Here is a 144,179-nt window from a genome sequence, read left to right on the forward strand (position 1 = left end):
CGCTGTACATTACCATGATTTGTGGTGAATCACTAACGCCTGGCGCTGTACATTACCATGACTTGTGGTGAATAACTAACGCCTAGTGATGTACATTACCATGATTTGTGGTGAATCACTAACGCCTGGCGCTGTACATTACCATGATTTGTGGTGAATCACTAACGCCTGGCGCTGTACATTACCATGACTTGTGGTGAATAACTAACGCCTGGCGCTGTACATTACCATGATTTGTGGTGAATCACTAACGCCTGGCGCTGTACATTACCATGACTTGTGGTGAATCACTAACGCCTAGTGATGTACATTACCATGATTTGTGGTGAATCACTAACGCCTAGCGCTGTACATTACCATGACTTGTGGTGAATCACTAACGCCTAGCGCTGTACATTACCATGATTTGTGGTGAATCACTAACGCCTGGCGCTGTACATTACCATGACTTGTGGTGAATCACTAACGCCTAGTGATGTACATTACCATGATTTGTGGTGAATCACTAACGCCTGGCGCTGTACATTACCATGATTTGTGGTGAATCACTAACGCCTGGCGCTGTACATTACCATGATTTGTGGTGAATCACTAACACCTGGCGCTGTACATTACCATGATTTGCGGCATTGTACAGCGGGGGGGCTGGTGAGGTGATGATGGTGAGATTCACTGCACCACACATCTGCATCTTACATCTGGACATCCCCCAGTGCATGGGGGCCTGGGAAAAAGTTGACAAGTATGTCTTGAACAGTATGTTTTGAAATTAACAGTTGTCTTATTGTATTAAAAAAGTAAAGTAACAATCATTCCTCAAAGTAGAGAAAAACAAAGCCACTAGTGCCTTGTACATCATAGTTACCATGGGGGAACATAAATCGAATTTCGCGTTCAGCTGAAGTAAAGCAGTAACTACCATGTACTGCATTTCGGAGATCATCAGTTCCGAAGATAGCCCTTAAGCTGAAACAAAGGAATTTAGGTCAGTAACAGTTGTAAATGTATGATTGTACATCAGGATCAATTAACACAATTTCCATCACTTCTCAATACACCCTACAGCATGAAGAGCAACTATCATTTCACTAGTGGTCATAATGCTTGCACTTCAATTAATTGTGACTACAAGAATATACATTGTTAGCCTAACCCTCCCCCTTAGTGCGTAACCCTAATCCTCCCCACCGCAGCCTAATCCTAACCCTCCCCCTTAGTGCGTAACCCTAATCCTCCCTCGCAGCCTAAACCTAACCCTCTCCCCTTAGTACGTAACCCTAATCCTCCCCCACAGCCTAACCCTCCCCACCGCAGCCTAAACCTAAGCCTCCCCCTTAGTGCGTAACCCTAATCCTCCCCTACAGCCTAAACCTAACCCTCCCCCTTAGTGCGTAACCCTAATCCTCCCCCGCAGCCTAACCCTCCCCACCGCAGCCTAAACCTAACTCTTCTCGCTAGTGCCTAACCCTAATCCTCCCCTGCAACCTAAGCCTCCCCCTTAGTGTGTAACCCTAATCCTCCCCCGCAGCCTAACCCTCCCCACCGCAGCCTATACCTAAGCCTCCCCCTTAGTGCGTAACCCTAATCCTCCCCTACAGCCTAAACCTAACCCTCCCCCTTAGTGCGTAACCCTAATCCTCCCCCCCAGCCTAAACCTAACCGTTCCCCTTAGTGTGTAACCCTAATCCTCCCCCGCAGCCTAAACCTAACCCTCCCCCTTAGTGCGTAACCCTAATCCTCCCCCCCAGCCTAAACCTAACCCTTCCCCTTAGTGTGTAACCCTAATCCTCCCCCGCAGCCTAAACCTAACCCTTCCCCTTAGTGCGTAACCCTAATCCTCCCCCGCAGCCTAACCCTCCCCACCGCAGCCTAAACCTAACCCTCCCCCTTAGTGCGTAACCCTAATCCTTCCCCGCAGCCTAACCCTCCCCACCGCAGCCTAAACCTAACTCTTCCCCCTAGTGCCTAACCCTAACCCTCCCCCTAGTGCCTAACCCAGGGGCGTATTAAGAGAGGAGGGGGGCCCGTGTGCCCCTTCCTCTCTCCCCGGCGGCCGGCAGAGCACTGACTAGTCTGTGCCCAGAGTCTACTACGCAAAACACTGGAAAAATGGCACGGGCGCCACGTTCCCTACGATTTCCCTACTGCGCATGTGCAAAACGCCTGGCAAATGGTTGCGGCGGCCATTTTCCAGGCGTTTTGTGCAGCACTGCTACAACTGATGAAGGACTTCTGAGAGGTAAGTATATAAAAATATGAGTGCAGTGTGTGCCCCCCTTGGTCCCAGCAGCCCGTGTGCCGGTATCCCGACAGACGGGATTTAAACTACATCCCATTCGCAGGTCCCCCCACTGACAGATATAGGGTAAAGCCATCTCAAAAATGTTACCCCCGGCAGGAGAAATTGGATTTCTCTGCAATAGACCACTTGTTAAATAGGAGGAAGCAGTGAGAACCCCTTTTTGTGGCAAAAAAGGGTTATCACTGCTTAATAAATAGACCCCCAAATAGTCAAACACACTTTACACATTCAGTGTTAGGCTTAAAAAAAAGTCATCATTTTACAGAATTTCACAATAATAAACAATGTACAGGTAGAAATATTACTAATGTAAGATAAGTAAATTAAAATCAAAACAGTAAAATGCATTGCTTATTAGTATTGTATCAAAAACTAGCATAATGTTATTTTATCCTTATACAATTATAAATCCTTATATAGTGATTCATCAGAGTAAATAAGACTCACACCCCAAATCGCTAACACGGAAAATGGATTACTGCTTGTCTGCAAGTGTGATAATTGTGTCCTCACACACCTATCAGCCATAACATTAGACCACCTGCCTAAAATTGTGTAGGTCCCACTCTTGCCACCAAATCAGCTCTGACCCATCAAGGCATGGACTCCACAAGACCTCTGAAGGTGTCCTGTGGTATCTGGCACCAAATCATTTGCAGCAGATACTTTAAGTCCTATAAACTTTAGGATGGGGCCTCCGTAGCTCATACTTGTTTTTCCAGCATATCCCAAAGATGCTCGATTGAGATCTGGGGAATTTGGAGGTCAAGTAATCACCTTGAACTATTTGTCATGTTCTTCAAACCATTACTAAAACAATTTTTTGACAGGATGCATTATCCTGCTCAAAAGGAAATTTATGTTATTCGACTCCATAGAGGGATGACAATGTGAAGAGGAGAATCTAGGCACAATATAGTTAAAAAGTTCTCCTCAGCGCTGGCTCTGTCTCCTTTATACTTCACCCCCAGCCACCGGTAGCAAGTTAAGTTAGCAAGAAGAAGGAAAAGGAAGACCGGCAGATACTCAGAATCACACAAATAGGCAAGGTGAACAGAACCGGTACAGGAACTAAACCCCGTCAGCCAGGTGCACCAGGATGGGCGCATTGTTCCCCCTATGGAGTAGAAGAAAAGAATTAAAGTGGTAAGAACATAAATCTCCTTTTCTTCTTCCTCAACTAGGGTCACAGGAATGACAATGGGATGTCCCAAAGCTGTCCCCCATGGAAGGGGACACTCCTGGGCTGCACTGAGAACCCTTCACCCGAAGGCTGTGTCTGAAGATGTGAAGGTGTCAAATGCATAGAAGCAAATAAAAGTTTGGGTGGAGAACCACGTGGCACCCTTACAAAGCTGTTCCGCAGAGCGCCACATTGAGCCACCCAAGAGGCTCCCACTGACCGGGTGGAATGGGCAGTCACCACGGCAGGGGCAGGAAGACCTGCCGAAGAGTAGGCCTAGCAGACAGTTAAACTGTACCACCTGGCCAAGGTCTGCTTAGTAGCTGGCCAGCCCAGCTTGTGAAAATCATATCAACTCACCTATCAGGATGAGTTTCTTTGGCTTTTAGACTATTTGATGGTCCCATTAGTTCTCTCCAGGAGAGGATAGCATTATGCCTGGTCAGTTCTAGAGCAAGTATTGGTCCAGAACTCATGTAGGCAGTCAAGCTCGGGAAAAACATTTTTCCATACTGGTCCGAGTAGAAGTCACTGCATTGCTCTGGGCTTAGATGCACTTTTCTTTTCTGTCAATTGTAAAATTAAACATGTTATGTAAGTTATTACATATTTGTTCACAATATATATCATCTGCCTGTTTTGAAAAGGTAACACTGTATCCTACTAATGGAAGGTTACTTAGCACAATGCACAAAATGTTGTTTTCTTAATAAACTCAGTGCCAAAGGTTTTAAGTTCTGAAAACCATAAAGCAATGATGTGAGGCCCGATTCAGAGATGTACGTTCATCCGATGATGAATGTACATCTCCGATGTTGAGGGGTCTGTGCAGGACCCATCCTGCTCATTTGCAGAACGGGTCCTGCGATTACACTTGCAGACCTCCCAAGCCGCAAGACTGTCAAAGCGTTTGGGTGGAGGAGCAGGGACGTAAATGGTCACCACCCCCATTTTGCAAGAGGGATGAAGCCAGGGTTTGCGTCGGCGTACGCGGATTCCTGGACTCTGAAGTGACCAGCATCCAGTCAGGCTGTGGGAAGCTTCAGCTCCCACAACTTGACCAAAGAAGCAACCATCACGACGATCGGTGTGACACCTTCTGCATGTGCATTAAGATGGACGGAATTGCAAAGCTGCTTGTGTGCGGCTCTGCAAATCCGTCCAACTCTGAATCAGACCCTTATTCTTTAATTAAGAATCCAGTATCCTGGGCAGGCTTCATCTCAACTCCCATTGCTCATTTTAGGCACACACAACAGTTGGGAAGAGCGTCATATTATGTCAGCTGGTAGCTTTATAATCCCACACAATTTATAGTAGTGCTGAGAGAGAGAGAACGTAGGTGCAAAGTACTGGAGCCTAGGCCTGAAAAGACATGCAGACACCCCCCCAATATTGTATGGCCACAACCTCTTTAGTGGTGCAGCATCTGTTGGTAGAACCCATGGAAGTCCCAATATGGTCTCAGCAACAGAGTAATTACTTTATCAAAATGATTAGGAAATGAGTATAAAACAGAGGAGTAGTAAAAGCTGCCACACACCACTACTGGATGCCCAGAGATTGCACAAGGATTAAGCTTGAAACCGGTGTGGTGTATGCATTATTATTAATCTATAAGGTGTGCATTTGTATTTGGTGGGGGTGTTTTATATATTGTGTGGTCAATGTAACCTAAAATGATATTCTGGACAAAATGCATGGCAATACAGTATGTATGGGTCAGCCCAGTCCTGCCCATTAGTTATACTATACAGCAATGTTATGCTGGGCAGGTCTCACAGCAGGCACTGGGAAACATAGCAAAGCTGAAATATCAGGAGGTATGTGGAAACAATGCTTTATACAAAGCTATGGGTAACACCAAATTCTTCCTGCACCAGCAACCTAACAACACTTATTTCTGCTTATTTCCTCCTTTCAGTGGTTTTCTGTTTTTATTCATTTGCCTCCTAACTTCATGTCACTGGTCTGTCTCGTAACATGCAGCCCTGTTCTCACAAACACATCATTTGTCTCCTGATATACTCTGTGCTGCTAGGGAACCCTGCTCCTTCCACTATATAACTCAGTCTGTGACCTCCTGCAGCTCCATTCCACTACTCACATAGGGCTCGATCCAATTAGGTGCGATGTACTCGCGTGTGCGAGTCATCGCGACAGTGGTCGTGCTTGACTACCACCCGGATTCGCCTAAAAGTGCTCGCTGCCCCATAGGGCAGCGAGTAAATTCAGCCAAGTTCAGTGGCGAGTCGGGCTGCGAAGGGTGCGATGTGCCAGGCCGTTGCCGGCGTTTTAATGCCATTGCCACGGCACATCGCACCCATTGCACCTAATTGGATCGAGCCCATAATGTCACTGTCACATGCAGCCCTGTCTTCACTAAAGCTGGGTACACATTAGATGAGGTGTGTACCCAGTGACGGAAGATGCGACAGTACGATATATCGGGCAGTCCGTATACACTGCATGATCTGGTGTACAACCGCTCAATATATATTGTTCCCCCGCCGCATCCAGAAAGCATTGCGTCGGCCGCCGGATCCTCTGATCTGCCGTGCACCCACAGAAAATCAGAACACCACACAGGAGCGCGCAATCACCCATACAAACCGAGTGATGTGGCCGATATATTGTTCCGATCCACGTCGCAACCATATATCGTCCAATATATATCGCTTAGTGTGTACCCAGCTTATCACATCTCTCATCTCCTCTGTACTGCTGGAAGACCCAGTTGTTCCAATGCCAGTCTGAGATCCTGCTTCCTTAGTACCCTCCTCACATCATGGCACTACCCATCAGATGCAGCCCTGTTCTCACTAATACATCACTCATTTCCTGATGACCTCTGTGCTGCTGGCATGTCCAGCTCCTTCCACTATACAATTGTCAGTCTGTGCAGACTATAGCAGCAAGAGTACTGACCCAATGTTAAAAAAAAAAGAAAATATCAAAAACATCCTAATGTCTCCCCCTTGTGATTATTTTAAGTTAGGCATGAAGCTATTAATTTAATGAAAAGGTTTGTTCTAAATTTGGAGGTTGGACTTTAATGTTTGCACTTTTGCACAAAGCCGTAACTGTAGGTCCTGGCGCCTGGTGTAGACCACACTCCCTCCACATGACGTCATGCTGAGGGGGTGGGGCCGCAATCGGTGGGAATGACAGCAATGCCAGGAGCATCCTCAGGATGCTCCGGGGAGCTGTAAGGGCAGCTGTGTGTATGTCTGAAGCATCAAAAGGATGATCCGGGCGGCACTGCTGCAGAGATTCTGGCTGCATCGTGCCTTTCCAGGCTATAAGGGCAGAGGTGTGCACGTCTGAAGTGTCCTAAGGACAATCCGGGAAGCTCTGCTGCAAGGATTATGGATGCAGGGTCTCGCTCCAGGCACCCTGCTAGCCAGATGTAGGGACTCCCACAAGGCTCTGCGCTGTGGCACCACTCGCACCCCAGTTACGGCCCTGCTTTTGCAAAGTGCGGATCTTCAAATCCTTCCTCATAAATTTATGCACACTTAGTTTGCAGAAGTAACTCGTTTCAAATGAGAAGGGCAGTCCATCTAATTGTACTAATGGTCTTGACGTCATGGGTGTCGGAAGTGGAGGGTGGGCAAAGGGCGGCTCGCCCCCCTCCCCCCACTAAACATTAGAAAGGAGCGGTGGGCGTTCAGGGGCTGTGCTTTATAGCAATAGGCTGCATGGCCCCTGCACCACATGGAGGAGGAGGTGTAATGTACGGTCTTTAAGTTAAAAAAACGCACATTACACCACCTCCTCCTACATGCGGTGCAGGGGCCGTGCAAGCTATTGCTCTAAAGCACAGCCCCTGACCGCTGCTTAGGTAAGAAACAGGAAAGGGGGCGTGGAGAGGGGGGAAGAGGGGGCGGTCAGGCGGCAGAACGATTGATCTGACGCCCCTGCTTGGTTTAGAATTTATTTCTGTTGCTGCTTTAAATCCATCGGTCAAGCACACAATCATCGGGGGCTTTGACAAACCAGGGGTTAGTAAATCTAACCCGAGGTATTATAGAAGATCTACTTCTTTCATGTGGAGTTAAATAAATGAAAACTTATAATGCTGCCCATTTAAAAGCAAAATACCTGAATAATGAAAAATCCACTTCTGCGAATAATATCCTCAATTTCTTCTGCTTTATGAAGGACATCTGGCTTGATAAGAGCTAGTGTTCTTTCAATATAAATCCTAGGAGCTACCATAGACTGTATCAAGTCTTCTTGCTGGTTTGCACTCATTTTTCTTCTGCTGGAAGTATTAAAGATGGTAGAGTTTAGCTGATTTCATGAATAGTAATTTTCTAGTATTGCAGCCCTGAAGCAGCTTAAATGCATTTTCTGTTTCATACTGTATGTTTCTATATAAGATATTCTGTATATGACTTAATTCTCTATATCAGGAAAGGTTAAAAAAGAGACTAACAGCCAAAATACTTATAGATACTGCAGAGTCACGTTTAACTTTTTATATGTGTGTGCATATATAGTATAAACATACACACATACCATATGTACATGCATTCAAACATAACATTTACAATATCTTGCCAAAACAAATTAATCAAAATGTTTACTTTATCTAGACACTCACATTCCATTCATGTCCATCAGACCTCCCCACGTGCTCCTTGCATGCCCATCAGAACTCCCCACGTGCTCCTTGCATGCCCATCAGACCTCCCCACGTGCTCCTTACATGCCCATCAGAACTCCCCACGTGCTCCTTGCATGCTCATCAGACCTCCCCACGTGCCCCTTGCATGCCCATCAGACCTCCCCACGTGCCCCTTGCATGCCCATCAGACCTCCCCACATGCCCATCAGACCTCCCCATGTGCCCCTTGCATGCCCATCAGACCTCCCCACGTGCTCCTTGCATGCCCGTCAGACCTCCCCACGTGCCCCTTGCACAGGGGCGAATGCAGGTGTTGTGTGTAGGTGTATCACACACACTTACCTTGTGCTTACCTTGCAGCAGCTGCGGGTTGTAGATGGGAAAGGGACCAGGCACCATGCCATTAGGCCCCTCCCCTACTCACAAAATGCTGCAATCCGCAGGTCAATTGGGAGGGAAGGCGTCATATTGGCTTCGCCTTGACAACAAATGTGGCATCTTGCCACAAGGGGGTGGGGCTTAATAACATGGTATCCGCTCTCTCACGTACATTGCGCGCGCGGGGGGGGCTCAATAACATGGTGCCCGCTCTCGCATACGTCGCGGGCGGGGGTGTTTCTGGGTACTCAGAAATCCCACACTGCGTGCGCTACTGTTGCGTGCCCATCAGACTTCCCCACATTTCCTTACATAGTACGGAGGGAGTGCACACTGCAATCGCTCCATCTCTGGTATACTGTTCCTTCCCTACATTTTGCAGAGGAAGTCATGTGATGCAGAAGTCTGCTGCTCCTGGTCATTCTTAAACTAGGTACACACCTGACAGATGAGAAAACCGATCCATGGTTGTTGTTTTTCTTTTTCTGACAGCTGAAACGATCATCTGATTTACAGTGTACACAATACCCAATTATTATTCCTATATGAACAATCAATGTCCCTAAGGATGGGCATACACTATGCAATTATCTGTCAGATATCTGTCTAGTGGGCATGAAAATCTGGTAATGTATGGGAGCAAATAACAATAGAAATTTGCTCCCAAACACTAGAAAAACGGACCAGATTTTCCTTCCCACCAGACAGATTTGACAGATATCTGACAGACAATTGTAGAGTGTATGCCCAGCAGAAGGATGGTTGAGGTGATGTTTTAAAATGTACTGTATTGGGCGATCTCTATACACTCTACATTTGTGGCACAATACTGGCTCATTGGAACAACGAACAACTTGCAACACTCCTGATATCGGGAGTCGATCCAATTGCTTTTGAAATGATCGCTGGCATAGGCATAACTACCATAGGCGCAAGGGGTGCAGCTGCTATGGGGCCCAAAGCTGAGTGAGGCCCATCTTCCTTGTCAAACTTACATGTGCTATATACATTTTTCACCATTGGGTGGTATTATAGAGGCCCTTACAAACTTTTGCTATGGGGCCTTCAAGTACCTAGTTACGCCCCTGACCTTGGGTGCAGTCTACACACTGTGCAATAACTGAACCAGGCAGCCAAGAATTGACTGTTCAGCCTGATTATTGTACAGTGTGTACCCAGCATTACAGCAAACCAAAGACTAATGCTGGGTACACACTGGCCGATATATTGGCCAGTGTGCACAGACGATATGTCTATGAACGACGTCGTTCACAGACATAGCGCATTGGCTGTGCCGCACACCCGATGAACAGATATGTCTGCAGACATATCTGTCCATTGGCAAGTGTGTATGGGCGATCAGCCGATCGCCTGTACACAGGGGCGCAGAGAGGGGGGGGGGGCGCGAGCGGGTACTAATTACCTGGGTCCGGCACTGTTCCCCATCCCTCATAGAGTCTCCTATGCAAAAGGGGGGAGCGATCGCGCCCCTCATAGGCTGTGTGCCGGGCTGATGGGCACACAGCACCCCCCTCCCCAGCGTGAAAATAAACTTGAAAGGTAATCCAAAAACTTTCAGTTAATTCTCTCATATATGCATGCTATATGAAAATAATAAAGCAGTTATTGGATCTATAGATAAGGGGCCTATTCATTAAGGTGCAAAGACCCATTATACCTGTGAAAACACTGGTTTCCACATATTTTATGTGACAGGCCCAATCATCATTAGTGCCCGATGTAGACGACTCCATTAATCAGGTACCAATAACTGAAAGCTTTCAGAGCATGACTAAAGGAATTAACTCAATTAATATATAAAAAAAATTGCAAAGTATACAAACCCTTTTCATAGTACATACAGCAACAACATTTAAAATATTAGACCACTAAATGATAAAGCAGGAAAAGTGATTATAGAACATAAATAGCAAGCTGTTATTTAAAATAGACTTTTTTTTTACTAGTTTGTATTTACAAGGAAGCAAAACAATTACTTGGATGAGAATGTGCAGGTCATTTATTGTTACGTGCGTGTGTGTGTGTGTGTGTATAAAATATATATATGTGTGTGTGTGTGTGTGTGTGTACACACACCTTACATCTCCCCATCACTAACACGATCAGGCGTGGAAAGTAATAAACCATTATGGGAAATACATACAGCTGTGTAATGAGCTGCTCCCCAGCGTTCAGCACAGTGCCGGCACCTGGCCAGGTATGAGTTACCGGCAGCAGCAGCACCACCACGCCAGTGTTTGCGCGTTCCGTTGCTAAGGAAACAGGCACAGGGCATTGTACGGCGTCCGCCACGGCTCAAATCTGTACGATCTCTCAGCATGGCTTCCAGGTAGCTAATGTTCCGGAGAAACCCAGTGCCCTGCTTGGCTAGGAGTAGACAACAATGCACTGTGTGTCTGTGAAAGGGCAGCGCAGGCGTAGTAGTAGTACAGTAAGTAGCTGTGCCCATCCCGCTGCTGGTCGCTGTAGGCTTCTTGTATTTCCATATGCTTCTCTGGTGGTTGCAGCTCTCGGATCAGTGGACGGCTACTGACACACAACAATACGCTAGCTGCCTGCTGCTTCCCTTGAAAAACTAACATACCCCGTGGCCTGCACGGTGTGCTATCTGCTGATACTGCGCATGCGCCACGCCTTTCCCCAGGCAGTGAAAAATAAAAATGTACAAAATACTTTCATAATGTAATCCCTCCCCCCCTTGGGATAGGTAGATATATCAAACCTTCCAAAAGGGACAAATGCTGTAAGACACAGGTTCTCAAACTCTGTCCTCAGTACACCAAACAGTGCATGTTTTCCAGGTCTCCTCACAAAATCGCAAGTGAAATAATTAGCTTCACCTGTGGATCTTTTACATTGTGTCAGTGAGTGATGAGTACACCTGCTCGGTGACCGGGAAACTGTGAACTGAGTAGGGTCCTGAGGACAGAGGACCTGATTCAGACCCGCTCGCTAGCAAGCAGCCGCTCGTTGCAGACGATGTTTGCTAATATGCGCATGCGTGTAGTTCGCAGTGCACTAACTAGTACGAGCGATCGGAATGAGCTCACTCGCGCTGCCATGCCAGCCCAGTGGAATGAGTGACAGGAGAGGCCGTTTGTTGGTGGTAACGGGCAGGACAGTTGTAACGGGAGTGGAGTTATGGAGGCAGGCGTGCCAGAGTGTTTCAGAGGTGTGCATATTTCACAGGCAGCATCATAGTACGCGTCACCTGGTTGATTTTTACACTGAACTGTTCGCAGTGCTTGCGGTAGGGTACAGTCAACCGCAAGCACTGCGGTCAGATCCGATGGTTGTATATACTTCCTGGAGATGACGTACGCTAGTGGGCGGCTAAAGAAAGGCTGGTGGGAGTCTATAAACACAAAGTGATCGCTCGTCAAGACATAGTGGGCGTGCTTATGCCTTGCGAGCGGCTGAATCAGGCCCAGAGTTTGAGAACCACTGTTATAAAATGATAGCTAGAATCTGACTGGGACAATTTTTAGCCTGTCCTGGGGGTGGGCATAGACAGAGTTCTGTCTGTGGCCATATCTGTTACGCCCCTTTGTTCTTAATTAGGTGGAAAAGTACTATTCAAATTAAATGGGCTTACCACGTTTTCATTTCTGGACAGGGATCGTGGCAAGGCGCATGACCAAAATCGCAGTAGGCCCCTCGGCGTGGCTTGGGGAAGGTGCAGGCACAGGGAGCTGTGCCTAAAAGATGCATACACACACAACGATTTAGTAAATGAACGATTTTAGTAAACGATTTTTGTTCATTTTTTCAAGGGAAAAATGAACGAAAATCGTTTACTAAAATCGTTCATTTACTAAATGTAATGAACGATTTTTTTGAACTACAAACAAATTTGCATATTCCCTTACTGAAAATCGTTGAGTTGGTCAGTCTGACTGAACTACAAACATGAACACGCATGAACGATAATCGTTTTAACTCAGAAAGTGAACGATTTTTTCAACCATTGAACGATATCGTTATTGATAATCGTTCAAAAAAATCGTGTGTATGCACCTTACACACGATTTTTTAAATGAACGATTTTATTAAACGATTTTCGTTAATTTTTTCAAGGGAAAAATGAACGAAAATAGTTTACTAAACTCGTTCATTTACTAAATGTAATGAACTACAAATGATTTTTGCATATTCCCTTATACACAGTATTCTGCAATTATCACAACTTAATAGAAACTGGAATTTACCAGACTGCTCCACCTGTTGCTAGACATAACAATGTCTCCTGTCTGCTGCCTCCGAGGCTCCAGTTTAACCACTTGACAACTTTTTTTTTATGATTGAATTAGGTCAAGAACATCTATTTATAGCTTATCCCACACAATTTTTTTTTTTAACACATAATTTTTTAACATTGCTAAAGCTGGGCATACACGTCCAGATAAAATGCCTGTCAGACCGACAGACATTTTATCTGGCAACATGCCAGCCGCAGATGTCCACGGCATACACTGAGATTTCTCAGTGTATTAGCCCCGACATCTGTGTTCCGCCCCCGGGGGAGGAGACATTTCCCTGTTCCTTCCATGGAAAGGAACACAGGAAATGTCTGTCTGTCGGCCGCAGCTGAGCATACACTGCCCGATGCGGCCGACAGTTTACATCTTAAGACAAAGGAATATTTAACCCTCAGTCTCCCGCGCACACGCTACAATTATCGGGGCAATCCGCGGATATTGGGCAGATCACCCCGATAATTGTAGCGTGTATGGCCAGCTTTATTGACTCAGCTCTGCCGGCTCCTGCTAGCTTTCCAGATGCTTCCTACATATGCAGAAAACAGGATATGTACTGTATCACACAAAGATTGCACCAGTGGAGAAGTTGCCAATAGCAACCAGTTAGTATTTTGAAGCATGTACTTAACAAATCCACTTCTAACTACAATTTATTGTCATGAACTTCTTCACTCTTTAGGAGATATTTCCCCCATTATTTTAAAACATTAACTACCAGGTCAGCGCCTAGAGGCAGCAGACTGGTGTACCCGGACTAGCCAGCCTATTCTTGGCTAACGGCATGAGATGGTGTGTGACCAGGAAAGAGAAGTCTCTACCTAACCTAAAAAGGAGGTAACCCATCATGAAGGCTTCCATAGATTAATGAGCTATAGGTTATTAAATGTATAAGCATTTGTTAAGATGGATTGGGTGGAGACGCCTCTACACAAAGGATGACTGGAATTTTTTTCTCTATCTGGGAATCTTTTATTGATGCCTTAAATGTCTCAATTAAACAGCAAATTCATAATTGCGTCTGTCCTATATTATGGTATGAAACTAGGCTTCCTATTCAATTTGGCTAAATTAGTAGCTTCAGTTAAAGATGTTTTTGGGCTACAGGCAATTGTTCTCTTTTCCCTTTCCCTTCTTATCAATAAATTTGTGTATTTAATAAGTGTGTTGTACGATTTGTATACCTTTTTTTAATGTAGGGTTATATCCCTAATTTATATTATCAGTAATGGAATAATTGCGACCTTCTGTTCCATCACTCCCCACCTCCTTCCTTTTATTTTCCATTTGTCTATACAATTTATTGTATTTATGTTTAAAACTCAAATAAAACCATTTTTTGACAACAAATGTACGGTATATGAATTTGATGGGTAGATAAATCATTGATAGCTCATTCAATTGTATGTCAAAAGCTTTAATTCTTTTAATATGATGTAAAGACCATGCTGCACCTCCAGCCGCTATCATCCAGTCAGACATACAGGGTGTATGTATCCAGATCACACTTATTTCTTCTCCAGTTTCTGGTATCACGCTATCTATCTTGGTATTTTTCTCTTTAATTATTGCTGAAATATCTGACATCTCATAACTCATGCCAAGGAAAAGTATCCATTACCAGTTATATATTTATTATTGTTCTTTAGTGTGACCCTACCGCTCAGTGTACTTATAGCACTTCACTTTTAATATGACTTTATACAGTAAGACACATTCATTTGAAGAGACTGACAGTGCTATATTCTTAACTCCTTATTATAAACAGATACATTAATTGTAGAGATTTTTATCATGGTCCATTGCCTAGAATTCAGTTTCTTCTTACAGTACCGTAGCCGAGCTGTGGTCAGCCATTACCCTATTGGTTGTGTTCTTGTTTATATTCTGGTACTTCAGTCTTCATCCATTATTATGGAACAATCAGCAGTTATGTTATAACACAAAAAGCAGAGGCTGGGGATACTCCACTTACTAGCAATATATCAGGGGTGTACAGCTACAAATACAGCACCACATTACCTGATAACGTCCACAGAAACTATCCCATTAGTGACATCATATAAATATTTTAGCAGTCAGGGTATCATTTCACACTGTGCATACAACTCTCTTTGTGACATACTTACTGCTTACATGCCTGGGGCAATGCAAAGTAGGTGCGTTTAAGACAGGTCTTAAAGCAGGTCAGCCTTACATTTCCCAAATCTCCGATCAGGAGTATTTCATTAGTTACCAGCCCACTCCAAAAGGTATATTTGATCTAAATAGGAACACCAGCATGGCATTCTGCAATGCACTACCCCTGCATTGGTGTGGACAATGAGCTCTGATATTTGTTATTTCTATTCTAAATGATACACCTACTATTTCACCAGTAAGCTAATATGGAACCAGTGATATGTATAGGGATACTCAGAGGCCAGGTTAATGTAGACCAGTCACCTTCAGAACTTACACCGGAAACTTTTGAAAATGTGTTTTGTAAGGTAACCGTAACACCCAAGTGTCCAGCTGCAGCACATGCCTGTACCCTCTCCTCAATAATGTCCAACGCAGCTTGAAAGCTACCTTAGGGTTCAATCTTCCAACCATCTTTATGAAGACTGGTTATTTATCCATTTTATATTTTTAATCACTGAGCTAGTAACTATGAGTTATTAATCCTGTACTAAAGAAAGCATGCTAATCTACCTTACACCCAACTGTAAACTCCACTAGTGTTCCTGCTTAAAACTGGACGCAAAGCATTGCTAAAAGTGTTTAAGGGGCAAAATGCACCCTGCCTTTTCAGCAATGCCCTGCAGGTGGGCTAGGCATAGGACATGCTGTGTCGCACAGCTGGGAAAAGTTGCAGTGAACAATGTATACATTATTCAGCGAGAGCTGTGGGGTAGCCCAGCACCTCCGTAAGTGCCGAGCGCACGCACGCACGCACAACCCCCATGTGACAAATCAGCCACACTCCTTTTCAGAAGGACACATGTAGAGACTCCATGCCCAGTGTCTAGCAGGGACACTATCCACTGGTAGGTTGATTGCTTCTGCCAAAAAAAACACCCCTCCTCTGTGTGTCAGTGCGCAAGGGAATATAGAGTGTAATGGTTACATATTCTCTGATCAAAGACTTATGGATTATTCATATACAGTCAGGTGCATAACTATTGGGACATTGACAGAATTTTCATATTTTGGCCTCTATTCACCACCACAATGGCTTTGAAATGAAACAAACAAGATGTGCTTTAACTGCAGACTTTCAGATTTGAGGGTAATTACATCCAAATCAGGTGAACGGTGTAGGAATTACAACGGTTTCTATATGTGCCTCCCACTTTTTAAGGGGCCAAAAGTAATGGAACAAACTAAACAATCCTAAATCTAACTTTCACTTTTTAATACTTTGTTGCAAATCCTTTGCAGGCAATTACAGCCTGAAGTCTGGAACGCATAGACATCACCAGACACTGGGTTTCATCCCTGGTGATGCTCTGCCAGGCCTCTACTGCAAATGTCTTCAGTTCCTGCTTGTTCTTGGGGCATTTTCCCTTCAGTTTTGTCGTCAAGTGAAATGCATGCTCAATCGGATTCAGGTCAGGGGATTGACTTGGCCATTGCATAACATTCTACTTTTTAGCCTTAAAAAACTCTTTGGTTGCTTTTGCAGTATGCTTCGGGTCATTGTTCATCTGCACTGTGAAGCGCCATCCAATGAGTTCTGAAGCATTTCACTGACTGAGCATATAATATTGCCCGAAACACTTCAGAATTCATTCTGCTGCTTTTGTCAGCAGACACATCATCCATAAATACAAGGGAACCAGTTCCATTGGCAGCCATACATGCCCACGCCATGACACTACCACCACCATGCTTCACTGATGAGGTGGTGTTTTGGAACATGAGCAGTTCCTTTCCTTCTCTTCCCATCACTCTGGTACAAGTTGATTTTTGTCTCATCTGTCAATAGGATGTTGTTCCAGAACTCTAATGGCTTTTTTTATTTAGATGCTATTTGGCAAACTCTAATCTGGTCTTCCTGTTTCTGTAGCTCACCAATGGTTTACATCTTATGGTGAACCCTCTATATTCACTCTTGTGAAGTCTTCTCTTGATTGTTGACTTTGACACATATACACCTACCTCCTGGACAGTGTTCTTGATTTGGCCAACTGCTGTGAAGGGGTTTTTATTCACCAGGGAAATAATTCTACTGTCATCCACCACAGGTGTTTTCCACGGTCTTCCGGTGTTGCTGAGCTCTCTGGAACATTCTTAAAAAGAAAAAAAAATGCACCAAACAGTTGATTTGGCCACACCTAATGTTTTTGCTATCTCTCTGATGGATTTGTTTTGATTTTTCAGCCTAATGATGGCTTGCTTCACTGATAGTGACAGCTTTGGATCTCATATTGAGAGTCAATAGCAACTGATTCCAAATGCATGTGTCACGCCTAGAATCAACTCCAGATCTTTTACCTGCTTAATTGATAATGAACTAACAAGGGAATAGCCCACAGCTGTCTATGAAATAGTCCCATTACTTTTGGCCCCTTAAAAAGTGAGAGGCACATATAGAAACCGTTGTAATTCCTACACCGTTCACCTGATTCAGATTTAATTTGAGGGTAATTAAATCCAAAAGTCTGCAGTTAAATCACATCTTGTTTGTTTCATTGTGGTGGTGAATAGAGGCCAAAATATGAAAATTCAGTCAATGTCCCAATATTTATGCACCTGAATAACTCCTACATAACTAATGTCTAGTCTATTAGGTTATGGGGCAGAATGTTGTGTGCCACTATGACAACTGAACAGTTAAGGCTTTGCATTTACAAAATCAAGACAATCTCTTGCCTGCTAGACCAAGATTACTTCACTATGGCACGGGGTGTGTGTATTATTTCTTTTTTATACTGGCCACACCCTCAAACACAAGGAAGTATAATAACCAAGCATTTTTCACTCCTGTAAAAGTTTTATACTGTACATTGCTGTAGACATAATCACTCTCACAACCAAGGCCCCCTCTACACTATGGGTTATATTTACTAAAACAGGAGCCTTTCAAGCTCTCAATTAACTGTTGACTTTAAATTTATAATTTGAGTGATTAAAGCTGAAGTTTAGTAAGTTTACCCCCCATAGTCTCCTACCTGCAACTCTTATTTACCTCTGGTGTACATTTTGGTTGCATTTTCACTTGTATTTGTGATTTTGTTTAGGTTTGAAACAGTTTAGTATTGTACTTGCAATTTAAATCCTGTAATCGAACTTCTGTTGCTACTACCAGCACTGGTCCATTGACAAAACTAAATACTGTAGTACAGTGTGCAGACAAGATAGAGCAGCGTTATGGTGTACAACGCTTGATCAGTAGTGATAAGAGAAGCAGGCAAAATGGTCCAGCTCCAACACACTCCCATCAGGGTCAGACCACTGGGGATGCCAGAAATACCCTTATCACATCGCAAACCTTGTTTTGACCCAGGATTTTGAACACCACTGCGACCCAGCTCAAACACACTGCACCTTGGACCTAGGTTTGCCCTGTTCACACTGAACCCAGGTCAGCCCTACAAAACCCTATGAATGTCATTAGGCTCACAAAGATAAGATCACAAAATGGAGGGGTGGGGACTGCTCCCAGCATTGCAGGAATCATGGCTGATTTACCACTGTGTAGCCCCAAGTTAGTGTTTGCGCTTTACTGCTATTTGATTCAGCCAGTGAGAGAATGATGCAGCTGTTGGCAGCATAGTGTACAGTTTACTTCATCACTCCAATTAGCCATCACTAATGACACTAGTGGTATTAACCCCTTTCAGATTGCCAGAATGCTGCTTCTGCTGTTGTCTACAAGTGCACTGCCCATGTGTCTGGCTGCTGTCATCAGGTGAGACCCAGAACCATCCAATCAGCATTTTTTTTTTGCAGAGTCCCATGAAGGGCCTGTTCGTACTACACTTCAACCCTGCTCGATTGCAGGGATGAAATGCCAGGTCACTCAACTCGGGAATTTTTTTGGTGGCATGGTCACACCTCAACCAGACAATATCTCAGGTTATTTTTGCAATGTGAAAGGGGTATAATCTGTCATACTGCAAAGTGACTGGTTATCAGTTTAGACCAGTGTTTCTCAAACTCTAAACATGCACTGTTAAAGTTCAATTTGAGGGTAATCAGAGCTGAAGCACATGTGTGTTAATTGACTTAAGCTGCATACACAATGATTTTCTAAATGAAAATGAACAAAAAGAGTTTACTAAAAGCATTCATCTACTAAATGAATTTAATGATTTTTTTTTAACTAAACACGATTTTTGCATATTCCCTTAATGAAAATCATTGAGTTGGTCAGTCTGACTGAACTACAAACGTGAATGAACGATAATCGGTCGTTTTAACTTAGAAAGTGAACGATTTCTTTCAACAATGAATGATAAAATCGATTGATAAACTTTCAAAAAAAAAAAAAAAAAAAAAGGTTGTGTGTATGCACCTTAACAGATCAGTATAATTACTCCTGAGGGAGGGAGGAAAGGGGGGAGGGGGTGGAGATTAGATATCTATCCATCTTATTTTTCTTACATCCCCAGTGAGTCTCCGGCAGTCAGCAGTGTCCTGTAGAGAAGTGGGTGGTCCAGCCAGCATCAGGCTGTACAGTGCGCAATACCAGGGTAAGGGGGGAGCAGAGCAGCATCTGAACTCTGCTGGAGGTGTTCAGCGCTGCCTGGCATCTACAAAAATAAATTTAAATTATGGCCAAAACCAGGAATGGAAGCTCCCAATCCCAGCCATTTTAGGCCAAGATCCTGGTATTTGTGCTGATAAAGTGGGTCACCTCTCCACTGAGCAGCTGATGCCAGACTATGCACTTTGGTATTAGTTATTTTGGACTATTACAAGCCTTCAGACTAGTTGATTTATTCCCAGGGCATCAAGTCCCTAACTCAGGAGGTTCCCAAACAGTTCTGGTTTTAGAGATATCCACGGATGAGCAGTTTGTTAGATCAAATTGACTGCAGTACAAATTGTCACCTGTGCTCAACCATGCATCTCTCTAAAACCAGAACTGTTGGGGAGCCTTGTTATAGCAGCACATGAATCTTTTTATTGCTACATGGAGGACATAATAGGCTTTCAGTCTATGTCAAGACTCCTAGACAAAGTGGTTTAAGGCAAAGAATTCGGGGTCTATGCATCAATCGTGGTACTGCCACTATTAGGCCAACTTTCAGGGGATATTTTCATTTTTAATGAAAATATCCCTTCCATGTACAAAGTGGAAATCGGAGGGACAGCAATTGCGGTAACCACTGTCATTGCAAGCTATATCCCATGCAAATTGTGGAAGTCTATCACAGAAGAGGAGAAAACCTTCCGCAGGAAGCAGACACCGTGCATACGCAGTGTCAGCTTTCCGGAGCAGGCCAGGGGCTGCGAGAGAGAGAGATCATATAATCTCCTCTGCCCCTGGAGCCCCCATAGGCTCAAAGCAGTTTATACCATCTGAAGACTAACTACCGGGACTACACTCCGAAAAGCTTTGCTTATTGGAGTTTAGTTCATAGGGGTCAGACCGTAGTCTCTATTGATTATAGGGACTGCAATCTGCAGCACTAATCATCACTTAGCCGAAGATTTCTGCGAAGTCTCCTGCATTGTGCCAGCAATACGTAAAATATGCAAAAACTGCAGTTTCTGCATAATTTTATGTACTAAACAGCTTGATATAGGCCCCATTGATGTCACTACCCTCCTAGTTTAACAATTTAACAGTTTCCAACTTACACTGTTATACTCCTATCTCCAAATAGTTAGCTCAACATCGGAACCAAAGCAACAAAGCAGACAAGTGAAATGCACAGAAGTGGTAAACAAGTACACCAAGACTTAAATGGTGATTTGGGCTTTGAGCAATAGACAAAAAAGTTGGACAATTAGTGCTGCTTTCCCAATAACCCACAACAGGTTCTTATTTATTGTATTTGTCCACCTTTTATGAAAGTTGTGACAGAAATAGTTAATATACATCTTTAAGTGTCTGGTCACCTCAATAACACTAGCATGTGACTGACTAGCTGGAGTATATTTTTGGACATTGTTTGACCTCTAGGCTTAGGTCTTTGACCTTTAAGTATCATGACAATTTGCTTTAGGGTAGCTGCTGTATGCAGTAAATTCAATATAATCAATAAGTAGAACAGCTATAGACCAAGTTCTGTAATGATCACCAATTACAATATTGCATTCTAGTTTAAGACCATATAGAAACCATTTGTCATCCAGCTAAAGGCATTTTGCATGCAAATTAACTGCAAAAACCACTCCTGCTTAGTGAACCTTGTGGTACAGGCATTCATTCTTGACCTTACAGCAAGCTTGAACGACCATTTTAAATGGCTTAATCACTTCTAATACTGTTTCCAACTATTTTATTGGGCTAGTGATTATTCCACAGACAGAAAACCTGAGAACATGCCCTGTTGGGATAACTTGAAGCACTCATCTATGGTATTATGGACAAGGATCCTGCTTGGTACATGGATATGGCTTGTCATGTACATGCTGTGAATTACATCATATGCTGCTTCTTCCCTGCAGTGTTCCTCATACAGCTAAGCATGACATTCATGTTCCCAGATTGACAAACCACATTACACACTACACCAAGCAGGCTAGTGAAACAGCCATTCATTTCTATGGCATTCAGACAAGCCATACAGTGAAATATGTGATAAACCTAGGCCCCAGAGGAGGAGGGTGCAAACAAAGTATATTTCCCGATGCTCAAGTGTAGAATCTGTTATAGGCTCACAAACTGGTCTTTCATGGGGGCGGGCAGTGTAGATGCCACAGGTTTACAAGATTGACTGCAGTTCAACAATGTAGTATTGCAATACAATATGAATGGTTTAAACCAGGATTACTTTTAAAAACCATTTCTACTATTATATATGCACACACTGTTTCCTGCATGCAAGTGCTTTCCAAATTTGCAAGTCATATAATGCCAAGACACCAAAGACATGTTTCCCAACTCCAGTTCTGTGGGACCCCCAACAGTGCATGTTTTCCAGATCTCAGTGGGTGCACAAGTGTATCCATAACTGGCTGACATTTTAAGAGATTCACAGGTGGTTATTGATTGCACTTGTGATACAGAGATCTGCAAAACAAGCACTGTTCGGAATCCCAGTTGGGGAGCCACTGGGCTACACCAAAACAGCAATTCTAAATATCCCCACCCCATAGCTCCATATTTACTAGCACCATTTCAGGAGAGATTGTTTTGAGGTGTCCTTTAACAGGAGTAGAGTTTGTGCAAGTGTAGTTCCTGCGATGCTATTCACGCTTTTAGAGCTGCCAGTTTGATACTTTAATGTTTTAGGGGCAAAGCAAACCTGTAAATGTGATATTAACTAGCTGCCAATAAATAATCTTTACACTCCTGCATGAAGTAAAACTATACAAGCCATCACTTGTGCAGGTGACGGCCATTACATATCAAAATGTTAGTTTGAGGGTTTTCATGATGTTTTAATACCAACTCACCACACACTGAGACCGGCTACTCAAAGTTGTTTTTATTTCAAAAGCTTGGATAGCTTCCAAATGTTATGGTGAATCCGCACATGTAAAATACCTTACAATACATTAGAATCCAAAAGGTACCAAAAAGTACAGTAAAATTAACACTTCCTGATCAGGAAATGTATGACACAAAACAATACAAAATAAAAAGGTGGAAAAAAAATGACACTGGTTCCCTAGGATGAGGCGTTCTGTACAACTGGAGTAACAAGAGTCCATACTTAACTCCAAGAGGCAGTCCCTAGATGCAGAGCTGCAGTTTTAAGCAGACCCCCAAATCAGTTCTGTTTTTTTACCTAGTGATAAAACCATTAATTCATTAATCTCTTGCAGAAACAGGATTTTTACAGACAAAATGAACATCTGGACAGATATCTAGGGAATTACTGTACAATGATAATTTGACATGCCAGTTTGTACAAATGTATATTTGATACAACATCCAGACACAAATCTGTGTTTTCTGTAAGGCCTCGTACACATGGGCGTACATTTAATACATGGTGTCAAAGCACATTTTATTGGCTTTGGAAATGAAAGTCAACACACAAAGAAAGCAAATGGACTTTTACACTCAAATGCTCGCTTCGCATTGCTTTCCAACATCGCCTGCAGAAGCGTTAACACATGATAAAATACTATGGAGCTCTATGGGAACACTCATTTAAGTACATAGTACACTATGCGGCAGGGAAGCGTTGAGATGCATTAGCAAACACACAAACGCTCTGTTAAAGCAAGGACAGAAGTCCAAAGGTTGTGTCTGCGCTTTAACTAGCGTTTTATCAACGCCCGTGTGTATGAGCCCCAACACCGACCATGCCAGGGCATACCTGAAGAAATGTTCAATATGGCTTGTAGTTATTCTGATGGCCACCACGTCTAGGGGCTTTTCCATAGTTTGCACTGCCCTGACCTAAAGAAAAAAAAATAAACGTATTGGAAAAAATTGATGCTACACTGCCCAATATGTAACATTGAGGAATAGTAATTTGCAGCCAGTGGGCCTTTGTGGAGTGACCTTTTACTGCCAAATGCTTACTTACTGTAGTCATAACCTGGTCCATAGCCATAATATCCATATCCAGTGTAGTCATAGTTTCCATAGCCACCACCATATCCTTGTTGGCCATAACCATATCCTTGACTTCCATAACCCGGATTCCAGTAGTTGTTGTAGCCTTGACTCCAACTCTGTCCTTGACCTGTGAAGTTGTGTTACTGGTGAATATGATATCCATATCCAAGCATTTCATGTATTTACTAGGACAGCCAAATTATACTGACTGCTACCACCAATTCCTTATTTGCATCCAGATTTTGTATTAATCTTGAAAGTCTTCTTTAATTTCTACACTATCAATGCTTGCTGTATTTTCATTGCAGTACAGAAAAAAGGTCTGACAGGGGATATCAGACACCTCATTGTGTCAATTCTCTAGTGACCACTTCAGTACTACATAAAGGGGCCGATTCAATTAGCCATGTACTGCCGACGCAGTTACGCATTTTTCAACAAGTGTGAGCAGCATCTGCCGTCTACATTTAACATTCAGGTAGCCAGGGCATGGGTCCTGGAGGTTTTCAAATTACACTTACAAGTACAGGTTGAGTCTCCCATATCCCAAAATTCTGAATAATTTTGGTATGACAGATAATGAAACATTTGATTGATGATCCAATGTACACAAACTTTGTCTAAGGCAATTAAAGATTGTATAAAATTACCTTCAGGCTGTGTATAAGGTGTATATGAAACAAATTAATTTCATTTCTGTACACAAACTTTGCTTGAGCCACAAAATTATTGAAAATATTGTATAAAGTAACCTGCAGGCTGTGTGCATAAGGTGTATATAACACAAATGCATTCTGTGTGTATATTTGAGTCCTATTCCCAAGATATTTATGATATGCAAATATTCCAAAATACCCCTGGTCCCAAGCATTTTGGATATGGGAGACTCAACCTGTACACTTCAAAAAAAAGAGGGGGCAATTCAATTGAATGCGATGTGAAAAGCCCCAGGAAGGAGTTATCGGAGCTAATCAATTCCCCCTGCACCCGGCATCAGAGGAGTGCGAGAAAGAAATCCTTTAGTCAGGCTAACAGCACGGTTAATTGAATAGGTCTGGGAACCCCTTCATGGTGTTATCCCACATTGTGCTTAATTGAAATTACCCCCAATCATCAATTGACATCTAACTGTATGCTAGCTAAACATAGCAAGAATTGTTACATGGTTTGGTAGATTAAAGCCAGAGTTGGTGACTACCAATCATAAAATGTGGGCAAGCAGAAGCAGCGCAATCCTGCCCAACACAACTGTTAGACAGGTAAGCACAATTTACTTAATATTTTTCTCAGTTACTCAAGAAACTGCTGGCCTAGGGGTGCTGTAAAAAAAAAACAATGCTGGTACTCCAGGGTGTCATCAAGAAAGTTTGTGAACCAGCTCTGTAACCAATCCCTTCTAGAAAGAGTCTGTTAGCGAAGGTACATAACCTAAAGTCCACAACGCTCACCATCTACAATACATTCAGACCAGTTAAAACTTTATTGAAACGTACCTTTTCCACCTCTGCCTCCTCTTCCACCACCAAAGCCTCCGCGGCCGCCATATTGCTGCTGATACACTTCTTTAGGTTGAGCTATCTTTATTTCACACTAAAGAGAGTAGACAGTGAAATTAGTGATTACACAATACTATGAAATGCATTTGTAAATGGTTAGCAACCCTTATGTAGCTAAATTACTATCTGGTGCGTTCATAATCAAACAAGTAAGCCATAGGCAGAAAGTTAATCTTAGGTTCTGTAGCTAAGTATTGAGATTAGTTCATTTATAAAACAGCCTTGTACTATATAAACTGTTGCAGGATCTAATCTAGAGATTAGCAGTTTGGATTTGGATTGGCTCCTAAAGCCAAGTTCGGACCCAAGAATGAGGCAAAACAATCTTTCACGGACATCTCAGCACAGCGGTCAGTGAAAGTTGACTTTTTGCAACGTTTTGAGATGTAAACTTGGCTGGAAAATCAGAGCCAAAACCAAACTACTTGCCTACAAGATCAATATTTATAGACCATTTTTGCCTGCAAGTATAGATCCAGGCACCACAAATGAAAAGCAGAATGCATATAGTTTGTCGACACTATGAGGACAGGACAATGCAGACGTCACTATGCCGACATGGGGCCGTATTCAATTAGCAGCGAAAACGGCCATTTTTTCCCCCCATTGGCGAAATAAATACCCACTTTTTTTTCTCTAAGGCCTAGCTGTGAGGTGGAAGCGATCAAACATTGAGTAAAATTCGGCACCCAGGGGTCACTGTTCGTGGCAAGTGCTCTATAGACTAGTGCAGGAATTCATCCAGTCTTTGCCCATGTTTGTATTTCAGGTACTATAGGGGGGGGGGGGGGGGACAGCTGAATTATTGCATTCACAACTGTATCAAAAACATTGCTACTGAAATAGTGCATTAAACGAAGCTTCAGAGTGGCTACACATCAGCAAGTTCTCCATACACACTGTATAACACTGTCCTAAGGAGAACTATTATTTTAATCACCTGCTTTTACAGTGCATTTTATCATGCCACATCCCAATAGCTGCTCACATGCTCTTACAGGGTGTATTTCTATGTTCCCTTCCCATTTCAGATATATATCTCTATATATATCATATGTTTGCAGCCCTTTTAAATTGCCACCATCACTACATTCCCTAACATGCAGCCCCCAGGGAGGAAGGACTATATGCAGCCTTCCCTGAGGCTCTGTATGAAATAAAGATTATGCCATCCATTTTAAAATGGGCAGCGAAAGGGGATCAATGATGATCCACAATACTTAAGGCTTGTGATCATTCCACTTCTGTTTTGACCATTAAATGACCAGTCTTCATGTCAACTTCTCTACTCTGAATTCACAGGACCCAGCACCACGAGAGGTGAAGAGTCCATGAACATCTCGGCACATGTACACGATTTGCCTATACAGGAATACTAATCTTTAAAGGGATTGAGGTGTCAAAAGCAGCTCAATACAACTTGGGGTGTGACATTAGGGGGCAGGGTTGGGTACAAAGCGTGACAGCAGGCAGACTTATGCACAGGGAGAGAATAATATGGTCTAACACACATTCCCTTTGCTAGTCACAGATGAGCAAAGAAAACTTAAAGGTTACAGTCCCTTCAACTTACTAGCTCAAATTCCTGTAGTGGCTCCAGAGCTTGCGCTGCTTCATAGCAAGGGTCCCTGGAGCTGATGATCTGTCTGGGCTCTGGAGCCACTGAAATCAGCAGACGTGGAGCACTGCCAACATTGACAGGAGCCTCACATCACTACTGTGCTAAACTAGGGCAGGAGGATAGCTGTGTCAAGCACCTGTATATGAAACAAACGTCATACATCCAGCTTTGTCATGCCTAGTTAGTTTTGTTCACTAAAACACAGCTCCTAGTGTTATCATAACTAGAACGTTGTCAAATGCGCTGGTGTAAATGCTACACCAAACAAGAGATTGTATACTGGCACCTATTTGTGTGTTACCCATATATTCTAGTATTAGAGTTGCCAACAGTGTTTTATATTGCTCTACCCCACTATGAAAATAGAAGCCGAGACTTTCATCATACAGTCTATCAAAGTAAATTGGTGAAACTATATATTCATTTGGCATTCAGATATTACTAATCAGTAACTCGAAATCATGACAAGTTCTAAGTCCTACAGCAGCAGACTATCGCAACATTTATTCTAGGTTTTGATTTATAATAGAAACAAATTGTACATCTTTGTTTTAGGCAGGACAGACCACGTGAATATTATACATTCTATCAGTAATATACAGTGAGTAGTGTGCTAATGTAGTAATAAATAAACACAAGGCTTCTCTCCTGAATTCAAGATGCTGAAGATTTGGCAAACAAGCCAACTATTATTAAATAACTTAAATGCAGACATTATAGGAAGCTAAAAAATCTGACTAGACATCCACAAAACATGACCTGTTAGTACTGAGTTGAGAACCTTTGTTCTAATCATGCACAGGTGAGTTCCTCAAAGCACGATCTGTTGGGAGATCTTGATTAAAGAACCACTGTGCTATAAATAATGTTAAGGGTTACCATCTTAATGGTCACTTCTGGTTAGTTATCGTGCAGTAGTGGCCTTTGACTTGGACCAAAGCAGTATGCTTTCTGTATGGAGTGTATTCTCTAGATGGTTTCATATAGGGGCCCTGGGTGGCTACCATCGTCCAAAAGCCATACCACTCAGTGTCATCACCAAAACAGACCCTGGTGTTTGCAGGTCTGTGGTAAAAGGATATGGCTAAGCCTCGCTGAGGCAGGGATTGACATAATGGTAGCACAGTATAATGTTGGTGCTGTGCAAGAATAATTGCAGTACTAGTGTTGAAGGACAAGTTGAGAAAACATACCTTGCTACCACTAACGTTATGGAACTTCTTCTCCAAGATCTTTTTTACAGGTTCCTCTTCCTTAAATGTAATGAAGACAAAGCCCCTTCTCTTGTTTGTTTTGGGATCCATTGGTAGTTCAATTGCTTCAATCTAAAATAGAAACCTAGTGTTAATAGTACGGAAATTTTATTTCTACATGCAGTTTTGATCTAGGCTCATGTTCATAGATACAAATATCCATCTAACCACACATTTTGCCATATAATACTTAACCCATCCACTGCTTGTACTACCGTAGGGATAGGCAACATGTGGCCCACCAGCTACTGTGGAACTACACCACCTAGCGTGCCCCAATTGTAAAACTGGCAGGGCATGCTGGGATGTGTAGTTCCACAGCAGCTGGAAATCCACACGTTGCCTACACTTTATTCTAACACTGTCACGAAACTGTATGAAGCTGTGAATATCTGTAAACCCATACATCAGTGACACTGGAAAAATCATGTGCAATGTTTCAGAGTCTAGTCTGATAGGTTAGCACAGTTATTACTTGTGAAAGTGAGAAGACTGAGCAGCATCCCAAAGTAGAATATTTCTACAGAACCTTGGCAGAAAGAATGAGCACATTTAGATACTAGAGAATCCGTGGCACCGGACAAGTCACTGCCATCATGATTTACAGGCATTGAATAGGGATTCCCTGCTAGTGCACTGTGGCATTTTAGACCATATTTCCATACAATAATGTTCAAAAATCAGCATAACTGCAGACCGCATGAGGTTCCTAATGGAAACGTGCAATTGAATTGGCTACTATAGGCTTTATGCAAGCAGTATAATGGCAGTTGGGACATTTCCAAGATTGATGGTTGGTCCTCAAAGTTAAGCTGGGTACACACGGTACAATCTGCACAACCAACGATATCGCTGAACGATTTCCCTTGAACTTTTCTGTAGTGCAGGACCAAAGATATCCATGATAGATCTCTCAATGAACTCATCCTGCCACATCTCTGAACATGCAAAGTGATGAAATCATCCAAGTTGACCTGCATGTATGGACGACCATAGCTATCGCAATGGTCCATGTGGGAAAGCGCATAGTTGGCAGTTCACTGCATAAATTGAATTTATATTTGAATACCGTTCATAAATATTGTACAGTGTGTATGCACCATAAGGGTTGGGTGCTACTATTGTATACTTCGTTTCCCAAACTTAGTCAGACATACACAAACCTTCACGTACAATTGATCAAAATTGGAGATGTCAGGTGGTGGCAATCTTCAAAATTGGTCCACTTGAATTGGAATGACCCAGTTCAGAGGGTCAAATGGACACTTCTCCCCCACCGACCCAATTTTTCACATTTGAAAAAGCAATTACCTACAGAAAAACAAACTGGGTACACACTAGGGCAACAAATGTCAACCCAGGCGATCCATCAGACGATTGGTAAGTGTACACCAATTGTCGGTCACATGCATAGTGATTGAAGCCACAACTGGGTGGGCATTTACATGTGCCCGCCGCCCAGTTGTGAAGTCAGTCACCCGCAACAAGTGTACGGGTGGTTGGCTGACCACCCATACACCGCACGATGCACCAATATGAGACACGCCCATGATATATTGAACGGCCAGTAAGTCACCCATTGTGTACCCAGCATTAAACTTAAAAAAAACAAGTGCACTACAGGGTTTCATATCCTAGAATATTCTACTTCCACCTGGCAACATAACTGGCCATCTTTTTCTATTGTGACAAACAACTCAATAAGAAACGGTGATATTCCATACCTCTCCAAAAGTTCCAAAGTATTCTCTAATCTTATCTTCACCCGCCTCTGGGTTCAACCCTCCAACAAAAATTTTCTTTATTGGGTCTTTTTTCATTGCCATTGCCTTTTTGGGATCAATCAGCCTCCCATCCAACCTGTGCTCCTTCTGTTCCAAAACCTGCAGTACACCAAAGTTTAGGTACTTTAAAAGGGAATTCTTTAACATGTGGCTACATTAAAATATGGCAGAAATAAACTTAAGACTTTACACAGCTGCAAACAAACCTTATCAACGCTGGCAGCATCCTTAAATAGAATAAATCCGAAACCTCTAGAGCGGCCTGTATTGGAGTCCATCTTGATTGTGCAGTCTGACACTTCACCAAACTTAGAAAAGTAATCTTTTAAGTCCTTTTTGCTTGTATCCCAACTGAGGCCACCAACAAACATTTTCCTAAAAATATTTAATTGTGATAATGTAAACCGGAACATAAGATGTATTTTTGGCACTGAAAATAAAATCATAGACCCAGGAAAGTAGATTAGTCCAAGAAAATGCTATAAAAAGATTAGTGATGTTAAATTCACACTAGTCAACATTAAAAAGGAAGAAACTTTTCATGCAGTGGTCCCAAAAAAACATTCCATAGATAAGATTACCATTTAAACACAACAATTAAATACCCATTTAAAAAGGTTTATGAATAGCTGGTACTTAACCATTCTAAAGGCTCTTACACACTTAACGATATATTGCTCATGGAGCATACCGTTAAGAGTTATTAGTATTAGCCAGGGCCTAGAGAAAGGGCACATCTGCGCATGCCGAAGGAATGTCTGAAAGGGGAGTAGTCCTTATGACTCGTCCCCATTAGGTCACTCTGGGGGGGTGCCTAGCATTTACAGACATGCCAGGCAGTCCAAGTGCTGCAGTCATTATGAATGGATGCCAGGCGCATGCGTCCGGCATCCATTCACTGGCAGTGATCGCTGCACAGCTGTTTTCCCCACCCACAGGACGCTGCAACCTGCAGGAGGGGTCAGAACCTGCAGGTTGTTTCAGCAGGGCGCTATCTTTGACCCTCAGAAATAAGCCTAGCAGGCACGCTAGGTATCCCTTGGACTGCCGGGCTCAATGTCGGGAACATTGAGCATACACATTAATAACCTCGTTAAGTGATGTCACCCCACCACATCCCCAAACTTGCAGAAACTGACTATTGTCAGATTGGCCTGCAAGTTCAGGCAACTGCAGACATAGTTAACAATATATCGTGTATACACACCGCATGATAACGATACCTCAATCATTCATGGCGTTCGAAGGGCCAGAGTTTGACACCACTGGTCTAGTGTGTATGAGCCTTTAGTCACTCTACAGGAGTTACTTTATGGTCTACACCAGAGGTTCCCAAATGTGGTCCTCAAGGCTCCAACAGTTCAGGTTTTAGAGATAGCTATGGTTGAACACAGGTGGTTAAATCAAATTAACGGATACTAATTAAGTCACCTGTGCTCAACCATGGATCTCTCTAAAACATGAACTATTAGGTAGCCTTGTCTATACAATCATAGTTTAGGTGGTTAAATACCTTACCAAATGTATTCCTTGACCAATGTTTGTAATAACCAAACACTTGCAGGGTAATTCAATTAATGGTGATATGCAGTAGCACACAGCATGGCTTATTACAGGACCTCATCATTTTACTGCGCACCTCTAAGGAGGAGAGTGAGGAAATTATATGTTGGTGGTCTTAAGGTGCCAAAAAAGTGGTTGTGGCAATGCCATCACCATTAAAGGAACTGTCCCCCATTAAATGTTTCATAGTATAGCATTTCACTTACATTTAGATATTACCTTAGATGCCAGAAAGCTATTGTGTTAAGGTATGACAGATATGGATAGCAAAGTTTCTAAAGCGACAGAAAGATTTTAAGTGAACCCTCTCCAGTTAATAGACGCAATAAACATGCAGATAGTTTGCTCATGTTAAGCAGTTACACTCTGTGATAACTTATTGCTTCATTAAATACTTAGATCATGATTCCTATACATAGTTCTGGAGCAAGCCAAGCACAAAGAAACTCGTTCTGGTGCATGCCAGTTACTCAGGGGCCGAATGGATGCATGAGGTTACTGGACAGCAGTATGTGCAATAATGCCATGTCTTCAGGAGTTAAAGTAACACTAATCAGGAATGATGCAGGTACTGCTGTCTAAGCCATAGCAATGTTATGCCACAGACTACAGTTGTAATTCACATATAGCTGTTCAACATCATATTCAACATACTAGACAGAAGATACAATGCCACTTTTATAGGAGGGGAAAAAAAAAAGTTAGTTAGGAAAAAGAGCAAGTTAAACACAAATTGCAGGAAGATTAAGCCATTTAGCTCCATCACTGTTGGGGTCACTTACACTAGAAAACATTTACAACAGTAAAAAGGTGCTACTGAAGCAAGCCAAGATATTACAGATAAAAATGAAGAGCAATGCTTGCACCAGCATTAAATAGTAGCCAACAAGTAAGATTCTTGACTGGAGAAGGGAAAACGCATTCCTGCTTCTGAAAGACAGAAGGAAATAGAAATATAGACCTGCAACAGTACTCCTTGAAGAGGTTAGGTTTACTTTAGCACATATCCTTCAGTAATGTAATCACAAGTAACGTAATGGGCTCGGTATAAATGGTAGGTCCACTTTGTGATGGTCAATGCCAATGGTTGTCCCTTTTCAGATTACTCCATGCCAAGGGATAGCAATCTTATTTCTCCCATTACTAAAAAGGTACAGACACTGAATCATGACCCACAGAACACTGGAAGCAGATAGCTTGGGCAATAGGTTTACGTGAATACAACTCTAGACAAGTGAAACTCTTGAATAAGACAGGTGTTCTTAAATATCTAGCAGCATTGTCAAATACCCCATTGCTAGGATTCTTGGAGGGGGACTGAAGGATAACGCAATTCTCAGCGATGTATGAGATTTCCCATTCTGGATCAGACAATTGCAGTCATCTACATCGCAAGTTTTACCTTGCATCTATATAGAGCAACGTTGGGGCTAATGCTACTGACAAATGCCCAGGTAGCACAAGGTGCAGAATTAAATTCCCCCACTAAACACCTACTGACCAAGAGAAGATCTTGGGTCTGGCTGTTACAGCTACAGTAACTGCTGCAGAGTAGGTGCAGATACGTTTTTGTACCAAACCAGAGCTATAACTTTCTTGGGCATTAATGGCACATCGCACCTGCTGCCATGGCAAGGGAAAGCATAAGATGCAGTATGTGTGGCACATCCCATATAAAATGTACCCTGCCCCCAGAAAATTGAGGCTCTGCAGAATACATTATACCCAATAGCTTGTAAATTTTCACTTTCAAAAGGAATACTGTTGTAATAAAAGCATGTACATGCTAGATTTTTTTAATTCTCAGATATGAGCAATGGTGACCTCCTTTTGTGCCAGACCACAGCAGTTGAACACAACTTACCATCTTTAAAATAGCACAAGTAATCCATCCTGAAGACAAAGGGCTGATAGGCCACAATGCATTATACCTTAGCCATCCCCTTAAGAAATTAACACCATAGGAGAGTACAACATGGCCATTATTTCAGATTAATGTTGATTTAAAGGAGAACATGCCAATTGCAGAAATATTAAACACAATGTAGGCCCAGTTTCTGGAATCTGGTCTTATATTAGCAATATTAGCAGTAGTCACATACAATATACTTATCACACACAAGACAAATAAAAGGGAACGTGCAGAGGGTGATTCCCTCCCTGCCCCCTGCACCAGATGGCGCCAACAATAGCAGGCAGAACAAAGGAGGATCCGGCTCCCATACATGTACAGACCCCCTCCCCCCCCCCCGCCACCACATTCCCACAGAAATACAGTAATAATAATAAAAAATGAAATTGTGTAGGTAACTTACACTCCTTTATTTAAAGGGGAAGAAATATCAGGTACGCACCCTGCGTCCTCCTCTCCTTTGCTTGCATTGATCTGATCTCCCTCGGAGCCGTTTTGGCCTGCCGCCGCCTCTGCCGCTATAACGTCGGAGGACTCGGTAACGCAGACTTCATGGCCGTTCTCGGAGGTCTCCATGTACTGCTGCTCGGCGTCAGACATTGTTACCGCGATGTATGAACACAACGCCTGCAGGACAAAAGGGACAGAGAGGCGTTATAGAGAGCGGCCTAGCGGTGCAGGACACAGACGCGGCCCGGCGGCGGCGGCGGCAACAGAGGCCCAAACGCGCATCTCCCACCCCCACACGCTGCAACTCGCACATCCAGCGACAGATGTGCTTCCCCGATCGCTGCAATAGGCAAAAAAAATAAATAAATACACAAAAGACAGAAGCGCAATTATTTACGCCGCGCAAACCCGAGCTGCGCTCACATAGCCCCAGCCCCCCCACCCGCAGCGCTGGTAAACAGGCCTAGATACCCCCCGCCACCATCGCGCCCGCTCCCATGATCCATGGCCAGAGGCCGCCTTTGCCCTTACACGAGCTCCGCGACCGTTTCAACTTCTCCAAAATGGTCTCTCCCGACAATGCCAACTCGTGGCTAGCTTTATAGAGCCGGAACGGGGCACCGGGGAAGACGGCGAGACGCTATTGGGCGCCGGGAGGTCGCAGTCGTGTTCATCGAGGGCTGCGATTGGCAGGTACGCCTTACGGAGCTGGAAGGTGTGGCCGCCAGCGCCGGAGTCATCGCGAGAGTTGTGAGTGGCCGCCGCTCTCTGTACGAGAGTCTGTCCTCGGCCCGGCTGTCTGTAGGGTCTCCAAGCTGCAAACTAGGGGGACGTGCCGGCTGCCGCGCTCCCTCCTAGATCCCTGAGCCAGATTCAGTAATAAATCATAATACAACATCTGTGTCATGCGTCTTTTGTGCGTCTCTGACCGTATAGACGCTGCACAGTCTGTGTGGCAGGACCATAAAATGGCTGTCTCTCCACCATCTAAATGGGTCACTAGTATTCAGTCTCCCAACACTACTCTATGATCGGGGAACACAGATGCTGCTATTTTGTGACTTGACACTTTGGCTGCATAGAGGATTTCGTGCAGCTTGTTTCCATGGTGACATGTGCATCATGTATGTTTCATATGTACCGGATTATAAATAGCAGATTGGACCATCTACCTGGTTACATGGCATAGGAGATGACTTACCAGTGCTGCCACTTTTAATATTTACGCATTGCAAAAATTATTCATTCAGTATAGGGAATTACAATAGCAAATTGAATTTTAAAATTGGGAGCCTACTTGGTATGGGATCCTACTGAACATCTCAGTATCTGATGCCTTGCATTTCTATTGCCCAGCCTTAAAACTTGTTTGGCTAATTGACAACAGCTCTCAGGATATACACAAGTAATGTTAAATCACCTATTACTGAATAGTATCTGATGTTTTTTATTTAGCTTATAGATGTATAGACCCAGTTGTATGGCCTGTTGAATAACTTACTGACGAAAAAGCTTGAGACTGGTTCACAGCGGCTTGCTCTCACGGGCCTATTCATCAGAACTTATTTTCTGGAGGTAATTAGGCTTAGAACTCGCATAGAGTTCTACCTAATTACTGGAGGAATTAATCATTCCTCCTCTCCATAACTATCCCGAAAAGCTGTCATTTTTGACATGACCGCTTTTTGGGAAATAGAGAAGATAGGGAAAACTAACTTACCGCAGCTGGAATCTGTGCTGTGCATGCAGTGTTACATTCGTTACACTACCTACAGCAGTGGTAATTGTGGTCCTCCCCCGTCCCGCACTTACCTGGCCACTGCAGCGCCTCTGGTGTTTGCTCTGACACTGTTCTCCCAGCAGACCACAGTACAGTTTCAGAAAAAAAAAAGTTTTTTTTTCTAAGCTTTGTGTTCTGCTGGGAGAACACGCGTCAGAACAGCCACCGAATCCGGAGGATGGACCAGATCGCTGGAGGAAGACACCGGGGAACCTCACCAGCTGGAAGCAGGCGAGTGTCACCTGCTATTCACCACCTCACAGTGGCGGATAGTAACGCCATCAAATTTCAAAAATACATAATTTTCAGAATTTGAATACCATTATTTCCATATCCCTATACTAATGTATGGGGAGTGTGGAAATTAACGCAGGGGGCCTTAACCAGGAGATATCAGTGATATCTCCTGCGTTAAGTATCTTCATGAATACTAAAATAACGTTATTTAAGGAAAATGTCCTTAAAAACGTTATTTTAGTGATGAGTAGGCCCCACAGAAGGGAATACCCAGGTCCTTTGCAGATTTGGAATATTTGAACTTTGGACAGTTACTGCTAACTCACTATGTTGTAAATCTATTTGAGCTCATCTCTGATCCTTACTATGAACCCATTAGGAGTAGATATTTGATCATCAGACTTTAATCATGACTAAATCTGGCACAAATATGATCAATCAGCTGACTTATAGCAATACCCACCAACTTTCTATTACCTGTAAATCACACTATGTTATCAATAAATTCTTTTATACCAACCCATGATTAAGTCAAAAGATGAAATGCGTAGGGTTTACCAGTTACATTTCCATTAACCAGTTTGAAGATTCCCTCCCTACTGAGCTGTTTATAGGTGAGGGTGGGTCTCAAAAACATATCCTCTACACTGGCCTTGGCTCACCGATTTATTGGATCTATGTTAGGTTTCTTACTTTGTTTACGTGAACCAGAACTTAATGTTGAACCTATGTTTTTATCAAAACAAACATTAGGCATCTTTCTTAATTGGCCTTTGGTTGGGTGATTTTCTGGTGGACGGTATAACTACAGGATCACTCATGATCTAATGTCAAACAGTTCAAAAGGAGAACACCTTATTTAAACAGTTAAGCTGGCCACACACTAGACCAACTTTCATCCAACTAGTTGATTGGTTGGAATCAAAATCTGCTAACGTATGGGAGTAAATGTTAATCAGCAATTTGCTCCTAAATGCCAGAAAAACAGATGAAAATGGTCGTTCAGACAAGTTTGTTAACAAATTGTTTAGATCAAACATTTAAGTTTTTGGTAATTTTCCGGCGTTTGGGAGCAAATTGCTGATTGTCATTTGCTTTCATACCTTACCAGATTTTCATTCCAACCAACTAGTTGGATGTAAGTTGATCTAGTGTGTGGCCAGCTTCAGAGGACAAACTTACACATTCAAGCAACCTGCTAACTCAAAGTGTCTTAATTTGATTGCACATCGCGCACTTAGGAATCATACATGCGACCACCATTGGAAATATCTAGAGACTTCATTCCATTCAGGCATGAGGGGGGTGTTAATTTACATTTTCCCAGCAGCTGGTAATATCTGCAGCCGGTGGGAGGGGGTGCTGTCAGCAGAGATTGGCAGCGCAGCAGTCACTGGGGAGAGTGCAGGGAAGCAGAGGGACTGGAAGGTCCCTCAGCAGCCGCAGGAAGATTTTCTTGCAGCCACCCACACTGTTTCTGACTTGTCAAAATATTGCGACCAGATCATATAAAGCACTGCCTAAGGTGGTCACAAAAATGAGACCATGCCAGGCAAGTAGTTAAGTTAATATATCGCTAACCATACTACTTGGAGTGCTTTGGGGGTTGTTGGCAATCATGGATTCACATTCTAGGTCTCTATTTGAAGGATCATCATTAGGCTGTAGTGCATATCATCATAAGTGGAGAATTTAAAAAGTGCACGTTAAGTTTTAAATATAATTTTGGAGTTGTACCGGCATGAAACATAAGAAACACTAACTGTCCATATATAGTTCAGGATTTTGAAAGTGTAAAAAATTAAAATCACCAAATGTGAGTTCATTCTTTACTACAAGGACCTGTTGTCTGTATAACCAGGGCATTCATCACTGGACGCCATTTGATCACTGCAAAAGCTTGGTGCCTCAATTCAGGGCCGTAAGTAGGGTGGTGCGACCAGTGCTATGGCACTGCAGGGGGCGCTGTTTGGGCCTGTTAATTTTCCTGTTGATCATGCTCACTTGTAGCTTCCTCTTTTCATCTCTAGCAACTCCTGGCCTGCCCCATCTCTTCCACATGAGGCAATGGCCCTTTTTTTAGGTGCACTCATTTCCCCATTTGAAAAATGGGAGGGGGCACCAATGCTCTTTCTGGCACTGGGCACCAAAAAGTCTAGTTACGGCTTTGCCTCACTGGATACCATTTGTGCTGGCTCGCTGGTTTTCATAAACATCAATGCATACCATGCCAATGTCAGTTTACCTCTACACTTAATGTATTTTTAAATTAGCTATTTTGCTTAGTCTCACATCATGTAGCCAATACCACGGTCTACTTTAATATACATTTTCTGCACCCATTAAAGCTCCACTTTTATTCCACTCAAACCTGTTGTGCAGACTTTTTTTTACAGTTTGCAGAAGATTTGCAGAAATGCAAATAAAAAGTACTCATATTTCCAGGTTTCCTCCCCCTATTTACCTCAGCTACACCTGATCATGTTTTCTTCAACTCCCCTTTACTCAGTGTCCACCTAAGAATTTGTTCTGCCACATGCTTCCACCCGCCTTATCTCCCCCACTTCCTCAGTTTGCTCTTCTCCCATAGGCAAATGCAGGGGGGGGGGTTTCAGTCTGCCTGGGAACCCCCCTCCCCAGCCCACACCATGACCACAATAGAAATATTATAATAGAATTTTACAAGTGCTGCATGTTCTTCTCAGTATCACAAAAAGATAATTAGTGTGGTTCTTTTCACATGTATCAGCTATTAATAACCTGTGCATCAACTAGGAGATCTGGAAAACATGCACTTTTAGGGATGTGCTGCTATAGAGCCCAATATGTACATATATATGTCCAGGGCAGTTATTCTGCTGCTCCCCCAGACTTACTCTAATACTCTGGAATGGTGCCCACATCTAAAATAAATACATTCAGCTCATGCAGGATGGTCCTACTGCCGCATCTAATTGCTTACTGTGATTGCTAGTCCTGTATATGCTGGAATTATGACACACAATACACTTTGTATGACTCATATTAAAGCTGGATAAGTACTAATTCTGCCATCTTCATGGACTGGCCACACACACTAAAATCAAGCATTTGGAAACCCCCCTCTAGAAATCCTGCGTTTGCCACTGTCTCCCATTACTCCCAGTGGCATAACTAGGGCAGGGCCATCAGGGCTAGTGCCCTGGGCACCATGGACTGGCGGCATGGGGGAGCGCCACTGGCTACGGTACAGGCCTGCCACAGTCACTCAGTGTAGTGCAGACCACACGCTGGATAGTACACTCTTACTACCTGGTGGCGATTTGTGCGTTTCAGCAACCAATGAGAGTCAGACAGACTAATTGGCTGCTGCGTCCACTGCCAGAACCGGGCTGGAGCTCACACATGAGTTCCGGCTCCTGCAGTGTGTGACTTCCATAGTACAGAGTGGGAGGACGGAGGAGCAGACAGCAGCGGGCATGGCAGGAGTGGGTATTCAAGTAAGTAAGTTAATTAGTGTTGTGTCCGTTAGGCACTACTGGCCAGGGGCACGATGGAAGGCACTGTATAAGGAGCACGATGGAAGGCACTGTATAAGGGGCACTATTACAGTGGGCATTGCAAGAGGTTCACTACTACTCAGGGCATTAAGGTGCATATGTAATGGAAAGGAATGTTCCCAGAGTGACAAGAAAGGTGTGTGTCATGTTGTCACGCCACATTTTTCATTGACCACGCTCATTTTTTTGGCACACGCGCATAAGTGTGGGGGGCTCCATATACCCTAGTTATGCCACACATTCTTTTCTACCCTACTGCTAATTTCTCCTCCCACCCTTCTGTCCCTGTCACTTTACCCCACCTCTCATACTCCCTCCCTGCCCACCTCCTTCAGGTTCCCCTCAGCACTGGAGCCTGTATAAATGCTACACTCTAATTTGGGGGAACAGAAAAATACTTGCCTCCTCGCTACAGCAACTCTAATAAACTCATTCACATCTCTCCCACAAACTGTCCATCTATCCTGTGCCCTCTGGAATGCCAGATCTATCTGTAATAAACTGGTCCTCACCCATGGCCTTTTAGTCTCCAAATCCCTGAATCTCCTAGCAATTACTGAAACCTGGATTTCACCCTCTGACACCACTTCTCCTGCAGCTCTCTCCTCTGGGGGCCTCACCATCTGCCACCCCCCCCCCAGGCGGTTGACATTATGGCAGTGTTGGTTTCTTCTATCCCCCAGTTACTCCTACCAACTCATACCTTACATTCTCTACATTTGAGGTTCAGGCTATACGCCTCTTCCAACCAGTGCACCTTTGAGTAGCTGTCATTTACCGTCCCCCTGGCTCTACCTCCAAATTCCTTTACAACTTTGCCTCCTGGCTCCCTCACCTTCTCTCCTCAGACCCCCCCTTCATTATCCTAGGTGACTAATATTCCAATTGATATTCCCACAGAATACTCTGCCTCTAAACTCCTTCCCCTCACATCTTTGGTCTCTCAATGGACCTCCACACCTTCCCATGTGAGTGGGCACTCTTCACTCACTGTTGTGGCATTTCTGATTGGAATAATCTCCCATTCCTCCTCTGACAATCACAGTCTCTCAACTTATCCCTCTCTCCCAGAGCTCCTCTAATGCCAGATCAGTAAAAGCAACATTGATGCTATGGAGACTTTTCTTCCGATTAGTCTCCCTTCACTCCCCTTATCCTCTCCTGCCCTGAAAAAGTAACTTCCCTATACAACGCCTCCCTTACTGCTGCTCTTGACTTTGTTGCTCTGGCCATTACTACTCACCCCTGCAGATCCACACCTTAACCCTGGCATTTGAAATGCACCAGATACCTGCAAAAGTGTTCACGAACTGCCGACTGACAGTGAAGAACGCTTTACAGCAAACTTCCTCCATTTCAAATTTATGCCCTCATCCTAGTGTGCTGCTCTTCCCCACTCTAGTCATTTAAAAAAAAAAAAAAAAAAAATCAAAAAAAAACTTTCAACTCCCTCCTCTGCCCACCCCTCCTTGCTCTCTGCCCTTGACTGCCACCTACTTTAAAGTCTAAAATTGACTCCATCCATCAGGACATCATATCTCACCAGACCCGCAGAAGTCCTCCCCCCTCTTTCCCTGACCATCGATCCCCCCCTCCCCATGTTACAAGAAGAAGGATGTCTGAGTTGGTATCTGGAGAAGTAGTCATGGCCCTCATCAGATCCACCCCTACTCCACCTCCCCCCCAACTATTCCTTCCTGCCTCCTCTGCTACCTTTCTTCCTCTGAGGAGCACAAGATGGGAACAGGCAATCTTTCCCTCTCATCTGGCATTGTCCCTTCTGCATTCAAACATGCCCAGTTTTTCCCTATTCTTAAAAAAAAAAACCAAAAAAAAAACAAAAAAACAACAACAACTTACCTTTTATCCTAACACTCTCCGACTACAGACCCAGCTCTCTCTCCCCTCACTTTTGTAGCCAAACTCCTTGAGCATATTGTTTACAACCACCTTACCTTCTTTCCTCCCACTCCCGCCTTGACCCTTTTCAGTCTGGCTTCTGTTCTCTCCACTCCACAGAAACTTCCCTCACGAAAGTCAGCAATGACCTTGCTGCCAACTCCAAGGGCCACTACTCTACTCATTCTCATTGACCTCTGCTGCTTTTGGTACTGTGGACCACCCTCTCCTCCAAATTTTTCACTCCCTTGGTCTACGCAACGCAGCCCTCTCCTGGCTGTCCGACCTCTAAACATTCCTTCTCAGTTTCATTACTCACTCCTTCCCCCACTTCCAGTAGATGTTCCAAGGTTCTGTTCTTGGATCTCTATTCTCCCTCTATATTTCCTCTCTAGGTGCACCCGGCTCCTTTGACCTCTAATATCTCTATGCCGATACTCAAAATCGCCCTTTCCTCCCCTGATATCCCCCCCTCCTTTCCTCGCTCGTATCTCAAACTGTCTCTCTCTTTTCCTGGATGTCCCAGCGCTTTCTTAATTTTAAAATGTCTAAGATTGAGCTGATCTTCCCACCCACATACATAACCTCACTTCCCACAATACCATCATCAATTGATGGCACAACCATCTCTTCTAGCCCCAAAGTGCGCTGTTTGAGTTATCCTGGACTCTGCCCTCTCCTTCAAACCACACATTCAGCACCTTTCAGTCCTGCCATTTCCATCTCAAAAATATTTCCAAGATCAGACCCTCTCACCCAGGATGCTATTAAAACTTTTATCCACTCACTGGTCATCTCCAGATTGGACTACTGTAACCTTCTCATATCTGGCCTCTCAGACTCCCACCTCTCCAATCTGTCCTCAATGCTCCTGCAAACCCTTCAGAGCTCAAATCAAGGTTCTTACTCACTTACCTCACCCATTTCTCTTCCATTTACATATGACCTCATCTCCCTTCACACTCCCGTCCAGCCTCTTCGCTCAACAAATGCTGGTCGCCTCTGTTAAATGATTACTTCCTCCCACCTCAAGGCTTTTGCCCATTCTGCTCCCTACCTCTTCAACTCCCTCTTCCCATCAGACTCCACCTCTACAAATTATCAAATGGAGTCAAGACCCACTACCTCATTAAAACCTTCCAGCTCTCATCCTAAACCGCTGCTACTTGTCCCTTCCCATCTACCCATGTCATGCCTGTTTGTCTGCCCCGCCCCTTTAGAATGTAAGCTCTCATGAGCAGGGCTCTCTACCCTCCTCTGCTTCTCCTTATACTGTCATCTACTCACTCGGGTGCCCAATATCTGGTGGCTTATGCCCTGTTGCTTATTTGAGTGTTATGATCACTAATGCAGCAATGTATATAAGGATTGTCCTGCAATATATTGTACTGTAAGTCACCTGTGGCTTGTTCACTTGTTTATATACTTTGTAAGGCACTGCAGAACACTTGTGGTGCCATATAAATAAAGATTATGTAGTATGCTAAAGCAGAGGTGCCCAAACTCTGCCATTACAGTCCATGATTTAATGATATCCCTGCTTGAGCACAGGTGACTTACTTGGTAAGTCAATTTGATTTAACCATCTGGACTCAAACATGGGATATCCTTAAAACCTGATCTGTAATGGCAGAGTTTGGGGATGTCTGGGCAGGGCTGTATCTATAATGGGTGCAGTATGTTCACCAAGTCAACATGTTGAAATTTCATCCATATTATCTGACCCTAACCCAGATTTACAGGAGTATTCAATTTGGAGCGAAAATTTTGGAATCTGCGATAAATTATCGCAGATTATGTCATTTTCGCTGATTTCAATTATCCCCGTATTCAATTTCAAAGACTTTTCACCACTGAATAGGTGGCGAAAAAAAAGTGCAGACTTGGGGTGTAGGCTTATTAAAAAAAATGGCCTGCAACCCTGGGAATGTCATTCAAAAATTGACTCAAAAAAAAAAAAAAAAAAAAAAAATAAGGGACACCCCCCAAAAAATTTTTTTTAAATTTGGGGTGAAAAAAAAAAAAAAAAAAAAGTGCTTAAAAATAGGGAAATGGGTTCAGGGCTATTCTACAAGTATGTGGCAGGTGTTTTCTAGAATAGGCCATTAGTGGTAGGTGCATTTTTGCAGAATTTTTAAATAAAGACTTTAAGGACTTAATATGCTAGTACCCATTTTCATGTACCCGAAATTTGATGGGACCACTTAAAGAAAAAAATAACCTAAGTGCTCTTCTGCATCACTTCTTCAATGTCGGGAAAAAAACACCTGCCGCGGCTATTTAAAACCCTGACTTTCATTTGCAGGCTAAAAACAGGGGTACCCATAGTGATCCCCATGTTTTGACAGCTTTAGGGGGGTCCTACAATTTATTCCAGGTAAATCCCGTTTTTCTTCCGCCGATCCTATTTCGCCAGCTCCCGTTTTCGTAGCTTTTTAATTGAAAACAGGGATAAAGCGGGTGCACGCCCGATCCTTTATCCCAGGAAAAGCTCCGATGTGGAGCAAAAAGTTCAGCACGGACTTTTTGCTCCAAATTGAATACCCCTGATAGTCAGCAGGTCGACATGGACATAACATTATGGACAAAGTTGTCGACATTCTGTTAACTGACTGCAAACCCTTTGACCAGGTCTGCCGTTGTGATGAGAACACAACTTGGGATGCTTTCAAACTTGTAACTTTTTTTGGGGGGGTGGACAGAAAATAAGCCTCTATAAGAGATACAGCACGAGTCGCTCCGTCCGACAACTGCTGTGAGGTGTAGTTTAGAGTCATTACATTTTGCATCTTAATCACATCGTAGATACAATACACTGCTCATTGTACTAGAGACACTAGGCTGCGACTTTAGCCATACAGGAATTAGTTTTAAACACATACAAAGTAGCAGATGAAGCACACAGAACTTGGCCTGAAAAAAAGCTGCGGCCACTGCATTGTGGTACTTTGTATACAGACTCTTAAGGTGCCCACACACATACCGATGTCCTCACGATACGATTTTATGGCCAATTTCCTCATGAACTTTCATGGGAGCTCCCTTGCCGTCGTGATCACGATTTGGAGTTAAAAATGTCCAATCTGACTAAAGATCTATCTTGCAGCCAATGCATTGTATCCCAGATTGGCTAATCTGCCCTACAGCACGGAAAATCAGAAGATGCGATGTACGACGAGTGGGGACGCGCATCGGCAACGTGCTCGTGAGTATAAACTCACGATTTGTACTTTTTTTACCCAATTCATCGTCACGATTCGTCGAAATCGGCCAAATCGTGTAAAATGTTGCTATGTGTGTGGGCACCTTAACACACAGGATTTACAAATGCTGCACATCAAATTGATCAGTGCAATCTAGCAAAGTATTTTGTCACTTCCAGTTTTAATTGTGCAAATAAGACATTTTAAGTGAGACTCTGCCATGTCACCCTGGAGCTTACACGTGGAGAGGGTCTGGTTTGGTGTGACTGAAAGCCTGTGTGAGAGAAGACATTTGTAAGTATACTAAAACTATCTATTCATAGGCTACATGCTGCAACGGGTCCTTAAAAATAAGCTCTTTACTCATCTGGAATTTGTCCTTGGATAACAGTAGTGCAGTAAGTCAGGGATGTATTTATAATGGGTGCAGGGTGTGCCATGCACACAGGCCCCTGGGTCAAGGGGGTCCACACCACACACTTTTATACTCCTCTCAAACTAAGTGGCACTACACAAAACACCTGGAAAATGTTGCCACGCTCATTTAATCAGCATTTTGCGCCTCTGCAGTAGACTCTGGGCACAATAGTGCCCGGAGTCTACTGCTACTGTCAGTTCGGCGACGGCAGCCAGGGAGAGAGGGGGCCCCGGACGTGGAGTAAACATGGGCCCTCTCCTCTCTTAATATCCCCCTGCAGTATGCGATGCACATGGTTAAAGCTTCCATCATGATATTACAGCTAGAGATAACGGCAATTGGAACTATACAATGCTAGCAGACTATAGACGAGGGAGGGTATATCAGTTCTGTGAGAACGTCAACCCAAAGACTATAGGAGTACACTCTCATAGCTAAACATCAATCAAAAAAAACATTCGTTTTTTTCCTTCCACAAATCAAAAGTATTAAAATGGACTTAGATAGTTATCTCGGTAGTGGTTACCCAGATGAGGGAAAGGCAAGCTATGAAAATAGAACACAACATTAAACATGTATGATAATCATAAAAACACCAGGTCAGAATGTTGCTGAGTATATTCAATAGATATGTGGAGTGACAACCTATAGTATCAACACCCAACCTTATGTTGCTAAGATAGTGAATAACGGAGAGTAGTAAGGGGATGTAAGATACTGCAGCTAGGCTCTGCTGCTCCCTATCACACAAAAGGGCCGTATTCAATTAGCGGCGAAAACCGCTGTGCTTTTCACAAAAAAGCAGGCAAAAAAAAAAAACCCTGGAGGAAAAAAAAAATTCTCCATCCCAGATCAGGTGAGAAAAAAAAAAAACAAAATCCTTATTTTTGGCTAAAAATGTGGGGATTTCTTTCAGAACACGTTAGACAGCCCCCCCTAATGATGCTTTAGTCGAAAAAATAAATTGTTAGTTGCTCACTTTGGCGAAAAACGACCACTGAAATTTCGGGTAGGTTTTCACGAAAAATGCGTTTAACATATTGGGGCTGGTATTTCAGAGGGCCATAACAATGCGCCAATTGTGTTAAACATCGCACATGGCTGGTGCAGGCATTTTTTTTATAACCGCTAAAAAAAAAAGTCTGCGCCAGCCACGTGCGATGTTTAGAACACTTGATGCATTCTTATGGCTCTTTGAAATACCAGCCCCAATACGTTAAACTGACTTTTCATGGGCAAAAAAAAAAAAAAAATTTTGACCGCAATTTCAGTGGTCGTTTATCACCAAAGTGAGCAACTAACAATTTTTTATTCCCGACTAAGGCATCATTAGGGGGGGGCTGTCTACCGAGTTCTGAAAGAAATCCCCACATTTTTAGCCAAAAATAGGGATTTTGCAATTTTTTTTTTTCTCACCTGATCTGGGATGGAGAATTTTTTGCCCATGAAAAGTCAGTTTAACGTATTGGGGATGGTATTTCAAAGAGCCATAAGGATGCATCAAGTGTTCTAAACATCGCACGTGGCTGGCGCAGACTTTTAGCGGTTATAAAAAAATGCCTGCACCAGCCATGTGCGATGTTTAAACACAATTGGCGCATCCTTATGGCCCTCTGAAATACCAGCCTCAATACGTTAAACGCATTTTTCGTGAAAACCCCCCCCTCCGAAATTTCAGTGGTCGTTTTTTGCCAAAGTGAGCAACTTTCGTTTTTTTTTCCCCCACTAAAGTATCATTACGGAGGCTGTCCAAAGGGTTCTGAAAGAAATCCCCACATTTTTACCCAAAATAGGGATTTTGCTAATTTTTTCACCTGCCCTAGGCTGGAGAAAAATTTTCGGCGAAAAACTGCGGTTTTTTCCGCTGTAGTTGGCGAAATTGGTCATTCGCAGCCGCGATATCAGCCGATTGGATGGCAGATTTCGCCAACGACGGCAAAAACGGACGATTTCGCCTGTAATTGAAAACCCCCCAAAGGATTGGAGGAGAGGTAGTGAGATCTGCTAGTGCTGTAACCCCTGGAATAGTCAACAGTGGTCAACGTCATCAAGCCTAACTTCTACTATCAGTTGTCTTGCTAAATTGCATTGGACTACAAATTAGAAAATCAATATGTTGGTATGAAAAACCACTGGGAATGTAAAGAAAGGACGCTGGTACAAGTACCTAAATCACTGTGAATATGGTATGAGATCACCTTAAAAAGAGGATGGGTATACAGATCAATGATATAATTCTAAAATCCTCACCAAGGTAATTGATGTTCAAACATAACGTAATAGTAATAGTTAATAGTTTGAGCAGGGTCACTTGGTATAATCAGGGCCGCCAAGAGCCATGGCAGGCCCTGGTAATAGGGGGCGTGGCCTAATCGCGGGAGGCGTGGCCACGCCCCCTTGCCGGAAAAAAAATAAGAAAAAAAAGCTTTGCAGCGCTGCGTGCTGGGAGGGGGGCGCCCTGAGCCCCCTCAGCCCGGCGCAAAGCCAGAGGGGGCCCGATCAGTGTGATCGCTCCCACGCACAGTCATAGGAGACAGCTGTGGCAGTCTCCAACTGCAGCTCAGCACACGCTGTGTGCTGGGCTGCTGTGAGGGAGGGGGGGCGGCATCGGACCCGGGCCCCCGCCGGGCCCCTCAGGAAGCCCGGGCAATCTGTACCCGCTCCCCCCCCCCTCTCGGCGCCCCTGGGTATAATGAATATAAACAGTGCAGTTCGGGTCCAACAGTAGCAAAGTCAAATAGCCTATGGCACTGGGAGGGTTAAATTACCCTTTTTTAGGTTGAAGACTCGTGCTCTAGGTTGTCACTCCACGTATCTATTGAATAAACTCAACATTCTGACCTGGTGTTTTTATGATTATCATACATGTTTAATGTTGTCTTGTTATATTTTCATCTCTCTCCTTTCCCTCATCTGGGTAACCACTACCGAGATAACGATCTGTGTAAGTACATTAATATTTTTTCCTTGCAAAAAAATAGCTTACGTTTTAAGATATTTTGATTGACATTTAGCTATGAGAGCGCACTCCTATAGAGTCTTTGGGTTGAAGTTCTCACAGAACTGATTTATCCTCCACTTTGTCTACTTGCATTTACTCTGAGTAGCACCACCACCACCAGCCAGTGTGGTATTTAATTACCACACAATACAGTTTAGGTGGGTATAGCTTATTAATCAATCTATCCATCCACACATATATACGCACAGTCAGGTGCATAAATATTGGGACATTGACAGAATTTTCATATTTTGGCCTCTATTCACCACCACAATGGCTTTGAAATGAAACAAACAAGATGTGCTTTAACTGCAGACTTTCAGATTTCATTTGAGGGTAATTACATCCAAATCAGGTGAACGGTGTAGGAATTACAACGGTTAAGGGGCCAAAAGTAATGGGACACACTAAACAATCCTAAATCTAACTTTCACTTTTTAATACTTTGTTGCAAATCCTTTGCAGGCAATTACAGCCTGAAGTCTGGAACGCATAGACATCACCAGACGCTGGGTTTCATCCCTGGTGATGCTCTGCCATGCCTCTACTGCAAATGTCTTCAGTTCCGGCTTGTTCTTGGGGCATTTTTCCTTCAGTTTTGTCGTCATCAAGTGAAATGCATGCTCAATCGGATTCAGGTCAGGGGATTGACTTGGCCATTGCATAACATTCCACTTTTTAGCCTTAAAAAACTTTGGTTGCTTTTGCAGTATGCTTCGGGTCATTGTCCATCTGCCCTGTGAAGCGCCGTCCAATGAGTTCTGAAGCATTTGACTGATATATGAGCATATAATATTGCCCAAAACACTTCAGAATTCATTCTGCTGCTTTTGTCAGCAGTCACATCATCAATAAATACAAGGGAACCAGTTCCATTGGCAGCCATACATGCCCACGCCATGACTCGCCCACTACCATGCTTCACTGATGAAGTGGTATGTTTTGGATCATGAGCAGTTCCTTTCCTTCTCCATAGTCTACTTCTCCTCCCATCACTCTGGTACAAGTTGATCTTTGTCTCATCTGTCCATAGGATGTTGTTCCAGAAGTGTAATGGCTTTTTTAGATGTTTGGCAAACTGTAATCTGGTCTTCCTGTTTTTGTGGCTCACCAATGGTTTACATCTTGTGGTGAACCCTCTATATTCACTCTTGTGAAGTCTTCTCTTGATTGTTGACTTTGACACATATACACCTACCTCCTGGAGAGTGTTCTTGATTTGGCCAACTGTTGTGAAGGGATTTTTCTTCACCAGGGAAATAATTCTTCTGTCATCCACCATAGTTGTTTTCCGTGGTCTTCCGGGTCTTTTGGTGTTGCTGAGCTCTCCTGTGCGTTCTCTCTTTTTAAGAATGTTCCAAACAGTTGATTTGGCCACACCTAATGTTTTTGCCATCTCTGATGGGTTTGTTTTGATTTTTCAGCCTAATGATGGCTTGCTTCACTGATCGTGACAGCTCTTTGGATCTCATATTGAGAGTTGACAGCAACTGATCAAGTGCAAATGTCACACCTAGAATCAACTCCAGACCTTTTACCTGCTTAATTGATAATGAAATAACGAGGGAATAGCCCACACCTGTCCATGAAAGCTTTTTTGAGTTGATAGTCCCATTACTTTTGGCCCCTTAAAAAGTGGGAGGCACATATAGAAACCGTTGTAATTCCTACATCGTTCACCTGATTTGGATGTAATCACCCTCAAATTAAATCTGAAAGTCTGCAGTTAAAGCACATCTTGTTTGTTTCATTTCAAAGCCATTGTGGTGGTGAATAGAGGCCAAAATCTGAAAATTCTGTCAAATGTCCCAATATTTATGCACCTGACTGCTTGTGTGACACACACACACACACCTCTTATACATTCCAACAGACATGTGGATCTGTGCAGTGATTCCCAAATCCCTCTTCCCCCATCCCACATCTTATTGCTAGACTATCACAATAAATGCTCCAGATAAGCAATACAGACAAAGAAGCACAAACCATACTTGCCAACTCCCTGAAATAGTACAATCTCCCCGATTACACCTTACACCCATTATGGGGTGATTATATACTTAGGAAAAATTTTTTAAATCAGATATATACATTCAAATTGTATAATCAGTGCCATTTCCATGCATTGGTTATAAGGCACAATGATCCCTGTGGCTACATGCATTTTTATATAAGGCTTCTCGTGTCCACTTATATGGAACCCCTTGTAAAAAAAAAAAAAAAAACAATACATGAGCAAGCCCTGAAAAGTAGCAAAAGTTAATAGATCTTACTAACTGCTATTTGGCTCATTTACATTTGGATACAAGTCAGTATTATGACACGCCTCTTAGATGCAAGTACACACCCACTTTACCACTGCACTCATAGATGTTGCTTTTACAAGCTCCCTGAAATGCTTTTTCAAAAGTAGGCATAAACTAAACCAAGTGAGTCAATGACCTCTCTTAAAAATGCAACAAGTCGTAATATACTAGTCTTTAATATACTATATTTTCTTTTTAGAATTTAAATTAAAAAGGTTTACTTTGCCTTTTTGGGTTCATGTATCTTTATACTATAGAAAGTGATGTTTTTTATTCTAAAAAAACACACCTAAAGACTTCTGAAACTACCCACAAGTAAAGCCAGAGAAAAAAAAAAAAAAAAGTGAAATTAAACAAAAATGTTTAAAATTGGTAAAAACCGAAATATTTTAGGTGTTACTCCTGGTTTCCATCTGCATTACACATGCTCTTTCATGCTGGTTTTTGTTTAAACCACCCAAACAAACCGTACTTGTACAGAATACCAAGTGTTATACATATACCAGCAAAAGGTTATTTTTAGCATAATTGGGCCTGCTTCAGAGTAGGGATATAAAAAATACATTTGTTTTTGCATGCAGGGAAAATCAGGACTGATTTTGCATGTAGCCAAAAAAATTCTGGGCCATTTTTACATTTAAGTTTATAATTAAGCTCGGACACCTCTTCTGAACTGTAAACAGGGCCGGATTAAGGGGTGACAGACCCCACCTCTAGTGCACCTACCGAAGTGAAGCTGAGCCAATATGACAAGCCCTGCCTCCATATCAACTGCAAATAGCAGGTTTACGGCACGAGGGGGCGGGGCCTAATTATGTAAGGTGCCCACTTTCATTAGCAAGCGGCAGCTCCTGCATGTGTGTAAGTGTATGCATGTGCCAGTGCATACATGTTAATGTATATGCAGTATGAGTTTGTGTGTGCATACTGTATATGTGTTAGTGTGTATGTTATATAATATATGCATTTGCTATATAGAATATATGTGTGTTTAACAGAAGGCAAGTAATCAGGAGGAGGGTAGGCTCCATGTGGCTTGGTGGGGGCCCCCCACATACCTTAATCCGGCTCTGACTAAAATCATACTTGCCTACCTTAACGTGTTCCTCTCTGGGAGCAGCCAGGAGAGAAGCAGGTGGGAGGTGACAGGGCAGGACAATTGGGTCATTAGGCCCAACCCCCTCACAGAAAATTACGCTATTTGCGTATATTTAAATAGGTATGGGCCAGAATGGCTCGATCATAGAATTGCATCATTAGGCCCCGCCTCCTCCCCATGGATCCTCCAAAAAAAGGTAATACCCCTTTCAGACATACAACCCGGGAAATTTCCTGCTCAGACCCAGGAATTTTTCCTGTGCAAATTTTCAGATATTTTGTCGAGGCCCGCCCTTTCACACTAGTGTCTACCCGGGAAATTCCCAGGTAGACCCCTTTCAGACTTAAGCCGGGTTTTTCTGCTTACCAGTCTCTTCTTCCATCTGCTCCTCCTAGCCTATCCCCTCTCCAGCTGCCGCTGATGTCATCATTGGGCTGCTGGAAGCCAGCCAATCAAAATGCTGCATTTTTAATTTTTTTAATTTAATCATTTGTTTTAATTCTTTTATTGCCCTGGTGGTCCAGCGGGAGTGTGGGTCGGCGGTCTCCAGTGTATGGTTGGAGTCTTGTATCGTTGACTCCATCTACAGCGACACAGCCACCGGCGCGGGGGGGTGGTGAGCGGCAGCGCCGAGCGTCCTATAGGATGCTCTGCACTGCCAACTCTAGGCAAAAGCTGCTTGGTGCAGCTCGGGAGTAGTAAATTCCCGGGTAGCACCATTCAGACATGAGCAGGGTAATTTCCCGGGACTTCAGTCCTGGGAAAAACCCTGGTCGATTGAAGGGCTGGCTAGCCAGGAACGTGTTCCCAGGTAGGTACCTTTCAGACATATGCGGCTACCCAGGAATTTGGCTGGGGCAGGCCAAATTCCTGGGATTCTCGATATGTCTGAAAGGGGTATAAGGTTCTCTGCATTTTGCCCACTTCTCTAGTAAGTGGGTGGGATATGGGGGGGGAGTGCCTACTCTCAGGGGTGTGTGTGTGTGGGGGGGCTAGCCAAAAAATTGGGAGCCTCCCGCAGGTTCCTGGCAAGTCTGCTGTAAATCTGTGCACATTTTATAACTGCCACACCTGAAGTGCAACATAGTGTTGCCAGGGCACAAATCACTTTTTTTTTTTTTTTTTTTTTTTAAATCTTAACTCCGGCCCCTCAACTCCACTGCAATGGAGGTAAAGGCCCCCATACATCAGCAATTGATTGCAGCAATTCTGCAATTTGCAATCGATTGTGGCAATTCTACAATCTGCAAAGATTTTTATACACAATCGATTGCAAATTGCAGAATTGCTGATGTATGGGTGCCTTTACTCTTCTTGCATTTTAGTTTAAACTCTGACCAGAGCCAGGATTTTTCTGATTCTTCTACAGCACAGTCTACTGAACACTCCATAATCAACCAGTGTTTTTAATCATGCCTCATCCAGAGCAAGTGTGTTCTACAGACAAATCATTCAACAAAAATTGTCAACTGTGAAAGTAAACAAATCTTTCTTTCACTAGGCTCAGCTCGAAGTGTGCCATATGAAGCAGTGTCATACCAGAACTTCACTTCGGCACCTGGCGCTGCTCGTCAACAAGTGGCTGCCTGTTTAAACTTTGCTCTGTCTGCAAGCCAAGCAGCGGTGACTAGTGGCATATTGAATTTGGCGCCAGCCACATCCCAATTAGCTACTGCTCCTCGAGCAGTCATTGGCTCGTAGCCGGCGCCAAATTCAATACGCCGCCGAGCAGAGGAGTGGACTGAATTCTGAGGAAGCGGGGGTATGGAAATATCAGGGGGCTCAAGATTTGGGCCTGTCTAAGTACAGCCCCTCTGATATTTCCATACCCCCACTTCAACATTTCCACTTCGACCACTGACTAGGCTATAATATAGTGTAGGTGTTCATGCTTTAGGCTGTGCATTGACAACACGAGGCAAGGTTTATTTTAGCCAGTGGAAGTGGACACTGATTAATTTACTGTGCATCAGTTCAGGGGCATATCTACCCATTGGCCAGGATGGCACTCGCCAGGGGTGCGCCATCCTGCAGTTCCACCAGAAGCAAAGGGGTAGAATCAGGCCGGGACTAGCGGCGATGCAGCTGGTGCCTTGCACCGCACCCACCGCTAGTGCCCCGGGCTCCACAAGTGTAAGGCAGACCGCACTGAGAGTGGTCTGCCCTACACAGTTACAAACACACAGCCACCAATGGCAGCTGTGTAATTGCTATAGCAGCCAGCCAATGAGAGTCAGACTCATTGGCTGCTGCGTCATCCACGGGGAGCAGGCACTGGAGCTCACTCATGATCTCCCCCTGCAGCGGGTGTTGGGAGAGACGTCATGAATAGTGCAGAATGGGCCCGGAGGAGTGTACAGCGGTGGTCGTTGGCAGGAGCAGGGATCAGGGGGTGGTGTGTGTGTGTGTGTGTGTCTCGAGGGGGGCACTGCCTAGGGGGGGGGGGGTTTCTACTACTGGGGCACTGCCTGAAATTATAAGGGGTAGGGGGCGCCAGTCCATTGCACTGCCAGGGACGCTCAGATCCCTAGATACCCCACTGGATCAGTTTCCCAGCAGTTTTACATTTAGCATTTTTCTATACATTTCCATATAAAATTTAGTTATAACTATCTGGCTTTGAAACAGCATTCATTTATGTTTTGTTTTGAATGGTTTCAGAGTCACTACCACTCTTATCACAGCAAAAAGACTATTTTGTTTTTTTATCTATATATTCTAAATACTCTAAACATTATAGGGTCAATATACAAAGTAATTTCAGTGGTAAGTATGGGCAGATGACTCATGCCACCTTGCAGAGCTCCCGATTCCATCTGTGCCCATGAAAGGAAGGGGGAAGGGCGTTTAGAAGGATGCTTTGTGTGGACTCTAATCTCCCCCTCTCATATCTACCAAAAAAACAAAAACAAAAAAAAAAAGGTACACAAAACCTCTTCTACGCAGATCGCACTGAATCTAAAGGATTAAACACTTTCCTATGGACTTTTGGATCAGGACATGTTGGTACAGTTTCTCGATTTACAGGAAACTTACTTTGGAGGAAGAACGGGATGTACAGTCTGCGGTATACAGATTGTCGAAATATGCCAGAATCCCGACCGCCAGCATCCCAGGTTAAGTTTAGGTGCAGGATTCGGTTTAGGCACCAGGGAGGGTCCCTTTTAGGGCACTTACCTTAAGGGAGTCTGGATTCTCACTGTCAGGATGCTGCTGTCTGTATTCTGACCGGCAGCATCCCAACCGCTAGGAGCCCATACCCAACCGATTACAAAAACTTTGTCCTTAAAAATAGTAAGATAGGTGCTTGGGTAAAGACCTATAGCCTTGATATCGTCCTGGCTGATGTAATTGCTACAAAAAGCAGGTCTAGGTAAGCCATTCTATCCAAGTCTCCATGGCTTAAAAGACAATTTAACAGGGGGCTGTTTTGCAAGAGGAACTCAAAGATTATACTTCTAGATAGGTTTTGACACGTCTATACTGTATGTCTGGAGGGGATCAAAGATGGTATAAATATAGAAGTTAGGCTAGCAACTGTGCAACCCACTCTACCTTGCATCCTGGGCAGAAGCACCACTCAGACACCTAGTTACTGTTAGAGTGGAGTGCAACCTTGCACCATCCCCTCTGCAGTGACACACCCGTGGTATGATGTCACTGCTAGGCTTGCGAGCATTTGTGAACAAGTGGTGTTGATGTGGGGTGCGTAGACAGCGGATCCAAAAATTAGTTGTCTGCGAGTGGCTTCACTGTTCCTTTCCAACAGATCATGCACGCGCACAAGAGCCCCTATGTCCGGTGGAAGGAGCCGGTCAGGGGCAGAGGGATCAGAGGGGCTCTTTGAGACACAGGACTCCTTCCTATAGGGAAGCGGGAGATGGCAAATGCTCCCGCAATCAAGCTCTGAAAATATTACATTTTCGGAGCTTGATGAAAACAGCAGGCCATTCTGGGAGAGAAAGGTAAACAGGAGATATTCGATAAGCTAATTTCCACATTTTTAAGTTGCCGGGCCATTCATCATTAGGGGACCGATAGGACCCCCCGGTATTCAAACTCTGAAAACTGGAAGTTTTTGGAGTTTGCTGCCGGGAACAAGCGACATCTTCAGACGCCGCTTGTTCTCGGATCCCCGCTCCTTCCTATGGGAAGGAGTTACGGGGATGCGAAGAGGGATCCGAGCGGATCCCTCCGCCGCCTTACTCCCTCCCGGCGGGCTTTGCGCACGCGTGACCCGAGGTCACGCAGGTATTGCCGGGATGACGGGGAGCAGGTAAGTAATGCAGCTACCGAAGTAGCTGTGATACTTTCCTCAGGGACAACTGCTTCTCAGAGCAGTTGTCCCCTCACCAGAGCAATGATGAATTGCTCCAGTGTCAGGCTTCCCCCCGCTGCGAGTTGGATACTCAAGTATCCCTCGCAGTGAGTTCAATACATCGGAGGCCATACGGCCTTCGATGATGAATAGGCCCCCCGATACTTTTCAGAATATGCATGTAGCCATAGGAATCATTGCGCCTTATATATAATGCAGGGAAAAAAAAAAAAAAAAAAACTAATCTCATTTGAATGTATAATAATTTTTTTTCTTCAATAAAACTGCTTACTAATGGAGGTAAGGTGCAATCCGGGAGATTGCCAGGGAGACTCCCTGAAATGGTAGCAACCTGGGAGAGCTGGCAAGTATGTTGCAGGTGAAAATTAACATTTTCTCCTGGAATTCTAGAAATTAAGTTAAGTGAATAGACCGCCTAGTGAGACCTGCGATTAGCGCTGTCATAGCCATTGCCAATACTGCCATTAACCCTGTGTACACTAGGGTTGGTCAAAAACAATTTGTAGGACCACTCAAGAGTTTTTAAAAATCGGATAACTTAGTCGGCCAACTGGCGCCTAAATATTTTGTATTGACACCCTATTAGGCATGCCTGCAGAACATCACCGCAAAGTGCTCTGGCAGTGCTGATAGACCAGACAACACAGTAAACTACAGTATACCTCTGTCTCCAGCAGCAGTCACTGATTGACTAATGGGGATGGAAGGCTTGCCAATTGCCTGCCGCTTCCCTGCTCATGCTGTGACTGCTAGTAGAAGCTGCAGCAGTGCAGGGGAGGGGCAGGCTGTGCTCCGATTGGCTCACTGATACAGTGATAACCAATCAGAGCTAGCAATGTCTGGTTGCCTAGCAACAGCCTAGAGAGAGAAGAGGTATCACTGAGGCTGACTGATTCCCAGAGACAGCCTCCGAGTATAAGATGCCCCTGATGTAAACGCACAGCAGCCAGTAAGAAGTCAGGGCAGCCCTGAGGAATTAAAAATTTATATATATATATATATATATATATATATATATATATATATCTATCTCCATCGGAACACCAAATAATTTCCATTATTAGGATACTATCCATTTACGGCAGTTAATAGAATTTTCTTACAAGGTGTACGGTGAATACCCTAGACTCATTTTATTTTCACACTTATTTACAAGTGTATTTGTGAATTTACATTTTTTTTGATTTCATACCATTTCTGTGTTTTAATCAATCATTTTCATTATTTCATTTTTTAGTTAATAGTTATTTTACCAATTTATGCCTATTTTGACTCTGCACTTCCTTCCATTTCTCTTGTCTAACACTACAATATATTATACTAGCTGGAGTACCTGGCGTTGCCTGGGATTTTAAGAATGTTTGTTTACACATCATCCTCCAACAAACCTCTCCTTAGGCAGGCCTCTCGAAAAGTGTGACAAACTCCCCCATCAACAGTCCTAAGGTCTTTCGAAGGAAGTAGGACCTGTAACAGTGTAAAGCAAACTTCGGAGATAGAAGCATTCAAAATTTGTTGGATGTACAGTATAAACACGGCCAAGAGCTTCTGTTGCTCTGATACCAGGATGACCATCTACAGTGACTCAGTTTTCTGCGCATAAAATCTTTGAGAAGCATTCCATGTCTAATATTTTGGAAGCTCACAGTAAAGCAGGATCCTTGTAAAGTCATCATTTTGACAGTTGGAAGAAAGAAGTCAATGTTGTTGCGTAATTTGGTATAGTCAGATGGCTGAGAATGCTGGGAAAGCCTGCTAAAGCTCTCTTTGATAATAAACATTAAGATCATGACAACACAAAAGGCTCGCTCCGAGGCCCTACCCATACGCCGTGAGGCCCCACAATGAGCGTCCAGCAAAAATTGTGTTTTTTAATTAAACAATGAAGAGTAATTAATTTCGATTTAGTAGAGAAGATAGAAAAGAAAAATTAGATAAGCCAAGTCCTTTTGTAATTCTGTACCGGACCTGTAGAGAGTGAATGCTAAGCATAAATTGTGGTTTTTCATTAAATTAAAAACTAATTTTGATTCCAAATTTTTTTAGTTGCCTCCACCGTGTTTTAATACGCTCATATGTAAACTGTGGATTTGTATAGAAAGACAGAAGGACAAATTTTCACTTCTATAGTAGATGGAAAAAACAACCTTATATGCCATTCATCTATCCATTGTTAGGGGAGACTCCATGAAATACTAGCAATCTCCCTGATTGCGAGAGAAAGAGAAAGACAAATCCAAGGGGGGTGAATACTTTTGCAAGCCTGTGTAATCTCTTTCTTTCTACCTTTTTGTTACATTACAGGTTGTAATGTATTTATTTAATCTGAATTGTGTGATTGATCTGCACAAAATAGTTAATTTGGTGAAGTGAAATGAGAAAAATATATACAAAAAAAGAATCTTTATAAATAAAATTCTGAAGCTTGGCATGTGCATATGTAATCACCCCCTTTGCTATGGAGCCCCTTAAAAGTTCTGGTGCAACCAATTACCTTCAGAAGTCACAATTAGTGAAATGAAGTCCACCTGTGTAAAATGTAAGTGTCACATGATCTGTCAGTATAAACACACCTTTTCTGAAAGGCCCCAGAGGCTGCAACACCACTAAGCAAGAGGCATCATACCATGAAGACCAAGGAGCTCTCCAAACAAGTCAGGGACAAAAGTTGTTGAGAAGTACAATTCTGGGTTGGGTTATGGAAAAAAATATCCAAATCTTTGATGATCCCCCGGAGCACCATCAAATCAATCAAATGGAAAGAACATGGTACCACAACAAACCTGCCAAGAGAGGGCCACCCACCAAAACTCCAGGAATGGAAGGCATCAGAGAGGCAGCACAGAGACCAAAGGTAACCCCGAAGGAGCTGCAGAGTTCCACAGCAGAGACTGGTGTATCTGTGCATGTGACCACAATAAGACGTACACTCCATAGAGCTGGGCTTTATAGAAGAGTGGCCAGAAAAAAGCCATTACTTAGTGACAAAAATAACACGATTTTACTTTGCCAAAAGGCATGTGGGCGACTCGCCAAATGTATGGAGGAAGGTGCTCTGGTCAGATGAGACTAAAATTTTACTTTACGGCCACCAAGGAAAACCCTATGTCTGGCACAAACTCAACACATCCATCGCCCCAAGAACACCATCCCCACAATGAAACTTGGTGGTGGCAGCATCATGCTGTGGGGATGTTTTTCAGCAGCAGGGACTGGGAAACTGATTCGAGTCGAGGGAATGATGGATGGTGCTAAATACAGGGATATTCTTGAGCAAAACCTGGTTCAGTCTGCCTGTGATTTGAGACTGGGATGGAGGTTCACCTTCCAGCAGGACAATGACCCGAAGCATACTGCTAAAGCAACACTCAATTTAAGGGGAAACATTTAAATGTGTTGGAATGGCCTAATCAAAGTCCAGATCTCAATCCAATTGAGAATATGTGGTCAGACTTGAAGATCACTGTTCACAAGCGGTAAACCATCCAACATGAAGGAGCTGGAGCAGTTTTGCCTTGAGGAATGGGCAAAAATCCCAGGGGCAAGCTCATAGAGACTTATCCAAAGCGACTTGCAGCTGTAATTGCCGCAAAAGGTGGCTCGACAAAGTACTGACTTTAGGGGGGGTGAATAGTTATGCACGCTGAAGTTTTCTGTTATGTTGTCCTAAATGGTGTTTGATTCACAATATAAAAAAAAAAAAAAAAAACATCAATTGTAGACATGTTCTGTGAATGAAATGATGCACACCTTCAATCCATTTTAATTCCTTGTTGTGAGGCAACAAAACATGAAAAATGCAAAGGGGTGAATACTTTTGCAAGGCCATACATACAGTCAAGTGGGATCATTAGTATAATTTCCCTGCATTGGTTATAAGGCACAATGATCCCTATGGCTACATACATTTTCTGAAAAGTATCAGTGTTTTCAACAAATAGATCTTACTAACTGCTTTGGGGCTAGTTTACATTTAGCTGTAAATCAATTTTATGATGCCTCCCAGATGCAGCAGTACACGCCCACTTTACCACCACACTCATAGGTGCTGCTTTCACAATCTCCCTCAAATGCTTTTTCAAAAGTAGGCAAGTATGATTTACACTATTATTTTGTCACATGGGAACAATTTGGAATTTTATTCAATAAATAAAAGATCCTTGCTTTTGCAGCAAGTTTAAACATATCTGCTCATCCAGGGGCATTTCTAGAGAGGATGGGGCCCTTGTGCAGTCTTAGTCACGGGGCCCCCTCCTCTCCATCCGGCAGAGCAGTGCGCGGACAGCGCCGCCCTTATAGACTCTGGGCACTACAGTGTGCCCAGAGTCTATAACTCATACACAGGTCATCGGGAAATTGGCCGTGGCGGCCATTTTCCCTATACTGCCCATATGCAAAGTGACAGTGGTCGTTAATACAGGCGCAGACACCAGAGCTGACGTGGGACTCCAGAGAGGTAAGTTTTATGGGTGCAGGGTGTCCATTATAACTACGCCCCTGTTGTCTGGTTCCTACTTGTAGTGAAAATACAGTATGATTTTGAGCAGTCGTCCATGGATCAGGTATTTATTGGCTTATAAAGTACTGCAACTGCGCGCTATATATATTGTTGGCAATATAAAAATAAAAGAGTTTGATTCTTTACTGGTTTATGTAAAGGTATGTGTGATAGTATATGGGTATTTTGATTTAAAATGTAAAAATGACAATACAAAAAAAAAAAAAAAAAAAAAAGAAGGCTTAAAACATTGACATCGAAATGAATGCCTTCCTTTAAAACTAACCAGTGACATTACCTCTTATCTATAATATTTTTAAACACATTTACATTTTAAATAAAAAACATTTACATAAACCAGCATACATTGAAAGCACAATACCAAAATTTACTTTTATAAATGTTTTTCTTAATTTTTAATTGTAGCAGCACCATGTTAAAAAGGAACACATGGTTACCGCCATTTTAACCTGGAGACCCAACTGATCTCCATTTATAATCAATCAATAGTTTTCCAAATAAAAAAGGGAGACCTGGAATCACCTCAGTTAGCCTTGAAAAAGGGCATTTAGCCTGAAACGCGTTGGCGAGCAGTGGACAACAGCACGTGTAATAGAACGCTCCAGCACCGCTTAAAGCAAACAGACCAAATCGGAGAAATTCTTACTGCAAGCAGCGGAAGACGGAGCATCTTTGCAAAAGAAGGGAACCAGCCAGCGGTGACAGCAGTGAGGAAGTGAAGGTAATCGCAGATAGGGACAGTTAGGTTTTCACACACGCTACCTGCCACTGCATGTTACTTTGTTTATGGCTACAATTGGAACCCTGGATACAACACTGACTCCCACATCTGCAAAAGCAGCTATGAACATGCAATATTAACCTTTTTTCACAGGTATTGTGCTACACTTTTAAACAGACAATATAAAAATAGAATCAAGCGCTTGTAAGTTATTGAATTAAACAGCTATATTGATATATCATCCATTGCCGCAGTGATTTTCACTTTAATATATTGTTGGTAAATTATTGCCTACTAAGGCCCGTACACAATTAGAGGCGAAAAGCCACGATCGGTGAAGTTTTCATCAATGCGTGGTTTTCACCTGTTTCTGAAGTATCGCCCTATTCAGTTCCAGGATGTTTTCGCCTAGGTGAAAACTCCATAGGTAAAAACTGTTTGAAAATTGGGTTAAAGTACTGGGATAGTTATTTCGGGGTACTCTATGGATGGTCAGGTGTTTTTAGAATTGCAGGAGGCTGCAGCATGTGTATTCAACATTTTTTTTATTCTGCACTTTACAACCCCCAAAATACACTAATATCCATTTACAAGTACCCCCAATTTAACTACAGCAATTATATTTCATATTATACATCTCTTAATATTTTGCCACACTCATGCAAATATGCATACAACAGCCCTTTATGAGTCAAAATAAGATCCCGAATTACTTTTATTATGGCTAATACTTGTATATTGATTCCCCAGGTGAGTTAGGCTTTATTGGGTGGTACAGACTGATTTCCCCCCTCCTCCCCCAAAAATAAAAAAAACCTGACCTTTGCCAGTTCCGCTATTTGCTGCATTTGCCCATATGAGTTTGCCAGTTTTACAATTGAATAGGGCGAAAAGCGGGTGTGCGCATTGAGTAAGCAGGCGAAAACATTGCCTCAAAACACGCGAATGAGGCGAACACTTTTCGTGGCTAATTGAATCCGGCCCTGGGTATTCATTTCACGGTGTGCATCAACCCTGTTATGATCCATAAATATAAAAAAAAAGTCAGATTACCTTTGGCCAAGTTACATTGTATCCATGATTATCATATTAAACCTGCTCCTTAAGGTTGATCTACAGGCAATACACTCCTTCATATGAACACTATTTTGAGTGTGCTCACAATGTGAGTCAAAGGTCATGAGTCAGTGGTGGAAGGTGGCAACTCCTCCATTGTCACCTGTTCTGTGTCCTGCTGTGCCTGTGCTGGAACAGCCGAGCCCTGATCAGCATCAGTGGCGCTCCTCCTGTCTGGACTGCTGATGGCAGACAGTCACAATATGTCACCTCCACCCTCCCTGAGGCTGAACCTGCCAGACTGAGGAGCCGGGAGGAAGCCAGTTCAGCAGGCTTGGGCGTGTAAGGGCTGCACAGCAGCAGTCACTGTGGGGGAGATGGGGAAGTGTGTGAGATGGTTGAAGTGTGTGGGTGGAGCGCTGTGCGTGTGAGATGGGGAGCTGAGTGAGGGGGTGGAAGGCTGTATGGGGAGATCTGAGGCAGCTATGTGACACTGTGGGGGGGGGGGGGGAGGGATCTGAGTGAAAGGGGAGAGCTGTGTGAGGGATCTATAAACTGAATGTATTTATATATAGATTGACCTGGGGCTCCAAAGCGGTGTATTACTTACTAGATCCTAGTCCCGATAATTTGTGTCACAGCTATTCACACACATACACACTTTATTTTCCCCTTTTCTCGGGGGAGGGGGGGCATGACTAACTTGCTTCCGGGCGACTGCAATGAACTTACGCCACTGTCATGAGTCATATGGGTCGAATGTTAGTGAACATTAATTGTTCAATAGTGCACTTAGTATCCCATTATATTGTTATTCCCTTAGTAGGTTGCTGAATTATAAAGTCTAGATTATGCTGTCCGCAGCAGTCTGCCACATGCTGAAACAATCATTCAAACGAGCAGTATTCAATTGTTTTAACTCGCCCTTACACATCTTTGGTATAACTTCAGCTGATTCTTCCTCTGAGTTATGGCCCGTACATGGTCAGAACAGACAACAATCAGATATCGTTGTCTGATCGATAACGATCATTCAGCACATACTGGTCAAACACCCAGCACATGCTCCATTCCCCCCAACGACTATAAACGACCCTCGATCAACGGTCCCTATAGTAACCAGGTCAATATCAGGTTGGCCTGCATGGTCGATGGTCAATATCGATATCTACCATCCGTGCCCATGCATAGTTTGGTCTTTTGAGGGGGCACAAAAAAAAAAAATATGACTGTATGCACCATAACAAAATACTGCAGTTAAAAAAAAAAAAAAAAAAAAAGCCACACCCTAACACCATATCCCTTGCTAGAATCTAACTTGTGGGGCATACACATATTGCAGTGAGCGCTCTGCTCCATCTCCAGTTGCCCCAGCACTCTAGTACTGGAGTCACTGACATCAGTGCAATCCCCAGAGACTAAGGGCTCTATTTACTACAATCCGCATATTGAATGCGGATTGTAGTGTGATATTACCGAGTGAATTTGCATTGCGAATTCAGGTAATATCACAGGGATTTACTATAAATCCCTTGCAGGGACAGAGCTTGCGATAAAGCTCTGTCCCTGCAGATCCCATCCGCACTCTAGTCACGGTATTTTCGGAAAAAATACTGCGACTAAGAGCCCGCGCATGCGCCGACCGACCACTGCTACTACCCCCCCACCGACGCTAAGCCCCACCCCCCGGTGCTAAGCCCCGCCCCCCGCGATCGCGGCCCCCCGCGACCCCCCCCTCCCTTCATTACACTTACATGCATCCTCCTGGCCTCCGGTGGTCTTCTCCGGGCTTCCCGATCATGTGATCTCCCATACTGCACTGGGGCCCGATCACCTGATGATCGGGCCCCAGTGCACTGTGGAAGACCAGCTGACCGGAGAGGAGCCATCACCGGAGGGCCGATCACCGGTCCCTGGATTCAGGTAAGTGAAAAAAAAAAAAAATGTTTAATTTTTTTTTTTCCTTTTTTTTACAGCAATCAGCTTGCAGTCTATTTAGACCACACAGCTGATTACTGGTACCGGCTCCCGCCTCTGCTCTCCCCGTTAGAGCAGAGTGGGAGCCCGGTAACCGGGGGAGACCCTGGATAACGCCACCTCCAGGTGGTGTTATTATCACAGGGCTTCCCCCGGTATTTTTTTACAATTTATTTTTAGTAACTTGCACACAGATCACATTTCCCATTACAATTATGGGAAATGCGATCTGCTTTACTAAAAATAAGTGATACTGGGGGTTGGAGTAGAATTTTACTAATTCTACTCCAATTGCCCTGTAATAAATACAGGTGAAACTAAAATAATGTGAAAAGGGTGTGAAAACACCCTTTTTCACTTTATTTTAGTAAAAATAATGTTAATAAATAGAGCCCTATGTGAGGTTATCCTCCAGTGAGTAGGTGCTCTGCCATCTATAGTATGGAGTTTGTATTAGGGATATGCGCAAGACCATTTTTGCCAGATAGGGATCTAATTAGTCGTCCGGCTTTGGATTTGCCAAACTGCGGTGGCTGGCTTTGGATTTTTTACAAAAAAAACCCCCCAAAAAACCCCCATAAATTTGGCTTTTCTTCCTAGAGTATTATTTACCTCAATAACCTTAATTTACAGTGATTTACAGTCAATTTAGACCACCACAGTTTAAATTATAATTTTCACCATAATTGGCCAAAGGTTGCAGTGAGCTGACTGGTTGCCAAGCGACAAAGCAGCGGCACAGACCACAGTTGAAAGCATATCTATGACACATTGCCACACAGCAGTGGCAGAAATGAAAAGTAGTGCACCCACCCAGTGGGGTACAGCCAGCAGAATCACAGTACTTGTTTACAAAGTGGGCTACGGCCCAAGGAGTCACAGTGCACAATCTTATTCACATTACACCGCACATAGTGCCCCTGATTCACATTACATCATAAAGTAGTGTCTCTTATTTAGGTTACGACACACAGTGCCCCTTTTACACTATGCCCACAGTTGTAATACCACTTACACAATGCCCCCAGCAGTGGTGCCCCCTATGCAGAGCACCCAGTAGTAGTAGTGCCCATTAGCAGGCCCCCCTGTAGCACCCCCTTACAAATTTAAAACTTACCTGAATCTCCACTCCTGCCGCCATCCGCTCTGCTCTATTACGTGCAGAGGGAGCTGGAAGGCTGAGCTCATGAGTGAGTAAGCTCCAACTGGCTCCCGCTGTGCAGCAGCCAATGAGAGTCTGCCTGACTCTCATTGGCTGCTAATACAAACACACAGCTGCTGCTGGCAGCTGTGTGTCTGTGTAGGGGAGACTGCTATCACAGCGGTCTACCCTACACTAGAGGAGCCCTGACGTCGGACAGGCGGGGAACACCCGAACAGGGTTCGTGTGGACTCTGATCCCCTATGTTCGGAGCAGTTCAGATTCCACAGAATCCCAACTGCTCATCTCTAGTTTGTATATACACTGTTGCATACCAATGCTCTATACCGCATTATTGCTTTTGTCAATAAACCATTCCCTGTTAAGACATCTTGTGGGCTAGCCTCCGTTACATTCACGGACACCACAGCAGCCATCTGACACTGATGTCAACTACCAGCTTAATGGGCTGGTCTGGCTGTCGGAACACCTGGCTGAGCCGTTCTGCCTCCCATCACTCTGCTTGACCGCCATACAGAGATGGGGAAAGGGGGGGGGGGATGGGTTGAGTGGTGACGCCATGCCTCATGACCAGGTGTGTAGAGAGCGCCGTGGGGGCCCTGGTAAAGAGGGGGTGTGGCCTAATTGCAGGAGGCATGGCCACACTCCCTTGAAAAAAACCAAATAAAAAAAAACACTTTTGCAGCCCGGTGCAAAGCCAGGAGGGGCAGGCGCGATCGCTCCTTTCCTCAGGCATAGGAGATTGCTTGCGGCTGCTAAGGAGTCTCCCATGTGTGCTGGGCTGCTGCGAGGGAGGGAGGGAGGAAGGGAGGCGGCGCCAGGCCCCTCTGGAATCCCGAGCCAATTGTACCACCCTCTTGGCACCCCTGCTCATGACTTACTCCTGTGCCTACGCCCTTTTTACATGCATGCACATGCCAGGGCCCAATATCATCCCCAGTCCATCCATGAGACACCTATCAATACTAAATAATTTTGACCACATGGAACAGTTTCTCCTGCATGCTGCACTGTAATCATAGTATTGGTGGTGGTTGTGGTGTATATAATTGGAGGTGCAAGAGGAGCAGCACATGCAGACTGCCAGCATCACCTAGCCTGAATAAAGGGGCACGTGAGTTATATCATTCTATCTCTAAGGAAGGGAGGAAAAAACAAAGGAAAATGTCAGGATTTATTGGCACAATAGCTGCTTTTGATAGTACTATAGAGGCCTGGGCTACATATACTGAGAGAGTGGAATTATACTGTCATGCTAATTCTGTGCAGGAAGACAAGAAAGTAGCAGTCTTAGTGTAATGGGTGCCAAGACATACAGTTTGCTAAGGAGTTTAATAACACCTGAAAAGCCAGCTAGCAAGTCATTCACTGACATAGTGGACATTTTAAAAAAGCATTTAAATCCTAAACCATTAGTGATTGCTGAAAGATTCAGGTTTCACAGAAGGGATCAAACTAAAAGTGAAAGTATATCCAAGTTAATTGCTGAACTGAGAAAGTTATCTGAAAACTGAGTTTGGAGCAGGGTTACTAGACGCACTAAGAGACCGTTTAGTTTGTGGGATGACAAGTGCTAGTGTACAAAAGAAATTGCTGGCTGAGCCTGAACTGACCTTAGAGCGAGCACTCGGCCTGATTCAGACCCGGTCTGAAGTGCTGAGCGCATGCAACAGAGTCGATGGTGGCCCAGAGCGCATGCGCACGATGGAGCTGGCTCAGTCGTGTGCATGCCCGAGACCCGGATAGCGACGGGCACTCAGTGGCTCCGGGTCTCACACCAAAGGGGGAGAGCTGTCTATGTTGAGTGACAGCTCGCCCCCTTTGGTGGGCGGGCCGGGGGGGTGGCTGCCTGTCGTTTGGGGGCAGCCCCACTGACATCACGAGTGATGTCAGTGGAAAGATTCTGGCTCTGTTAGAGCCAAAATCTCTGGGGCTTGCGGCCACGAGACCCTACCACAAGGGTCTCGTCGCAAGCCCGATGGTCACGATGGTCTTGACCATCGTGACAATCATGGCCGCTTGCTGTAGCTGTGGGTGGTCGCCCACAGCTATGCGAGCAGCCAGGAGGCAGTTAAAAAAAACAAACAAAAAAAAAAACAAACAAAACACAGCCCCGATTCAGAGCGAGCGCTCTGTCAGAATGACCGGGTCTGAATCAGGCCCACTATCCATAGCCATTTCAATGGAGACTGCAACCCAGAAACCTACTCAGACCTTGGACATTGGACAGCAGATGCTTGTCTGTGATTACAGAGGAGACAAGTGGCAACCAGGAATAGTTTCTTCCAAATCCGGCCCTCTCATGTATGTGAGTGAAGTGGGAGGAGAATTGTGGCGATGCCACATTGATCAAATAATTGAGGCCAGGAGGCAAACGGACTGTATGTCGACACCTGGACATAGCCAAGCAAGTGATTTGAGAGTTTATGTATACCCCTCTGGGTCTGTTACAGAGACTGTTCCTGACACTGTAGAGCTTGTATACCCATCTGTCTGCTACAGAGACTGTTCCCAAGCCTGTTATGGAGTCACCTGAGCATGAGGTTCCCTTAGTGACAACAACTGATCCTGAACCTTCTAGTGTGGTTTTGGTGGAGCAGCCTGTCACTCTGGAATCTAAACAGTTATCCAGACAGAGTTCGTAAGACACCCCAAAGGCTTTATTTGTAGCCTTCTGGGGTAACATATATTGTGTCATGCCAACCACTTCTATGTCTGCATTTATTTAAGTTGGGAGGAGTGTGGTGTATATAGTTCATTGTTTTGTATGTATTCTGGTGGAAGGTTACCATGGATATTATTTGTATTATGAATCTCTAGTCAGTGTCTTTGGTTTTCCTGCTGTTTTACAGTAAAGAAGCATGCTCACTTGCGTTGTCCAAGTTATTAAGAAACACTTATACTTCAATAAGTCAGACTTAACAGTGGTAGTATGCAGAATCCTCAGCACAACTGCTGTCCTTACTGGCTGCAGTGAAATATCCCAGCAAATGTGCCTCACTACAGAGAGCACCAAAGACAGACCCTCTTGCTCCAAGCACTACTGTATGCTGAAAATCTTCATGCTGATCTTAAGTTAGCTATTTGGGTGCCAGACTCCAGGATGGCAGCACTACCCAGTGATGTCATTACCTGGAAGTATGTCCACCCATGGCTCCTTTATGCTTCCACTGCAGCCGTCAAAGTTTGCTCTTAAGATCCAGGCATGTATCTACCATGACTGGTCCTCCTAACATCCACCTGGCTTGTACTCCCCTAGGGTACAGTCACCAGGGATTTCAGGAAAATTGGAAATATTGACAACTCATGGCCACAGACGTCACAAAAAAGTTCTTTCAGACATAGGTTCTGAGGAATATCAGCTATGTTATTCTACTATACATTGTGGTTTATGCTCAGGATATAAAGTGAAAATAGTGTAGCATGGTCCTCTATACTATACATGCTGGGCACTAGGATCCAGAGTGAGGGAGGCATGGCCTGACCTAATGAGGTCACTGCTGGACTACTTTGCGTGTGGAGCGGACTCAATCTTTACTGTGCAGGTGCACAGTACTTAGCTCCTAAAATGAGACACCCAATTCCAAATGTTAACTCCTGCAACAGTTATTCTGCTTACCGCAGATACCACTGTGTTAAAGGTTACCCCATTGATCTCAAAACCAGCATCCTGGTTAATGATACTGTGGCTTAATATTTACTTCACATTTAGTCTGACACCTATTGCGACCCCCAGGGGAGACTACTACTGGGGGCAATGCATAGAAGGACTAAAGGACATTAATGTGCGGCATGATGTGTAAAGGCCGGGCATGGCTGTGTTGCATCATTTGGAAGGGGTCAGGGGAGGTCTGAGAGGCATATGGGGAGCTCTAAAGCATACAATTATGATGGGACCCAGAAATGGTCAGGTAGAACCCCCTTTTTTTTTTTTATATAAAGTGGAGGGTCCCTGGGACCCACATATTTTGCCACTCACCGCGATAACTAATCAACAAAGTATTGAGCAAAGGCTGTGAATACTTATGTACATGTGATTTTAGTTTTATTTTTTAATTAAATTTGCAAAAATCTCAAATAAAAAAAACTTTACACATTGTCAATATGGGGTATGGTGTGTAGAATTTTGAGGACAAAAATGAATTTATTCCAAAATGGAATAAGGCTGTAACATAAACTGGAAAAAGAAGCGCTGTGAATACTGTCCAGAAGCACTGTATATGCCTTAGACACAGAAGAATGTTGTGAAATGACCGCCTCCAAGACAAGTCAGTCTATGAAACTACTGCACAGGCAGCTAGGCAACCTGGGGTCTGACAACATCCAAAAGCTTCTTGATGGAATGCTGATGGGAGTAGCCATGTGTGATACTGAGAGACTGGTGTGCGCTGCATAATGGGTAACCAGACCCACTGTCCCTTCCCAAAGTCAGCAAAGAGCCGAGGCACCAATAGCATTTGTGCATACAGACGTGTGGTCTGGTGGAAGTAAAAATGTGAAGTGGACACCACGTTTACAAAGACATGAATTAAGTAGTGAACAAAATATCAGAAAATTGTCTGGTGGATACTCAAATGAAATTAAAACTCTTGAGATGTGACAATGGCGGGGAATACCAAAACAAATGCAAGTCTTAATAACAAAAAAATATGGCATCGAACACCAGTAAACCATTGCATATGTTGCAAAATGGTGTCAGAGTATGCATACCGCACAATTTTGGATAAAGTGCAGACTATGCTGAGTGACGTGAGCCTGGAAAAGTGTTTTTGGGCAGAAGCAATGTCTACAGCAGTATCAGGCTTGGACTGGGCTGCAGGAGATTCCTCAGTGGGCCCTGGTGTTTAATAGTCATGCCCTATACTGCAAGAGAACGGGGCTTAGCCAATGCACCAGTACCATTTTTTAAACTATTTGAAGCTGCTTGCCAGGGCTGGGCAGTCATCAGCTGTTGACTGACCAGGATGCAGGCAGTGATGTCACATGGAGGAGCTGCCTTCAGTGGCACTGTTGACTGACTCCACTCTAGGGGGGGGCTCAGTGAGGAGATCATATAAGCAGCTGCCTGCACCACCAATTCCAGCGGTGAGCTCATGTGCCATCAGCAGGGGGAGGAGCCTGAAAAACCAAGGAGTTGGATCCATGGATCCTCAGCAATACCCAGCAGGCTGAATGGCCTTAAGTCAATCAACAAGGTTTGTAGTTTTTATAAATACTTAGTAGACTCAGAATATTTAAAAATTTTACTTTACATGGCAGGTTAGGTTACTGAAAAAGCATGCAGTTCCAGTGTCAGATGCAGGTTCATTAGATCACTAATGTTTGCTTACACAAACTAAATCGCAGTTTTATTAATCCTGTCAGTCTCCCCAAAATATAATACAAAGAATTAACAAAACAGCAATTTAATTTAATAGTTTGTGTCACCAAGCAAAGTCAATGGTACCTGCTACTGTTAGGCAGGTACCCACGAACAGGGCTGTATTAAGGCTTGTGGGTGTCCCGTGGCAACTAGGTAGTTGCTCCCATAATGGCTGGCCAATGCTCTGGTCAGTTGGCCACACCCATCTCTGTGGTTACATTTCCCTTGTATGCCCCTCATGCTCCAGTCCGACACTTGGCAGTATACTTAAATTGTGCACCCACAGTTGCTGTAAAAGCCAAACCACTACTGGAGGCATTGTCTGGAAGCAAGCCAAATGTCAATGATCTCAGTGTTTGGATGCAAAGCCTATGCGCACATTCCAAAAGAGACACAAACTGGATCCCAAGTCAGTGGAGTGCATCTTGCTTGAATATTGCCAAGTAAGCAGGGGATACAAACTAGGTTTGTATTACCAGTGTACTTGCCAATATCCAAGTTTGGACTACAGACACTACAGTCCAGGGTTTAAGGATATCCAAGCCTGAATCCAGATTATTATAAATGCCTAAATCCACATGGTTAAATCCAGAGATGTGCAGTCAGGGAAGGCAGAGCCTCCCCTTTCATACTAACTGAGGGGAGAGTTAGTGAGTATGGGGTGTATAAAGTGCAGGTATGTAGTGTTCTGTGAAAAAGTGCCACCTAACACAGGGCTGGAACAAGAATGACAGCACAAGTTTGTTTTGTTGGATAGACCTACAGCTGGAAGAGTCAGAGTTAGAGACTGCCAGTGTGGATACCCAATCACAGAACGGGAGTTCTGCAAGAAAAAAAAGATAGGCCCCAAGAGATCATGAGGAGTTTGCAAAGATCACTTTCTGTGAACCCAAAAATATCAGTCAAAATCAAGCAGCGACGGGGAAAAATGGACATCAGCACTAGACAAAAATGGCATAATTTTACAATAATACCACATGGACTGATGTAAACAAGATTCTGTGTGACCATCCAGAACAAGTGGGTCTTCTGCAAGAAGTTATATGTAGGCAGAACAGTTTCCTATTACAAAGGCTGTCTTGTCACTAAAGGATATTCGCAGAAATTCATTTCTGCCATGTATGATTTTATTGCTGCACCAATTAAATCTCTATTCAGGAAAGCTGAATGAAAATCTATGTGGCACCTCCTGAACATTCTAATGAAGCCATGTTCCAAGAAGAAACAGTGTTTATTAAAGAAAGCATTATACAGTCTGAAGCTGAACAGCCGCTGCTGGTGTGTTAAGCGAGACAACGTATTATTGCTAATGGACCAAATACATTCAGAGACTGATTACTGTCAATACCACAAAATATTAGAGCATAGGCTGTTAATCATTGTTGTGTATGTCTTAATAGTAGGTCAAGAAAGGCATATAGCCAGTGTCAAGAACCTGTTAGAGCAGAAGTTCATGAGGGGGATAGCAATGTAGCTGTTAGGACTTGTCACTCACCTTGACCTTCCCTTCTGTTAGGAACCAGCCTTCTGGTGACGATCTGCCCCGTAAATGAAGACCCAGTGTCCTGCCACCCAGATGGTGCTCAGGAAGAGGAGAGCAGAAGAAGTTTCCCTTATCTTAGGTGTGGCTCCTCTTGAATGTCAAGTGGGTTGACAACACAAGCCATGGCAAATCACACCCAGCATTCAGAAAAAGTAGAAAGTAAGACACCAACTGTGGCTACTGCACCCTTCCAAGCTACTTTGGACCCAGCGACGGCCCTGTCAGCCTGCATCATGAGCTGCACCTGAATCTCAGTTATTCAGATAAAACTCTACAAAAAGCATTTCTGTGTGGAGGCAATCAGAAGTAGGGTCAGCATCCCATCTATATAATGCAGCAGTATAAGCTGCCACACAGTATTCTTTGGAAGAATTGAAAGATTACAAACGGGACAATAATTTGGATCTAGCACAAATTTCTCATGAATTATATCTTTCAGATTCCCTAATTTAGGGCAATCTTCTAAAGAAAGGTGGATGCCACAGCATCATCTGAACAGAATTCTTCAAGTTCAACCCGCTTTTCTAATAACAGTCTTCCCAGATTCCCAATAAAAGATAACCACTAGTTTAGGAATGTGCTCCAATGGAGTTCATGAATGTTGGTGGATAGAAGTGGATTTTCTTGTGGAATCTTGTACAGAAAGGAGAAGATTCTCCAATATGATTTTTGTATACTAACTGATATCTATAGTTCTGATTATTTTGTCCAGTTAAGGTTAATGGTTGCCAGTACAAGCCAAGGTCAGTTTAGGCAGAAGGTAAACTTCCATAAACAGAAATACAATTTGGAAGCTGCTCAATCACTTCAGTAATATCACTCAGGTGCATGTAAGGGAGGGGTTAGTCTATACAAGAAACAACAAAAAGTATTCCCCCAGCACTCAGAATGAAATCAGCAATAAGATTTGAAAAACGACATGGTGGTAGATAATTCAGAGATCTCAGTTGCATATATTTGCAAAGATATGGCTAAGCCTCCGGGCCGCGTCACGGCGTCTGATACCGGAGGTCCCTATCACTTGGTCAGAATCTGGGGTGCAGAACCCCAAAAAAGCCAGCGATAGCCAGCCACCCCAGCGAAGCACACCAGTGAGAGACTAAAGTGTTAGTATAGGATTAAAGGAAGAACTATGTGTTAATAAGTTAAGTGAAGGTGTAATTAAAAAGCTAAGATATTATATATATTAGGGGTGAGCGGGTTCGGATTTCTAAAATCCGAACCCCCCCGAGCCCCCCCGATCCGAGTCCGATCCGAGTCAGGCTCGACTTTTCCCGCCTGACTCGGATCTGAAATCGAGGCAAAACGTCATCATCCCGCCTTCCGAGTCTCGCGGGTTTTGGATCCTATATAAGGTACCCGCGTCGGCGCCATTTTCTCACTCGGCTGTGGACAGTGAAGAGGGAGGGTGGGAGTTAGGGCTGTGTAGTGTAGTGTAGTGTAGTGCTGCTGTTGTCCACTACTTCAAAGTCCATAGGGGCTGGCTGTGTTGTGCTGTGCTGCTGTTGTTAATAGGGGCTGTGTCCACTACTTCAAAGTCCATAGGGGCTGGCTGGACTGTGTTGTGCAGTCAGTTCTCCATAGGGGCTGTGTCCACTCCAAAGTCCTGTGCAGTGTCCCAGTCCTAAAGGAGAGCTGTAGTGTTGTCCAGGGGGTGCTCTGTCCATCAGGGGCGCTCCCTCCAAGTGCTAAAAAAATAATATATTTTCTGTGTTTGTGAATTGTGTGCGCAGTAGCCGCACGTGCATCAACAAAGTAGTGCCAAGAGTGCGCCTGTGTCATAAGTAAAGGGCCGGCTGGCTTGACCGTTAAAGGGTGCTGTAACCCCCGAAAGTACACTCCAGTCCAAACCAAAAAAAAAATTATTTTCTGTGTTTAGCCGCACGTATATATCAAATCGATATAACATAAATGGAGGACCAAACTTTCTCCGATAAAAATAAAATAGAGAAAGATCAAGAACCACTTCCTCCTAGTGCTGAAGCTGCTGCCACTAGTCATGACATAGACGATAACATGCCATCAACGTCGTCTGCCAAGGCCGATGCCCAATGTCATAGTAGAGGGCACATACAATCCCAAATGGCAAAGTTCAGGAAAATGACCTTGAAAAAGACATTTAAATCAGCTGAAGAGAAACGTAAACTTGCCAATATGCCATTTACGACACGGAGTGGCAAGGAACGGCTAAGGTCGATCCCTAGTATGTTCATGACTAGTGGTTCAGCTTCACATGACGATGGAAGCCCTCCTCCCACTAAAAAAATCAAAAGAGTTAAGCTGGCAAAAGCACAGCGAAGAACTGTGCTTTCTAAGAAGATATCACAAATCCCCAAGGAGAGTCCAAGTGTGGTGGTGGTTGCGATGCCTGACCTTCCCAGCACTGGACGTGAAGAGGTGGCTCTTTCCACCATTTGCACGCCCCCTGCAAGTGCTGAAAGGAGCACCCACAGTCCACTTGCTGATATGCAAATTGAAGATGTCACTGTTGAAGTACAACAGGATGAGGATACTGGTGTAGCTGGCGCTGAGGAGGAAGTTGGCGAGGAGGATTCTGATGGTGATGTGGTTTGTTTAAATCAGGCTCCGGGGGAGACAGTTGTTGTCTGTGGGATGAAAAAGCCCATCACGGTCATGCCTGGGCAGAAGACCAAACATTCCACCTCTTTGGTCTGGCAATATTTCTATCCAAATCCGGACAACAACTGTCTTGCCATATGTACCATATGTAAAGGTGAAATAAGTAGGGGTAGGGACGTCAACCACCTAGGAACATCCTCCCTTATACGGCACCTGCAGCGCGTTCATAAAAAGTTACTGTCAAGTTCAGAAACTTTGGCTAAGACCGTAAGCAGTCCAGGGACACCTAAATCCCGTTGTCCTGTTGTATCCAAGCGCCTGCAAACCACACCGTCAACTCCCTCCTCGTCAATTTCCTCCTTAGTCAGGATCGGAAGTAGTCCTGCAGGCCATCTCACTGGCATGACTGACTCTCCTATCCGGGATTCCTCTGGAGGATCCTGCATTGCTACGCCTACTGCTGCCGCTGCTGCTATTGCTGCTGCTGGGAGTCGTTCATCATCCCAGAGAGGAAGTAGGAACACCACTACTTTTACTAAACAATTGACCCTCCAACAGTCCTTAGCGAGGAGGATGAAGTACGACAGCAGTCATCCTGAAGCAAAACGTATAACTGAGGCCTTGACTGCTATGTTGGTGTTAGACGTGCGTCCGGTATCCGCCATTAGTGCAGTGGGATTTAGACAATTGATGGAGGTAGTGTGTCCCCGGTTCCAAATCCCGTCTAGATTCCACTTCACTAGGCAGGCGATACCGAGACTGTACAGAAACGTCAGAAAAAGTGTCCTCAGTGTCCTGAAAAATGCCGTTGTACACAATGTCCACTTAACCACGGACATGTGGACAAGTGGAACAGGGCAGACTAAGGACTATATGACTGTGACAGCCCACTGGGTAGATGTATCACCTTAAGCAACAGCAGCAGCGTCACCAGTAGCAGCATCTCAGAAACGCCAGCTCGTTACAAGGCAGGCTACGCTGTGTATCACCGGTTTCAGTAAGAGGCACACCGCCGACAACCTCTTAGAGAAACTGAGGGAAATCATCGCCCAGTGGCTTACCCCACTTAGACTCTCCTGGGGATTTGTGATATCTGACAACGCCACCAATATTGTGCGGGCATTACATCTGGGCAAATTCCAGCACGTCCCATGTTTTGCTCACACAATAAACTTGGTGGTGCAGAATTTTCTGAAAAGCGACAGGGGCGTGCAGGAGACGCTTTGGGTGGCCCGAAAAATTTCTGGCCACTTTCGCCATTCAGCGACTGCGTGCCGAAGACTGGAGCGCCAGCAAACACTCTTGAACCTGCCCCGCCATCACCTGAAGCAAGAGGTTGTGACGCGGTGGAACTCAACCCTCTATATGCTTCAGAGGATGGAGGAGCAGCAAAAGGCCATACAAGCCTATACATCCACCTATGAAATAGGCAAAGGAGGGGGTATGCACCTGACTCAAGCGCAGTGGAGAATGATTTCCGTGTTGTGCAAGGTTCTCCAGCCCTTCGAACTTGCCACACGTGAAGTCAGTTCAGACACAGCCAGCTTGAGTCAGGTCATTCCCCTCATCAGGCTTTTGCAGAAGCAGCTGGAGAAAGTGAAGGAGGAGCTAAGACGGAGCGATTCCGCTCGGCATGTGGGACTTGTGGATGAAGCCCTTCATTCGCTTTGCCAGGATTCCAGGGTGGTCAATCTGTTGAAATCAGACCACTACATTTTGGCCACCGTGCTTGATCCTAGGTTTAAAGCCTATGTGGTGTCTCTCTTTCCGGCCGACACAAGCCTGCAGAGGTGCAAAGACCTGCTGGTGAACACACTGTCAGCTGAAGCGGAACGTGACACGTCAACGGCTCCTTCTTCATTTTCTCCCGCAACTGGGGCTGCCAGGAAAAAACTTAGGTATCCTAAGCAACCTGCTGGCGGTGATGCAGGGCAGGCAGGACCAAGTTTGGACATCTGGTCCGGACTGAAGGACCTGGCAACAATTTCTGACATGTCTACTGTCACTGCATTTGATACTGTCACCATTGACAGAATGGTGGAGGATTACATCGGTGACAGCATCCAAGTAGGCATGTCAGACAGTCCATACCTGTACTGGCAGGAAAAAGAGGCAATTTGGAGGCCCCTGTACAAGCTGGCTCTATTTTACCTGAGTTGCCCCCCCTCCAGTGTGTACTCCGAAAGAGTGTTTAGTGCAGCCGGGAACCTTGTCAGCGAAAGGCGTAGGAGGTTGCTTCCACAGAATGTGGAGAAGATGATGTTCATCAAAATGAATTATCAGCTCTTCCAGGCAGACCAGCCTCCAGAAGGTACAGAGGGACCTGTGGTGGTGGATTCAAGTGGGGACGAGTTAATACTTTGTGAGGATGAGGATGTACACACTGAAGAGGGTGAGGAATCGGTGGATGAGGAGGATGAGGATGACATCTTGCCTCCGTAGAGCCAGTTTGTGCAGGGACACATTAATTGCCAGCTTGTTTTGTGGGGGCCCAAACGAACCAATCATTTCAGCCACAGTTGTGTGGCAGACCCTGGCGCTGAAATGATTGATTTGTTAAAGTGTGCATGTCCTGTTTATACAACATAAGGGTGGGTGGGAGGGCCCAAGGACAATTCCATCTTGCACTTCTTTTTTTTCTTTGCATTATGTACAGTTTGGGGCCTAGTTTTTCTAACTGCCATCCTGTCTGCCACTGCAGTGTCACTCCTAGATGGGTCACGTGTTTGTGCCGCCCACTCGTGTCGCTTAGCATAGTCATCCAGCTACCTCGGTGCAACCTTTTGGACATGAAAACACTATTGTGAGGTGTTCAGAATAGACTGGAAATGAGTGGAAATTAAGGTTATTGAGGTTAATAATAGCATAGGAGCAGAGAAACCAACAAATTCTGTGATTTTAGCTGTTTTTATGCTTTTTAAAAAAAAAATACAGATCCAAAACACAAAACCCAGAACCCAAAACACGGAAGGGTGGTTTTGGCAAAACCAATCCAGATCCAAAACACGAAGAAAGATCCAGATCCAAAACCAAAACACAAAACACGAAAAGTGGCCGGTGCACACCCCTAATATATATATATATATATATACACACACAAAATATATTGGGAAGTGTTAAATAAAGTATATGCAACTGAGATCTCTGAATTATCTACCACCATGTAGTTTTTCAAATCTTATTGCTGATTTCATTCTGAGTGCTGGGGGAATACTTTTTGTTGAAACTTCCATAAACACCCTGGAGTAAGTACACAGGTCACCAAGCAGTGAGAAGCAGAAGACAAACACCAAGTTGCTAGCTCACACATTACACACACTCTAACATAGTAGTAGCATGCGCTTTGATTTATCTTTCCTGAACCTATCTTACATCCCTCAAGACTTCCATATAGACAATGTTGTTCACTCTTCCACATCCCCCCTAAGTCAATCAGTACTTTTCACACCAATCTTCATAACCAATGCTGGGTACACACTAGCAGATATATCGGCCATTCAACTGAACGGCCGATATATTATAGTGTGTCAGTCAGCCAGTATGTACAGACAACATGTCTGAATGACATTCACACATTGTGTTGGCTGTGCAGCACAACCCATGCCCAATATATTGGCAGATATATTTGTGCATCATGCTATGCGCACAGGCTGTTAGCCGACCACCCGTACGTACTCTTGCTACAGAGGCCGCCGATGACTGACAGCTCAACTGGGCGGGCACATGTAAATAACCGCCAGTCACAATACATTGTTAAGTTCATACACCCTTACCAATTGTCAGCCCAATCGTCAGATAGGATGGTGGATCAGCCAGTCCATCATCCTAGTCTGTACCCAGCTTAACCCACCTTCTTTGTTACTAAACGCAAAATACTCCCTCACTTCACAACACACTTTAGAACATTCATCTGATCTCAGTCTTTGTACTTCTCTCACCAGTGTCTTACCCCTTTATTACTAATCTATTACTATTTTGTTTATGCTGGCGTAAATGTTAATACACAAGTAATCTTTCCCCATTTGTTCCTTTCTTCTACACTTCAACAAGTTTTGAATTAAACCCATCAATGTTTCTTACATTCTCCCTATCCTAAAACACATTTTTCTCTTTACAATCCATTTGTACATCATTCAGATCAAACTCAAATAAATGACTAACATTTTTAAACTGATGGAAATGGTATAAAAATGTTGGAAAACCTATCAGGCGTTTTTATTGGCACTTAATAACAAACAAAAAATAAAACAAAAAAATGATATCTATCTATATCAGATTACCATCTGAACCAGAGTTAATATTGGACCACAGAAGTTGTAATTTCAATGGAGGAGATGACTGCAAAAGATGCTTGAATTTAACAATCTATTTTAAGCAGATAATGTCTTGCTTTTGATGTGGACAGACCTTGACTCCAACCACCAATGGGTTAAAGATAATCAATGCAGGAAGTAAAAAAAAATAACATTAAGAGCTAGCAGGTTGGGAAAAATATACAAAAAAAAAAAAAATATGCGTACACTGTACAATAAAAATGCACGATATGAATGATAATGTTAATTTAGGTGCCTTCCAACCCTCAAACGACCAGCAATGCGCAGGCACGTATGGATGATAACTATATTGTCCATCGACCATGCATGCAGGCCAACCTGGTCAATATTGACCAGGTTACATAGGGGACCAGTCGATGGTTTGAACTATAACGATCATCCAGCACACCTGGAAGGTGCAGGACGATCAGTCAGCAATATAGTTATCGCTGACTGATCGTACCGTGTGTACGCACCATAAATAAGCCTTCAGTTACACAAGACGACCGAAAAGGAGTCCAATTCAACAAGTGTACAGAGATGCATCTTCTCATAATTGCATTATACAACAGCAACAGACCAAGTAATATCACCACTGAAGGGGCAGCAGCTACTGGACTGGTTACAAAACCGAATGCCCCCACAAAACCTACTAGAAGCAGCAAATACAATACTACTAAGCAATTCAATATAATTTTTTATTTACAGTTATAGTGCACACATTCTACAGTACTTCAGAGAATATTTTTGTAAATCACATTAGTCTCTGCACCAGTGGCGCTTACAATCTATATTCCCCACCATATGAAACACACCAAGGTTATTTTTGTCAGAATTAAATTGATCTACCATTATGTTTTTGGATTGTGGGAGGAAGAAGCACCTGGAGGAATTCCATGCTAATGTAACCCACCCTGCTAATGTAACCTACCCTCTGGGGAAATTATATAAGTGCCTCCACCCAAGCTAGTATGTATGTGTTCTGGGTCAGCTTGGGAAAACACATAAATATGGTGTACAGTTGTGAAATGATAGACTGATTTATCGATAATACCTGTTAAATACAACCAGTCATTCTTTTGCAGATCCATGATCACTACCAAACAGGGCTCTTTGTCCTCAGGTAAGTAACCACTCTATGCTGGTATAATTATAGGTTCATTTTTATATCTTGTAGAAAGTGTAATAGGCTATGCAATTAAGTAAGTGAAACATACAATATTAAAGTTACAATGGAGCTCAACATGTTAATACAGACATTGCACAACTTCTAATAAAAAACATGTACATAAAACTACCCTCTCAGAATGCCTTGCGGTATATACTTGCAATACGATAATCACAGTTGTGTGTGTCCAATGTCTATACTAGTGAGACTAGAGTTGGCTATTCTCACTTGGAAAAGGAAGTTTAATTCTCCCAATTTAAATTCCTTACAATATTACTTCACTGTATGTGTAGTTGTTTAGCCAATTCAGAAGAAATAGTATGATTGATCTCTTGTTATCCCTTTGCTGAAAAGCATTCTCGAAACATATAATGTAAGTACTGTATTAATCTTGAATTTGGCTAAAATGCAACCTCTTTCTCCAGTAGATGTGATCATTAAATTGTGGATGATATATTGGATAAACCAGGGGAAAGAGTCAATTGAAGACCTGACGGTCTATAATATACATGTAGTGCAGGTTCGCCAGAATAATAAGTCATTCAAATTCTGATAATATAACTTACATATCACTCTCAGGCAATTGGTAACAGATTAATAAATTAGTGGTAGGCAACACATCGATATAAAGATCATAATTTTGTAATGGCTTCTAGTGAAGTATCGATCCACTCTCTAAGAACTGGCCCAATAATCTCACCAACTCCCCCTGCTCTCTCAGTCTATCGACACTGGAATGAGGTAATAGGATTGCTGACTATCTTGAAGGTGCTATGTCCCTCAACTCCCCCTCTTTGGCAGCAATAACGATCTCCTAGTAGCCTCTTCTGATTTACAATAAATGCTTGCAGATTGTAAATATGGCAACTATAATAAGCCCTTATAGGTCTGCGATCAGCTCCTCCTCTAAGCTGAAGATCTACTCACAACTCAGCTGTTCAATTCAAAAGTGGCAGACTAGTGATCTGCTACTGACAGGGCTATGTTAATCAGCTTCACTGACAGTCCTTGCCTTCAATCAGAGCCGTGGCTCTGAGATGCCTCGCCTCAGGCCTACCTCCTGTCAATACTAAGCAGCCGCAGCAGTGCTCCCAGGCTGCCACTTGTTTATTCGGGCACCCCTCTGACCGTGAGCCTCCCGCTGCCACTATTACAAATAAATGGTTTAAATTATATACACAATAACATTCATATGTCAGGTCTCTCTCTGTCCCCTGACATTTCTGCTAACACTAATACCCCTTTTCCACCAAAATTCCGGGTCTATCCGAATCAGACCCGGAATTTAGCCAGCGCAGACTCGGGATATTCCAGAGTTGGCGCCGCTCACACCGGAGTAGAGTCTGCATAGACCCGGCTTTCCCGGCGTGAAAGTGGACGCTTGGAGATGACGTCATCTCCAAGCGCCACTGAAGCCGGACCAATCGTCCGGCTTACAGCGCACTCCAGGTCATCGTGACACGGAGTGCGCTGTTCTCACAGCAGGGTTTCACGGGCTACACCAGTGTTAAACCCTGCTATTTACCTGGGTCGGATTGCCGGGTCACTCGACCCGGCGATCCAACCCTCTCCCTTTTACACCAGGGAGCTGCCCATGTTAACCCTGCAATAACCCGAGTTTTAGCTCCGGTGTAAAAGGGGTATAAGTGTGTTACACTAACATTGGGTAAACATATGAACCCAACACAAATATGGCCTTCGCAGGAATCAACCCAAAGTCCTCAATGCTGTGAGGCAGTAATGCTAAAAAGGATTGAAATTACTAGTGGTTAGGTGAACTTGAGCACGCATGCACACTGCCGAAGGGGGTACAAGGCCTGAGGGATCTTAAAGGATGCCCCTTTGCAACCCAGCCCTCCTTCCTACAGTACACACCTAAACAATCATCAGACCATTCATTCAATTTCTGACCCATTAATGTGATCTCTTAAGTGTGTACGCACCTTTCATCAGGTTCTCTGAAGAAAACTGGTAGCATCAAAAAATATCTGGTTTTATGTGAAGTTTAATTTTCATCCGATTCGATGGTACAATATCGGACAAAAAGTGACGAGTGTACACACACAACGGATCTGATGCTTCTGCTCATATTCCTCCAGCAGCACAGTCTTTATGCCTTTTCAACAAATATTTTAGACAAGCGAGATTCCTGGATCCAGTGATGTAACTACCATAGGTGCTGGGGGTGCAGCCGCTATGGGGCCTGAACTAACCCAGAGCCCGGCCCTCCCCCTACACCTACTGTGCCAGGCCTCAGTCCACGCCCCCCCCCCCTCCTTGACTTGCCTTCTCCGTGGTAGCGCCCCCGCTGTGGTCGCGTCCTCCCGGTCGGCTCCACCTTTCCTCATTGACCGATTCTAGGAGATGTGGCCGCCTCCTCCCAGCATCAGACAGTGAGAAGAGATGGAGCAGACCAGGAAAAGGTGTGCCTGCCCTGTGCAGCACAACCACGGAGCAGGCAAGCCAAGGAGAGGGGAGTAAGAAGGGGTGATGCAGACCGAGGGAGGCCAGGGACCTAGGTGGGCCCGTGAAAATTTTGCTATGTGGCCCCCCATAGGTATACTAACGCCTCTGCCTGGATTACAGGTTAGATTGTAAATGCGTGAATCAGCGCTTTGAGCCGAACACAAGTGTAATTGAAAGCAAAATAGCTTCTAGGATACAATTGTACAGGTGCCTACCTAGTTTAAGTTACAGCAATAAAATTCTGAAAGCCTTTAGTTTTTGGAGTTTGACAATTAAAGGTCATTCTGTTCAATAAATCATTTCTCCATCCCCCCATTTCTTATAACACGTATGGAAACCATTAGAAGTTACTCATTAGACCCAGCAAAGAGGTGAAGGAAGTTTAAAATACATGCAGAGGGGGAACATCCCTTTAAAATGAGAGATGACACTACTATCCTGATACTGTTCAATGATTGGACTATCTGGTTGGTGTGCCTCTGGGTGCGGACATATAATCAGACTTATAAAAATAGAAGGGAAGCCATATGTACCTATGAGCTGTTCTGCTTTTTTTGGCATCACTCCCTCACATTGTGTCACCGAGCAGCAATGGATGATGTGACAGGACGAGTACAGCGCACTGCTTGTCACCAACCCAAGTGACACCGGACAGAACCCGTGTTTCTATCTAATATTATAGCAATATGATTTGAGCTTTAGAAAATCCAGAACTGTCAGACTTCCCTTGGCATAATGTTACGACATTTGGCTGCTCTGGGTAAAACTTGTGCAGCCTTGGTATTGTCTAGTCTACCCCATTACACTGTAGAGTACATTTCATTAAGTCAGAGGGGAAAAAAAAAAAAAAAAAAAAAGCTGGGAACACACTAAACTAGGTCACCATAATCCAGCAGACATCGTCCATTTCAGTTAGTGTGTATGCACTATGACAGACTATGCGCCCTCCCGCAGGGTCATTCTTCACATCGACAAATTGAGACTACATGCTGCCCAATCCATCAATTTGATGAATAACTCCATGCTTGTGGAGGTGGCTGGTGAACGGCATATCGTGCAGTCATTCACCAGATCGTGCATCATTGCAGCGTACATTGGCTGGGTACACACATCGTCTGGTGTGTACCTGGCATTAAACTACTATAGGATGTAAGCTTGCAGTAGATTATAAAATTGCAATTTATGATCAGAAGCATTGCACACATTCACTGTCCACATACCTCACAACATGTACCATTGGGATGAAATAAGCAGTCTTTTCAGCAAAACCCCATTCCTTTCAGAGAGGTCCTAAATCAATACTGCCTCACAAAAAATAAAAGAAAATATCCCTCAAAACAGTTGAGAGGTGTTGAATTGCAGTATTAGTGGGGGAATGGCAGCTAAAGTTTAAAACCTATAGAGGGAGATACATTAAAGCTTGGTGATAGATAACGTACCAACCAATCATCTCCTAATTGTCATTTTACAAGCTATATTTGAAAAATGACAACCTGATTGGTTGGTACTTTCTCTCCAAGCATTGATACATCTCCCCCATAGACTAAAAATAGCAACAGGAATTCAAAGAGACATACTATGTATAGGAAAGTCTTAATATACATAATACTTAAATATATGATTTAGTAATGTGCAAAACCCATAGCTTACGATTTAAAATGAATGACTACTTTAAGTAGGAGCTTCTGACCTAGAAAGTTCAGCAGTAAAAAAATCCAGGAATTAATGTAGTTAATAGCACCCAGTGAGGGGCAGGAATTTCTCATGACAGACCCAGAACCATTCAATACTAGTCACAATAAGGTCTGCCCCTTACCACACTAATTCGGTGTTAATAGTCCACGTCAGTTCAGCAAATATAATGTATCAGCAGTACCTACTTATACCTGTTTCATTTACAAAATATTATATGTACAGTAACAGTTGCAAACTGACCTACAGGGGGCTTGAGTCCATATTTCCAAAAATTTAAAGGCAATTTGCCTTTTGGTTCATTTGCCCTCACAGAGCAACTTTTCCACAGTGGTATAATAAAACAAACCCATCTAATGCAACTAGGAGTAATATACCTTTTGACTAGGCTTTTTGTCCATTCTGTCAACACTATATCCTCTTGCAGTGAAGGCAGTGAGTTATCTGCCTCACATGAGCTTTATAAAACATAAAACATAGCCCAGGTGCACTAATTGCTTGTAATTCAGCTATGCACATAGCTATAACTAATACCTGGACTGGCTTAGGTTCAGATGCTTGTAATTCAACTATGCACATAGCTATAACTAATACCTGGACTGGCTTAGGTTCAGATGCTTGTAATTCAACTATGCACATAGCTATAACTAATACCTGGACTGGCTTAGGCTCAGGAGCTTGTAATTCAGCTATGCACATAAATATAACTAATACCTGGAGTGGCTTAGGCTCAGGAGCTTGTAATTCAGCTATGCACATAAATATAACTAATACTTGGACTGGCTTAGGCTCAGGAGCTTGTAATTCAGCTATGCACATAGCTATAACTAATACCTGGACTGGCTTAGGCTCTGGAGCTTGTAATTCAGATATACACATAAATATAACTAATACCTGGACTGGCTTAGGCTCAGGAGCTTGTAATTCAGCTATGCACATAGCTATATCAAATACCTGGACTGGCTTAGACTCAGGAGAAAACCTGGTCCGTATTATGGTGATGGGAATAACTGAGGCATTACTGGGTTCGGTATGAGGGTTGTTTCATAATTTCTTGTTTAAAGTGGTTTAAGTAAAAAAATAATATTCATAATGTTTTGAATATTTTGGTTTATATTAAACAGTTTTCAAATAGCTAATGTTTTTGTTTGGTTATTTATTTTAATTCTTTTGGAGGGGGGAATTGTAGAGTTGTTCTCTTGCGTTCAACTTTATTGATTAGTTTCTTCACTATTTAATTGTTGGGGACTGAAATGTTGATCAAAGATGTTATCAAAGTGTGTCTTGTATTGGGAATCTGGGAATACTTTCTAGTGCACCACCTTTTGGACATTTCAGTTCTTCTCTTTGCTTTTCTGATATTCCTATCAATATGTCCGCGGTACCACCCCCTTTTTTAGATTATGAAAATGGATATTGTGGGGAACTTTAAGAATATACATTATACTCTATAATTCTTGTGCAACTGGTTCACACCCATTTCTTTGAATACTGGGAAAGATAAAATCTTCAAAATGCCTAAAAACAAAATGAGCTCTAAAATAAAACCCACTGGAATATGTAAAATGGGTATAGGGCAGGGCTTATCAAGCTGTATGATGTGGCACACTGGGGTATCTGCATATGATGGTTGTTCATACACAATGAACAACCATCATCTGCGGTCCCACTGGTCAGGGGTTGCATTGAGACGGCCTCTGCAGCAAGTGTACGGGCAGAGCCGGCCCTAGCCACATTAGTGCCCTAGGCAAGATTTTGGGTGATGCCCCCCTCCCCATGGGATCCTGAAAAGAGGTGTGGCCAGCACAGCACAATATCAGCACCCACCACCCCTTTCCCAGCATTGAGCACCACAGCATCCTGGCCCTCTCTCCGTTCCAAACTTACTTTACTTGAGCGCAGCCTGCAGAGCCATCCGACTCAAGGTACAGCAAGCCGCGGGCGGCGGACCCACTTTTCCCGTCTCAGCTATGTGTGATGACTACTGGAGGCAGAACCCAGAGCTGTTAGGTGTGACTCAATACTTCGAGATCCGCAAAGGCCCATGGTGCCGCAGCCCTCCCGCGAGCATTTACTTATAGTCCTGAATGAGCCTCTGTCCATGTGCAGCAGCTCATTCTGATTGTGTGAAGTCTCAGAGCCGGCTCGGCACTAACCACAAGCTGCAGTCTAGGTACTTCGCACCCGCAAACTACCGCCGGCTGTTCCGCCACTTCCCCTCAATGTTTGCTGCTGCCAGGCCCGATCGGAGCTGTCAGCTGAGCTCTGATCATGGACGCTTGCAGCGGCAGTAGCAGCTGCCAGAGTCTTTGCCCAGTCGGCAGCAGATGCCCTGGCCGTGCATGCACCAAACCTCCACCGGCCCTAGGTGGTCTTGGATGCCCCTGGGCATTCCAAATGCCCTAGGCATTTGCTTAGTTGTCTATGCCTAGGGCTGGCTCTGTGTACGGGTGGTCGGCTGACCGGCTGTACACATGGCACGATGAGCAGATATATCTGCCATCGGCTGTGCTGCACAGCTGACGCGATATGTCTGTGAACAACCTCATTCCAGACATATCGTCTGTAAACACTGGCCGATGGGCACATGATATATCGGCCATTCAATTGAATGGCCGATAAGTTGGCAGTGGCGTAACTAGGGTATTTGGACCCAGGGCAAGTTGAAATATGGAGACCCGCCCCTCTACCTGGGCGTGCCGAAAAATGGGCGTAGTCACATTCCACAATGGGCGTGGCCTCTGAAAAATGGGGCATGTCAACATGGCACACACCCCTTTCTCATCACTCTGAGAACATTCCTTTCCATTCCATATGCACCTTAATGCCCCTAGTAGTAGTGCCACGCTTGCAATGCCCACTGTAGTAATGCGACTTATGCAATGTCCCCAGTAGCAGTGCCCCATGTAGTGCCCTTTATTCAGTGCCCCCAGTAGTGGATCCTTATACAGTGCCCCCAGTAGTGCCCTTTATACAGTGCCTCCAGTTGTGCACCCTTATACAGTTTACTTTATGAAGTGCCCCCAGTAGTGCCCCCCTATGCAGTGCCCCTTATACAGTCCCCCCTATGCAGTTCCCCCCTTATGCAGGCCCCCAGTAATGCCTGCATATACAGTACCCCCAGTATGCAATGCCCCCAGTAGTGGTCCCTCTTATGCAGGCCCCCAGTAGTGCCCCTTATACAGTACCCTCAGTAGTGGTCCCCCTTATGCAAGCCCCCAGTAGTGGTCTCCCTTATGCTGGCCCCCAGTAGTGATCCCCCCATGCAATGCCCCTCATACAATGCCCTCCGTAGTGTTACTCCCTATTCAGTGCCCCCAGTAGTGATACAGTGCCAGTAGTGCCCTACACAGACATACATAATTACACACAAAACACTGACATACCTTACCTGAATTCCCGCTTCTGCCGCGCTCGCCGCTGTCTGCTCCTCCTTCCTCCCGCTCGGTCCTTCTTGGTACAATAGGAGAGACGTCATGACATCTCTTCCATCACCCACTGCAGGAGCCGGAAGGTGGAGTTCATGAGTGAGCTCCAGCCCGCCTTTGGCATTGGGCCCAGTGCCGGCTGCAATGTGTGTGTAACTGTGTATTGCGGACCGCACAAACTGCAGTCTGCACTACACTGACTGACTAGGGAAGACCTCAGGACCTGTACTGTGGCTGGCGCCGCCCCCCACGCCGTCTGTCCTATGGTGCCCCGGACGGCCCTGTCCTAGTTACACCACTGTAAGTCGGCCAGTGTGTACCCAGCATAAGTATATCAGTAGAAGCTAGTTTAGTAATGCACATCTAACAATATAGAATTTAGAGTTATCAGCCTTCAGCTGCCTGTAAAGATACCACCCATCAAGATTGTTGATTTTTAAAATGTCTTGATGTATGGAGAAGTTTAAAGCTGGGTGTAAACTGATAGATATATCGTCCGTTCCACAGAATAGCCGATATATATTTATAGTATATCGGCGGGTATGTACACCTGATATGTCTGTGAATGACGTAGTTCACAGACATATGGCATCGGCCCTGCAGCACAGCAGATGGCTGATATATCTGATGTGGTGTGTACGGGCTATACACATACTGCAGCGACCCACCGATGAGTGACAGCTCAACTTAAATGCCCGCCCAGTTGTGACGTCAATTCTGGCACATCGGGCAGACGATTGACAAGTGTTTATACACTTACAAGATTATTATCAAAAAGTTGATGGGTACGAGGTGCCGGCACTTGGGATCCTGGTGGTCAGAATCCCGATGGCAGCATCCCAACAGGGTTAGAATACTGACTTGTCATCCAGTATTCTAACTCTCCCACTCTCCCTACCCTAACCCTCCCTCCCCGGTGCCTAACCCTAACCTCCCCCCGAGTGCCTAAACCTAAACTTCCCCTTCCCACACCCTAAACCTAACACTTCCCCCCTAGTTCCTAATGCTAACCCACCCCCTAGTTCCTAACACTAACCCTCCCCCTAACCCCGCTACTTACCTTAGAGATTCTGACAAGTGTCGGTATTCAGGCAACAGCATTCTGAGCCTGGAATCCCCACGGTTGGGGGGGAGGGTCCCATCTAAAAGGGTAGTAAACATAGATCGGGCTGAGTGAAGAGTAGGGGAACCCAGGGATCAATATTGTAGTCTTTATAGGGTTTCAGTACTATCTAATGTTATGGGAGCCATAAAGTGAATACATGCTGGGCAGGGAGCACCTCACTTGAGGAGAGTGGTCTATACCAGCCAGAATCATTACTTCAACCTGCATCACTTCAATGTGCAGGTGGTCTGTGATGCTGACATCCATGTGGTTGGCTTTCCTGGGTTATGCCATGATATTTTGTGCCAGTCCAGTGGTGCCCCTCCCCGCATTGTCACCTGGTGCAGGAAGGGATGCTGTGTGCCTGGCCATCAAAAAGGGGCGTGACCTTGCAGCAAGGAAGCATGCCCTCACGGGAAGGGGTGTGGCCTCACGGGCCCGCATCCCCACACTCCCCTTATGACGCCACTGTGCCAGTCACCCCTCTATGACAACCAAATTCCAGAGGGCTGGTTACTAGCCTTGTCAAATAAACATTGCTTTGCGCACTAACTTTTGTGGCTCATGCTTCACATGGGTTAAATCCAATAGAGCATGTGTGCTGTGTATTATTTCAGGTGGTTTAGTATATGGGTGTTGTTCCTAGTTAATAAAACATCTGTTTAATCCATAGACTTCTGCTCAACACAAACCAAGATAGGCCTTGTCCCAATACAGCAGACAGTGAGGAAGCAGGGGTCCTAGTACCATCTTATGATGTGGAGTATACAGAATGGTAAGGGAGGAAGGATAGAGACACTCACATGTAAGTGTTTAACAAAATAATTTTTCAGTATGCTGGTGATTTTGTGTTCCACTTATAATACATCTAACTCACATTGTTTCTTTTCTATATTTAGAGCATTTGCCAGTATAGTATGAATAGTATAGCATTTGCCAGTATAGTATGTTACCTGTGACACATTTAGCCTGGTATGTGTATTGTACATTATGTTATCTCTGGTACTCAGACATGGCAAAACCAACTTTATAGCTTAGAAAAACAGGGGTACACTCCCAGAGGAAGGCTAGAACGTAGCCGAAACACATTGCATACTTTACACCCCATAAGACTTTTACTTCCTTAAAGTGAACTCTGTAATGACCAGGCCCTTGTTAACTTCAGTCGGAGGACTGAGTGTAGCGGTCACTGGGAGGGAAGGCAGCAGGAGCCGAGGAGGGCGGATATAGAACTTCCTCATAGACAGGAACCAGTAGCTAACACTGGGTGTTGGCGTAGACCTAACCAGAGGCCCCCTCAAGAGGATATGGTCTTCACAGCACCCGATGAGCAGGTCACAGTCCCCTGGCTAGGTGCCCAGTAGATACCAAGGAGAAGGGCAGAGGAAGGTAGGAGACTGATGAATATCAATAGAGGATATCGGTAGGAGCCGATGCTGTGTATCTCTGAAGAGTATCACTGAAGAATATTGGTGTGGACTGATGCTGAATATCACTGGAGAATATCGGTAAGAATCGATGTAGAGTATCACTGGAGAATATTGGTAAAGACCGATGTTGAATGTCACTGGTGAGTGTCACTGGAGAATATCGGTAAGGACACATGTAGAGTATCATTTGAGAATATCTGCGGTGAACAGGAAGAGCACAACAAGCTAGAAGTAGAGAAGTTGTTTAGGCAACTTCCTGTTTCCCAGAGTCCTGCTTTATACCCTAAGGCAGCTTGCTATAGACAGACGAATTCAGCTGACTGACCCTCAACCCCTGGAGAGAATAGACAATGCGGTCACCCGCCACCATACCTGACATCTGACTGCACGACTGATCAGAGGAAGCCGTCGCCATGGTAAGTCGCGGCTGATTCCAGGCCGGATCCTGACACTCTCTTTTTGCAGACTACATTGTCAGCATCACCGTCAGAATAAGAGTATTCTCACTGACCTGGGAGCAGATGGGAGCAGGCCTGTAACACCAGATCCCAATGATGGACGTATCTCAAAAGGACTTCTACAAACACAAAATCCGTTACCACTCCAATTGATGACATTGATTAGGAAAGTCATCCACCACCCGTAAGTGAGCACTATCACCTGTAAAAAGACTGTCCCTAAAATCTGTATTATTCTGCCTAAACACCCCAGCTGGTGTGGAACGCACGCCCTACAGTACCTGTGCTGCTCATGACGCAAGTCACCACTCTGGTCACAGGACATCTATACGGTCTGACCATCATGCGTATTTAGTCTAACCATCATGGGACAAGCCTGAGGCATACTGAAGGGGCAGGGTGCCGCCCTCCATATGCACTTTACTTCCTATTAATACTGCTGACCATTTCCCTCAGTATAAAGAATCGGAACACATGCATTGTATTATTTACTATAAAGATAGGTAATGTACACAATATAAGATTATCTGTCCAATCTGGCTGGTTGGAACGAAAATCTGGTAATGTATGGGACCAAAAACATTTAATCCATTTGTCTGATGGACCATTTTTGTCTGTTACCAGGGGTTGAGAACAAATGGTTGATTGTCATTGACTCCCTCCCATACATTACCAGATAAACATACAGTGGGTACCTGGCTGTAGGAGAGTTATAGATGGGAGTCACTGAAGCATTAACACATTAATCGCAACTGTGATCGCAGCTGTTATTACGCACGCAGTTCAACTGCGATAGTATGCTAATCAACTGTTAATACATTGCGATTGCTATGCCCACGCGGAAAAACATAAGGACGCCCACTTACCACACATCTGTAATGTTTAGCAGAACTGCAAAACCATCGCTACAATCAAGCACCATCGCAGCCTCATGCACACTTGCACAAGCTCTGACCTTACTCAGAAATTGCTAACTTCATCGCACGCTAGCAGGCCTCAGGCTGCATAGGGCATCGCAGTGGATAATTTATGCACGCCCATGCAACGTCGTTGAAACGCACTGGCACGCCAGCGTTTGCATGACCGCCCCCATTACCACCAACAAATGGCACTTCCTGTCAATCACTCTGCAATGGGTCTGCGTAGCCTCTGCGATCGCTGTCCCGGTCGGAATGGCTAGTTTGCGCACTAGCGATTAGCGATGTTATAATGTCACAACCGGGGGTCAGGGCCACTGGGACAAGGGAGAAGCTAAGCGTCCTAAGGATGATCCACACTAGACTTCTGGGTGCCGTTCCAAGCACCCTGCAAGCCAAATACCGGGAAGCAACGGTGATTGCCAAAACCATTTAACTTAAATGACTGCTAAGCAAACATTTTATATTAAAAAGATGGTAACTATTCATGTGCATGTGCCACAATAAAAATTGCAGCACCGTGCTTGGAAAATGAGAGCAATATTTGGCCCAGGAAGCAGTAGAAGTAGTTTCCTATAATATTTAATAATCTCATCCCCCATTTGTAAACATTTCAACTAACTCCTACATTATTAGTGTTATAGGGCCAAATGTAATAGGGTGAGAGTTTAGAAAAGTGAGAGTTTCTGACACTTTTTAAACTTTGCCAATGTAATAGAGTCCAAAAACAAAGTAACAGAGCGAACTTGCATGTTTTTTTAGACTTAGAAAACTCTCACGATTTAAAATCTCATCCAGATGTTTCCCCATTTTGAAGATAAATCTCGACCAATGTGAGAGTTTACTGCTAAACTCTCACATTTTCTAAACTCTCACCCTATTACATTTGGCCCTTATGCTGGGCATACACTGCCAGATAAAATGTCTGTCAGACCGACAGACATTTTATCTGGCTGCCTGCCAGCCGCAGATGTCCGCGGCATACACTGTGAGAGAAATCTCACAGTGTATAGCCCAACATCCGCGCTCCGCCCCCGGGGGAGGAGACATTTCCCTGTTCCAACACAGGAAATGTCTGTCTGTCGGCCGCGCTGGGCATACACTGCCCGATGCGGCCGACAGTTTCCCGGGTAAATATCGCATCGGACGGGCATGCTGGACAATCCAGCATGCCCGACCGAGCAATATTTAACCCTCGGTGGCCCGCATACACGTTGCAATTATCGCGGCGATCCGCCGATATCGGGCGGATCGTCCCGATAATTGCAGAGTGTATGGCCAGCATAAGTCTTTAATAAAAGATTTAGAATTATAATGATACTTCATCATCCATCCTTACCTCCTTACCCCCTTTCTCTTACAAACACACAAACACACACGCACACACACGTGCACACACACGCACACACAAATAAATACTATGCCGCGGTTTGTCAAAGGCAGTCTTGTTTAACATTAATTCCTATTGCCAACTTAACACTATTAGTCAAAGTCGATGATGATCGGCAGCTTTGATAAACCGCGGCATAACACTGAGACACAAGAAACACAGGGTCTGATTCAGAGGCACACGCTATTTGCGTGCGCTCGCTCTGAATCAGGGCGTCTCTATTTTTTTTTATCCGGCCTCCAGGCCGCTCGCACAGCTGCTGGTGACCACCCACAGCCTGTGTGCGCGGCCTGGCAATGGTCGACATTATCGCGCCCATCGGCATTGTGAGGAAACCCTTGTGGTAGGGTCTCAGCAATCGCAATGCCAAGTGGACTTCCAGCTCTAATAGAGCCGGAAGTCCACTACTGACATCACGAGTGATGTCAGTAGGGCCGCCCACAAACGGCAGGTGTTCCTTCGGGAACGCCTCCGTTTGTACAGCCACCCCCCCTACCCGTCTACAAAACGGGGCGAGCTGTCGATCAACATCGACAGCCGCCCCGTTTTGTAGCGAGCCCCGGAGCGAATGAAGTTCTCACTCGCTCCGGGGCTCGTGTACGCGCATTGCGCACGCAGTGCATGAGCACTGGCCGACCATCACCTGTTTGCGAGCGCTATACCCATCTCAGTTACATTTTCAATTTCACAGTGCCATATATTAGTGGTAGAGAATGAGGTCTTTGGAAATAGTATCATTCCATAGAGAAACTGCAGATTGCTAATATGCCATTGAACATTTAATGCAAACTACCTTAATAGAAATCTTTCTTTCACCCTTTAACTGCTCTTGTAAATAATACCTGCTTAACATCTTAGTAAACAAAGCAGCAAATGAATTGTCTCCCCCCGTACTGCATTGTCATGGAAAGGGGGCACTTATCCTTACTTTCATCTTGTAGCGAGGTACTAATTTTAATTTAGAAGAAAGAAGCACCTCCACCACCGGGCGCTCTCTTGCTGGGCATTTTTACTCAGAGGCGTGCGCAGGGTCTTGATAAGTGATGTGCGGCTACAAATGCAAGTTATTACAATTTCAAAGGAAAAGGGGAATTGAGTGTTTTATTTCTGCCAGAGAAGAGGAGGAGGTATTTTAAATTGTAATATTGTATCAAATAATACAATTCAATTAAACTATCATATTCAACCTTGATTTTTTTATGCAGATATGTTTGATTTAATGAAAGAATTTGCTTCAATATGTATGAGAATGTATTAGTCACATTTATTAGTTAGTACTTTATTTTCAGTACTTTTTATTGTGATGCTTGTGTGACTAATAAATATTTTGCTACATAGTGGAGTGAATTCTTTAATTAAATCAAACAAATCTGCCTGTTTATAATATGAATTGGTACATCAGGTAAATTAATTACCATCTATATCTATTAGTGGGATTGCATACTTTGTATTCTGGAATTTCATTCATTAACTCCCAGTGCTATATTGCACAGCATATAAAATGGCAAATAAAATGTGCTATCTGCTCGCCCCCCGTGTCTAAATTTGGCAGACCTGTGTGCAGCCCTCACACTATGCAATGGTTTCTTAAATACTGTCTGCCCTGTACACCACCATGTCCTCTATGGATTAGCACAGAAAAAAACAACATTGGAGAAGCTAGGTCCTGTGGAGAGGCCCGGGCCCACATGACAAATAGACAGGCCATTACCCTCACGACCAATGGAGAGGTCTTCACCACTACGATCATACCCCAGCACCACTACGATCAAACCCCAGCACCACTACGATCCTACCCCAGCACCACTACGATCACACCCCAGCACCACTACGATCATACCCCAGCACCACTACGATCACACCCCAGCACCACTACGATCATACCCCAGCACCACTACGATCATACCCCAGCACCACTACGATCACACCCCAGCACCACTACGATCATACCCCAGCACCACTACGATCACACGCCAGCACCACTACGATCATACCCCAGCACCACTACGATCATACCCCAGCATCACTACGATCATACCCCAGCACCACTACGATCATACCCCAGCACCACTACGATCCTACCCCAGCACCACTCTGATCACACCCCAGCACCACTACGATCATACCCCAGCACCACTACGATCCTACCCCAGTACCACTACGATCCTACCCCAGCACCACTACGATCCTACCCCAGCACCACTATGATCATATCCCAGCACCACTACGATCATACCCCAGCACCACTATGACCATTGAAAAAAATAAAAAATACCTTCCTCCATCTTTTCTGAATTTTTGGGTGGTGATCTTGTGCATGATTATTGTTGCTCAGGTAATGTTACTTTGTGGTGGGATGGTGGGATACTATCATTATAAAAATAACCAACACAAACAAGGCCACAGCCCTGACATCTAGTAGCCCTGAAGAGAGATCATACCCCAGCACCGCTGCGATCATACCCCAGCACCCCTACGATCATACCCCAGCACCACTACGATCCTACCCCAGCACCACTACGATCATACCCCAGCAACACTACGATCATACCCCAGCACCACTACGATCCTACCCCAGTACCACTACGATCCTACCCCAGCACCACTACGATCCTACCCCAGTACCACTACGATCCTACCCCAGCACCACTACGATCATACCCCAGTGCCACTACGATCATACCCCAGCACCACTACGATCCTTCCCCAGCATCACAATGATCATACCCCAGCACCACTACGATCCTACCCCAGCACCACTATGATCATACCCCAGCACCACTACGATTCTACCCCAGTACCACTACGATCCTACCCCAGCACCACTACGATCATACCCCAGTACCAGCACTACAATCATGCCCCAGTACCACTACGATCCTACCCCAGCACCACTACGATCATACCCTAGTACCACTACGATCATACCCCAGCACCACTATGATCCTTCTCCAGCACCACTAGGATCCTACCCCAGCACCACTAGGATCATATCCCAGCACCACTATGATCATACCCCAGCACCACTACGATCCTACCCCAGCACCACTACGATCATACCCCAGCACCACTACGATCCTACCCCAGCACCACTATGATCATATCCCAGCAACTCTACGATCATACCCCAGCACCACTATGACCATTGAAAAAAATAAAAAATACCTTCCTCCATCTTTTCTGAATTTTTGGGTGGTGATCTTGTGCATCATTATTATTGCTCAGGTAATGTTACTTTGTGGTGGCATGGTGGGATACTATCATTATAAAAATAACCAACACAGACAAAGCCACAGCCTTGACATCTAGTAGCCCTGAAGAGAGATCATACCCCAGCACCACTATGATCATACCCCAGCACCACTACGATCCTACCCCAGCACCACTACGATCATACCCCAGCACCACTACGATCATACCCCAGCACCACTACCATCCTACCCCAGCAGAACTACGATCATACCCCAGCACCGCTACGATCCTACCCCAGCACCACTACGATCATACCCCAGCACCACAACGATCATACCCCAGCACCACTACGATCCTACCCCAGTACCACTACGATCCTACCTCAGCACCACTACGATCCTACCCCAGTACCACTACGATCCAACCCCAGCACCACTACGATCCTACCCCAGTACCACTACAATCCTACCCCAGCACCACTACGATCCTTCCCCAGCATCACTATGATCATACCCCAGCACCACTACGATCATACCCCAGCACCACTATGACCATATCCCAGAACCACTACGATCCTACCCCAGCACCACTACGATCCTACCCCAGCACCACTATGATCATATCCCAGCACCACTACGATCATACCCCAGCACCACTATGATCCTTCTCCAGCACCACTAGGATCCTACCCCAGCACCACTATGATCATATCCCAGCACCACTATGATCATACAACAGCACCACTACGATCCTACCCCAGCACCACTACGATCATACCCCAGCATCACTACGATCCTACCCCAGCACCACTATGATCATATCCCAGCACCTCTACGATCATACCCCAGCACCACTATGACCATTGAAAAAAATAAAAAATACCTTCCTCCATCTTTCCTGAATTTTAGGGTGGTGATCTTGTGCATCATTATTATTGCTCAGGTAATGTTACTTTGTGGTGGCATGGTGGGATACTATCATTATAAAAATAACCAACACAAACAAGGCCACAGCCTTGACATCTAGTAGCCCTGAAGAGAGATCATACCCCAGCACCGCTATGATCATACCCCAGCACCACTATGATCATACCCCAGCACCACTACGATCCTACCCCAGCACCACTACGATCATACCCCAGCACCACTACGATCATACCCCAGCACCACTACCATCCTACCCCAGCACCACTACGATCATACCCCAGCACCGCTACGATCATACCCCAGCACCGCTGCGATCATACCCCAGCACCCCTAAGATCATACCCCAGCACCACTACGATCCTACCCCAGCACCACTACGATCATACCCCAGCACCACTACGATCCTACCCCAGCACCACTACGATCCTACCCCAGTACCACTACGATCATATCCCAGCACCACTATGATCATACCCCAGCACCACTACGATCCTACCCCAGCACCACTACGATCATACCCCAGCACCACTACGATCCGACCCCAGCACCACTACGATCATATCCCAGCACCTCTACGATCATACCCCAGCACCACTATGACCATTGAAAAAAATAAAAATTACCTTCCTCCATCTTTTCTGAATTGTTGGGTGGTGATCTTGTGCATCATTATTATTGCTCAGGTAATGTTACTTTGTGGTGGCATGGTGGGATACTATCATTATAAAAATAACCAACACAAACAAGGCTACAGCCTTGACATCTAGTAGCCCTGAAGAGAGATCATACCCCAGCACCGCTATGATCATACCCCAGCACCACTATGATCATACCCCAGCACCACTACGATCATACCCCAGCACCGCTACGATCATACCCCAGCACCGCTGCGATCATACCCCAGCACCCCTAAGATCATACCCCAGCACCACTACGATCCTACCCCAGCACCACTACGATCATACCCCAGCACCACTACGATCCTACCCCAGCACCACTACGATCCTACCCCAGTACCACTACGATCCTACCTCAGCACCACTACGATCCTACCCCAGTACCACTACGATCCTACCCCAGCACCACTACGATCCTACCCCAGTACCACTACGATCCTACCCCAGCACCACTACGATCCTTCCCCAGCATCACTATGATCATACCCCAGCACCACTACGATCCTACCCCAGCACCACTATGATCATACCCCAGCACCACTACGATTCTAACCCAGCACCACTACGATCATACCCCAGCACCACTATGATCATACCCCAGCAGCACTACGATCCCACCCCAGTACCACTACGATCCTACCCCAGCACCACTACGATCCTACCCCAGCACCACAATGATCATATCCCAGCACCACTACGATCATACCCCAGCACCACTACGATCATACCCCAGCACCACTATGATCATACCCCAGCACCACTACGATCATACTCGAGCAACACTACGATCTAACCCCAGCACCACTACGATCATACTCGAGCACCACTACGATCATACTCGAGCACCACTACGATCATACCCCAGCAACACTACGATCCTACCCCAGCACCACTACGATCCTACCCCACCACCACTACGATCCTTCCCCAGCATCACTACGATCCTACCTCAGCACCACTACGATCCTACCCCAGCACCACTACGATCCTACCCCAGTACCACTACGATCCTACCCCAGCACCACTACGATCATACCCCAGTACCACTACGATCCTACCCCAGCACCACTATGATCCTTCCCCAGCATCACTATGATCATACCCCAGCACCACTACGATCATACCCCAGCACCACTATGATCATACCCCAGCACCACTACGATTCTACCCCAGCTCCACTACGATCATACCCCAGCACCACTATGATCATACCCCAGCAGCACTACGATCATACCCCAGAACCACTACGATCCTACACAAGCACCACTACGATCCTACCCCAGCACCACTATGATCATACCCCAGCACCACTACGATCATACCCCAGCACCACTACGATCATACCCTAGCACCACTATGATCATACCCCAGCAGCACTACGATCCAACCCCAGCACCACTACGATCCTACCCCAGCACCACTACGATCATACCCCAGCACCACTACGATCCTACCCTAGCACCACTATGAACATACCCCAGCACCACTACGATCATACCCCAGCACCACTACGATCCTTCCCCAGCATCACTATGATCATACCCCAGCACCACTACGATCCTACCCCAGCACCACTACGATCCTACCCCAGCACCACTATGATCATATCCCAGCACCACTACGATCATACACCAGCACCACTATGACCATTGAAAAAAATAAAAAATACCTTCCTCCATATTTTCAGAATTTTTGGGTGGTGATCTTGTGCATGATTATTGTTGCTCAGGTAATGTTACTTTGTGGTGGGATGGTGGGATACTATCATTATAAATATAAGCAACACAAACAAGGCCACAGCCCTGACATCTAGTAGCCCTGAAGAGAGATCATACCCCAGCACCGCTATGATCATACCCCAGCACCACTGTGATGATACCCCAGCACCACTACGATCATACCCCAGCACCACTACGATCCTACCCCAGTAAAACTACGATCCTACCCCAGCACCACTACGATCCTACCCCAGCACCACTACGATCCTACCCCAGCACCACTACGATCCTACCACAGCACCACTACGATCCTATCCCAGCACCGCTACGATCCTACCCCAGCAACGCTACGATCATACCCCAGCACCCCTACGATCATACCCCAACACCCCTACGATCCTACCCCAGCACCGCTACGATCATAGCCCAGCACCGCTACGATCATACCCCTGCACCACTACGATCCTACCCCAGCACCCCTACGATCCTACCCCAGCACCACTACGATCCTACCCCGGCACCACTACGATCCTACCCCGGCACCACTACGATCCTACCCCGGCACCACTACGATCCTACCCCAGCACCACTACGATCATACCCCAGCACCAATACGATCCTTCCCCAGCATCACTACGATCCTGCCCCAGCACCACTACGATCCTACCCCAGCACCACTATGATCATACCCCAGCACCACTACGATCATACCCCAGCACCACTACGATCCTACCCCAGCACCACTACGATCCTAAACTAGCACCACTACGATCATACCCCAGTACCACTACGATCATACCCTAGCACTACTTTGGTCATATCCCAGTACCACTACGATCCTACCCCAGCACCACTACGATCCTACTCCAGTACCACTACGATCTTACCCCAGCACCACTACGATCCTTCCCCAGCATCACTATGATCATACCCCAGCACCGCTACGATCCTACCCCAGCACCACTATGATCATACCCCAGCACCACTATGATTCTAACCCAGCACCACTACGATCATACGCCAGCACAACTATGATCATACCCCAGCAGCACTACGAACATACCCCAGTAACACTACGATCCTACCCCAGCACCACTACGATCCTACCCCTGCACCACTATGATCATATCCCAGCACCACTACGATCATACCCCAGCACCACTACGATCATACCCCAGCACCACTATGATCATACCCCAGCAGCACTACGATCCTACCCCAGCACCACTACGATCCTACACCAGCACCACTACGATCCTACCCCAGCACCACTATGATCATATCCCAGCACCACTACGATCATACCCCAGCACCACTATGACCATTGAAAAAAAGAAAAAATACCTTCCTCCATCTTTTCTGAATTTTTGGGTGGTGATCCTGTGCATGATTATTGTTGCTTAGGTAATGTTACTTTGTGGTGGGATGGTGGGATACTATCATTATAAAAATAACCAACACAAACAAGGCCACAGCCCTGACATCTAGTAGCCCTGAAGAGAGATCATACCCCAGCACCGCTATGATCATACCCCAGCACCACTATGATGATACCCCAGCACCACTACGATCATACCCCAGCACCACTACGATCCTACCCCAGTAAAACTACGATCCTACCCCAGCACCACTACGATCATACCCCAGCACCACTACGATCCTACCCCAGCACCACTACGATCATACCCCAGCACCACTACGATCCTACACCAGCACCGCTACGATCCTACCCCAGCACCGCTACGATCATACCCCAGCACCCCTACGATCCTACCCCAGGACCACTAAGATCCAACACCAGCACCCCTACGATCCTACCCCAGCACCACTATGATCATACCCCAGCACCACTACGATCATACCCCATCACCGCTGCGATCCTACCCCAGAACCGCTACGATCATACCCCAGCACCGCTACGATCATAGCCCAGCACCGCTACGATCCTACCCCAGCACCGCTACGATCCTACCCCAGCACCACTACGATCCTACCCCAGCACCACTACGATCCTACCCCAGCACCACTACGATCATACTCAAGCAAGACTGCGATCTTACCCCAGCACAACTACGATCATACTCGAGCACCACTACGATCATACTCGAGCACCACTACGATCGTACCCCAGCACCACTACGATCCTACCCCAGCACCACTACGATCCTACCCCAGAACCACTACGATTATACCCCAGCACCACTACCATCATACCCCAGCACCTCTACGATCATACCCCAGCACCACTACGATCATACTCGAGCAACACTACGATCTAACCCCAGCACCACTATGATCATACTCGAGCACCACTACGATCATACTCGAGCACCACTACGATCATACCCCAGCAACACTACGATCCTAGCCCAGCACCACTACGATCCTACCCCAGAACCACTACGATCCTACCCCAGCACCACTACGATCATACCCCAGCACCAATACGATCCTACCCCACCACCACTATGATCCTACCCCAGCACCACTACGATCATACCCCAGCACCACTACGATCCTTCCCCAGCACCACTACGATCCTACCCCAGCACCACTACGATCCTACCCCAGCACCAATACGATCCTACCCCAGCACCACTACGATCATACTCCAGTACCACTACGATCCTACCCCAGCACCACTACGATCCTTCCCCAGCATCACTATGATCATACCTCAGCACCACTACGATTCTACCCCAGCACCACTACGATCATACCCCAGCACCACTATGATCATACCCCAGCAGCACTACGATCATACACCAGTACCACTACGATCCTACCCAAGCACCACTACGATCATACCCCGCACCACTACGATCATACCCCAGCACCACTACGATCATACCCCAGCACCACTATGATCCTAGCCCAGGAGCACTACGATCCTACCCCAGCACCACTACGATCCTTCACCAGCACCACTACGATCATACCCCAGCACCACTACGATCCTACCCTAGCACCACTACGAACATACCCCAGCACCACTACGATCATACCCCAACACCACTACGATCCTTCCCCAGCATCACTATGATCATACCCCAGCACCACTACGATCCTACCCCAGCACCACTATGATCATATCCCAGCACCACTACGATCATACCCCAGCACCACTACGATCCTTCACCAGCACCACTACGATCATACCCCAGCACCACTACGATCCTACCCTAGCACCACTACGAACATACCCCAGCACCACTACGATCATACCCCAACACCACTACGATCCTTCCCCAGCATCACTATGATCATACCCCAGCACCACTACGATCCTACCCCAGCACCACTATGATCATATCCCAGCACCACTACGATCATACCCCAGCACCACTATGACCATTGAAAAAAATAAAAAATACCTTCCTCCATATTTTCTGAATTTTTGGGTGGTGATCTTGTGCATGATTATTGTTGCTCAGGTAATGTTACTTTGTGGTGGGATGGTGGGATACTATCATTATAAATATAACCAACACAAACAAGGCCACAGCCCTGACATCTAGTAGCCCTGAAGAGAGATCATACCCCAGCACCGCTATGATCATACCCCAGCACCACTGTGATGATACCCCAGCACCACTACAATCATACCCCAGCACCACTACGATCCTACCCCAGTAAAACTACGATCCTACCCCAGCACCACTACGATCCTACCCCTGCACCACTGCGATCCTACCCCAGCACCACTACGATCCTACCCCAGCACCGCTACGATCAGACCACAGCACCACTACGATCCTACCCCAGCACCGTTACGATCCCACCCCAGCACCGCTACGATCAAACCCCAGCACCCCTACGATCCTACCCCAGCACCCCTACGATCCTACCCCAGCACCCGTACGATCCTACCCCAGCACCACTACGATCATAACCCAGCACCTCTACGATCATACCCCAGCACCGCTACGATCCTACCCCAGAACCGCTACGATCCTACCCCGGCACCGCTACGATCATAGCCCAGCACCGCTACGATCATACCACAGCACCGCTACGATCATACCCCAGCACCCTTACGATCCTACCCCAGCACCACTACGATCCTACCCCAGCACCACTATGATCATACCCCAGCACCACTACGATCCTACCCCAGCACCACTACGATCCTACCCCAGCACCACTACGATCCTACCCCAGCACCACTACGATCCTACCCCAGCACCACTACGATTCTACCCCAGCACCACTACGATCAAACCCCAGCACCACTATGATCATACCCCAGTAGCACTACGATCCTACCCCAGTACCAATACGATCCTACCCCAGCACCACTACGATCCTACCCCAGCACCACTACGATCATACCCCAGCACCACTACGATCATACCCCAGCACCACTCCGATCATACCCCAGCAGCACTACGATCCTACCCCAGCACCACTACGTTCCAACCCCAGCACCACTACGATCCTACCCCAGCACCACTACGATCATACCCCAGCACCACTACGATCCAACCCTAGCACCACTACGAACATACCCCAGCACCACTATGATCATACCCCAGCACCACTATGATCCTTCCCCAGCATCACTATGATCTTACCCCAGCACCACTATGATCCTACCCCAGCACCACTATGATCATATCCCAGCACCACTACTATCATACCCCAGCACCACTAAGACCATTGAAAAAAAAAAAATACCTTCCTCCATCTTTTCTGAATTTTTGGGTGGTGATCTTGTGCATGATTATTGTTGCTCAGGTAATGTTACTTTGTGGTGGGATGGTGGGATACTATCATTATAAATATAACCAACACAAACAAGGCCACAGCCCTGACATCTCGTAGCCCTGAAGAGAGATCATACCCCAGCACCGCTATGATCCTACCCCAGCACCACTGTGATGATACTCCAGCACCACTACGATCATACCCCAGCACCACTACGATCCTACCCCAGCACCACTACGATCCTACCCTAGTAAAACTACGATCCTACCCCAGCACCACTACGATCATACCCCAGCACCACTACGATCCTACCCCAGCACCACTACGATCCTACCCCAGCACCAGTACGATCATACCCCAGCACCGGTACGATCCTACCCGAGAACCGCTTCGATCATACCCCAGCACCGCTACGATCATAGCCCAGCACCACTACGATCATACCCCAGCACCGCTACGATGATACCCCAGCACCCCTACGATCCTACCCCAGCACCACTACGATCCTACCCCACACCACTATGATCATACCCCAGCACCACTACGATCCCACCCCAGCACCACAACGATCCTACCCCAGCACCACTATGATCATACCCCAGCACCACTACGATCATACCCCAGCACCACTACGATCCTACCCCAGTAAAACTACGATCCTACCCCAGCACCACTACGATCATACCCCAGCACCACTACGATCCTACCCCAGCACCACCACGATCGTACCCCAGCACCGCTACTATCCTATGCCAGCACCGCTACATTCATACCCCAGCACCCCTACGATCCTACCCCAGGACCACTATGATCCTACCCCAGCACCCCTACGATCCTACCCCAGCACCACTACGATCATACCCCAGCACCACTACGATCATACCCCAGCACCGCTACGATCCTACCCCAGAACCGCTACGATCATACCCCAGCACCCCTACGATCATAGCCCAGCACCGCTACGATCATACCCCAGCACCGCTACGATCCTACAACAGGAACCCTACGATCCTACCCCAGCACCACTACGATCATACCCCAGTACCACTACGATCCTACCCCAGCACCACTATGACCTTTGAAAAAAATTAAAAATACCTTCCTCCATCTTTTCTGAATTTTTGGGTGGTAATCTTGTGCATGATTATTGTTGCTCAGGTAATGTTACTTTGTGGTGGGATGGTGGGATACTATCATTATAAAAATAACCAACTCAAACAAGGCCACAGCCTTGACATCTTGTAGCCCTGAAGAGAGATCATACCCCAGCACCGCTATGATCATACCCCAGCACCACTATGATCATACCCCAGCACCACTACGATCATACCCCAGCACCACTATGACCCTACCCCAGTACCACTACGATCCTACCCCAGCACCACTACGATCATACCCCAGCACCACTACGATCATACCCCAGCACCACTACCATCCTACCCCAGCACCACTACGATCATACCCCAGCACCGCTACTATCATACCCCAGCATCGCTACGATCCTACCCCAGCACCCCTACGATCCTACCCCAGCACCACTACGATCCTACCCCAGCACCACTACGATCATACCCCTGCACCACTACGATCCTACCCCAGTACCACTACGATCCTACCTCAGCACCACTACGATCCTACCCCAGCACCACTATGATCCTACCCCAGTACCACTACGATCCTACCCCAGCACCACTACGATCCTACCCCAGTACCTCTACGGTCCTACCCCAGCACCACTACGATCCTTCTCCAGCATCACTATGATCATACCCCAGCACCACTACGATCCTACCCCAGCACCACTATGATTCTAACCCAGCACCACTACGATCATACCCCAGCACCACTATGATCCTACCCCAGCACCACTACGATCATACCCCAGCACTACTACGATCCTACCCCAGCACCACTACGATCATACCCGAGCACCACTACGATCATACCCCAGCACCACTACGATCCTTCCCCAGCATCACTATGATCCTACCACAGCACCACTACGATCCTACCCCAGCACCACTATGATCATATCCCAGCACCACTACGATCATACCCCAGCACCACTATGACCATTGAAAAAAATAAAAAATACCTTCCTCCATCTTTTCTGAATTTTTGGATGGTGATCTTGTGCATGACTATTGTTGCTCAGGTAATGTTACTTTGTGGTGGGATACTATCATTATAAAAATAACCAACACAAACAAGGCCACAGCCCTGACATCTAGTGGCCCTGAAGAGAGATCATACCCTAGCACCGCTATGATCATACCCCAGCACCACTATGATGATACCCCAGCACCACTACGATCCTACCCCAGCACCACTACGATCCTACCCCAGTAAAACTACGATCCTACCCCAGCACCACTACGATCATACCCCAGCACCACTACGATCCTACCCCAGCACCACTACGATCCTACCCCAGCACCACTACGATCATACCCCAGCACCACTACGATCCTATCCCAGCACCGCTACGATCCTACCCCAGCACCGCTACGATCCTACCCCAGCACCCCTACGATCCTACCCCAGCACCACTACGATCCTACCCCAGCGCCCCTACGATCCTACCCCAGCACCACTACGATCATACCCCAGCACCGCTACCATCCTACCCCAGAACCGCTACGATCATACCCCAGCACCACTACGATCATAGCCCAGCACCGCTACGATCATACCCCAGCACTGCTACGATCATACCCCAGCAACCCTACGATCCTACCCCAGCACCACTACGATCCTACCCCAGCACCACTACGATCCTACCCCAGCACCACTACGATCCTACCCCAGCACCGCTACGATCCTACCCCAGCACCGCTACTATCCTATCCCAGCACCGCTACGATCATACCCCAGCACCCCTACGATCCTACCCCAGGACCACTACGATCCTACCCCAGCACCCCTACGATCTTACCCCAGCACCACTACGATCCTACCCCAGCACCACTACGATCATACCCCAGCTCCGCTACGATCCTACTCCAGAACCGCTACGATCATACCCCAGCACCGCTACGATCATAGCCCAGCACCGCTACGATCATACCCCAGCACCGCTACGATCCTACCCCAGGAACCCTACGATCCTACCCCAGCACCACTACGATCATACCCCAGTACCACTACGATCATACCCCAGCACCACTATGACCATTGAAAAAAATAAAAAATACCTTCCTCCATCTTTTCTGAATTTTTGGGTGGTAATCTTGTGCATGATTATTGTTGCTCAGGTAATGTTACTTTGTGGTGGGATGGTGGGATACTAGCATTATAAAAATAACCAACACAAACAAGGCCACAGCCCTGACATCTAGTAGCCCTGAAGAGAGATCATACCCTAGCACCGCTATGATCATACCCCAGCACCACTATGATGATACCCCAGCACCACTACGATCATACCCCAGCACCACTACGATCCTACCCCAGCACCACTACGATCCTACCCCAGCACCACTACGATCATACCCCAGCACCGCTACGATCCTACCCCAGCACCGCTACGGTAATACCCCAGCACCCCTAAGATCCTATCCCAGGACCACTACGATCCTACCCCAGCACCCCTACGATCCAACCCCAGCACCACTACGATCATACCCCAGCACCACTACGATCCTACCCCAGCACCACTATGATTATACTCGAGCACCACTACGATCTTACCCCAGCACAACTACGATCATACTCGAGCACCACTATGATCATACCCCAGCACCACTACGATCCTACCCCAGCACCACTACGATCCTACCCCAGAACCACTACGATCATACCCCAGCACCACTACCATCATACCCCAGCACCAGTATGATCATACCCCAGCACCACTACGATCATACTCGAGCAACACTACGATCTAACCCCAGTACCACTACGATCATACTCGAGCACCACTACGATCATACTCGAGCACCACTACGATCATACCCCAGCAACAATACGATCCTAGCACAGCACCACTACGATCCTACCCCAGAACCACTACGATCATACCCCAGCACCACTACGATCATACGCCTGCACCACTATGATCCTACCCCAGCACCACTAGGATCCTACCCCACCACCACTACGATCATACCCTAGCACCACTACGATCATACCCCAGCACCACTACGATCCTTCCACAGCATCACTACGATCCTACCTCAGCACCACTACGATCCTACCCCAGCACCACTACGATCCTACCCCAGCACCACTATGATCCTACCCCAGCACCACTACGATTCTACCCCAGCACCACTACGATCAAACCCCAGCACCACTATGATCATACCCCAGTAGCACTACGATCCTACCCCAGTACCAATACGATCCTACCCCAGCACCACTACGATCCTACCCCAGCACCACTACGATCATACCCCAGCACCACTACGATCATACCCCAGCACCACTACGATCCTACCCCAGCAGCACTACGATCCTACCCCAGCACCACTACGTTCCAACCCCAGCACCACTACGATCCTACCCCAGCACCACTACGATCATACCCCAGCACCACTACGATCCAACCCTAGCACCACTACGAACATACCCCAGCACCACTATGATCATACCCCAGCACCACTACGATCCTTCCCCAGCATCACTATGATCATACCCCAGCAACACTACGATCCTACCCCAGCACCACTATGATCATATCCCAGCACCACTACTATCATACCCCAGCACCACTAAGACCATTGAAAAAAAAAAAAAACCTTCCTCCATCTTTTCTGAATTTTTGGGTGGTGATCTTGTGCATGATTATTGTTGCTCAGGTAATGTTACTTTGTGGTGGGATGGTGGGATACTATCATTATAAATATAACCAACACAAACAAGACCACAGCCCTGACATCTCGTAGCCCTGAAGAGAGATCATACCCCAGCACCGCTATGATCCTACCCCAGCACCACTGTGATGATACTCCAGCACCACTACGATCATACCCCAGCACCACTACGATCCTACCCCAGCACCACTACGATCCTACCCTAGTAAAACTACGATCCTACCCCAGCACCACTACGATCATACCCCAGCACCACTACGATCCTACCCCAGCACCACTACGATCCTACCCCAGCACCAGTACGATCATACCCCAGCACCGGTACGATCCTACCCGAGAACCGCTTCGATCATACCCCAGCACCGCTACGATCATAGCCCAGCACCACTACGATCATACCCCAGCACCGCTACGATCATACCCCAGCACCCCTACGATCCTACCCCAGCACCACTACGATCCTACCCCACACCACTATGATCATACCCCAGCACCACTACGATCCCACCCCAGCACCACTACGATCCTACCCCAGCACCACTATGATCATACCCCAGCACCACTACGATCATACCCCAGCACCACTACGATCCTACCCCAGTAAAACTACGATCCTACCCCAGCACCACTACGATCATACCCCAGCACCACTACGATCCTACCCCAGCACCACCACGATCGTACCCCAGCACCGCTACTATCCTATCCCAGCACCGCTACATTCATACCCCAGCACCCCTACGATCCTACCCCAGGACCACTATGATCCTACCCCAGCACCCCTACGATCCTACCCCAGCACCACTACGATCATACCCCAGCACCACTACGATTATACCCCAGCACCGCTACGATCCTACCCCAGAACCGCTACGATCATACCCCAGCACCGCTACGATCATAGCCCAGCACCGCTACGATCATACCCCAGCACCGCTACGATCCTACAACAGGAACCCTACGATCCTACCCCAGCACCACTACGATCATACCCCAGTACCACTACGATCCTACCCCAGCACCACTATGACCTTTGAAAAAAAAAAAAAATACCTTCCTCCATCTTTTCTGAATTTTTGGGTGGTAATCTTGTGCATGATTATTGTTGCTCAGGTAATGTTACTTTGTGGTGGGATGGTGGGATACTATCATTATAAAAATAACCAACTCAAACAAGGCCACAGCCTTGACATCTTGTAGCCCTGAAGAGAGATCATACCCCAGCACCGCTATGATCATACCCCAGCACAACTATGATCATACCCCAGCACCACTACGATCATACCCCAGCACCACTACGACCCTACCCCAGTACCACTACGATCCTACCCCAGCACCACTACGATCATACCCCAGCACCACTACGATCATACCCCAGCACCACTACCATCCTACCCCAGCACCACTACGATCATACCCCAGCACCGCTACGATCATACCCCAGCATCGCTACGATCCTACCCCAGCACCCCTACGATCCTACCCCAGCACCACTACGATCCTACCCCAGCACCACTACGATCCTACCCCTGCACCACTACGATCCTACCCCAGTACCACTACGATCCTACCTCAGCACCACTACGATCCTACCCCAGCACCACTATGATCCTACCCTAGTACCACTACGATCCTACCCCAGCACCACTACGATCCTACCCCAGTACCTCTACGATCCTACCCCAGCACCTCTACGATCCTTCTCCAGCATCACTATGATCATACCCCAGCACCACTACGATCCTACCCCAGCACCACTATGATTCTAACCCAGCACCACTGCGATCATACCCCAGCACCACTATGATCCTACCCCAGCACCACTACGATCATACCCCAGCAGTACTACGATCCTACCCCAGCACCACTACGATCATACCCGAGCACCACTACGATCATACCCCAGCACCACTACGATCCTTCCCCAGCATCACTATGATCCTACCACAGCACCACTACGATCCAACCCCAGCACCACTATGATCATTTCCCAGCACCACTACGATCATACCCCAGCACCACTATGACCATTGAAAAAAATAAAAAATACCTTCCTCCATCTTTTCTGAATTTTTGGGTGGTGATCTTGTGCATGATTATTGTTGCTCAGGTAATGTTACTTTGTGGTGGGATACTATCATTATAAAAATAACCAACACAAACAAGGCCACAGCCCTGACATCTAGTGGCCCTGAAGAGAGATCATACCCTAGCACCGCTATGATCATACCCCAGCACCACTATGATGATACCCCAGCACCACTACGATCATACCCCAGCACCACTACGATCCTACCCCAGTAAAACTACGATCCTACCCCAGCACCACTACGATCATACCCCAGCACCACTACGATCCTACCCCAGCACCACTACGATCCTACGCCAGCACCACTACGATCATACCCCAGCACCACTACAATCCTACCCCAGCACCGCTATGATCCTACCCCAGCACCGCTACGATCATACCCCAGCACCCCTACGATCCTACCCCAGCACCACTACGATCCTACCCCAGCACCCCTACGATCCTACCGCAGCACCACTACGATCATACCCCAGCACCACTACGATCATACCCCAGCACCGCTACCATCCTACCCCAGAACCGCTACGATCATACCCCAGCACCACTACGATCATAGCCCAGCACCGCTACGATCATACCCCAGCACTGCTACGATCATACCCCAGCAACCCTACGATCCTACCCCAGCACCACTACGATCCTACCCCAGCACCACTACGATCATACCCCAGCACCACTACGATCCTACCCCAGCACCGCTACGATCCTACCCCAGCACCGCTACTATCCTATCCCAGCACCGCTACGATCATACCCCAGCACCCCTTCGATCCTACCCCAGGACCACTACGATCCTACCCCAGCACCCCTACGATCCTACCCCAGCACCACTACGATCCTACCCCAGCACCACTACGATCATACCCCAGCTCCGCTACGATCCTACTCCAGAACCGCTACGATCATACCCCAGCACCGCTACGATCATAGCCCAGCACCGCTACGATCCTACCCCAGCACCGCTACGATCCTACCCCAGGAATCCTACGATCCTACCCCAGCACCACTACGATCATACCCCAGTACCACTACGATCATACCCCAGCACCACTATGACCATTGAAAAAAATAAAAAATACAATCCTCCATCTTTTCTGAATTTTTGGGTGGTAATCTTGTGCATGATTATTGTTGCTCAGGTAATGTTACTTTGTGGTGGGATGGTGGGATACTAGCATTATAAAAATAACCAACACAAACAAGGCCACAGCCCTGACATCTAGTAGCCCTGAAGAGAGATCATACCCTAGCACCGCTATGATCATACCCCAGCACCACTATGATGATACCCCAGCACCACTACGATCATACCCCAGCACCACTACGATCCTACCCCAGCACCACTACGATCCTACCCCAGCACCACTACGATCATACCCCAGCACCGCTACGATCCTACCCCAGCACCGCTACGATAATACCCCAGCACCCCTAAGATCCTGTCCCAGGACCACTATGATCCTACCCCAGCACCCCTACGATCCAACCCCAGCACCACTACGATCATACCCCAGCACCACTACGATCCTACCCCAGCACCACTATGATTATACTCGAGCACCACTACGATCTTACCCCAGCACAACTACGATCATACTCGAGCACCACTATGATCATACCCCAGCACCACTACGATCCTACCCCAGCACCACTACGATCCTACCCCAGAACCACTACGATCATACCCCAGCACCACTACCATCATACCCCAGCACCAGTATGATCATACCCCAGCACCACTACGATCATACTCGAGCAACACTACGATCTAACCCCAGTACCACTACGATCATACTCGAGCACCACTACGATCATACTCGAGCACCACTACGATCATACCCCAGCAACAATACGATCCTAGCACAGCACCACTACGATCCTACCCCAGAACCACTACGATCATACCCCAGCACCACTACGATCATACGCCTGCACCACTATGATCCTACCCCAGCACCACTAGGATCCTACCCCACCACCACTACGATCATACCCCAGCACCACTACGATCATACCCCAGCACCACTACGATCCTTCCCCAGCATCACTACGATCCTACCTCAGCACCACTACGATCCTACCCCAGCACCACTATGATCCTACCCCAGTACCACTACGATCCTACCCCAGCACCACTACGATCATACCCCAGGACCACTACGATCCTACCCCTGCACCACTACGATCCTTCCCCAGCATCACTATGATCATACCCCAGCACCACTACGATCATACCCCAGCACCACTATGATCATACCCCAGCACCACTACGATTCTACCCCAGCACCACTGCGATCAAACCCCAGCACCACTATGATCATACCCCAGCAGCACTACGATCATACCCCAGTACCAATACGATCCTACCCCAGCAATACTACGATCCTACCCCAGCACCACTACGATCATACCCCAGCACCACTACGATCATACCCCAGCACCACTACGATCATACCCCAGCACCACTACGATCCTACCCTAGCAGCACTATGATCCTTCCCCAGCACCACTACGATCCTACCCCAGCACCACTACGATCCTACCCCAGCACCACTACGATCATACCCCAGCACCACTACAATCCAACCCTAGCACCACTACGAACATACCCCAGCACCACTACGATCATACCCCAGCACCACTACGATCCTTCCCCAGCATCACTATGATCATACCCCAGCACCACTACGATCCTACCCCAGCACCACTATGATCATATCCCAGCACCACTACTATCATACCCCAGCACCACTAAGACCATTGAAAAAATAAATAAATACCTTCCTCCATCTTTTCTGAATTTTTGGGTGGTGATCTTGTGCATGATTATTGTTGCTCAGGTAATGTTACTTTGTGGTGGGATGGTGGGATGCTATCATTATAAATATAACCAACACAAACAAGGCCACAGCCCTGACATCTCGTAGCCCTGAAGAGAGATCATACCCCAGCACCGCTATGATCATACCCCAGCACCACTGTGATGATACTCCAGCACCACTACGATCATACCCCAGCACCACTACGATCCTACCCCAGCACCACTACGATCCTACCCTAGTAAAACTATGATCCTACCCCAGCACCACTACGATCATACCCCAGCACCACTACGATCCTACCCCAGCACCACTACGATCCTACTCCAGCACCACTACGATCATACCCCAGCACCGGTACGATCCTACCCGAGAACCGCTTCGATCATACCCCAGCACCGCTACGATCATAGCCCAGCACCACTACGATCATACCCCAGCACCGCTACGATCATACCCCAGCACCCCTACGATCCTACCCCAGCAGCACTACGATCCTACCCCACACCACTATGATCATACCCCAGCACCACTACGATCCTTCCCCAGCACCACTACGATCCTACCCCAGCACCACTACGATCATACCCTAGCACCACTACGATCATACCCCAGCACCACTACGATCCTACTCCAGTAAAACTACAATCCTACCCCAGCACCACTACGATCATACCCCAGCACCACTACGATCCTACCTCAGCACCACTACGATCCTACCCCAGCACCACTACGATCCTACCCCAGCACCGCTACTATCCTATACCAGCACCGCTACATTCATACCCCAGCACCCCTATGATCCTACCCCAGGACCACTATGATCCTACCCCAGCACCCCTACGATCCTACCCCAGCACCACTACGATCATACCCCAGCACCACTACGATCATACCCCAGCACCGCAACGATCCTACCCCAGAACCGCTACGATCATACCCCAGCACCGCTACGATCATAGCCCAGCACCGCTACGATCATAGCCCAGCACCGCTACGATCCTACCCCAGGAAAACTACGATCCTACCCCAGCACCACTACGATCATACCCCAGTACCACTACGATCCTACCCCAGCACCACTATGACCATTGAAAAAAATAAAAAATACCTTCCTCCATCTTTTCTGAATTTTTGGGTGGTAATCTTATGCATGATTATTGTTGCTCAGGTAATGTTACTTTGTGGTGGGATGGTGGGATACTATCATTATAAAAATAACCAACTCAAACAAGGCCACAGCCTTGACATCTTGTAGCCCTGAAGAGGGATCATACCCCAGCACCGCTATGATCATACCCCAGCACCACTATGATCATACCCCAGCACCACTACGATCATACCCCAGCACCGCTACGATCCTACCCCAGTACCACTATGATCCTACCCCAGCACCACTACGATCATACCCCAGCACCACTACGATCATACCCCAGAACCACTACCATCCTACCCCAGCACCACTACGATCATTCCCCAGCACCGCTACGATCATACCCCAGCATCGCTACGATCATATCCCAGCACCCTTACGATCCTATCCCAGCACCACTACGATCCTACCACAGCACCACTACGATCATACCCCTGCACCACTACGATCCTACCCCAGTACCACTACGATCCTACCTGAGCACCACTACGATCCTACCCCAGCACCACTATGATCCTACCCCAGTACCACTACGATCCTACCCCAGCACCACTACGATCCTACCCCAGTACCTCTACGATCCTACCCCAGCACCACTACGATCCTTCTCCAGCATCACTATGATCATACCCCAGCACCACTACGATCCTACCCCTGCACCACTATGATCATACCCCAGCACCACTACGATTCTAACCCAGCACCACTACGATCATACCCCAGAACCACTATGATCCTACCCCAGCACCACTACGATCATACCCCAGCACTACTACGATCCTACGCCAGCACCACTACGATCATACCCCAGCACCACTACGATCATACCCCAGCACCACTACGATCCTTCCCCAGCATCACTATGATCCTACCACAGCACCACTACGATCCTACCCCAGCACCACTATGATCATATCCCAGCACCACTACGATCATACCCCATCACCACTATGACCATTGAAAAAAATAAAAAATACCTTCCTCCATTTTTTCAGAATTTTTGGGTGGTGATCTTCTGCATGATTATTGTTGCTCAGGTAATGTTACTTTGTGGTGGGATACTATCATTATAAAAATAAGCAACACAAACAAGGCCACAGCCCTGACATCTAGTAGCCCTGAAGAGAGATCATACCCAAGCACCGCTATGATCATACCCCAGCACCACTATGATGATACCCCAGCACCACTACGATCATAGCCCAGCACCACTACGATCCTACCCCAGTAAAACTACGATCCTAACCCAGCACCACTACGATCCTACCCCAGCACCACTACGATCCTACCCCAGCACCCCTACGATCCTACCCCAGCACCACTACGATCATACCCCAGCACCACTATGATCATACCCCAGCACCGCTACGATCCTACCCCAGAACCGCTACGATCATTCCCCAGCACCGCTACGATCATAGCCCAGCACCGCTACGATCATACCCCAGCACTGCTACGATCATACCCCAGCAACCCTACGATCCTACCCCAGCACCACTACGATCCTACCCCAGCACCACTATGATCATACCCCAGCACCACTACGATCCTACCCCAGCACCACTGCGATCATACTCGAGCACCACTACGATCTTACCCCAGCACAACTACGATCATACTCGAGCACCACTACGATCATACTCGAGCACCACTACGATCCTACCCCAGCACCACTACGATCCTACCCCAGCACCTCTACGATCCTACCCCAGAACCACTACGATCATACCCCAGCACCACTACCATCATACCCCAGCACCACTATGATCATACCCCAGCACAACTACGATCATACTCGAGCAACACTACGATCTAACCCCAGCACCACTATGATCATACTCGAGCACCACTACGATCATACCCCAGCACCACTACGATCATTCCCCAGCACCACTACGATCCTACCCCAGCACCACTACGATCCCTCCCCAGCATCATTACGATCCTACCTCAGCACCACTACGATCCTACCCCAGCACCACTACGATCCTACCACAGTACCACTACGATCCTACCCCAGCAAATCTACGATCATACCCCAGTACCACTACGATCCTACCCCAGCACCACTACGATCCTTCCCTAGCATCACTACGATCATACTCCAGCACCACTACGATCATACCCCAGCACCACTATGATCATACCCCAGCACCACTACGATTCTACCCCAGCACCACTACGATAATACCCCAGCACCACTACGATCATACCCCAGCACCACTACGATCCTACCCCAGCACCACTACGATCATACCCCAGCTCTACTACGATCATACCCCAGCACCACTACGATCATACCCCAGCAGCACTACGATCCTACCCCAGCACCACTACGATCCCACCCCAGCACCACTACGATCCTACCCCAGCACCACTACGATCATACCCCAGCACCACTATGATCCTACCCCAGCACCACTTCGATCATTCCCCAGCACTACTACGATCCTACCCCAGCACCACTACGATCCTTCCCCAGCATCACTACGATCCTACCACAGCACCACTACGATCCTACCCCAGCACCACTATGATCATATCCCAGCACCACTACGATCATACCCCAGCACCACTATGACCATTGAAAAAAATAAAAAATACCTTCCTCCATTTTTTCTGAATTTTTGGGTGGTGATCTTCTGCATGATTATTGTTGCTCAAGTAATGTTACTTTGTGGTGGGATACTATCATTATAAAAATAACCAACACAAACAAGGCCACAGCCCTGACATCTAGTAGCCCTGAAGAGAGATCATACCCAAGCACCGCTATGATCATACCCCAGCACCACTATGATGATACCCCAGCACCACTACGATCATACCCCAGCACCACTACGATCCTACCCCAGTAAAACTACGATCCTAACCCAGCACCACTACGATCATACCCCAGCACCACTACGATCCTACCCCAGCACCACTACGATCCTACCCCAGCACCACTACGATCATACCCCAGCACCACTACGATCCTACCCCAGCACCGCTACGATCCTACCCCAGCACCGCTACGATCATACCCCAGCACCCCTACGATCCTACTGCAGCACCACTACGATCCTACCCCAGCACCCCTACGATTCTGCCCCAGCACCACTACGATCATACCCCAGCACCACTACGATCATACCCCAGAACCGCTACGATCCTACCCCAGAACCGCTACGATCATTCCCCAGCACCGCTACGATCATAGCCCAGCACCGCTATGATCATACCCCAGCACTGCTACGATCATACCCCAGCAACCCTACGATCCTACCCCAGCACCACTACGATTCTACCCCAGCACCACTACGATCGTACCCCAGCACCACTATGATCCTACCCCAGCACCACTGCGATCATACTCGAGCACCACTATGATCTTACCCCAGCACAACTACGATCATACTCGAGCACCACTACGATCATACTCGAGCACCACTACGATCCTACCCCAGCACCACTACGATCCTACCCCAGCACCTCTACGATCCTACCCCAGAACCACTACGATCATACCCCAGCACCACTACCATCATACCCCAGCACCACTACGATCATACCCCAGCACCACTACGATCATCCTCGAGCAACACTACGATCTAACCCCAGCACCACTATGATCATACTCGAGCACCACTACGATCATACCCCAGCAACACTACGATCCAAGCCCAGCACCACTACGATCCTACCCGAGAACCACTACGATCATACCCCAGCACCACTACGATCATTCCCCAGCACCACTACGATCCTACCCCAGCACCACTACGATCCTTCCCCAGCATCATTACGATCCTACCTCAGCACCACTACGATCCTACCCCAGCACCACTACGATCCTACCCCAGTACCACTACGATCCTACCCCAGCAAATCTACGATCATACCCCAGTACCACTACGATCCTACCCCAGCACCACTACGATCCTTCCCTAGCATCACTACGATCATACTCCAGCACCACTACGATCATACCCCGGCACCACTATGATCATACCCCAGCACCACTACGATTCTACCCCAGCACCACTACGATCATACCCCAGCACCACTACGATCATACCCCAGCAGCACTACGATCATACCCCAGTACCACTACGATCCAACCCCAGCACCGCTATGTTCCTACCCCAGCACCACTACGATCCTACCCCAGCACCACTACGATCATACCCCAGCACCACTACGATCATACCCCAGCAGCACTACGATCCTACCCCAGCACCACTACGATCCTACCCCAGCACCACTACGATCCTACCCCAGCACCACTACGATCCTACCCCAGCACCACTACGAACATACCCCAGCACCACTATGATCATACCCCAGCACCACTACGATCCTTCCCCAGCATCACTATGATCCTACCCCAGCACCACTACCATCCTACCCCAGCACCACTACAATCATATCCCAGCACCACTACGATCATACCCCAGCACCACTATGACCATTGAAAAAAATAAAAAATACCTTCCTCCATCTTTTCTGAATTTTTGTGTGGTGATCTTGTGCATGATTATTGTTGCTCAGGAAATGTTACTTTGTGATGGGATGGTGGGATACTATCATTATAAATATAACCAACACAAACAAGGCCACAGCCCTGACATCTAGTAGCCCTGAAGAGAGATCATACCCCAGCACCACTGTGATGATACCCCAGCACCACTACGATCATACCCCAGCACCACTACGATCCTACCCCAGTAAAACTACGATCCTACCCCAGCACCACTATGATCATACCCCAGCACCACTACGATCCTACCCCAGCACCACTACGATCCTACCACAGCACCACTACGATCCTACCCCAGCACCGCTACGATCCTACCCCAGCACCGCTATGATCATACCCCAGCACCCCTACGATCCTACCCCAGCACCACTATGATCATACCCCAGCACCACTACGATCATACCCCAGCACCACTACGATCATACTCGAGCACCACTACGATCATACCCCAGCACCACTACGATCATTCCCCAGCACCACTACGATCTTACCCCAGCACCACTACGATCCTTCCCCAGCATCATTACGATCGTACCTCAGCACCACTACGATCCTACCCCAGCACCACTACGATCCTACCCCAGTACCACTACGATCCTACCCCAGCAAATCTACGATCATACCCCAGTACCACTACGATCCTACCCCAGCACCACTACGATCCTTCCCTAGCATCACTACGATCATACTCCAGCACCACTACGATCATACCCCAGCACCACTATGATCATACCCCAGCACCACTACGATTCTACCCCAGCACCACTACGATCATACCCCAGCACCACTACGATCATACCCCAGCAGCACTACGATCATACCCCAGTACCACTACGATCCAACCCCAGCACCGCTATGTTCCTACCCCAGCACCACTACGATCCTACCCCAGCACCACTACGATCATACCCCAGCACCACTACGATCATACCCCAGCAGCACTACGATCCTACCCCAGCACCACTACGATCCTACCCCAGCACCACTACGATCCTACCCCAGCACCACTACGATCCTACCCCAGCACCACTACGAACATACCCCAGCACCACTATGATCATACCCCAGCACCACTACGATCCTTCCCCAGCATCACTATGATCCTACCCCAGCACCACTACCATCCTACCCCAGCACCACTACAATCATATCCCAGCACCACTACGATCATACCCCAGCACCACTATGACCATTGAAAAAAATAAAAAATACCTTCCTCCATCTTTTCTGAATTTTTGTGTGGTGATCTTGTGCATGATTATTGTTGCTCAGGTAATGTTACTTTGTGGTGGGATGGTGGGATACTATCATTATAAATATAACCAACACAAACAAGGCCACAGCCCTGACATCTAGTAGCCCTGAAGAGAGATCATACCCCAGCACCACTGTGATGATACCCCAGCACCACTACGATCATACCCCAGCACCACTACGATCCTACCCCAGTAAAACTACGATCCTACCCCAGCACCACTATGATCATACCCCAGCACCACTACGATCCTACCCCAGCACCACTACGATCCTACCACAGCACCACTACGATCCTACCCCAGCACCGCTACGATCCTACCCCAGCACCGCTACGATCGTACCCCAGCACCCCTACGATCCTACCCCAGCACCACTATGATCATACCCCAGCACCACTACGATCATACCCCAGCACCACTACGATCATACTCGAGCACCACTATGATCTTACCCCAGCACCACTACGATCATCCTCGAGCACCACTACGATCCTACTGGAGCACCACTATGATCATACCCCAGCACCACTACGATCCTAACCCAGCACCACTACGATCCTACCCCAGAACCACTACGATCATACCCCAGCACCACTACGATCATACTCGAGCAACACTACGATCTAACCCCAGCACCACTAAGATCATATTCGAGCACCACTACGATCATACTCGTGCACCACTACGATCATACCCCAGCAACACTACGATCCTAGCCCAGCACCACTACGATCCTACCCCAGAACCACTACGATCACACCCCAGCACCACTATGATCATACCCCAGCACCACTACGATCATACCCCAGCACCACTGCGATCCTACCCCACCACCACTACGATCCTACTCCTGCACCACTACGATCCTACCCCAGCACCACTACGATCCTTCCCCAGCACCACTACGATCATACCCCAGCACCACTACGATCATACCCCAGCACCACTTAGATCATACCCCAGCACCACTATGATCATACCCCTGCACCACTATGATCATACCCCAGCACCACTACGATCCTACCCAAGCACCACAACGATCCTAAACCAGCACCACTACGATTATACCCCAGCACCACTACGATCCTTCCCCAGCATCACTACGATCCTTCCCCAGTACCACTACGATCCTACCCCAGCACCACTATGATCATACCCCAGCACCACTATGATCCTACCCCAGCACCACTACGATCCTACACCAGCACCACTACGATCTTACCCCAGTACCACTACGATCATACCCTAGCACTACTTTGGTCATATCCCAGCACCACTATGATCATACACCAGCACCACTACGATCCTACCCCAGCACCATTACGATCCTACCCCAGCAAAACTACGATCCTACCCCAGCACCACTACGATCCTACCCCAGCACCACTACGATCCTACCCCAGCACCACTACGATCCTACCCAGCACCACTACGATCCTACCCCAGCACCATTACGATCCTACCCCAGCACCATTACGATCCTACTACAGCAACACTACGATCCTACCCCAGCACCACTACGATCCTACCCCAGCACCACTACGATCCTACCCAGCACCACTACGATCCTACCCCAGCACCACTACGATCCTACCCAAGCACCACTACAATCATACCCCAGTACAACTACGATCATTCCCCACCATCACTACGATCATACCCCAGCACCACTATGATGCTACCCCTGCACCACTACGATCATACCCCAGCACCACTACGATCATACCCCAGCACCACTACGATCATACCCCAGCACCACTACGATCCTACCCCAGCACCATTACGATCATACCCCAGTACCACTACGATCATACCCCAGCACCACTACGATCCTTCCCCAGCATCACTACGATCCTTCCACAGCATCACTACGATCCTACTCCAGCACCACTACGATCCTACCCCATCACCACTATGATCATATCCCAGCACCACTACGATCATACCCCAGCACCACTATGACCATTGAAAAAAATAAAAAATACCTTCCTCTATCTTTTCTGAATTTTTGGGTGGTGATCTTGTGCATGATTATTGTTGCTCAGGTAATGTTACTTTGTGGTGGGATGGTGGGATACTATCATTATAAATATAACCAACACAAACAAGGCCACAGCCCTGACATCTTGTAGCCCTGAGGAGAGATCATACCCTAGCACCGCTATGATCATACCCCAGCACCACTGTGATGAAACCCCAGCACCACTACGATCATACCCCAGCACCACTACGATCCTTCCCCAGTAAAACTACGATCCTACCGCAGCACCACTACGATCCTACCCCAGCACCACTACGATCGTACCACAGCACAACTACGATCCTACCCCAGCACCGCTACGATCCTACCCCAGCACCGCTACGATCCTACCCCAGCACCGCTATGATCCTACCCCAGCACCACTACGATCCTACCCCTGCACCACTACGATCATACCCCAGCACCACTATGATTATACCCCAGCACCACTACGATCATACTCCAGCACCACTACGATCTTACACCAGCACCACTACGATCCTACCCCAGAACCACTACGATCCTACCCCAGCACCACTACGATCATATCCCAGCACCACTACAATCCTACCCCAGCACCACTACGATCCTACCCCAGCACCCCTTTGATCATATCCCAGCACTCCTACGAACCTACCCCAGCACCACTACGATCATACCCCTGCACCACTACGATCCTACCCCAGCACCACTAAGATCATACCCCAGCATCACTACGATCATACCCCAGCACCATTACGATCCTACCCCAGCACCACTACGATCATACCCCAGCACCACTACGATCCTACCCCAGCACCACTACGATCCTACCCCAGCACCACTACGATCCTACCCCAGCACCACTACGATCCTTCCCCACCATCACTACGATCCTACACGAGCACCACTACGATCCTACCCCAGCACCACTACGATCATACCCCAGCACCACTACGATCATACCCCAGCACCACTACGATCATACCCCAGCACCACAACGATCATACCCCAGCACCACTATGATCATACCCCAGCAGCACTACGATCATGCCCCAGTACCTCTACAATCATGCCCCAGCACCACTACGATCCTGCCCCAGCACCACTACGATCATACCCTAGTACCACTACGATCCTTCTCCAGCATCACTACGATCATACCCCAGCACCACTACGATCCAACCCCAGCACCACTATGATCATATCCCAGCACCACTACGATCATACCCCAGCACCACTACGATCCTACCCCAGCACCTCTACGATCATACCCCAGCACCACTATGATCCTACCCCAGCACCAATATGATCATATCCCAGCACCTCTACGATCATACCCCAGCACCACTATGACCATTGAAAAAAATAAAAAATACCTTCCTCCATCTTTTCTGAATTTTTGGGTGGTGATCTTGTGCATGATTATTGTTGCTCAGGTAATGTTACTTTGTGGTGGGATGGTGGGATACTATCATTATAAAAATAACCAACACAAACAAGGCCACAGCCTTGACATCTAGTAGCCCTGAAGAGAGATCATACCCCAGCACCGCTATGATCATAGCCCAGCACCACTATGATCATACCCCAGCACCACTACGATGATACCCCAGCACCGCTACGATCCTACCCCAGCACCGCTACGATAATACCCCAGCACCCCTACGATCCTACCCCAGCACCACTACGATCCTACCCCAGCACCACTACGATAATACCCCAGCACCACTACGATCCTACCCCAGTACCACTACGATCCTACCCCAGCACCACTACGATCATACCCCAGCACCACTACGATCCTACCCCAGCACCACTACGATCCTACCCCAGCACCACTACGATCATACCCCAGCACCGCTACGATCCTACCCCAGTACCGCTACGATCCTACCCCAGCACCCCTACGATCCTACCCCAGCACCCCTACGATCCTACCCCAGCACCACTACGATCCTACCCCAGCACCACAACGATCTTACCCCAGCACCACTACGATCCTACCCCTGCACCACTACGATCCTACCCCAGCACCACTACGATCCTTCCCCAGCATCACTACAATCATACCACAGCACCACTACGATCATACCCCAGCACCACTACGATCATACCCCAGCACCACTACGATCATACCCCAGCACCACTACAGTACTTCCCCAGCACCACCATGATCCTTCCCCAGCACCACTACGATCCTATCCCAGCACCACTATGATCCTATCCCAGCACCACTATGATCCTTCCCCAGCACCACTACGATCTTACCCCAGCACCACTAGGAACATACCCCAGCACCACTACGATCATACCCCAGCACCGCTACGATCATACCCCAGCACCGCTACGATCCTACCCCAGCACCGCTACGATCCTACCCCAGCACCCCTACGATCCTACCCCAGCACCCCTACGATCCTACCCCAGCACCACTACAATCCTACCCCAGCACCACAACGATCTTACCCCAGCACCACTACGATCCTTCCCCAGCACCATTACGATCCTACCCCAGCAACACTACGATCCTACCCCAGCACCACTACGATCCTACCCCAGCACCACTACGATCCTACCCCAGCACGACTACGATCCTACCCAGCACCACTACGATCCTACCCCAGCACCATTACGATCCTACCCCAGCACCATTACGATCCTACCCCAGCAACACTACGATCCTACCCCAGCACCAATACGATCCTACCCCAGCACCACTACGATCCTACCCAGCACCACTACGATCCTACCCCAGCACCACTACGATCCTACCCCAGCACCACTAAAATCATACCCCAGTACAACTACGATCATTCCCCACCATCACTACGATCATACCCCAGCACCACTATGATGCTACCCCTGCACCACTACGATCATACCCCAGCACCACTACGATCATACCCCAGCACCACTACGATCATACCCCAGCACCACTACGATCCTACCCCAGCACCATTACGATCATACCCCAGTACCACTACGATCATACCCCAGCACCACTACGATCCTTCCCCAGCATCACTACGATCCTTCCCCAGCATCACTACGATCCTACTCCAGCACCACTACGATCCTACCCCATCACCACTATGATCATATCCCAGCACCACTACGATCATACCCCAGCACCACTATGACCATTGAAAAAAATAAAAAATACCTTCCTCTATCTTTTCTGAATTTTTGGGTGGTGATCTTGTGCATGATTATTGTTGCTCAGGTAATGTTACTTTGTGGTGGGATGGTGGGATACTATCATTATAAATATAACCAACACAAACAAGGCCACAGCCCTGACATCTTGTAGCCCTGAAGAGAGATCATACCCCAGCACCGCTATGATCATACCCCAGCACCACTGTGATGAAACCCCAGCACCACTACGATCATACCCCAGCACCACTACGATCCTTCCCCAGTAAAACTACGATCCTACCCCAGCACCACTACGATCCTACCCCAGCACCACTACGATCGTACCACAGCACAACTACGATCCTACCCCAGCACCGCTACGATCCTACCCCAGCACCACTACGATCCTACCCCAGCACCGCTACGATCCTACCCCAGCACCGATACGATCCTACCCCTGCACCACTACGATCATACCCCAGCACCACTATGATTATACCCCAGCACCACTACGATCATACTCCAGCATCACTACGATCTTACACCAGCACCACTACGATCATACCCCAGAACCACTACGATCCTACCCCAGCACCACTACGATCATATCCCAGCACCACTACAATCCTACCCCAGCACCACTACGATCCTACCCCAGCACCCCTTTGATCATATCCCAGCACTCCTACGAACCTACCCCAGCACCACTACGATCATACCCCAGCACCACTACGATCCTACCCCAGCACCACTAAGATCATACCCCAGCATCACTACGATCATACCCCAGCACCATTACGATCCTACCCCAGCACCACTACGATCATACCCCAGCACCACTACGATCCTACCCCAGCACCACTACGATCCTACCCCAGCACCACTACGATCCTTCCCCACCATCTCTACGATCCTACACGAGCACCACTACGATCCTACCCCAGCACCACTACGATCATACCCCAGCACCACTACGATCATACCCCAGCACCACTACGATCATACCCCAGCACCACAACGATCATACCCCAGCACCACTATGATCATACCCCAGCAGCACGACGATCATGCCCCAGTACCTCTACAATCATGCCCCAGCACCACTACGATCCTGCCCCAGCACCACTACGATCATACCCCAGCACCACTACGATCCTACCCCAGCACCACTATGATCATATCCCAGCACCACTATGATCATACCCCAGCACCACTACGATCCTACCCCAGCACCTCTACGATCATACCCCAGCACCACTATGATCCTACCCCAGCACCAATATGATCATATCCCAGCACCTCTACGATCATACCCCAGCACCACTATGACCATTGAAAAAAATAAAAAATACCTTCCTCCATCTTTTCTGAATTTTTGGGTGGTGATCTTGTGCATGATTATTGTTGCTCAGGTAATGTTACTTTGTGGTGGGATGGTGGGATACTATCATTATAAAAATAACCAACACAAACAAGGCCACAGCCTTGACATCTAGTAGCCCTGAAGAGAGATCATACCCCAGCACCGCTATTATCATAGCCCAGCACCACTATGATCATACCCCAGCACCACTACGATGATACCCCAGCACCGCTACGATCCTACCCCAGCACCGCTACGATAATACCCCAGCACCCCTACGATCCTACCCCAGCACCACTACGATCCTACCCCAGCACCACTACGATAATACCCCAGCACCACTACGATCCTACCCCAGTACCACTACGATCCTACACCAGCACCACTACGATCATACCCTAGCACCACTACGATCCTACCCCAGCACCACTACGATCCTACCCCAGCACCACTACGATCATACCCCAGCACCGCTACGATCCTACCCCAGCACCACAACGATCTTACCCCAGCACCACTACAATCCTACCCCTGCACCACTACGATCCTACCCCAGCACCACTACGATCCTTCCCCAGCATCACTACAATTATACCACAGCACCACTACGATCATACCCCAGCACCACTACGATCATACCCCAGCACCACTACGATCATACCCCAGCACCACTACGATCCTTCCCCAGCACCACCATGATCCTTCCCCAGCACCACTACGATCCTATCCCAGCACCACTACGATCCTATCCCAGCACCACTATGATCCTTCCCCAGCACCACTACGATCTTACCCCAGCACCACTAGGAACATACCCCAGCACCACTACGATCATACCCCAGCACCGCTATGATCCTACCCCAGCACCGCTACGATCCTACCCCAGCACCGCTACGATTCTACCCCAGCACCCCTACGATCCTACCCCAGCACCCCTACGATCCTACCCCAGCACCACTACAATCCTACCCCAGCACCACAACGATCTTACCCCAGCACCACTACGATCCTACCCCTGCACCACTACGATCCTACCACAGCACCACTACGATCCTTCCCCAGCATCACTACAATCATACCACAGCACCACTACGATCATACCCCAGCACCACTACGATCATACCCCAGCACCACTACGATCATACCCCAGCACCACTACGATCCTTCCCCAGCACCACCATGATCCTTCCCCAACACCACTACGATCCTATCCCAGCACCACTACGATCCTATCCCAGCACCACTATGATCCTTCCCCAGCACCACTACGATCTTACCCCAGCACCACTAGGAACATACCCCAGCACCACTACGATCCTACCCCAGCACCACTACGATCCTACCCCAGCACCACTACGATCCTACCCCAGCATCACTATGGTCATACTTCAGCACCACTACGATCCAACCCCAGCACTACTATGATCATATCCCAGCACCACTACGATCATACCCCAGCACCACTATGACCATTGAAAAAAATAAAAAAAACCCTTTCTCCATCTTTTCTGAATTTTTGAGTGGTGATCTTGTGCATGATTATTGTTGCTCAGGTAATGTTACTTTGTGGTGGGATGGTGGGATACTATCATTATAAAAATAACCTACACAAACAAGGCCACAACCCTGACATCTAGTAGCCCTGAAGAGAGATCATACCCCAGCACCAATACGATCCTACCCCAGCACCCCTACGATCCTACCCCAGCACCACTACGGTCCTACCCCAGCACCGCTACGGTCCTACCCCAGAACCGCTACGATCCTACCCCAGCACCGCTACGATCCTACCCCAGCACCACTACGATCCTACCCCAGCACCACTACGATCCTGCCCCAGCACCACAACGATCCTACCCCAGCACCACTACGATCCTACCCGAGCACCACTACGATCCTACCCCAGCACCACTACGATCCTACCCCAGCACCACTACGATCATACCCCAGCACCACTACGATCCTACCCCAGCACCACTACGATCCTACCCCAGCACCACTACGATCATACCCCAGCACCGCTACGATCCTACCCCAGCACCGCTACGATAATACCCCAGCACCCCTAAGATCCTATCCCAGGACCACTACGATCCTACCCCAGCACCCCTACGATCCAACCCCAGCTCCACTACGATCATACCCCAGCACCACTATGATTATACCCCAGCACCACTACGATCATACTCCAGCACCACTACGATCTTACACCAGCACCACTACGATCCTACCCCAGAACCACTACGATCCTACCCCAGCACCACTACGATCATATCCCAGCACCACTACAATCCTACCCCAGCACCACTACGATCCTACCCCAGCACTCCTTTGATCATATCCCAGCACTCCTACGAACCTACCCCAGCACCACTACGATCATACCCCAGCACCACTACGATCCTACCCCAGCACCACTAAGATCATACCCCAGCATCACTACGATCATACCCCAGCACCATTACGATCCTACCCCAGCACCACTACGATCCTACCCCAGCACCACTGCAATCCTACCCCAGCACCACTACGATCCTTCCCCACCATCACTACGATCCTACACGAGCACCACTACGATCCTACCCCAGCACCACTACGATCATACCCCAGCACCACTACGATCATACCCCAGCACCACTACGATCATACCCCAGCACCACAACGATCATACCCCAGCACCACTATGATCATACCCCAGCAGCACTACGATCATGCCCCAGTACCTCTACAATCATGCCCCAGCACCACTACGATCCTGCCCCAGCACCACTACGATCATACCCTAGTACCACTACGATCCTTCTCCAGCATCACTACGATCATACCCCAGCACCACTACGATCCTACCCCAGCACCACTATGATCATATCCCAGCACCACTATGATCATACCCCAGCACCACTACGATCCTACCCCAGCACCTCTACGATCCTACCCCAGCACCACTACGATCCTACCCCAGCACCACTACGATCATACCCCAGCACCACTACGATCCAACCCTAGCACCACTACGAACATACCCCAGCACCACTACGATCATACCCCAGCACCACTACGATCCTTCCCCAGCATCACTATGATCATACCCCAGCACCACTACGATCCTACCCCAGCACCACTAAGATCATATCCCAGCACCACTACTATCATACCCCAGCACCACTAAGACCATTGAAAAAAAAAAAAAAAATACCTTCCTCCATCTTTTCTGAATTTTTGGGTGGTGATCTTGTGCATGATTATTGTTGCTCAGGTAATGTTACTTTGTGGTGGGATGGTGGGATGCTATCATTATAAATATAACCAACACAAACAAGGCCACAGCCCTGACATCTCGTAGCCCTGAAGAGAGATCATACCCCAGCACCGCTATGATCATACCCCAGCACCACTGTGATGATACTCCAGCACCACTACGATCATACCCCAGCACCACTACGATCCTACCCCAGCACCACTACGATCCTACCCTAGTAAAACTACGATCCTACCCCAGCACCACTACGATCATACCCCAGCACCACTACGATCCTACCCCAGCACCACTACGATCCTACCCCAGCACCACTACGATCATACCCCAGCACCGGTACGATCCTACCCGAGAACCGCTTCGATCATACCCCAGCACCGCTACGATCATAGCCCAGCACCACTACGATCATACCCCAGCACCGCTACGATCATACCCCAGCACCCCTACGATCCTACCCCAGCACCACTACGATCCTACCCCACACCACTATGATCATACCCCAGCACCACTACGATCCTTCCCCAGCACCACTACGATCCTACCCCAGCACCACTACGATCATACCCCAGCACCACTACGATCATACCCCAGCACCACTACGATCCTACCCCAGTAAAACTACAATCCTACCCCAGCACCACTACGATCATACCCCAGCACCACTACGATCCTACCTCAGCACCACTACGATCCTACCCCAGCACCACTACGATCCTACCCCAGCACCGCTACTATCCTATCCCAGCACCGCTTCATTCATACCCCAGCACCCCTACGATCCTACCCCAGGACCACTATGATCCTACCCCAGCACCCCTACGATCCTACCCCAGCACCACTACGATCATACCCCAGCACCACTACGATCATACCCCAGCACCGCTACGATCCTACCCCAGAACCGCTACGATCATACCCCAGCACCGCTACGATCATAGCCCAGCACCGCTACGATCCTACCCCAGCACCGCTACGATCCTACCCCAGGAACCCGACGATCCTACCCCAGCACCACTACGATCATACCCCAGTACCACTACGATCCTACCCCAGCACCACTATGACCATTGAAAAAAATAAAAAATACCTTCCTCCATCTTTTCTGAATTTTTGGGTGGTAATCTTGTGCATGATTATTGTTGCTCAGGTAATGTTACTTTGTGGTGGGATGGTGGGATACTATCATTATAAAAATAACCAACTCAAACAAGGCCACAGCCTTGACATCTTGTAGCCCTGAAGAGAGATCATACCCCAGCACCGCTATGATCATACCCCAGCACCACTATGATCATACCCCAGCACCACTACGATCATACCCCAGCACCACTACGATCCTACCCCAGTACCACTACGATCCTACCCCAGCACCACTACGATCATACCCCAGCACCACTACGATCATACCCCAGCACCACTACCATCCTACCCCAGCACCGCTATGATCATACCCCAGCACCACTGTGATGATACTCCAGCACCACTACGATCATACCCCAGCACCACTACGATCCTACCCCAGCACCACTACGATCCTACCCTAGTAAAACTACGATCCTACCCCAGCACCACTACGATCATACCCCAGCACCACTACGATCCTACCCCAGCACCACTACGATCCTACCCCAGCACCACTACGATCATACCCCAGCACCGGTACGATCCTACCCGAGAACCGCTTCGATCATACCCCAGCACCGCTACGATCATAGCCCAGCACCACTACGATCATACCCCAGCACCGCTACGATCATACCCCAGCACCCCTACGATCCTACCCCAGCACCACTACGATCCTACCCCACACCACTATGATCATACCCCAGCACCACTACGATCCTTCCCCAGCACCACTACGATCCTACCCCAGCACCACTACGATCATACCCCAGCACCACTACGATCATACCCCAGCACCACTACGATCCTACCCCAGTAAAACTACAATCCTACCCCAGCACCACTACGATCATACCCCAGCACCACTACGATCCTACCTCAGCACCACTACGATCCTACCCCAGCACCACTACGATCCTACCCCAGCACCGCTACTATCCTATCCCAGCACCGCTACTTTCATACCCCAGCACCCCTACGATCCTACCCCAGGACCACTATGATCCTACCCCAGCACCCCTACGATCCTACCCCAGCACCACTACGATCATACCCCAGCACCACTACGATCATACCCCAGCACCGCTACGATCCTACCCCAGAACCGCTACGATCATACCCCAGCACCGCTACGATCATAGCCCAGCACCGCTACGATCCTACCCCAGCACCGCTACGATCCTACCCCAGGAACCCTACGATCCTACCCCAGCACCACTACGATCATACCCCAGTACCACTACGATCCTACCCCAGCACCACTATGACCATTGAAAAAAATAAAAAATACCTTCCTCCATCTTTTCTGAATTTTTGGGTGGTAATCTTGTGCATGATTATTGTTGCTCAGGTAATGTTACTTTGTGGTGGGATGGTGGGATACTATCATTATAAAAATAACCAACTCAAACAAGGCCACAGCCTTGACATCTTGTAGCCCTGAAGAGAGATCATACCCCAGCACCGCTATGATCATACCCCAGCACCACTATGATCATACCCCAGCACCACTACGATCATACCCCAGCACCACTACGATCCTACCCCAGTACCACTACGATCCTACCCCAGCACCACTACGATCATACCCCAGCACCACTACGATCATACCCCAGCACCACTACCATCCTACCCCAGCACCACTACGATCATACCCCAGCACCGCTACGATCATATCCCAGCACCCTTACGATCCTACCCCAGCACCACTACGATCCTACCACAGCACCACTACGATCATACCCCAGCACCACTACGATCCTACCCCAGTACCACTACGATCCTACCTCAGCACCACTACGATCCTACCCCAGCACCACTATGATCCTACCCCAGTACCACTATGATCCTACCCCAGCACCACTACGATCCTACCCCAGTACCTCTACGATCCTACCCCAGCACCACTACGATATTCTCCAGCATCACTATGATCTTACCCCAGCACCACTACGATCCTACCCCTGCACCACTATGATCATACCCCAGCACCACTACGATTCTAACCCAGCACCACTACGATCATACCCCAGAACCACTATGATCCTACCCCAGCACCACTACGATCATACCCCAGCACTACTACGATCCTACGCCAGCACCACTACGATCATACCCCAGCACCACTACGATCATACCCCAGCACCACTACGATCCTTCCCCAGCATCACTATGATCCTACCACAGCACCACCATGATCCTACCCCAGCACCACTATGATCCTACCCCAGCACCACTACAATCATACCCCAGCACCACTACGATCATACCCCAGCACCGCTATGATCCTACCCCAGAACCGCTACGATCATTCCCCAACACCGCTACGATCATAGCCCAGCACCGCTACGATCATACCCCAGCACTGCTACGATCATACCCCAGCAACCCTACGATCCTACCCCAGCACCACTACGATCCTACCCCAGCACCACTACGATCATACCCCAGCACCACTACGATCCTACCCCAGCACCACTGCGATCATACTTGAGCACCACTACGATCCTACCCAAGCACAACTACGATCATACTCGAGCACCACTACGATCATACTCGAGCACCACTACGATCCTACCCCAGCACCACTACGATCCTACCCCAGCACCTCTACGATCCTACCGCAGAACCACTACGATCATACCCCAGCACCACTACCATCATACCCCAGCACCACTACGATCATACCCCAGCACCACTACGATCATACTCGAGCAACACTACGATCTAACCCCAGCACCACTATGATCATACTCGAGCACCACTACGATCATACCCCAGCAACACTACGATCCAAGCCCAGCACCACTACGATCCTACCCGAGAACCACTACGATCATACCCCAGCACCACTACGATCATTCCCCAGCACCACTACGATCCTACCCCAGCACCACTACGATCCTTCCCCAGCATCATTACGATCCTACCTCAGCACCACTACGATCCTACCCCAGCACCACTACGATCCTACCCCAGTACCACTACGATCCTACCTCAGCAAATCTACGATCATACCCCAGTACCACTACGATCCTACCCCAGCACCACTACGATCCTTCCCTAGCATCACTACGATCATACTCCAGCACCACTACGATCATACCCCAGCACCACTATGATCATACCCCAGCACCACTACGATTCTACCCCAGCACCACTACGATCATACCCCAGCACCACTACGATCATACCCCAGCAGCACTATGATCATACCCCAGTACCACTACGATCCAACCCCAGCACCACTACGATCCTACCCCAGCACCACTACGATCATACCCCAGCTCTACTACGATCATACCCCAGCACCACTACGATCATACCCCAGCAGCACTACGATCCTACCCCAGCACCACTACGATCCCACCCCAGCACCACTACGATCCTACCCCAGCACCACTACGATCATACCCCAGCACCACTATGATCCTACCCCAGCACCACTACGATCATACCCCAGCACTACTACGATCCTACCCCAGCACCACTACGATCATACCCCAGCACCACTACGATCATACCGCAGCACCACTACGATCCTTCCCCAGCATCACTACGATCCTACCACAGCACCACTACGATCCTACCCCAGCACCACTATGATCATATCCCAGCACCACTACTATCATACCCCAGCACCACTATGACCATTGAAAAAAATAAAAAATACCTTCCTCCATTTTTTCTGAATTTTTGGGTGGTGATCTTCTGCATGATTATTGTTGCTCAGGTAATGTTACTTTGTGGTGGGATACTATCATTATAAAAATAACCAACACAAACAAGGCCACAGCCCTGACATCTAGAAGCCCTGAAGAGAGATCATACCCAAGCACCGCTATGATCATACCCCAGCACCACTATGATGATTCCCCAGCACCACTACGATCATACCCCAGCACCACTACGATCCTAACCCAGTAAAACTATGATCCTAACCCAGCACAACTACGATCATACCCCAGCACCACTACGATCCTACCCCAGCACCACTACGATCCTACCCCAGCACCACTACGATCATAACCCAGCACCACTACGATCCTACCCCAGCACCGCTACAATCCTACCCCAGCACCGCTACGATCATACACCAGCACCCCTACGATCCTACTCCAGCACCACTACGATCCTACCCCAGCACCCCTACGATCCTACCCCAGCACCACTATGATTATACCCCAGCACCACTACGATCATACCCCAGCACCGCTACGATCCTACCCCAGAACCGCTATGATCATTCCCCAGCACCGCTACGATCATAGCCCAGCACCGCTACGATCATACCCCAGCACTGCTACGATCATACCCCAGCAACCCTACGATCCTACCCCAGCACCACTACGATCCTACCCCAGCACCACTACGATCGTACCCCAGCACCACTACGATCCTACCCCAGCACCACTGCGATCATACTCGAGCTCCACTACGATCTTACCCCAGCACAACTACGATCATACTCGAGCACCACTACGTTCATACTCGAGCACCACTACGATCCTACCCCAGCACCTCTACGATCCTACCCCAGAACCACTACGATCATACCCCAGCACCACTACCATCATACCCCAGCACCACTACGATCATACCCCAGCACCACTACGATCATACTCGAGCAACACTACGATCTAACCCCAGCACCACTATGATCATACTCGAGCACCACTACGATCATACCCCAGCAACACTACGATCCAAGCCCAGCACCACTACGATCCTACCCGAGAACCACTACGATCATACCCCAGCACCACTACGATCATTCCCCAGCACCACTACGATCCTACCCCAGCACCACTACGATCCTTCCCCAGCATCATTACGTTCCTACCTCAGCACCACTACGATCCTACCCCAGCACCACTACGATCCTACCCCAGTACCACTACGATCCTACCCCAGCAAATCTATGATCCTACCCCAGTACCACTACGATCCTACCCCAGCACCACTACGATCCTTCCCTAGCATCACTACGATCATACTCCAGCACCACTACGATCATACCCCAGCACCACTATGATCAGACCCCAGCACCACTACGATTCTACCCCAGCACCACTACGATCATACCCCAGCACCACTACGATCATACCCCAGCAGCACTACGATCATACCCCAGTACCACTACGATCCAACCCCAGCACCACTACGATCCTACCCCAGCACCACTACGATCATACCCCAGCTCCACTAGGATCATACCCCAGCACCACTACGATCATACCCCAGCAGCACTACGATCCTACCCCAGCACCACTACGATCCCACCCCAGCACCACTACGTTCCTACCCCAGCACCACTACGATCATACCCCAGCACCACTACGATCCTACCCTAGCACCACTACGAACATACCCCAGCACCACTATGATCATACCCCAGCACCACTACGATCCTTCCCCAGCATCACTATGATCATACCCCAGCACCACTACGATCCTACCCCAGCACCACTACAATCATATCCCAGCACCACTACGATCATACCCCAGCACCACTATGACCATTGAAAAAAATAAAAAATACCTTCCTCCATCTTTTCTGAATTTTTGTGTGGTGATCTTGTGCATGATTATTGTTGCTCAGGTAATGTTACTTTGTGGTGGGATGGTGGGATACTATCATTATAAATATAACCAACACAAACAAGGCCACAGCCCTGACATCTAGTAGCCCTGAAGAGAGATCATACCCCAGCACCACTGTGATGATACCCCAGCACCACTATGATGATTCCCCAGCACCACTACGATCATACCCCAGCACCACTACGATCCTAACCCAGTAAAACTATGATCCTAACCCAGCACAACTACGATCATACCCCAGCACCACTACGATCCTACCCCAGCACCACTACGATCCTACCCCAGCACCACTACGATCATAACCCAGCACCACTACGATCCTACCCCAGCACCGCTACAATCCTACCCCAGCACCGCTACGATCATACACCAGCACCCCTACGATCCTACTCCAGCACCACTACGATCCTACCCCAGCACCCCTACGATCCTACCCCAGCACCACTATGATTATACCCCAGCACCACTACGATCATACCCCAGCACCGCTACGATCCTACCCCAGAACCGCTATGATCATTCCCCAGCACCGCTACGATCATAGCCCAGCACCGCTATGACCATTGAAAAAAATAAAAAATACCTTCCTCCATTTTTTCTGAATTTTTGGGTGGTGATCTTCTGCATGATTATTGTTGCTCAGGTAATGTTACTTTGTGGTGGGATACTATCATTATAAAAATAACCAACACAAACAAGGCCACAGCCCTGACATCTAGAAGCCCTGAAGAGAGATCATACCCAAGCACCGCTATGATCATACCCCAGCACCACTATGATGATTCCCCAGCACCACTACGATCATACCCCAGCACCACTACGATCCTAACCCAGTAAAACTATGATCCTAACCCAGCACAACTACGATCATACCCCAGCACCACTACGATCCTACCCCAGCACCACTACGATCCTACCCCAGCACCACTACGATCATAACCCAGCACCACTACGATCCTACCCCAGCACCGCTACAATCCTACCCCAGCACCGCTACGATCATACACCAGCACCCCTACGATCCTACTCCAGCACCACTACGATCCTACCCCAGCACCCCTACGATCCTACCCCAGCACCACTATGATTATACCCCAGCACCACTACGATCATACCCCAGCACCGCTACGATCCTACCCCAGAACCGCTATGATCATTCCCCAGCACCGCTACGATCATAGCCCAGCACCGCTACGATCATACCCCAGCACTGCTACGATCATACCCCAGCAACCCTACGATCCTACCCCAGCACCACTACGATCCTACCCCAGCACCACTACGATCGTACCCCAGCACCACTACGATCCTACCCCAGCACCACTGCGATCATACTCGAGCTCCACTACGATCTTACCCCAGCACAACTACGATCATACTCGAGCACCACTACGTTCATACTCGAGCACCACTACGATCCTACCCCAGCACCTCTACGATCCTACCCCAGAACCACTACGATCATACCCCAGCACCACTACCATCATACCCCAGCACCACTACGATCATACCCCAGCACCACTACGATCATACTCGAGCAACACTACGATCTAACCCCAGCACCACTATGATCATACTCGAGCACCACTACGATCATACCCCAGCAACACTACGATCCAAGCCCAGCACCACTACGATCCTACCCGAGAACCACTACGATCATACCCCAGCACCACTACGATCATTCCCCAGCACCACTACGATCCTACCCCAGCACCACTACGATCCTTCCCCAGCATCATTACGTTCCTACCTCAGCACCACTACGATCCTACCCCAGCACCACTACGATCCTACCCCAGTACCACTACGATCCTACCCCAGCAAATCTATGATCCTACCCCAGTACCACTACGATCCTACCCCAGCACCACTACGATCCTTCCCTAGCATCACTACGATCATACTCCAGCACCACTACGATCATACCCCAGCACCACTATGATCAGACCCCAGCACCACTACGATTCTACCCCAGCACCACTACGATCATACCCCAGCACCACTACGATCATACCCCAGCAGCACTACGATCATACCCCAGTACCACTACGATCCAACCCCAGCACCACTACGATCCTACCCCAGCACCACTACGATCATACCCCAGCTCCACTAGGATCATACCCCAGCACCACTACGATCATACCCCAGCAGCACTACGATCCTACCCCAGCACCACTACGATCCCACCCCAGCACCACTACGTTCCTACCCCAGCACCACTACGATCATACCCCAGCACCACTACGATCCTACCCTAGCACCACTACGAACATACCCCAGCACCACTATGATCATACCCCAGCACCACTACGATCCTTCCCCAGCATCACTATGATCATACCCCAGCACCACTACGATCCTACCCCAGCACCACTACAATCATATCCCAGCACCACTACGATCATACCCCAGCACCACTATGACCATTGAAAAAAATAAAAAATACCTTCCTCCATCTTTTCTGAATTTTTGTGTGGTGATCTTGTGCATGATTATTGTTGCTCAGGTAATGTTACTTTGTGGTGGGATGGTGGGATACTATCATTATAAATATAACCAACACAAACAAGGCCACAGCCCTGACATCTAGTAGCCCTGAAGAGAGATCATACCCCAGCACCACTGTGATGATACCCCAGCACCACTACGATCATACCCCAGCACCACTACGATCCTACCCCAGTAAAACTACGATCCTACCCCAGCACCACTATGATCATACCCCAGCACCACTACGATCCTACCCCAGCACCACTACGATCCTACCACAGCACCACTACGATCCTACCCCAGTACCGCTACGATCATACCCCAGCACCCCTACGATCCTACCCCAGCACCACTATGATCATACCCCAGCACCACTACGATCATACCCCAGCACCACTACGATCATACTCGAGCACCACTATGATCTTACCCCAGCACCACTACGATCATCCTCGAGCACCACTACGATCCTACTCGAGCACCACTATGATCATACCCCAGCACCACTACGATCCTAACCCAGCACCACTACGATCCTACCCCAGAACCACTACGATCATACCCCAGCACCACTACGATCATACCCCAGCACCACTACGATCATACCCCAGCACCACTACGATCATACTCGAGCAACACTACGATCTAACCCCAGCACCACTAAGATCATACTCGAGCACCACTACGATCATACTCGTGCACCACTACGATCATACCCCAGCAACACTACGATCCTAGCCCAGCACCACTACGATCCTACCCCAGAACCACTACGATCACACCCCAGCACCACTACGATCATACCCCACCACCACTACGATCCTACCCCTGCACCACTACGATCCTACCCCAGCACCACTACGATCCTTCCCCAGCACCTCTACGATCATACCCCAGCACCACTACGATCATACCCCAGCACCACTTAGATCATACCCCAGCACCACTAAGATCATACCCCTGCACCACTATGATCCTACCCCAGCACGACTACGATCCTACCCAAGCACCACAACGATCCTAAACCAGCACCACTATGATCATACCCCAGCACCACTACGATCCTTCCCCAGCATCACTACGATCCTTCCCCAGCACCACTACGATCCTACCCCAGCACCACTATGATCATACCCCAGCACCACTATGATCCTACCCCAGCACCACTACGATCCTACCCCAGCACCACTACGATCATACCCCAGTACCACTACGATCATACCCTAGCACTACTTTGGTCATATCCCAGCACCACTATGATCATACACCAGCACCACTATGATCCTACCCCAGCACCATTACGATCCTACCCCAGCACCACTACGATCCTACCCCAGCACCACTACGATCCTACCCCAGCACCACTACGATCCTACCCAGCACCACTACGATCCTACCCCAGGACCACTACGATCCTACCCCAGCACCACTACAATCATACCCCAGTACAACTACGATCATTCCCCACCATCACTACGATCATACCCCAGCACCACTATGATGCTACCCCTGCACCACTAGGATCATACCCCAGCACCACTACGATCATACCCCAGCACCACTACGATCATACCCCAGCACCACTACGATCCTACCCCAGCACCATTACGATCATACCCCAGTACCACTACGATCATACCCCAGCACCACTACGATCCTTCCCCAGCATCACTACGATCCTTCTCCAGCATCACTATGATCCTACTCCAGCACCACTACGATCCTACCCCATCACCACTATGATCATATCCCAGCACCACTACGATCATACCCCAGCACCACTATGACCATTGAAAAAAATAAAAAATACCTTCCTCCATCTTTTCTGAATTTTTGGGTGGTGATCTTGTGCATGATTATTGTTGCTCAGGTAATGTTACTTTGTGGTGGGATGGTGGGATACTATCATTATAAATATAACCAACACAAACAAGGCCACAGCCCTGACATCTAGTAGCCCTGAAGAGAGATCATACCCCAGCACCGCTATGATCATACCCCAGCACCACTGTGATGAAACCCCAGCACCACTACGATCATACCCCAGCACCACTACGATCCTTCCCCAGTAAAACTACGATCCTACCCCAGCACCACTACGATCCTACCCCAGCACCACTACGATCGTACCACAGCACAACTACGATCCTACCCCAGCACCGCTATGATCCTACCCCAGCACCGCTACGATCCTACCCCAGCACCGCTACGATCCTACCACAGCACCACTACGATCCTACCCCTGCACCACTACGATCATACCCCAGCACCACTATGATTATACCCCAGCACCACTACGATCATACTCCAGCACCACTACGTTTTTACACCAGCACCACTACGATCCTACCCCAGAACCACTACGATCCTACCCCAGCACCACTACGATCATATCCCAGCACCACTACAATCCTTCCCCAGCACCACTACGATCCTACCCCAGCACCCCTTTGATCATATCCCAGCACTCCTACGAACCTACCCCAGCACCACTACGATCATACCCCAGCACCACTACGATCCTACCCCAGCACCACTACGATCATACCCCAGCATCACTACGATCATACCCCAGCACCATTACGATCCTACCCTAGCACCACTACGATCATACCCCAGCACCACTACGATCCTACCCCAGCACCACTACGATCCTACCCCAGCACCACTACGATCCTACCCCAGCACCACTACGATCCTTCCCCACCATCACTACGATCCTACACGAGCACCACTACGATCCTGCCCCAGCACCACTACGATCATACCCTAGTACCACTACGATCCTTCTCCAGCATCACTACGATCATACCCCAGCACCACTACGATCCTACCCCAGCACCACTATGATCATATCCCAGCACCACTATGATCATACCCCAGCACCACTACGATCCTACCCCAGCACCTCTACGATCATACCCCAGCACCACTATGATCCTACCCCAGCACCAATATGATCATATCCCAGCACCACTACGATCCTACCCCAGCACCACTACGATCCTACCCCAGCACCACTACGATCCTTCCCCACCATCACTACGATCCTACACGAGCACCACTACGATCCTGCCCCAGCACCACTACGATCATACCCTAGTACCACTACGATCCTTCTCCAGCATCACTACGATCATACCCCAGCACCACTACGATCCTACCCCAGCACCACTACGATCCTACCCCAGCACCACTACGATCCTACCCCAGCACCACTACGATCCTTCCCCACCATCACTACGATCCTACACGAGCACCACTACGATCCTGCCCCAGCACCACTACGATCATACCCTAGTACCACTACGATCCTTCTCCAGCATCACTACGATCATACCCCAGCACCACTACGATCCTACCCCAGCACCACTATGATCATATCCCAGCACCTCTACGATCATACCCCAGCACCACTATGACCATTGAAAAAAATAAAAAATACCTTCCTCCATCTTTTCTGAATTTTTGGGTGGTGATCTTGTGCATGATTATTGTTGCTCAGGTAATGTTACTTTGTGGTGGGATGGTGGGATACTATCATTATAAAAATAACCAACACAAACAAGGCCACAGCCTTGACATCTAGAAGCCCTGAAGAGAGATCATACCCCAGCACCGCTATGATCATAGCCCAGCACCACTATGATCATACCCCAGCACCACTACGATGATACCCCAGCACCGCTACGATCCTACCCCAGCACCGCTACGATAATACCCCAGCACCCCTACGATCCTACCCCAGCACCACTACTATCCTACCCCAGCACCACTACGATAATACCCCAGCACCACTACGATCCTACCCCAGCACCACTACGATCATACCCCAGCACCACTACGATCCTACCCCAGCACCACTGCGATCATACTCGAGCACCACTACGATCTTACCCCAGCACAACTACGATCATACTCGAGCACCACTACGATCATACTCGAGCAGCACTACGATCCTACCCCAGCACCACTACGATCCTACCCCAGCACCTCTACGATCCTACCGCAGAACCACTACGATCATACCCCAGCACCACTACCATCATACCCCAGCACCACTACGATCATACCCCAGCACCACTACGATCATACTCGAGCAACACTACGATCTAACCCCAGCACCACTATGATCATACTCGAGCACCACTACGATCATACCCCAGCAACACTACGATCCAAGCCCAGCACCACTACGATCCTACCCGAGAACCACTACGATCATACCCCAGCACCACTACGATCATTACCCAGCACCACTACGATCCTACCCCAGCACCACTACGATCCTTCCCCAGCATCATTACGATCCTACCTCAGCACCACTACGATCCTACCCCAGCACCACTATGATCATACCCCAGTACCACTACGATCCTACCCCAGCACCACTACGATCCTTCCCTAGCATCACTACGATCATACTCCAGCACCACTACGATCATACCCCAGCACCACTATGATCATACCCCAGCACCACTACGATTCTACCCCAGCACCACTACGATCATACCCCAGCACCACTACGATCATACCCCAGCAGCACTACGATCATACCCCAGTACCACTACGATCCAACCCCAGCACCACTATGATCCTACCCCAGCACCACTACGATCATACC

The 144,179-nt window shown here is 47.0% G+C and overlaps 2 protein-coding genes across 7 annotated transcripts in view; both read right to left on the reverse strand.

The window, feature by feature from the left end:
* Window positions 1-11,131, reverse strand: part of NME5 (NME/NM23 family member 5) — a 19,166-nt gene extending 8,035 nt beyond the window's left edge. The window contains exons 1-4 of one of the 4 annotated variants that reach the window (XM_088447173.1): window positions 10,661-11,131; window positions 7,590-7,749; window positions 3,846-4,051; window positions 866-966 (exon numbers count right to left, since the gene is read on the reverse strand). In XM_088447173.1, the coding sequence (XP_088303299.1) occupies window positions 866-966; window positions 3,846-4,051; window positions 7,590-7,742 (460 nt within the window). In that variant the 5' untranslated portion in view covers window positions 7,743-7,749; window positions 10,661-11,131. Of the gene's footprint in view, window positions 1-865; window positions 967-3,845; window positions 4,052-7,589; window positions 7,753-10,593; window positions 10,628-10,660 lie in introns of those variants that run through there. The other 3 variants (XM_088447172.1, XM_088447175.1, XM_088447174.1) reach the window with 3 other exon arrangements.
* An 11,217-nt stretch (window positions 11,132-22,348) lies between these two features.
* On the reverse strand, window positions 22,349-84,431 carry HNRNPAB (heterogeneous nuclear ribonucleoprotein A/B). Of its 3 annotated transcripts, XM_088447189.1 has the most exons (9): window positions 84,345-84,431; window positions 33,541-33,764; window positions 29,869-30,037; window positions 29,603-29,761; window positions 27,819-27,950; window positions 24,942-25,038; window positions 23,417-23,575; window positions 23,204-23,286; window positions 22,349-22,666 (listed from the first exon to the last, which is right to left on the reverse strand). In XM_088447189.1, the coding sequence occupies exons 1-8, from the start codon at window positions 84,366-84,368 to the stop codon at window positions 23,216-23,218; spliced, it is 1,035 nt and encodes a 344-aa protein (XP_088303315.1). In that variant the 5' UTR covers window positions 84,369-84,431; the 3' UTR covers window positions 22,349-22,666; window positions 23,204-23,215. The 3 variants fall into 3 exon arrangements, with proteins under 3 accessions (XP_088303315.1, XP_088303317.1, XP_088303318.1); XM_088447191.1 differs by lacking the exon at window positions 22,349-22,666 and having other exon boundaries at window positions 23,201-23,286; window positions 33,580-33,764; XM_088447192.1 differs by lacking the exons at window positions 22,349-22,666; window positions 84,345-84,431 and adding an exon at window positions 34,119-34,222 and having other exon boundaries at window positions 23,201-23,286.
* Between the last annotated feature and the right edge of the window lie 59,748 nt (window positions 84,432-144,179).

This window comes from Taudactylus pleione, unplaced genomic scaffold (assembly GCF_031769625.1).
Source record: "Taudactylus pleione unplaced genomic scaffold, aTauple2 ptg000422l, whole genome shotgun sequence".
Classification (NCBI taxonomy): Eukaryota; Metazoa; Chordata; class Amphibia; order Anura; family Myobatrachidae; genus Taudactylus; species Taudactylus pleione.

Excerpts from the sequence above, each read along its gene's own strand:
- HNRNPAB (XM_088447189.1), bottom strand. The coding sequence starts at position 84,368 with ATGGACAAAAAGCCTAGTCAAAAG. Across the intron at positions 27,951-29,602 it reads ACTTTGGAACTTTTGGAGAG|ATTGAAGCAATTGAACTACC; the intron begins GTATGGAATATC and ends TTTCTATTTTAG. Across the intron at positions 25,039-27,818 it reads ATAACGTTAGTGGTAGCAAG|TGTGAAATAAAGATAGCTCA; the intron begins GTATGTTTTCTC and ends TACTCTCTTTAG.